The sequence below is a fragment of the Monodelphis domestica genome, chromosome 3, assembly GCF_027887165.1.
Source record: "Monodelphis domestica isolate mMonDom1 chromosome 3, mMonDom1.pri, whole genome shotgun sequence".
NCBI lineage: Eukaryota > Metazoa > Chordata > Mammalia > Didelphimorphia > Didelphidae > Monodelphis > Monodelphis domestica.
Window position 1 is genome coordinate 103422326 of NC_077229.1, and position 144179 is coordinate 103566504.

General features: G+C 39.9%; 2 protein-coding genes and 1 long non-coding RNA gene across 6 annotated transcripts; 2 read left to right on the top strand and 1 right to left on the bottom strand.

Moving 5' to 3' along the window:
• Nucleotides 1-3773: 3773 nt before the first annotated feature.
• PPP1R16A (protein phosphatase 1 regulatory subunit 16A) lies at nt 3774-106273 on the top strand. Of its 3 annotated transcripts, XM_001372207.4 has the most exons (12): nt 3826-3940; nt 41828-42085; nt 58677-60248; nt 80374-80444; nt 80686-80831; nt 102039-102142; nt 102307-102431; nt 102783-102908; nt 103182-103257; nt 103364-103502; nt 104839-105001; nt 105228-106273. In XM_001372207.4, the coding sequence occupies exons 3-12, from the start codon at nt 59870-59872 to the stop codon at nt 105627-105629; spliced, it is 1731 nt and encodes a 576-aa protein (XP_001372244.2). In that variant the 5' UTR covers nt 3826-3940; nt 41828-42085; nt 58677-59869; the 3' UTR covers nt 105630-106273. The 3 variants fall into 3 exon arrangements, with proteins under 3 accessions (XP_016287533.1, XP_001372244.2, XP_056678873.1); XM_016432047.2 differs by lacking the exon at nt 41828-42085 and having other exon boundaries at nt 3774-3940; XM_056822895.1 differs by lacking the exon at nt 41828-42085 and having other exon boundaries at nt 3826-4050.
• On the bottom strand, nt 92453-111054 carry LOC130458309 (uncharacterized). Its single transcript, XR_008917460.1, has 2 exons — nt 110969-111054; nt 92453-95310 (listed from the first exon to the last, which is right to left on the bottom strand). It is a non-coding gene; the product is annotated as an uncharacterized LOC130458309 (long non-coding RNA).
• GPT (glutamic--pyruvic transaminase) lies at nt 109800-116641 on the top strand. 2 transcript variants are annotated; one of them, XM_007488800.3, is made up of 12 exons: nt 109800-109908; nt 111054-111207; nt 112317-112406; nt 112508-112616; nt 112983-113116; nt 113414-113645; nt 113836-113915; nt 114020-114156; nt 114377-114551; nt 115676-115831; nt 115976-116088; nt 116206-116641. In XM_007488800.3, exons 1-12 carry the CDS (start codon nt 109874-109876, stop codon nt 116294-116296), a joined length of 1506 nt encoding a protein of 501 aa, XP_007488862.1. In that variant the 5' UTR covers nt 109800-109873; the 3' UTR covers nt 116297-116641. The 2 variants fall into 2 exon arrangements, with proteins under 2 accessions (XP_007488862.1, XP_056678874.1); XM_056822896.1 differs by lacking the exon at nt 109800-109908 and adding an exon at nt 110411-110551.
• Nucleotides 116642-144179: the final 27538 nt, after the last annotated feature.

The following is a 144179-nucleotide window of genomic DNA, read 5'->3' on the forward strand; positions in this document are numbered from 1 at the left end:
CTCTAGAGCATTGAGAAGTTAAATTATTTGCCCAGGGTCACCTGGCTAGTAAATGCCAGAGGCTGGACTTGAAACCCAGGATTTCCTAGCTTCAAGGCCATTTCTCAATTCCTTATGCCACACTGCCTCTAATAATTTTTAATAAGTTCTTAAATATCAGAGTAGAGACAATCTATATGAATCAGAACCATCTCTCACCTATTTTAATAAAGTCATTATTGAACTATCAGATGGCTAGAGGTGGGTCACAGTAAAGATCCAATATGAAGGCCAGAGTAGAAGTATAGATCAAGGGCAGGTTAGCCCTCTTGGGACCACCTAGTAGAGAAGAAAAATGTAGTCTGGGGAAAAAAAGAGGCTGTCTTCCTCCTGGGAAAGCCTTTTTCACTTTCAGTTTCATTTATCCCAAATTTCCATATTTGCTGGACACAAATCTTTTAGGTCATGTCTCTATCTTAAGCTCCCCATGTACCTCTAGACCATGCCAGCTATTAATTTCATATTCATCAGTTTCTTGTGACCTCTGTAAACCTTCAGATCCCTCCAATCCCATATTTACTATCCTATTTTCTTTCTGAAACCATCCTTTCTCTAATATGTGTGTATGGTCCCACTTAACACCAGAACATCTTGCTTTCCTAGGTTAGGGTCAAGGGTGTTTGGGGATAATCACAATTATGGCTTTCCTGATTCCCCCTACCTTTAACCATAAACTATCAGAGTTGAAAGAGTATTCAGGAGCCAGCTAGCCCAATCCATAGCTAAGGAAAAAAAAATTCCCACTACTACATTTCCTATAAATGGACATCGAGTCTTTGTTTGAAGACCTTTAGGGAGATATAACAGTAGACTTGGAGTCAGGAAGTTTGAATCTTGGCCCAGTTGCTTATATGCTAGTGAAAATGGGAAAGTTACTCTGAGTCTCAATTTCTTAAGCTATAAAATTAAGTGATTAGCCTCACACCCAACGAAGGGCTGATGGAAAAAAAAAAAACTAAAAATTAACTGGAAACAAATAACCTTATCCTAAAAAAGGAGTAGGTCAAGAACAAATTGTAGAAACAATCAACAATTTCATCAAAGAGAATAAGAGGAAACAACATATCAAAATATTTGAGATGCAGTCAAAGCAACAGAGGAAAATTTATGCTTACATTAAAAAAAACAGTAAAAGAGTAGAACAATGAATTTGGAATGCAACTAAAAAAATAGCAAAAGAACAAATTAAAAATTCCAATTAAATACCAAATTAGAAATCCTGAAAATCAAAGGAGAGCTTAAAAAATATTGAAAGAAAGAAAACCAAGGAACTAATAAATAAGAATTTTAAGGGAAAAAAACCAATGAAATAGATAAATCATTGGGTTAATTTGAGAAAAAAGAGGATTTAATGGCTTTTTCTAGCTGTATGAGTCTCTGATCTTATCAGATAGCTTTTGCATGTCTGAGTGGCTAAATACTGATATCTGATATATTGTGAAATGCAATTTTTAATATGTAATATTTTATCTAATATATAACATATATTACATACTTATAATATGTATACGTATAGAGATTGATATAAGCAATACAGATATAGCATCCCTAGGACACTGGTGCCAAGTAGTAACATTAGAGTCACACAGAGGATTCCTGATCCTGCTACACAGGACTTACTTAATAAATGCTTGTTTCTGAGACAAAGATAATAATGATAGCCAAATTTATATAGTGCTTCAAGATTTGCAGTGTCTAATGCTATAGACAATGAGATGTGAAATACTCATAAAATAAAATGAGTAGAAAGTTATGTGATTCCACCAAAGGGCAAAGAGTCCTAGTTCAACTTGAGAAGCATGAAGACCTTAGCCTATCAGCTCTTATAGCTATTCCAAGTCTTTCCAATGGCTTTTTACTTCCAAGTAAATTCTGATAATCTGTCTCCAGACATTATCTTACTGATTCATAAAATTTTAGCTTTATGCAGTATCCTCTCATCCTCTGTGAGTAGCCTGGGAATAAATTTCTAAGTACTTTCTGAAAATCCTATCTTACCATCAATTTTAGGAGGATCCACATGTTTAAATAATTTATAGAAAACCACTTTAGCCCAGTGTTCTATGCTACTGAATTGTTTTTGGATTCTTTAGGCAAAAATTATATTTTTAGATCCAATGTGATAAATATGACTTCAAAGTCTTTCTCTAAGTCATTAATAAACATTTTAATCAGCACAGGGCCAAGGATAGGCCCTTAGGGCACTTCATTAGAAAACTCTTTCCAAGCTGATAGAGCCATTAATGGCTACTTTTTGGGTTATTCAACAGAATATAAATCTACCTCATGATAATAAAACCTAGCTCACATTATATATTAAGATGCATAAAAGAGATTTCATCAAATAGGTAGACATCTAAAACTCCTTTAAACATTTTAAAATGTCCAAAAGTGAACTCATTTTTTCCTCCCAAAAACTCTCCTTTTCTGAATTCCCCTATTACTCTGAGGTTATCACCATCCTCTCAGTCATCCAGCCTCACAACCTAGGTGTCATCTTCCACTCCTCACACTCTCTTTCAACCTCCATATCTAATCAGTTGTCAAATCCTGTCATTTCTATCTTTGTAACTCAAACTACAACCCACCCTGCTCTACCCTGGTGATGGTTCCTCATCACTTCGTACATGTGGTTTGTCTCAGCAGTCTTCTGGTTGATTTCCTTTCCCCAAGCCTCTTCTCATGCTAATCCATTCTCCATTTAGCTGCAGAGTTGATTTTCCAAAATTGCAAGTCTGACCAACTCATTTCCTCTCCACCTCTTCCCATTCAATAAGCTCTTTTGCTTCCAGAATCAAATATAAAATCTATTATTTGGCTTTTAAAGCCCTTCATAACCTGGCCAGATATTCTTCTAACTCCCAGTGATTGGTTACCCTCAACCTGGCTTAGCCCATCTGCTTAGGTGGTTTTACTGGGGTTTTGCCCACTGCACATGCTACAGATTCTTGGAGTCACAGGTGAGAGCTGGGTGAAAGGTAGATACCAAAGGTGGGTAAGCAGTCCTGAAAAGGGATTGGCAAGTCCTTGCACCAGAAGTGCTATTTCTCCTGCAATATCCCATATATACCAGTCCTGAACTAGGAGATAGTGACTGTGAATGGGGAGAAGAGATATGATGATAGTAGTGTGGTTCAGTTCATTTGAAAAGGATCTGAGTCGTATCTGGATTCTGGTAGACTGACCATTTAATATATGTCTGTTGTGTACTTGGAATATTCTTTTTTTCTTTTTTAAACCCTTACCTTCTATCTTAGAAGCAATCCAAGGCAGAAGAGGGTAAGGTCTAGGCAATTGGTATTAAATTACTTGCATGAGGTCACACAGCTAGCTGAGGTGTATTTTAACTCAGGTCCTCCCAAGGTGATAGTGCTCTCTATCCGGTGTGCTACCAACTGCCCCTTGACTAGTCTTGCGGCAAGCCAGGTTCAGATCCTGCCTCAGACCCTTCCAACTTGTATAACCTGGAACTTATCCTTTAATTCTTTGGACCTCAGTTTCTTTATCTGTAAAACGTGAGAGTTGGACTCCATTACTACTAAAGTTCCTTGTATCTCTCAGTCTTTGATCCAAGTTCCTCCCTAATCTCTTGGGTAATAGTGTTTCCAACTTCATATTCTTCCCAGCCTCCCTTCTTTCTCCCCTCACTTTCCCTCCCACCTAACCTTGGAACTGCTCTCGCCCCGCCCATCCCTTACCCTTCACGACTTGAATGACTCCGCCCCCACATTTCTGACCCCGCCCTCTAACTGGAGAGCGGGCCGCAGCGAGTTCCGGCTGTTGGCCCTACGAACCGGAAGTGTGGCGTTGCCATGGCGAGAGCCGAGCGCCGGGCCCGCCCCTTCGGTGGCGGTGGCAGCTTCGGCGCGGACAGACTGACGGACAGACCGCATGAATTGAGGTCAGGTTAGGCGAGGGCGCGGTATGTTAGGGTGACCTGGGGAAGAGGCTTGAGCAGGAGAGGCCATAAGGACCCAAAGCGGAAGTAGGGTCCGGAGGAGGGGAGTTGAGGTAGGGGAGAAGCCAGGGGTAACCGGTCTGGCGGGGGAAAGAGCCAGAGCCCCAGGATAGGGGCTGGAGGCGGTGGTCGGAGGAGGTCGGGAAGAGACCGTTGGTGGACTGAGGCCCGGAAGGGGGTGGGGCTGAAGGGGGCTAGGGTGTGTGTGTGCCTGGAGGGTATTTGGTGGGGAGGGGGCCAAGGGTCCAAGAGAGGGGGCAGGAGGAAATCTGATAGGCTAACGATCTGAGTGGGAGGCCGTGGGGCTAGAGGAGGCCGGAAAAGGGAGTGGAGGAGGTCTTGAGGGGGGCTGAGGGGGAGGTAGAAGGCAGGGAAAGTTCCCATAAGGGAAAGGTGTGTGTTTGTAGAGGAGTAAAGGAATCAGTCATTAAACATTTATTAAGCTCCTACTCTGTTTTAAGTTCTGGGGATACTTAGAAAGGCCAAAGTCGGCCCTTGCCTTCTAGGAGCTCACTGTCCAAGAGGGGTTGACAGCTTACTGATGCAGAGGATGAATTGGAAATAATTAACTGAAGGAAGACTCTAGAATTAAATGGAACTGGGAAAGCTTTCTCCAGAAGGTGGGCTTGAGATGAAGGAGGAGGCAGAGTTGTCAGGGAGGAAGGGAGTGGGTGGCTGGTATATGAAATGAAGCTAGCCTGTTGCCTATGGTCCCAGTTTGGGGTATTAATCTGCAGAGGTCAGTGGTCATGATGACCTGGTTTCTGGTTGCTCTAGTATGAGGTGTTTTAAGTCACTAGGCCCTAGGAGGTGGGAAGTTTGTTTCACTTTGATTCCTGTATCTAAGAGAGTGAGGCTGAATGAGCAGAACTTGGCTTCTGATACACCCTTGGACCCTTGGACCCTACTCTCCTTGGAATTGTAGGAGATACCCTGCCAAAAAAAAAATCTTGCTCTTTTTGCCCTTAAAGGATGAGAGAGCTGCTTGAGGTCCTGTCAGTCAGAGGAAGCCTTGTCTCCAGACACCTTCTCTGCCAGCTCAGAGTGTAACCCAAACCCTAAGCTCCCATTCCTTCCAGCCTCATGCTGGCAGCTGCAGGCCTTGGGGCTGCATCCAGCAGACTTCTGGGTTTTCATGCCCTTTTCCTACCTCAGGGTCTTCAGAAGTTTGGGTACTGATATTCTGAAGATGAAGAATTTTTGCTATCTTTAAGGAAACAGCCTTCTACATTCTGAGAAGCAGGACTAGGAAACCTGTGTTTGGATTTTTTCTGGGTCCCAGTTACATAAAGAGGCTGACTTGGATTATCAAATGTCTTTTCCTTTCTTTACTTGAGTAGACCTATTCCCTTCATGAGCCCCTCAATTTCCCCTTCCATTGGCTTGACAGCTGACTACCAGATGTGGGAAAGACCCTCCAAAAGAAAAGGAAATTAATAATTTTGTCCAAGTAAAGGCATACCTCCTTTTTCAGTTAATAATCTTATCTCAGGAAACACATCCTCTTTGCTGCAATCTAGTGATATTCTGAGTACCCTGAAATCATTTGCCCATCTGAATAGACCTGAGGAAGAATAAAGAAGGGAGAGCAGAATTGACAAGGAGAGTCTTTGTTGCAGGGGAGAAAGCTCTTTGTGGAGCCTACATGGGGAATAATCTCATACCCAGCTACTTACATTTATTTCTTGAATAAACTTGAAGAATTTCAGTGACTTGGAAAAAAGAAGGTGTTTGGGTTGCTGAATATGGGGGAAAAGGGGTGGTACAGATGGGGTAAAGCTGATGGTATTTGGGAATGTTGGGGTAAGGAGGAAGTTGACAGATTGAATTGTTAGGAGTTTTTGACCCTTCATATCGCCCATATCGCCCATTCCAATAAACATATCTAATTCTTTGCACAGGCTGTCCCTCATACCTGGAGTGTACTGTCTCCTCACTTTTTAAGAATACCTAGTTTTTATCAAAGCTCAGCTCAAACACTTCCTGATTCTCTCAGCTGTTAGTGCCTCTAGTCTGAAAATTACTTGGTATTTATTTGATCTATACTCATGAAAAGCAGTGGGGCCTAGTGGATAGAGTGTCCTTTGGAACCAAAATGACCTAGATTCAAATCATGTCTCTGATTTTTACTGGCTCTGTGACACAGGGCAAAAAACTCAATATAGTTCTTTAAGATTGTATGTTGTAGAGAAGATGCCAGTGTACATTAGTAATAGAAGTTTTCTTATCAGAAATTCTCATCAATGAAATCATGAGTCCAATCCTATCATTACCTGTCTTCCCTAATAGAACATAAACTTCTTGAGAAGGGTCTTTCATATTTGCTTTTGTATCTCTAGTGCAAAGCTCAGAACCAGGCACATAGTAGGTTTTTAATAAATGTTGCTGATAGATTGATGTAGGCTTTAAAAATTGAAGAATTCTTTATATACATTATTTAATTTGACCATAAAAACTCTTTGAGGTATATGGTACAAAGTATAATAGTGATAGGGATAGGGATAGATAGGGCCCATGATTTCTCCCAGTACTGTTAACAATCATTTAGTGAGGAAATATAAATAATAATAATAATAGTACATGTCAGATTTTAATAGACGTTTCAGGTTTACAGAGGGCTTTCTCACAACAAACCTATGAAGTAGTCAACATACTGTTTACCCTCATTTTGCAGATGAAAAAAATGAGATTCAGAGAGGTGATATGATTTACTCACCCTGTTTTGTCTCTGAAGCTAAGACAAAAAAGAATATTTGGTAGGAGAGGGTGGTAAACAGTGTCAGAAAGTGTAGAGAGGGGGGCAGCTGGGTAGCTCAGTGGATTGAGAGCCAGGCCTAGAGACAGGAGGTCCTAGGTTAAAATCTGGCCCTCAGACACTTCCCATTTGTGTGACCTTGAACAAGTCACTTAACCCCCATTGCCTAGCCCTTACCACTCTTCTGCCTTTGAACCAATACACAGTATTGATTCCAAGATGGAAGGTAAGAATTTTTAAAAAAGAAAAGAAAAAAGAAAGTGTAGAGAGGTTAAAGGTGATTAGTAAATCATTGGTGATCTTAGTAGTAGTAGGGATAGAATACTTAGAAGAAGTTGAAGAGAAAAGTATTGAATTAAAAAATGAGAATGCAGTTATTAAGCACTTCAATGTAAAATGTGTTAGGCTCTCTGCCAAATCTTGGGGGATATAAATATAAGTAAATAAGTCTCTCTGTCTTCCAGGAACTTACTAGAGGGATAGGTGGCACCAGGGATAGATCACTGGATCTGGCTCAAATTCATAACTTTGATCTATAAATCACTTACCCTCTGTCTACCTCAGTTTCCTCATCTATAAAATAGGGATAATAATAGTACCTTCCTCTCAGTGTTGTTGTGAAGATAAAAAATAAGTAATATTTGTAAAATTCTTTGTAAACTTTAAAGTGCTGTATAAATGCTAGCCTTTATTATAGCAGAAGATAAAATATAGAAGAGTGGTGGTGAGGGAAGGTATTTTGGACAAAGAAATTAAAGTGAACAGTGCATAGCACTTATAGAGCATTTTGTTGACATTTTTCCAGAATGTTAATGTTGATGTGATTACTGTTCTCAGAGAATGAGTAGTAAGAAAAAAAATGGAGCTTTTTAAAGATGATTAGTAGTGAAATTGGAGAGATAGGATCCTAGCTAGCTAGTTGAGGGAAAAGGATCAAGGGAAAACTTTTTTAGGTTTAGGGAGACTTGGGCATGTTTGTTGGCAGTAGAAGGGAAGAGATTAAAAATATATGAGAGAAAGAGGATTACTGGAACAAGGTTTTGGAAGAGGCTGGAGGGAATTAGATTTAGTGAGGGTAGAGATACTTTTTCTTGGGTGATAAGAGTAAAGGAGGGGAGATAGTTGCTGAGAAGATTTGAAGAATAGACAAACTGGACTGAAGTGGTTTTTATCTCAGTGAAGCTCCTAGGTTATCTGCTTTAAATATGAGGGTGTGGTTGTTGGAGGCCAAAGGAGAAAGGAAAGGTTGAAATAGTTGCTGTGGGAAATAAGGAATGAAAGGTAGGACAGATTGTCAAGCTATTTTAGGCGCCACCTCCCCCCCAAAGTTATTTGATATAAATTTACAGTGGATGAAATCAGTGGAGTTTTCACATTTTCACCAATAACATGGAACAACTCTATATGAAGATATTAAGAAAATGGATGGTAGGGATGAGGAGTCTCAGGTTGAAAACTGGGAAAGATCAAGGAATCAGGGTACTTTGGAGTAGTAGATAGTATGACATTAAAGGAGATCATTCCTAGTGTGTGCCCCTGGGCAAATCACTTAACCCCAATTGCCTAGCCCTTACCATCTTCTGCTTTGGAACTGATACTTGGTATACCTTCAAAGATAGAAGTTAAGAATTTTTTTTTAATGGTAGACCATGAGGTCAGAGCTACAAAGTAAGGCAAGTGAAGTACAGTAGGAGAGATAGATTGAGACAGTAGAGATGACTAAATTCACATTGTAATGAGAAAAACAAGATGGGCTGGGGTAGGGTGGGGTGGGGGGAATGTTGTACATGTGTACAGTTTAAGTAGAAAGTAATCTCAGAAGGAAGGCTTTAGTAGTGAGGTAAAGGAGATGAGAGTGGGAAAGGCTGCCTGCAGAAGGTGGAATTTGAGGAGAGCCTTGAAAGAAGTCTGGAAAGCTAGGAAGTAGAGGTAAGGAAGGTATGCCTTCCAAGCATAGAAGATAGCTAGTGAAAAGATTCTAAGTTGGGAGATTGAGTGTCTTGTTCAAGGAACAAGAAGGCCTGTGATAGCTGGATTATATTATATGCAAAGATTGAGAAGTATAAGAAGAATGGAAGGGTTAAAAAGAACAAAGTTGTGAAAGGCTTTCAAAATCCAACAGGTTTTATATTTGATCCTGGTGGTAATAGGGATGGTATGGTCAGACCTGAGCTTTAGAAAGACTATTTTTTTCATATTAGTGAAGAATGGATTGGTTGTGGGGAGATCATGAACCAGGGATTGCTATGATCTCAGAGAGAAGTGATGAGGGCTTCTACTAGGCTGTTCAGATGGAGAGAAGGGAAGATACATAAAAGATGTAGAGATGATAGAAATAATGAGATTTGGTAACATTAAATATGAGAGGGAGCAGTATGAGTGAGAAGTCAAGAATGGTACTTGGTTTGCAAGCATAAATAATTGAGAGAATGGTGGTATCCTTGAATAGTAATTGAGAAGTCTACATAGAAAAGGATAGAGAATAAAGAGGATTTGGGGGGAAGGTTAATGAGTTTTGTTTTGGATATATTGAGTTTGAGATGTTTATGGAACATCCATTTCAAGTTATCCAAAGGACAATTGGTGATATGAGACTAGATATCAGGAGAGAGTTTAGAACTGGATAGATAATCTGAGAATGATCTATATAGAGACAATAATTAAATCTGTAAAGCTGATGAGATCTCCAAGCTAAAAAGTTTAGTGGGAGAAGATGGCCTAAGTCAGAGCCTTTGGGGATAACCCAGTGTTAGTGGACCTAATTTGGATGAAGATTTAGCAGGGGAGACTAAAGAATGAGGAGAGGAAAGGAAGCAGGAGAGATCAACGTTAGGAAAACAGAGAGGAGAGAAGAGGGTGATTGACAATGTCAAAGGTTGTAGACATATCAAGAAGATGAGGTTTGAGAAAAGACCAGTGGATTTGGAATATTTTGGAGAGCAATTTCAGTTGAATAACAAGGTAATCTAGATCTTACAGAATTTAGAATTGAGGAGAGGAAGTGGAGACTCTGATGGTAGACAAATTTCTCAAGGAGCTTAGCCTAACAGGAAATTCTCTGATGAAGAAATTGACTATCTTTAGTCATTTGAAAAAATGCTCCAAATCATTAGAGAAATGCATATTAAAGCAGCACTTCATATCTATGAGACTAGCTAATCTTTCAAAAACAGAAAATGATAAATGTTGGAGTGATGTAGAAAAATTAGGACATAATACACTGTTAGTGGTGATGTGAACTTACGCAACTATTCTGGAGAGCAGTTTGGAACCCTTTCCAAAGGACCATAAAACTGAGCATGTTATATCTCAAAAAGATTCAAGATAGGGGAAAGAGACCTATTTGTACAAAAATATTTATAGCATCTCTTTTTGTGGTGGCAAAGAACTGGAGCCTGAGGGGTGTCCATCAGTTGGGGGAATGGCTGAACAAGTTATAGTATGTGGTTGTAATGGAATACTATGGTGTCATAAGAAGTGACATATAAAATAAATTCAAAGTGGAACACTTGTGACTGTTGGCAAAATCAAGAGTATGATCTTCTCTTTTTTAATTCAGGAGGAATGGAGATCATAGAAATCAACAGATTAAGGCTCTAGAAGTTAGGATATTATTGAGAAGTATGTTGGAGCATGTGAGAATGCATTGGGATGGAGAGAAAGAATGTGAGCTAGACACTGAACTCATTGAGGAGGGAAAGAAAAGATCCTAGAGTTCAGTTGATAAAGGACACCAAGATCTGGATGGGGTGATTAATTGGGGTTGGAGGAATCTCAAAGGAAGAGTGATTGTTGAGAGGTACAGAAGTCTGGCTGTGTAAATCCTCTCACTCACAAAACTCAAGTGCTTCTAGCCTAAAATGCCAACTCCTTATTTTGGCTTCTAAAGCCTTTTCTCTTCTGTTACCAGTTTATTCTTTTTAGGCTTTGTACACATTACTATCCTGCATGCACTTTACATTCAGTGAGAGTGACCAGTTTGTTCCATCTCTTGCCTCCTCTGCCTTTTCCCAGGTTCTGCCTAGTGCCTGGAATGCCTTTCCTCCTGCCTCTTAGAGACCCTAATTTACTTTGAAGCATAGCTCTAAGTGCCAGTTCCTATAGAAGTTCATTTTTATTTTGCAAACTGTTAGTGTCTCCCCCTGGAAATGACTTTTTCTGTATTTTGAATTTTATTTTATTTGAACATTTTATTTCCCTTAGTATTTGTAACCTTCTGAGGGCAGCATCTAGTTCATTTTTGTTTTTGTATCTCTAGTGCCTGGTACTTCCTGTTACACTGTAGGCACTTATTGTTTGTTATTGTAAAAGTTTGGAAGTTTGTAGATGACAGGAATAAAGATAAGGACTTGTGCTCAAATATTAACTTAGTACTCTTTCTATGGTATTATGCTGTTTCCCTAGGCTTCCCCAATACTTGCCTGTTGCCAAGTGTTTTGGGCTCCTGTGTCTCATTCCTCTTTTTTCTTGGCTTTGTTCAAGAAAAGTTTGCTTTGGAGTAGCCTCATTTTGGAGTAGTATGGAATACTGCTTTCAATTTTCTACCACATTTTAGGAGGTACAGTAACAAGTTGGAGATTGTCCAGTGAAGTGTGACAAGAATGTTGAGACTAAAGATCATTTGGAAGAATTGGGAATGTGTAGCATGGAGAAGTGGTGAGAAATATGATAGTTATGTACAATTTTAGAAGGCCTGTCATATGGATAAGGATTAGGCTTTTTCTTGTTGGACCCAGAGGGTAGAACTAGGAACTATGGGGGCAGCTAAGTAGCATAGTGGAGAGAACCTTACTTGAAATCAGACACTTCTTAACTGTTTGACCCAGGGCAAGTCACTTAACCATAATTGCCTAGCCCTTGCTACTCTTCTGTCTTCTTAGAGTTGATAATTAGACAGAAGGTAAGTTTTTTTTGTTTTGTTTTTAAAGGCACTAAGAACAATGATGGAAGTTAAAAAGAGAGAGATTTGTGTAAGGAAGAACTCTGTGACAATTACACTTTTCCAAAAGTGGAATTAGGTATTTTGAGAAGCAATGAGTTTTCTTTCATTTGGTATCTTTTAGCTGAAGTTGGATGATGATTTATTAGACTTTGTGGAGAGGTTTCATGTTCAGATGAGAGTTAGACTAGATAGCCTCTGAATTCTCTTTCAATTCTGTGAATTCTTAAAAAGTTTTTTTCTTATTTCAGGAGTGACCATGTCCCTCCTCCACACAATAAATTCCATAGGTTTCCTTTTTGCCTCTAAGATAAATATAAATTCCTTTGTTTGGCTTTGAAAGTTCTTTGTAACCTGTCATCAACTTGTCTGTTTTTTTTTTTTGTTTTTTGTTTTAATAGCCAAAAAAGGCCATCTTGCTATTCTTCACATACAGGGTTCTATCTCCTGTTATTTTGGTCTCTCAAGCCTAGAATAATATTTTATCTTTTCACCACCACATCATAGAATCCCTGACTTCTTTAAGGCTCATTTCAAACAATTGCTAAATAGTCAAATGATATGAGTAGGCAGTAGTTAGAAGAAGAAATCTATGCTATTAGTAGCCATATGAAAAACTGCTGTAAATCAGAGATGTCAAATCCTGGGAGTAAGTCTAATTGGATTAAAGTGTAATTGGGAAATATTAACAAAATAAAAATACAACAAAACATAAATAAATAAGTAACTACGTTAATACTTAGTTTTCTAAGCCATTTTGAGCCAGCAAAGAATCTTATGTATTAGAGTTTAACCCCATTGCTCTGTATAACTAATAATTAGAGAAATGCAGATTAAAACAACTCTTAGGTTTACCTCACACTTATCAGATGAACTATTATGACAGAAAATGAAAATTATAAAACTTGGAGGGGATGTGGGGAAATTGAGAATGTTGGGAGCCAACTGATTCAATCATTCTGGAGAATGATTTCGACCTATGTCCAAAGAGACAGTACCATTATTAGGTTTGTATCCCAGAGAGATTAAGAACACACACACACACACAGACACACACAGACACACACACACACACACACACACACACACAAAAGGGGGAAGGACTTACATATACAAAAATACTTGAAGCATATCTTTTTGTGGGGGTAAAGGATTAGAAAGTGATGCATCAATTGGGGATTGGAAAGTGATCCATCAATTGGGGATTGGCTGAGTAAGTTATATGATTGTAATGGAATACTATTGTACTGTAAGAAATGAAGAGCAGGAAGATCTTAGAAAAACCTGGAAAGACTTATAGAAACTGAAACTGAGTGAAGTAAGCAGAACCAGAACACTGTACACACTGACAGCAATATTGTATGATGAACAACTGTGTATAATTTAGCTATTCTTGGCAATACAGTTATTCAAAACAGTCTCATAGGACTTATGATAAAAAATGTCATCTGCTTCCAGACAAGGAACTGACAAGCATCTGAATCCAGAATATCATAAATTTTTTTCAATTTCTTAATTTTTTTTGTTTGAGTTTCCTTTACAAAAGGATTAGTATGGAAAAATTTTATACATGATTGCACATGTAAAACCTATATCCAGTTGCTTACCATGGGGGGAGGGAGGAGAGAGGGAGAGAATTCCAGACTTAAAATATTGGAAAGTGTTTTTATATGTAATTGGGAAAAATATAAATTTTAAAAAGATAAATTAAAAACAAATCTAAAGTACCACCTTACACTCATTAGTTTGACTAAGTTGACCATAAAAAGGACATTTTGGAGGAGCTATGGGAAAATGTACTTTCTACAAAATCCAATTTTATTTTGAGTTCTAGATTCTCTTCTACCCTTCACCCCCCCCCCCGCCCCTATTCATTAAGAAGGTAAGGAAAAACTCATTGCAAATATGTAAAATCATGGAAAAAAATTTTGCATTAACTATATCCCTCCCAAAAAACCCTAAAAAGAAGGAAAGAAAAAAATATGCTTACTCTGCTTTCTAAAACCAATTAATTCTGTATCTAGAGTTGGATCACATATTTCATCATGAGGCCTTTGAATTGTTGTGTTGCTCATAGTTACCAAGTCTTTTTCAAAGTTGATTGTCTTTTCAATATCATATAAATTATTCTTCTGGTTCTACTCACGTCACTTTGCATCAGTTCATACATGCATTCCCAGGTTTTCTGAAAACATCCCCTTCATAATTTCTTACATCACAATAGTATCTTATATTCATATAACTTGTAAAGTCATTCCCTAATTTCTGGGCATACCTTCAGTTTCCAGTTCTTTGCCACCAAAAGAAGAGTTGCTTTAAATATTTTTATACATATGGGTCCTTTTCTTCTTTCTCTAATTTCTTTTAGTTATAGACCTAGTAGTGGTATCATTGGATCAAATTGGGTATGCACAGTATGAAAAGTTTTTAAACTTTTCAAGCGTAGTTCCAAATAGTTTTCCAAAGTGGTTGAACTAGTTCATAGCACCACCAACAGTGCATTAGCTATTTTCTCACATCCCTTCCAACATTTGCCATTTTCTTTTCTTTTTTTTTTTGTCATCTTAATCAGTCTGAAGGCTGGGTGGTAGTACCTCAGAGTTAGAAAACAGGTACTTTATGACACATGCTAAACAATTAGACTGCTCAAGACTTACTTTCTGCATCAGGATTCATTTCCTGATTAATAATATGGGAATAGGTTTTGAACAATGATACATGTATAACCCATTGGAATTGTTGGCTCCTGGAGGGAGAGGGAGGAGGGGAGAGAAAGAACATGAACCATGGAACCATGGAAAAACACTCTAAATGAATTAATTAATTAAAAGAGAATCATTTCCTGATCCTTTCACTGGCTGGTGTCCTCTCTTGTATTTCTTTTCTTTTTGTCCTATATATAGTTATACCTATACAAGCTGCCTTCCTCATAGAATATAAATTTCAGGAAGGGACTTTCATTTTAATTACACATCCTTAGAACAGTGATGGTGAACCTATGACATGGGTGCCAAAGATGGCATGCAGAGTACTCTCTGTGGGCATGTGCCCCCCCCCCCCCCAGTTCATTACTAGAAAGGCAGGACTCAAGCAGAGCTGCTCCCCTCCCCCTCTCCACTGTGCTTGATGACATTTTTTCATATCACCTGCTCCTCTGCTCAAATGGGAGTGCAGAGTGGGTTTTGAGGGTGGAGGGACTAAAGTAGGGGGCTTACAGGTGGCAGAGCTGAAGGGGAGAAGAGTACTCAGGCCACCCCCATTCCTCCTCTCTATACTCACTGAGGACATTCCTCATTTCTCCCATCCCTCTATCCAGCAGCCTAATGGGAATGCTTTCTCCCTCTCCTGTGTGGGGTAAGGCAGGGGCAAGGTGCACCCAAAATCAGTTGGGGGGGGAGCACAGCATTTGATCTGGGTGGGGTAGAAGTGTGACCTAGCACTCCATCTCTAAAAGGTTCACCATCACTGCCTTAGAATTGTGCCTGGCACATAATATGTGCTTAATAAATGTGCTTATTACCTTTGCCTCTCATTGTGATTTCCTTCCCCTTTTAAAATTTTTATTTATTATTCATTCATTTATTTATTACCAATTACATCTTATAAAAAATTTCCACCTGAGTTTTCCTAAGTTAGATGATCAAACTTTCTCCTTTCTTCCCTTCCCTTCTCTTTTCCGGTGTTGGCAGACAATTTGATTTGGGTTATACATGTATTATCATATATAACATGTTTCCATATTGTTCATTTTTAAGTGAGTAATCTTATAAAACAAAACCCCAAAACCTAAACCCAAAGAAAAAATTTAGTTAATTTAGAATATTTTTCCATGGTTACAAGATTCATGGTTTTTCCCTCCTCTCTCTCCAACTCCCCCCCCCCCCCCCCCCCATAGCTGATGTGCAATTCCACTGGGTTTTACATGTGTCATTGATCAAGACCTATTTCCATATTTGGTTTCCTTTCTTTTTTTTCTTTAAAAAAACTTTTTTTTTAAACCCTTACCTTCTGTCTTGGAGGCAGAAGAGTGGTAAGGGCTAGCCAGTGGGGATCAAGTGACTTGCCCAGGGTCACACAGTTGGGAAGTGCCTGAGGCCAGATTCGAATCTAGGACCTCCTGTCTCCAGGCCTGGCTCTCAATCCACTGAGCCACCCAGCTTCCCCCTGGTTCCCTTTCTTAAGTGTCTTGGACTATATAAAGGATGGCCTGAGAGAGTTAGTAGGCCTGAGAGATTGTAGTAGGGATACCAATTAGGAGGTTATTACAGTACAGGAGTTAGGTAATTAAGACCTGAACTAGGGTTGTAGCAGAGTGATTACAGAGAAGGAGGCAAACACTAGGGAGGATTAGGTAATAAAAATGACAACCCATGGTAATAATTGAATGTGGAAGGATAAGGAAGAGGGAAAAGTCAAGAATGAATCTGATAACTACAAGGGACTCGTGTTGAAAATTTTATCCACAGCTGAAGAAGGAACAACTGGAATTTGAGTACAGATCAAAGCATGCTGTCTTCTCGTATATATCCTTCATGAGATTTCTATTGTATGTTAATATGTATGTTCTATCATGACATCAGCAATATGGAAATATGTATTATATAAAAGTATGGGTATAACCTGTATCAGACCATTCATTCCCTTAGGGAGGGAGAAGAAGAAAATTTATCCCTTTCAGTTGATTGCAGAGGTCAAGAGGGTTAGACCTAGCTGAGACCAGTGGAGAAGGGGAGTTCCTGAGGTGAAAGCAATTTGTCCAGGTGTTAGAGCTAAGACTTAAAACCCATACATTCTGACTGCCAAAGTTATTTTCGTAATGCATGGTTATGATTTTGTCACATATCTTCTTTGCATCCTTCAACTATCGATGAATTCTGTCTCTTCTACGACTGTGCCCTGAGGTCCTTCAGACCTTGAGATCTACCTTGCCTTAACTCCTAATGATCATTAGCACTGTCATACTGACATACTGACATAGCATAAGTACTCCTTGGCTCTGCCATCCACACTTTTACTGCACTCTTAGGATTTCTAGGTTTTTCCATCCACTCTGAAACTGAACTTTCTTTTATATGCTGTCTTCCCTATGAGAAGGTGAGTCTCTTGAGAGTAGAGAGTAGGGACTCTCTTGTTTATTCTATTTGTATTACTGAAAATACACTTTGCTTAACACTGTCCTTGGTATATATTAAGTGCTTAATACATGGCATTTCCTTTATTTTTCATCCATTTATTTCTCTTTCAAGGATTTTCACAATCTGATCTTCACCTCCATTTTCACCCTTCTCATACTATTTCATGTACTGATCTGTATTCTAGTCAAATTGGGCTATTCTTCCAAACATTCTATTTTTCCATGCCTTTGTTTATTTGATTTCCAATGCCCAGGAATGCCTCAGCCTTGAACTCATCTCTTCTTATTGAAATGCTGCATGTCATACTTGTTACAAGGGAATCACTTTAAAAGACTGATATATATTAATTTAAGGTCGCCAAGGAATCAGCTATGTAATTCCTAAATGAAAAACTCAAGTCAGCCGTCAGCCTTTTTTGGAGTTTAATTACAATAGGAGCAAGAAAGGAATTAGAGATATATATATAGAGAGAAAGGGGAGAGAAGGGAATAGGGCTTAAATACCCCTTCTGTTTAGGCTGGGCCAAAAGGCCCAAGCCCTTAGATAGCTGGGGCAAAGAAAGGAGATCAGTCCCTTTCACTCACGTGTCCAAAATGGAGAAACAGTCTCAGAGGCCCCCACCTTCAGCTTCCTTCAGAGCAAGCTTCCTCAGAGCCCAGGAACCACACCGACCAAAAACTCAATCCTCCTCTCTCAGTCTCCAGACCCTCCTATCTTTAAGGACACCATCCAAGTTGCCTCCCCTCAGTCCTCACATCTACCAATCACTCTTCATCAATTTCCCTGTCAATGGAGGCTCTCGCTTAACCCAGGACCGCCCAGAGGTTTCTGGCTTTTGCACATGTCTGTTGAAGGTCATATTTTTCAAATGATTAAATCTTTACTCCTTTGTTCCAGCCCTTTCTAAATCCTGTTAACTTGAGTATGGTAGAGATTGGAATAATTAAATTTTGATCTAGGCTGCAGCCCTTACTCAATCCTATTAGGACTGAATAGGGTGGAGTATCTCCATTGTATCAATTCTAAAATCAATCAAGACTCAAAGAAATTCCTGTTCTATGCTCAAGCATAGGTCAAAGTCCTTTCCATTGTTCAGCAAAGGGTTTCTGTCCTAAAGTAATCTTAAGAAGGGAAGAGAAGGAACCTCCCATGCCAATGGAGTTCCCATTCCAATAGACTATCAGTAAGAAATTTTCCGAGTATGAAATATCCCAATGGTGAAATTTCCAACATTTATAAGTCTAAGGAATTTTGAGGTTTACATACTTGAAAGGATAGCAGAGTTGGAGTTAGAATGCCCAGTTTTGAATCACAAATTTGACACTAAGCATCCTTCTACAAGTTGCCAGATCTCTGAATTTCAGTTGCTTTATCCTTAAAATAAAAATGTTAATACTATATGACCACCCTGTCTTATGTTCTTTGCACCTCAGTGCTCTGTAGAAATGTGTGATAATTATTGTGATTGTGCATTCTGCCAGGGCCAGTTCAAATGTGTAAGGGGCAAAAATGTAAGAGGTAGATTAAGAGTATGGTCACCAGGAATTTAATTCCAAATGATTTTTTAGCAATTTATGGCAATTTATTTACAAAAGGAGATAGAGTGAAAGTAAGACAATCAGAGAGAGGATAGGGTAAGATAACCAACCTAACACACTTAAGTATTTTGCTCTGACTCCTGGCTCAACCCAGGCACGGCTAATTAGCCCTCAGCTGGAGGGGCCTAAGCTTTGAGCCAAGGACCCAGGGATGAATGAATAAAGCAAGGGCTTCAGTCATGAAACCTCTCTCGAGGCTAGTCCCTTCAGAAAATCCAGGAAAGGATTCAGCCTTTTTCACTCACCCACTTGGTAGTTCAAAAGGGAGAGATTTAAGAACAGTCTCACCAAGTCCAACTTCTCAGGTCCAGTAAGCAGATTCTTCACCAGCCTCCAACTTGAATGTGTAACTCCGAAGAACGAATAACTTCCTCTTGGGAAGTTGTAACTCTTTTTAAAGATGCTTCTTTATGTCACTACTTGTGCCTTCTACTTTTACGTGGAAAAATTATAGTTTGTAGTTTTGCTTAGGACTTGCCAGAGGGCAGTCAGTGGTTTCTGATTCATCACCCACGTTCACACATGTGGGTCACAGACATTCTGCCACTCAAGTGTAAGTAGGGTGTATATGCTTCTGGTGATTACATCTAAAAATGGGCAGGGGAGAGTTAATTCCATCTTCACAAATGCTACTTTTCCTGATCCTCTGAAAAATACTCATTCCTTTCTATACATTGAAACAGTACTTTGTATTGTATTCCTCCTGAAATTTTTCATATCTTTCCTTGGAGTGTAGTGATCTGTTTATAACTCATTGTATACCATGACTCAGATTGTGAGATTTGTAATCCATTTCAGTTAACAAATATTTTTTAAGTGCCACCGCACCCCCTCCTCATGTTCTAGGCATCTTTGTAGATGCTGAGGTACAAAGAATCTTTTGTGCTCCAGAAGCTTACCTTCTCTCTCTCTCTCTCTCTCTCTCTCTCTCTCTCTCTCTCTCTCTCTCTCTCTCTCTCTCTTAAACCCTTAACTTCCATCTTAGAATTAATACTGTGTGTTGGTTACAAGGCAGAAGAGTGGTAAGGGCTAGGCAATGGGGGTTATGTGACTTGCCCACGGTCACACAGATAGAAAGTGTCTGAGGCCAGATTTGAACCTAGGACATCCTATTTCTAGGCCTAGCTCTCAATCCACTGAACCATCCAGCTGCCCCATACCTTCTCTTGAGGGGAACAACAGATATACAAATAAATGAAGACTAAATGTATACAAAATGATTTTGTTAGAGGTGGAGATGTAGGAAGATTCTGCCAAATGGGGAGGTCAGGACAGATCTTGTCTAGGAGGTGGCACTTTGAACTTAGCCTTGACAACTGGTGGGATTCTAAGATGTAGAAGTAAAGAGGGAGAACATGCTGAGTATATCATGGGGATACAGTGCAAAAATGCATTTTCCCCTTCTTCTGTTGTTACCTTAGGCAAGTAATTTCATTGCTGTGGATCTTAGTCCCTCATTTTTAAAATGAGGATTTTCTAGATGACTTATTAACTCTAAATTAGTTATGCAGTGATCTTTTATTATCTCATCTTTAGCCAGCAGACAGTTGGAAATGCAAAATATGAATTCAGGTAAAAGAAGGCTATGTATGTTATTTTGGGATGTGTCCATCTGCTGGACATGGTGTATTGGTTATAGTGATGGTCTTGGGAGTCAGAAAGATCTGAATTAATATCTTGTCTTAGGATATTAATGTTATATTAATATTAATTATACAATTTAGGGTTGTATAACCCTGGACAAATAACTTAATCTTTCCTAGATTGAGTTTTTTTATCTGCAAAATGGACATAATAATATTTTCCATTACAAGTCTAGTCCTGTGATGCTACTTCCACAATGTCTTTTGCATTTTTCCTTTTTTTTTTCTTCACTCACTTTGTCAGTATCTGCCACGGGCAAGGTCCAGCCTCACTCGTGACTCCAGGGGTTCCCAACAGGTGATGAACGATCAGTCAAGAAAATAACAAATGGAAGACAGCTGTATTTTTACGACCATGGGAATGCTTTGCATCTGATAGTTGCTCCACCATCCCCAGGCTTGGTGTTTATTTTTATACCCATTGTCTTGGCACACAGATACCTTACCTAACACACATGTCCAAATGGAGATAATTGGAAAAGTGATACATTAACTTTTAATAAATCACTTGATTAACATTCTATATTCTTATATTGTGATTACAGACAGCATAAAGGTTTCACACAAGATAATGATTTTGTCACAAGTGGCTTAATTTTCTCATAACCCTGTGAGGAGTTTTGAGCTTACAAACAATCAAGGAAAATTACTTATTATTTTTAATAAAAGGAAATAATCAACTGTTCTTAAAAGACAATTCAAGAATCATATCATTGAGGTTGAAAGGTACTGGGAACACAATTCAGATTTAATATTAGACTGGTCATTTTTCGGGGTTTACTAGGGAGTTTCTGAGTTACTGGTTTGTGAAGTCGAGTCACTGAGGCATGTTGAAGCTTAGTGTACCTGTAGTGTACCTGTGCCTCTTGTATGGGCCTTTATGATTGATTTGTGTGTTGGCTTCATGAGAATAAGTTTCTGTGAGTGGGAAAGTTTTGGGCTTGGCTTGTAGCTGCAGTTTTGCTGGGAATTATGTACCTAAATAAAAGTTAACTCATGATAGTCTTGGGGATTGAGTTTGAGGGTCTGATCTTTTGGTGATATTTTAGAGAATTAGGGTACAGGTATTTTGCTCTTGTATTATTCCTTCTGAGACTAGGGGGAATAATAATCATGTCAATTCCATAGGTAAAGGATATTGATGAGAGAGGTCATGCAAGGGGGAGTGGGCAATCACATCTTGCCAAGGGCCACTCTGTGGCCTCCTTAGCTACCATGCGTGACTTTACTTGATGGCTCCCAGCAAGTATCTTAGTTCAGGCTCTTTTCACCAGTCATTAGGACTATTGTAATAGCCTCCTGACTAGTGTCCCTGCCCAGCTAGTTTTATTATAACTAAGCAGGATTGATATAAGGATCAAGTGAGATAATAATTTTGAAGAGCTTTGTAAATTTTAAATGCCATATAAATCTTAGCTATTATTGTCATTTTACAGCTTCTCAAACTTATCATGGCCTAAATAGTCCTTGTCATCTTTCACCTTACGCCCTCCTTCCTTCAAACTTCCCTATTTCAGTTGAGGTCATTGCCATCCTCTCTGCTATTTATAGTCTCAATCATCTTTGACTAGTTCTTCACATGAACCCTCATATTCAGTCACTGGCCAAGTCCTGTGATGCTACTTCCACACTATCTCTTGCATCCTTTCTTTGTTCTTCACTCACTTTGTCAGCACCCTAATTCAGGCTCTTTTCACCACTTCAATCCATCCTTCACACAGCTGCCAAAATAATCCCATTAATATATAAATGTGACTACACTGCTCAAAATGTCTATAGGAGAAAATATAAACACTAACCAGTTGTCTGAGGCCCTTTACAGACCAACTCCAGCTTATCTTTCCAATCTTACTTCACATTTCTCTTCTTTATTACATTCTGTGTTCTGGCCACACTCTTCCTTGCTTTTTTTTACTACCAGCTTTGTATTATATTTATCTGTGTGCTTGCAATGTTTCCTCAGCAGAATGTAAGCTCTTTGAGTGCAGGGTACTGCTTTTTTTGGGTTATCTTTGTATCCCTACTGTTGAGTGTAGTACCTTGCATTTAGCAGAAGATTAATAAATGTTTGCAGAATTTAATTCAGTTAGGTACTATCATATCTCCTTATTTGTTATGGGTTTCAATACGTGGGTTCATAGAATTCATAGAACTTAACAATTACAAAACATCTTGAAAGTAATTTACCTTGCTTCTTTTACAGACAAATAAACTGAGTTATAGAGAAGTTAAGTGACTTGCCCAAGATTATATAGGTAGAAAGTCTCAGAAACTGAGATTGAACCCAGGTCCTTTGAATCTAAGGTCTTCCACTGTACCACCCTGCCTCTTGAAGTCCCTCCTGACCATTTTTGTTTTGTTGTTTCACTCAATCAGTAATTACTTATTTGGCATTTACTATGTGCCAGACACTGTGCTAAGCACAAGAATATATCGAAAAAGTAAAAACAGCCTCTGCCCTCAATAAACTTGCATTCTAGTGGAGAAGGCAACCTGTATGCAAATAAGTATGTATGAGGTACATCCAAAATATATGAAGGTAACCTTAGAGGGGAAGATACTAGCAGCTGGGGGGGCCCAGAAAGGCCTCTTACACAGTGTGACATTTGCACTATGTATGAGTAGTTGCTACATGACCTTTTAAACTCTTTGGTCTCCATAGGAAATATTCCTTTTAGCAGAATCTCTATCAACCATATAAATAGTTTAGTAACAACTCTACATAGTTCTAAGTTGTTATCAGAGATTCCTTGTTTGCTTTTTTCTAATATAGACTAGAACAACAGTTCTTACTCTGGGGTCCATGGACCTCAAAGGAGTCTATAGATTTCAAGGGGGGGAGGGTTTGTGAATACATCTTTATTTTTTGCCATTAACTGAAATTTAGCTTTTTAAATTTATTCTTTATTTTTAAATTCTTCTAAAATTTTGAGTTTCAGATCTTCTTCCTCCCTTCAATTCTTCCCCCTACCACTGAGGAAAGCAAGCAGTATGATTGTACATGTGAAATCATAGCATCATCTTTGATTTTAATTATAAAAAAAATGTTTTGAGAAGTTTAGCATCTTTCTCTCCATAGTGGCTCTTCAAAAAAAACCTTTTCATCCCTTTTCAAACCTTCCATGACTCTTCTCTCCCTACCTTCTCATTTGAGAAACTTGCCTCATATTTTACAGAAAAATTTGAGACTCTTTGTCATGAGCTCCCTCTTCTCTCTTCCTCACCTTGCATCATTTATATAAATTGCCTCTTTCTCCTCTGTCCCTACATGCCAAAGTGACTTTACACTTTACTAAAGCTAACTCCTCTACCTACTTAAATGACCCCATTCTATTCTGTCTCCTTCAACAGATTGTCATATCCACTCTATCAATTTATTTTCAGTCTGTCTACTGGCTTATTCTCTACTGCTTGCAACTATGCATATGTCTCCCCCATCTTGGAAAAAAAAAACTCACTTGATTCTTCCATCTCATAACTATATCTCTTCTGTCCTTTGTGGCCAAACTCCTTGAAAGGATAGCTACAATATGTACTTCCAGTCCCTCCTCCTCCTCCTCTTCCCTTCTTCCTTCTTTGTATTGGCTCCAAGGCAGAAGAGTGGTAAGGTCTAGGCAATGGGGTTTAAGTAACTTGCCCAGGGTCACATAGCTAGGAAGTGTCTGAGGCCAGATTTGAACCTAGGACCTCCTGTCTCTAGGCCTGGCTCTCAATCCACTGAGCTACCCAGCTGCTCCCCTCTTCCATTCTTCTCAATCTCTTATAATCTCCACTGAAATTGCTCTTGCTCAAGTTTCCAATGACCTTTTAGTCACCAGATCCAGTGGCCTTTTCTCAACCCTCAATCTTCTTGATCTCTTTTCAGCCTTTAATATTGTTGCTCACCTTCTCATCTTTGACACTCTCTTTTCTCTAATTTTCAAGACCCCACTCTTCTCTTAGGATTTTTTCATACCTATCTGACTGTTCCTTCTTAATCTCCTTTGTTAGATTCTTTCCCAGATCATTTCTTTTAACCACAGTGTCCAACAGGGTTCAGACCTGGGCTCTCTTCTCTTCTCTGTTTATACTACTTCATTTGGTGATTTCATCCCCTCCCATGGATTTAATTACCCATCTTAAAGCTGGAGATTGTCAAATCTGCATCTTTTACCTCAACCTTTCTTTTGACTTTCAATCTTGCATCTCCAGCTGCTCTTCAGATACTTGAAACTGACATCTTAAACTCTACATGTCCAAAATTGAACTCATCTTTCCACCAAACTCCTCCTTTCCTAACTTTCCAGTTACTGTAGAGGACAACACCTCCCAATCCCTCAGGCAACTAGATGTTATCCTTTACTTCAAACTATCTCACCATCATATTCAGTCTGTGGCCAAGACCTGTTGATTTCACCTTCACTATATCTCTCCAGTGTGTCTCCTCTCCTGACATTATCACCACTCTGGTGAAGCCCTCATCACCTCCCATCCAGATTTGTAATATCCTGTTAGTGGATCTGCCTGGCTCAAAGTAGGTACTTAATAAATATTTGTTGACTGACTGACTGACTGACCGACTGACCTTAATAGGTCCATCAGCTTTGCTAGACTCCTATAGGGATCCATGACACAAAAAAGATTAAGAATTTCTGGTCTAGAATTTGTCAGAAATTGAAAACACACTTATTAGGCCAAGGTTGAAGAATCGACCTTCTTTCCCTTCTTGAAAATCAGGACTATTTTTCCTATTCTGCATGATAACAGCATCTCAGCAATCATGGCTACAATTTTTTCAGTACTCTGGAATTTACTTTGTCAGTGCTTGATGACTTGGGGTGGTTGAGAGCAAATAAGTATTCTCTTAAGTATCTCTTAATTTATTGTAAGCTATATTTTTGTTACTATTTTTATTCCATACTATGCTAAAAATTATCTTGGCAGAAGGATTTAAAAACTGAATAATGCTGCTTTCTCTTTGTTATATTATCCCCACTGTGCCCAGCCATCATTTTCTCTTTTCTTTCATCTTCCTCTTGTCTCTAGCACAGCTAAAGAAAGCCTTCTTGTCCTTAGTTATCGACTGAAATCTTAGCTCCTTCTAAATATTAGCATCCTTTGCATTCTTAAGGTACTTTGCTATCCTTTTGTAGTTATATATAGTTAACTGCCCTTGTCTCCTTTATCTAGATGTGTTTTTTCAAAATAAAAATTGATTGATGAATTCCTTCTGTAGCTGTGTTGGTTTCTTTGGACAATTTCTTCTTCATTGGAATAATTTTTACACTTGTTAACAGTTTTAAATTTTGAAAGTATCCTATCCTTCTAGATCCAGCAATTCCCCTATAGAATATTAGGCCTTTGGATCATACTCAAAGCTCAACTCCCTCTCTTCCTTCCTTCCTCCTCCTCTCTCTCTCTCCTCCTCTTCCTTCCTCACTTTTCTCTATCCCTCTCTCTTTCCTCTTGGTAGCTAGGTAACAGTGTATAAAGGCCTGGGCTTGGAATCGAGAAGCCCTGAATCCTGATGTTGCCTCAGATACTTTGTAGCTGTGTTACCCTTGTTAAGCCACTTGACAATACTCACTTTGTAAGGTTGTTGTGAGGATCAAATGAAATGATAATTGTTAAGTACTTAATACAGTACCTGGAGCATAGTATAATCTATATAAATGCTTATTTTCCCTATTCCCCATCTCTTTTCTCTCTCATTTCTCTTATACCCCTACCTAACTCAGCTCTTAGTGTCAGGAAGTTCTCTGTTTCCCAGCTTCAGATTTCTCTTCTTGGGTTTCACTCCTTTATTTCTTGTTAATCCTCTCCTTGTCTTGCCCACAAGGCAGCTGTAGGGAAAGAAATGCCATGGGAACAGCTTCCCAATTGCGTCCCAAAGCCCTTGTTTCAGGGGATTCTTTCCTTCCCTCTCTTAAGGCCACCAACTTTTACCAGATTCCCAGAGGAGATAAATTTCCCCCTGATTCTCTGGGGTAGTGGCAGCAAATTCTTCTTAATTCAATTCATATACTGTTGTGATTAAAGAGTTTTACTAGAGAAAAGTACAATAAGATAAAAAGAAAACAAGAAAATACACTTATAGCTAAGCTTGTCAAATGTGGAATAAGCATATAGATAAATCTTCTTTTAAGCCTTGTTGATCCTGTTACAAGGAACATCTAGGCACTAATATATGCTATCACCATAAAAAAGATAAAAAAAAACCCCTCCCCTTAGTTAACGTTCTATAAGGGCTTAGCCCAATATCTGGGACATAGTAGGCACTTAACAAATGTTTATTGATTGACTGAATGATCCTTGCTTCTAACTGGTGTCTTGGACTAACCTAAAGCCTGAGTCCTAAGGAATCAGAGCCCATTGTTCTGTGTTTCAAGACTCTTTTGAGAGCCTCTTCTTACTTTCCACCCTTCAGGTTCTGGTCCCTATTCTCAGGCATGTCCAATCCATTTGTTGAATTGAAAAATTGAAATAAATGTCATTTTTCTGGGGCCAGTGATGATCATTATCAATATCATCATCGAGATACATATGTGTATGTTGTAAACTACTATAGTAGGTATGTATGTGAAGTACTTGACCCAGACATTTCTGCCTACAGTAAAAGTTCATTTTCTTTTTTCTTATGTTTGGGTTGTTTTATTTTTAACCTTTACCTTCTGTTGTAGTATCAATTCTAAGACAAGAGTAGCAAAGTCTAGGCCAGTGATGGTAAGCCTATGGCACAAGTGCCAAAGATGGCATGCAGAGCACTCTGTGGGCACTTGGCCAGGGCAATCCCCCCCAGTTTATTACTAGAAAGGCAGAGGGACTCATGTGGAGCTGTACCTTTCCCCTTCTCCACCAACCCCTCTGCCCAGCAACCCAATGGGAGTGCACAGGGAGTAAGGTGGACAGTTCATAGGCAGCAGAGCTGGAGGGGAGCAGATCTCTCAGGCCACTCCCCTCCCCCTCTACACACTAGCAGAAGACATTTCCTCACTTCACCTGCCCCTTTGCCCAGCAGCCCAATGGGAGTTCTTCCTCCTCTGTGTGGGGTAAGGGGGGGGGGCAGGGCAAGCATGGCACTTGGTCTCTGGGGCAAGGGGAGGCAGACATAGGGGAGTGTATAGTGGGGGTGGGAAAAGGTTAGCTATCACTGGTCTGGGCAAATAGGGTTAAGTGACTTGCCCAGAGTCACATTGCTAGGAAGCATCTGAGGCCAGATTTGAACCTAGGTTATCCTGACTCCAGGCCTAGCACTATATCCACTGAGCCACCTAGTTGCCCCTAATTCTGACTTTTGAGGAGTTATTAAAATTTTTTTTGTCTCTTTTATCAAGTTATTAGTTATCTTTTTGTAATTTTCTTGCACTGCCCTGATTTCTTTATGCAGTTTTTTCCCTACTGCCCTTTTTCATTTTTTTTAAATCTTTTTTTGCTTTTTAAAAAAATTTTTTTAGCTCTTTTAGGAATCCTTGTAGGACTTATGTCCAATTTGCACTTTTCTTTGAGACTTTGTTTGTAGATATTTTTAGATCTTTGCCTTCTTCCCAGTAAGAATACAAAGCTTTCCTGTCACTTTAGTAACATTTTACGGCCAGGTTCCTTTTTAATTACTTGCTTATTTTTCCAGCTAACATCTTGACTTTATGCTTTATGTTAGAGTTGGGCATTGCTCATCCCTTGCCAAGGGATTGGGGGTGGGAATAACTGGCTAGACCTTTTGTTTTTTATGCCCTTCTCTTTCTTTCACAGCTAGAAAGGGGGGCCTGTAAGTTTTCAGTCTTTCCAAGGTGATAAGATCAGGGAGGAGATTGTTTACTGCTTTCTTGCTTTGTGATCTGTTTTTTACACAGGTAGGACCCTTAGTCCTTTCTCCTTGAAATTATGACTTGAAACTGGGCTATGAACAACAGAGCTGCTTGATGGTACTTGTTCCTTCTCCCAGTGCTAGTCCAGGGGGACCCATGGGATCTCTTTGACCAGGTGTTCAGTTCCCTTTCTGTTGGGCACTGGACTGTTCTCTGCCACTGCCATAGTTCAGTGTTGTTGCCATAATTGGTTCCTCCTGCTCAGCCCCTACTATACTATCTATAGACTTCTCTGTCTTGTCTTCCTAAGCTGCAATCTTGGCTTTGCTGTCCAGAATTTGGGTTTGTATATTATAGGATCTATGGAAGAGGTTTTGGGGAAGTCATGGCAAAAGTTTCAATTACTTATTCTGCCATCTTGATTCTACCTTGACATTTTTTTTTACAGAAATATTAGACTGCTATATTAGGAAACTTGTAGATATGGTTTGCCTAGACTTTAATAAAGCATTTGATGAAGTCTCTTCTACTCTTTTAATGACATAATGAAGAGAAGTGGACTGGATGATAGGGATTTGAAATTTGTTGAATGGCTGGATTCAAATAGTCATTGGTAGTTCTTGCTCCAGTGATTTGAGTCTGACTCTTCTAGTTTAATATTTTTTTCAGTGACTTGGCTAAAGGCATAAATAGCATGTTTATCATATTTTCAGATGAAGATGTTAAGAGGGATAACTAACATGTTAGATGATTGAGGCAGGTTCCAAAAAGATCTTGCCAGGTTAGATCATTAGTCTCTGAATCTAATAGGGATAAATGTAAAATTATAGACTTGGGTTCAAACAATTGATTTTTAAAAGAACGCATGAGTAAATGTGGTTAGTCAGATAGGACATCAAATTCTTGATCGGTGAGGTTTTATTTTTTTGTTGGAACGCACTTAACAAATGCTTGTTTATTGATTGACTTATCTTTTATCTAATTTCATTTTATTAGCTTTGGTCCATTGTTTTATACATTTGTCATTTCAGATTTAATTAGTACACTATGAGTGAATGAATAAACAAGAATTGATTGAGCACCTTTTATGAACCAGGCATTGTGCTACATGTTGGGGTTACAAATAAAAAAGTGGGTCTGTACTCTGAAGAAGCTTACATTCTTTGTTGGTTAGTCATTTCAGTTGTTTTCTCCTCTTTTTGTTGAGCCTATTTGGAAATTCACAAAGGTATTGGCCTGGTTTACCATTTCCTTCTCCAGATCATTTTACAAATGAGGATATTGAGGCAAATAGTATTTCTAGTTTCTAGTGTTTCTAGGGTCATACAGCTAGTAGTAAGTGTCTCAGGCCAGATTTAAATTCAGATTTTCCTGACTCCAGATTTTTTCCTCTCTCTACTGCATCACCTACCTTCCCCCTTACATTAGAAAAGAGGTTACAAGTGATATGGGGGGAATGGAAACCAAGGAAGGGGGTTTTGGGAGTTTTAATTTGTGAGTGCAACTACAGAATCAGTAGACAAGATGCTTGTCCTGGATAGGTCTCGTTTCCTGGTGAATTGCTGGATGAAATAGAGGTATCTCTTCCACAGCGCTGCAGTTAGGGGAATGGCACCTCTGGAAAATCCTCATAAAACTTTTGGTCTCTGTTGGAATTTTATTCAACAGTGTCTATGATCCTCTCATTGAGTAATATGTGTACTATGTTTTAAATATCCATATTACTCCCTGATCTAGAGGCTGAATGAGAGAGCATTATGTTAGTTGGCAAATAGATGACCAACACCTTAAATGTAAAATTCTTGTGGGGTTCTAGGTGGGTGGGATCATTACTCAGAAGCAATAACACTTTAAAAAGGTAATCCCTCACTTGAAAGATATTTTCTAATCTCTAACACAAAACACTGATGGAACCATTCAAAGAAAAGTGCTTTGGTCATCTGTGCTTTCTTATTGATCATTATGAAGAGAGGCAGCTGGTACTTGTCCTTTCAAAGATTGAGCAGCTTTATATATCAGGGTTGTCTTTTATGAGCCCTATGACAGTGACACAAAAAAACAGGGTTAGCCTATCCCTTTCATCTTTAAACCTTGGGATCACTTCTGTTCTTGGTTGATGTATGTCCTCTGAGGCATTCCCCCCCCCCCCCCCCCCCAGTATAGAGCAGTTTCTTCAGCATTGAATATCTGCTCTGGTTTATAGCTTTTTTCTTCAGTTTCTTCAGGGTTTCAGGAAACTCCCTGGCTGTCTCTTGATCCTCAGAAAAACTGCCTTTCCTCTTACTTTTACATCTGGTAGGCTAATCCTTTAAAAAAAAAATTCATACCAGTCTATGCTGTCTTGAAAATCCATGGAGACAGACCCTTTACTTTCATTTTCCTTTAGGGAATCATATAAGGACTATGTAAAGTTAGTATTTATTTGTACCTCTAAAAAGCCTTTTGATTTTTAAAGTGCAAACAGTTTGATTTTAGGGCTGAATTTTGAGCTCTGCCCGAAGTCTTGTTGGTTTTTCCCTTCTTTTGTCTAGATATAAAAACTGAGAGGGTAGAAAATTGCTACTTGTTTATCTGTTAAACAAGAACTCTCTTGAGTGGTAATCAGTCAACTAGGCAGTCACTATGTTGAGGGAAAAGTTACATGGAAGTCAGTGTCAAAATGGACTTGGTCTTAGAAAGACCCTCCATTCCTGGAAGGAAGTTTCTTGAGTTCATTTCCTGTGTGGCTATTGTCCAGTGAGAAACCTCTTAGGATGTACTGGGGAGGGACTGGATGATTATATCATGAGTAGAATATATTGACTTAAAGAACAGTGAGGCTTTTTCTCCTCAAGCCTGAGAGGCTCTACTATTCTCAATCATAGCCTTCTTGAATGGGTCCCACTTGGTTTATTTTAGTATCTTTTTGGATGTTGAAAGGAGTCTTCTGCTAGGTTAGAAATCTTTTAATAGTCTTTTAATAAAATAACAGTATATAACTAAAAATACATCCTTCAGAGAATTTCGTTTGTTACAAGACATAGCCTTTTCTTGAATGAAGCCAGAGTCTACCAGAATGCTTTTTTTAATAATAATTCTGCACTTGAAATAATGTTGCATTTTCTATGGGAGAGAGATGAGGATTGTGGTTTATGCAAATGTTTTGCAGTCCTTGTAGGGCTCTGAGGATTTCTTTTCTCTTTTTTCTTGATATGGCTTATGGTCACATTGTAGTGGCCAATTGTAGCTGCCATTTTACCTGAATGAAGCATATCTTAACATTCTATTTTTTCCTTCACATTCCTTTGTTTCTTTGGAGGACTTTCAGAACCACTAGGAATACTACCTTTGGGACCCATGATTTTAATAGAATTTTTGGCATCTAATCAACACAAGATAGGAAAAACTCCAGATGCAGAGATAACTGTGAGATTTCATGTGAGAAATTGCTTGTAAACACTTTTAGCATTCCCATACCAGTGCTTAGAACTAGAGTTCTTTTACTACAAATTTAATTTAAGAAAAAAAATTGTGTAGCTATTCATTTATGTTATTAAACAATAAAATACATACTGTATAGGTAATATACATAACAGTGAGTTACTATACTTTTTTTTTTAAACCCTTACCTTCTATCTTGGAATCAATATTGTATATTGGTTCCAAGGCAGACGAGTGGTAAGGGCTAGGCAATGAGGGTTAAGTGACTTGCCAAGGGTCAAAATAACTGGTATGTGTCTGAGGGCAGATTTGAATTTAGGGCCTCCCGTTTCTAAGCCGGCTCTCAATCCACTGGGCTACCCAGCTGCCCCCAGTTACTAAACTTTTAATGATATCTACATTTCTAGCCTTTGTCATCTGATTGCTTTCGTGTTCTTTTTGCAAAATTTTAGCTTTTTACTTATTTTAGCTTTAAAAAAAATTATGTGTATTTATGGTATTAAAAGATAAAATATATTGTATTGCATAATACTATACATATATTTTATGCATTTCTGAGTTTCTAAATTTTTTCTGGGTCATCTGCTGGCTTTCATGTGTCATTTGTGACTTTTACAAAACTCCATTCCCCCCTCCCCCCAAATCCCATTTAATTTTTTACACTGACACTTGCTATATCAAAACAGTAAGGGGAAAGTCATGATGTGGAAGGAGATTCTTGTATTAAATATTATCTGGAGCAGGCTAAATACAATAGATAATGAGTTTTTACTTACCTACAAATCAGGATAATTCTACCCTAGGTCTGAGTGCCAAAATGAGTGGATTAATGTTATTCTTCCCCAATCCCATTTTTGGGCATAGGGCTAATTAATCATTGGAAGTCCAGATAGTCACTATTTTGGTGAAGAAAAGAATGAAAGCCTGTATCCAAATACTCAGACTGATTTGAGCTATCCCTGAGCTTTTTTGTATCCATGTTCAGTTTAACTCAAAAAAGTTGATGACAAAAGCCTTTGCTTCATTGTTCACTAAATGGAAAAGAAATAGTTATAGAATAACTGTCTGCTCCAGAGTATTCAAGCACTTCCAGAAGCAGTCTATACTCCTAAGTCTGTGTGAACATTTTTTCCTATTTTATGTCACTTGATATAAACTTTAGTAGATAATAGAACAATCCTTTCGGTAGTCTCATTTGTCATGGCCTTATTGGCCAGCTAGGTGGTGTAGTGGAGAAAGTACTGGGCCTGGAGTCTTGAAGTCCTGAGTTCAAATGTGGCCTTAGACACTTATTAGTGGTGTGATCCTGGGCAAGTCACTCCACCGTTTGCCTCACTTTCCTCAACTGTAAAATAGGCATAATAATATTATCTTGAAAACTTATTGTGAGGATCATAAGATAATATATGATTTTTTTTTTACCTTACCACTCTTTTATCTTAATAGAGAAGGTAAAGGTTAGACAAATAGGGTTAAATGACTTACTCAGGGTCACATGACTAGTAAGTATCTGAGGCTAGATTTGATCTCAGGCTCCCTTCTCCTGGTCTGGGACTCTATCCACTAGGTTACCTCACTGCCCCACATATGATTTTAATATATGCATATTTTACATATTTGCATAAGAAACTTGAAGCATTCAGTTCTTTTCAATGTGAGGTGTAAAGAGATATATGTATATCTGTCAGTGGCATGACAGATATGGATAATCCTTTACAAAAGTCTACTTATTTCCTTCTCATGATTTTATGATTATATGTTAGTGTGCACACAGACCTTTTTCTTTAAGATTTTATAGAGATAAGAAAGAACTCCTATAAATTGGCAGTCCCTGATGGCTGTTTTATTTAAAGTGGCCCTTTCCCAGTGTCTAGCATAGTGCCTTTGGTGAATATGAAGAATATAGATTTAGAGTCAGGAAGGCCAGAGTTTGAATGCAATTTGAATACTTACTAGCTATGTGAATTCAGGTAAGGATAAAGGTTAAATTTAATGGTTGGACAATAATTTTATGAAATTATATGGTCACTAATATTTATTATACCTTGAGTCAGAAATTTACCTACAAATAGAGAAGAAACAATAAAGAAGAGAAATGTGAGTGGATTAGAGAGATTATCCTATCTTAATCTAGGCAGAGATTAATTAGCTCTCAATCAGGAAGACCAGTAGTGAGTAACCACGTGGCCCTCTCCAAGATGGAAGCTAATCTCTCCAGAAACTAGGAAAGGAGTCCTTTCATTCACCCCACAAAGTAGTCCAGGAGTCAGAGTTCAAGTTGAAGCCAAGCTGTAAGCCCTCCATCCAAGCAGCAGTCTCCAGCAAAGCTCCTTCAAAGACTCTCTTCATTCAGTCTCCATAAGACTGATTTAAGCTGAAGGATTCATAGCTTTTATGGTGACTTTTTGTCCCTGCTCCTCTTCACAAAAGCCAATCACAGTTTCCAAATTATCTAGCATTGCCTAGGTAGTGCTTGTGGGAACCAGTTCTCACCTTTTGGAAGGGTGAATACTCATCAAAAGGGTTCACAGATTCCTGGCTGATTGAGTTTTTGAGGGTGTAAACTCTGATCACAGGATCTGCAAGTTTGGGACTAGTTAAAAGGGTGGAACTCTTTAAGTAAGTGACTTGTGAATTCTCTAAGTATCTTGCTAGCTTCTCACCTAGTACCAAGTAGAGTATTCAATCTTTTGTTGATTCAATTCAAAAGTAGTTTTTATAAGTGTAAATTCAGAAAAGAGAACAAAGAATTCCCTTTCACATAAGACACCAAACCTTTCTGAGTCTTACTTCCCTTTTCTGTAAAATCAGAATAATTTCATTTACCCTCCAGTTATTGAGATAATATATGTAAAGTACTTTGGTATTATCATTATGAAATTTTCTCGAATCATTCTGGGATCTTTTCCATTCTTTGAAATATCTTGAAACTAGATCCCAGAGTGCCCTTAACATTGTAACATACAAAATTATACAGAAGAAATTTGGTCAACTCCAGTTGCTCTTCCTAATCCATCATTTTAATCTAGAATTTAGTATTGCTACTTAATTAAATAGTGCCTCTGTTATACCTAAGGTCAGATGTTTGTGTTTTATGTATGTTTTTATATTACTCACTTGTTAGCTTAAATTCCTATTCCTCATTTCATGATGTTCTTTTATATTGGTACACTACAATTTGTTCAATCATTCCCTAACCCATGGACAAAGAGTTTTATTTCTAGTTTTTCATAATTACCAATAAAAGATCTATGAATCTCCCCCCTAAATTAAATTTTATTTTAATTTCTAGCCAATCAACTAGCATTTATTAAAAGATTTCTATGCCTCAAGCACTTGTTCTAAGTGCCTGGGATACAAAGAAAAAGCAAAAAAAAAAACAGCTTCTGCCCTTAAGGAGCTTTTAAAAATACTTAGGACAAGTATTCACATATATAAGGAAGAACAAAATACAAGAGAATTAGGAAAAATAAAACAAAGGTTTGGAGAGAGAATTGCATGTAAATTTCAATTATTTTCAGATTATTAAGCAAACAAAAAAATAAGATATGCATATGAATTTTAGCTACTTTAGCTACTATAGCACAAAATCAACTTGTTTGGTTTCATAAGCCTTTTTGAATGTCTTTTGTATTTATTTAATTGTATTTTTATTTCTGTTGCTGATATTGTCTTTGCTTTGCTATGTGTGTGTGATAGTCAGTGTTCAATTTTTGGTGAAGGGAGTAAAGTTCCTAGAAAGTGGCCCTAAAATAAAAAATACAAGTCCTGATATTGAACCTATGTGAAATAAGGGGGTACATTCCCACAACACCATGACTGAAAATATATTTTTCTGCATACAATTCTTTACTAAAAAAATTTGGCTAATATGCACTTTTCCTAAAATAAGTATCCATTAAATAATCCTTAAAATGCCAGGGGAGGAGAGGCAATATCAGATTGGACTAGGAGGGGCTGGGGCTATGATGTCAGAAGAGCCCCAAGGTAAAAAAGGGAAAGGAGGAACCTATCTCTAATCTCCTTTTCTTCTCAGTGTTTGTTGATAACAGTCTCATTCACTCACAAATTTAGCTGCTTTTTCCAATTTTCCAGTTCCCTCATTGCACACTTAAGAGGTTACTTTAGTATTTTCTGGAGTGGTTCCATGAACACTTTTATGAACACTTTATTCGTTTTTGGCAGATAAAAATTTGCCTTATTGCTCCTCACTTTTTTTCTCTCTAATGCATGTAGCCTCATGCTCAATTTCCAACTTGAAAATGAAAATGAAGTTACTAATAAAGTCACATGAATAATGTTGAGGATTGACTGTATGTGTATATATACATGTATATTTGTGTATACATGTGTACATATATTCTCTTTTCTTTAGTTTGCTTAACCTCAGACAAGTTGTCCATTGTTTCTTTGGATTCATTACGTTCATATACATTCTGTATATTTTATTTTGTTGAACCATCCCCTATCATTGAATTCATACTTAATTTTTAACTTTTTGCCAAGCCTGCTAGTGTTGCTTTGAATGTTTTTGTACAGATGGGTTTCTTTCCTGTTTATAATCCAGTTAGAGTAGTGGAATCACTGGGTCAACAGATGAATATTTTTATAACTTTTAATTTATAATTTCATATTGTTTTCCAAAAATATGTCCCACGGTCTCACAAACATTAGCTATTTCAGAAAGATATTCAGAACTTATGAATACTTTTCAAAAAGGAGAATTTCAGGGGGCAGCTGGGTAGCTCAGTGGATTGAGAGCCAGGCCTAGAGATGGAAGGTCCTAGGTTCAAATCTGGCCTCAGATACTTCCCAGCTGTGTGACCCTGGGCAAGTTATAGTATTGAGTCCAAGGCAGAAGGTAAGGGCTTAAAAATAAATAAGATACGGGTTTAAAAAATAAAAAAGGAGGGGGAATCTGGGTAGCTCAGTGGATTGAGAGTCAGGCCTAGAGATGGGAGGTCCTAGGTTCAAATCTGGCCTCAGACACTTCCCAGCTGTGTGACCCTGGGCAAGTCACTTAACCCCCATTGCCTAGCCCTTGCCACTCTTCTGCCTTGGAGCCAATACACAGTATTGACTCCAAGACAGAAGGTAAGGGTTTTAAATAAAAATAAAATAAAATAAAATAAAAAAGGAGAATTTCAGTCTCCAAATCAATAAGAAGTAAAATGCTTACTAAAACAACCCTGAGCTTTCACTTCACACCTGTCACAGTTTCAAAGATAATAAAAAATTGATATAGACGTTAGGGTATAAAAATTTTAACATGCCACTATATGTTGGTAGAAATATAAACTGATCCAGTGTTTTTTAGGCAAAGGTTAAATTAATCATTTGTAGATTATAGACTATGGGGAGATCTTTATTCTGTCTGACACCCCTTTGACAGTGAAACCCCATGGACCCCTCAGAATCATGTTTTTAAATGTATAAAATAAAATACACAGGATTTTAGAAGAAACCAGTTATATTGAAAAATAGTCACCAAATTTTTTCTTTAAACCTTTATCTTCCATCTTGGAATTAATACTAAGTTTTGATTCTAAGGCAGAAGAGTGGTAAGGGCTAAGCAGATAGGGTCAAGTGATTTAACCAGGGTCACACAACTAGGAAGTGCCTGAGTTCAAATTTTAACCCAGGGCTTCCTATTTATAGGCCTGACTCTCAATCCACTGAGCCAACTAGCTTCTCCCAGTCACAAAACTAAACAAATTCACAGACTTGGTGGTAGTTAAGAACCTCTCTACCACCTTAGACGAGGCCTATATTTTTTGGGCTCTGTTTCTGTGTTTTTTGTTTGTTTGTTTCATTGGTCTACTTTTCTATTTTTCATTAGTAGTTATAATAATAGTTTTATATAGTATATTGTGAAACCTGTGAGGGCAAGCCATTTTCCATCAGCTCTCTTTTTAGTAGTTCTTCTGTTTACTCTTACCTACCTCCTGGAAGGAGTCTTGTTAACATCTGATCAAACCCTATCAAATACCCAGGCATTTATTCCTGTGTACATTAATTTAACAAGAATTGATGTTTTAAAAAGTTGTATTGACATAGCCTAACAAGGAGATATGACTCCATTAATTTAGTTCTTTTAAACTTTTTGTCAAAATCATTTTTGAGATTGTTTTGATGTAGACCTCTTTTATATCTTAATAAGTTGACCTATTTTGACATGATTATGAAGGTTTATTTTTATTTCCCATTATTCTTATTGCTGTTGTATTAAGATGTTGATTATTTTTAGTATTATATTCTGATGATATGTAAGTGTTTTATTACAGAAAGCTTTTTGTTGTCTTGCTTTTTTAGCTATATAGCCATGCTATTTTTTTTTAACTTTCTTGTTGCCAGTGCTTTTTCATTTAATTGCTTCTTTTTAAAAAATAACCTTAACCTTTTCGCTTAGAATCAATACTGTGTCATTTCTAAGGCAGAAGAGGTATAAGGGCTAGACAATTGGAATTAAATGACTATCAGAGTCACATAGCTAGGAAGTATCTGAGATCATTATGAATCCAGGTTCTCTCATTCTCAGCTTTGGGACTCCATCTGCTATCCACTGTTACTTAGCTACCCCTAATTTAATTTCATCATGTCTTATTGCTGTTGCTAATTTTTCTAAGACTATGACAAATAGGGGTGGCAAGCAATGTTAAGCATCTATTAAGCACTAAAATGGAATATAAAAAGTGACAAAAAGGCAGTACCTACAAGAATGAATATTTTGCTTAGTGGCCATTTTAATTGTGAATGTCTATTGTTTCTTCACTGCATATTGGATCATTATTTTGATTATATAGAGTCATTGGATGGCACAGATTTGAAGTTTATTGAAAGAAAATCCATTCTTTCTTATTCTTGCAATTTCTGCTGTTTATCCAAACTTAATAAAACTACTTTAAACAAAATTCTTCTTTTTTTAATTAATATTTTATATGTAGGTTCTTTTAAGTTAAATTTCCTTTGGTCAAAAATAGGAAGTTTGTTTTGGTATTACTGTATAACACCCTCCCCCCCATCTCTACTTTTCCTTGTTTATATTAAACTTTTAATGGTTTAGTATATACTACTTGTAGAGCTCTCATATTTTGCTAGCAATTGGTTTATCTTGATTTGCAGAAGTGTGAGGTTATTATTTTTTTTTTAGTGTTTATCTTTTTTTGGCTTAGAAGCTGAAGAATTTGGCTTAATGGCTGAAGAATTTAGCTTAATGGCTGAAGAATTTAGCTTAGCGTGAACTTGTTCAAGGACTTTCTTGAAGTACCTTTGTCCTTTTACAAAGTTTTCAGAGTCCAAAGTTTTTACAAAGTTTTCAGTCCAAAAGTCCATCTCTTTGCCAGTTAATTATCAAGCATTTATTAAAAGCCTACAGTGTACTGATCATTGTGTCAAGTACCAGATACAAAGGTAAAAAAATAAAAGTGTTATAAATTTGGGGGGGGATTTGGAGAAGGAGGAAGAAACACTAATAAAAAGCGTGTAAATAGTAGTGTAGGGAGATAATAACTAACATTATAGCACATTGCTAGGTTTGTACAACCAATGTGTTAGAGGTAGTGCTGAACCCAAGCCTTCCCGATTCCAAGACCCGCTCAATATTTATTACACTATACTGCTCTTATTTATAAAACAACATATTTTGATGTCAGTCAGTCAAGAAACATTATTAAGCCTTACCATTACTATTTGCTAGATACCTTGCTAAGTGTTGAGAATACAAATATGAGTAGAAAGAAAATACAGTCCCTGGCCTCAAGGGAAGGGATTACATTTGAAGGTACTCTGCTTGGTGCTTGGCAGAGAAAGTCCTTATTGCAGCCTGAAGAGGAATGAGACTTGGCCAGCTCAGGCATTCTCCTTAAATGGAGTTTCTGGAAGGGTCCATCCAATCTAGGGAGAGGTTACAGGGGTGGAGGATCCTTCTCATATGTGAATTCCAGAGATAGAGTGGGTCTTTGGGATAAAGAGCTGAGACTTGGCTGAGGAAGTCTGCTCTGCCCTTCCCTCCTCTTACTTGGTAGTGGTGGGGGTAGGAAAGGCATCACTTAGGATTAGGTTTCCCTTAAGCCTTAGGTCTCCATAAAAGAGGTCAGGAAGGGGCTCAGTGCACATTGTAGATATATTACATTATATATTTATCTTTATATTCTCTATAGAAAAGAAATGTTTAAAACACTGAGATTCATATCATAAATATACTTTGTCAAAGCCTTAATACATGATATACAGTAACCTAAAATTCACATTCTATTCTCCCGAGAAGTTGATACTTAATACATTAAAAAGTGAACCAGTGGCCCTGTTAAATAGTTTGGTCTTTAAGGAAGCTTACTTGCCTTCCTTTTAGACTCAGCTCAAATCCCACCTAATATAGGAGTTCTTTTCTGGTCTTCCTCACTGCTGGTGCATTTCCTTTGCATCACCTTCTATCTACTCTGTCTATATCTAGTGTGTACAATAGTTGTTTGCATGTTGTCTTCCTGATTAGAATGGGTACCTGGCACATACCAAACATGTAATATTTAGTGATTGATTGGCCAACTGGGCAGTATCCAAACATGTCCATCAAGGGCCATATCATTTGGCAAATGAGGACAGGGTTTGAACTCATCTTCCATTGGTACTCATCTTTTCGAATGGGGAAAATTACTGTAGCTCCAAAGATCATCTTTGATGGTGTGGATGCAACTGATAGAAAAAATGATAGGAAGGAGGTTGTCCAAGGCTGAAAATGGCCTCAGGGTTTCTATTTTGTCACCTGTGTACAAAGAAAGAAGAAACAGAAAGAGTTCGGGTAGGTTAGCTTAATGGATAGAGAGCTAGGCCTGGAGACAGGTGGTTCTGGATTCAAATGTGGCCTCAGTTATTTTCTAGCTATTTGACTCAGGGCAAGTCACTTAACAACCGCATTTTCCAGCCCTTATTGCCCTTCTGCCTTGGAACTAATACTTAGTATGGTTTCTAAGACAGAAGGTAAGAGTTAAAAAAAATTTTTTATGAGGCCTTTTGGGTATTGTTTATTGAATTATGTATAAATGATTAAATTACCCGGTATTCTTTGTATAAATTATACTTGGTGGGGGGCAGCTGGGTAGCCTAGTAGATTTGAGAGCCAGACCTAGGGATAGGAGGTCCGACGTTCAAATCTGGTCTCAGATGCTTCCTAGCTGTGTGACCCTGGGTAAGTCACTTGACCCCCATTGCCTAGCCCTTACTCCTTGGAACTAATATTTAGTATTGGTTCTAAGACGGAGATAAGAGTTTAAAAAAATTATATTTGGTCATAGTAAATAACTTTGATACATTAAATTTGTTAATATTTTTGTAATAATGGTAAATAGATCAGTATTTTTCTTCATTCTTGACTTTGCCATGTTTGGCCAAAAAACTAATTTTTTTCATAGAAGTAATTTAATAGTATACCATCTTTTATAATATTAAGATATGATAGATTTAATAGGGATTATTTATTCTTTGACAGTTTGAAAAAATTCACTTGTGACTATCAGCTCCTGATGGCTTTTTTACATGGATACTCATTAACAGTTTATCAGAGATCCTACTATTTAGGTTCTTTATGCTCTCTATTGTCAGTTTGATTATTATATATTTGGGGGAGATTTTCATAGATTTTAATAGAAAACTGAAATGTTTTCATGTATGTTTTTACCATATAGATGAGCATTGCAATATCTAATAATTTTAAACATTTCTTTTATTTATTTTTTTTAAACCCTTACCTTCTGTCTTGGAGTCAATACTCTGTATTGGCTCCAAGGCCGAAGAGTGGTAAGGGCTAGGCAATGGGGGTCAAGTGACTTGCCCAGGGTCACACAGCTGGGAAGTGTCTGAGGCCAGATTTGAACCTAGGACCTCCCATCTCTAGGCCTAGCTCTCAATCCACTGAGCTACCCAGCTGCCCCCTAAACATTTCTTTGATATTTGCTTCCTTAAAGGAAGGCTTTTCCTTCTAAACTTCTAATTTTTGTATTTTTTTCCTTCTCTGATTAAATTTTCTATTTTTATTGATCTTTAATTATAACTAATATTTATATAGCACTTTGAGGTTTTTAAGTGCTTGAGGTTTTTAAGTGCTTTACGTATTTGATTTCATTTACCTTTTGAAGTAGTTACTATTATTCTCATTTTAAAAAGGAAGAAACTGAGGTTAAAAGTGACTAAATGACTTGCTCAGGTCAAACAACTAATGTCCAAGGTCCTCCTGACTCCAAGCCCAGCCCTCTCTTTGTTCTGCTTTGTATCAATGGTGGATGCCAGTTGGTTAAAAACAATACTTTTACTTCACTTTGAGTGAGAGGATTTGAGTTTGAATCCTGGCTTTACTACATGTTCTTTGAACATAGGTTACTTTACCTTTTCCCTAAATCTGTGACCCTCTAAGGCTTTTTGGTGAATATAGAATTGGAATCTGGCCTTTCCACCTGTAAAAATGTAAGCGGGTGGGGCATTCCAGATATAGGAAGTGACATGAGCAGAGGCACTGAGAGTTCCATGTTGGATTTAACTAACACAAGGAATCAAATTTTACTCAGAATGCAGCAGTGCACACATATTTTGGAGCTATACCATGGAAAGGACACAACCATAAGGCCAGAATCAGGAATTTGAACATTTTGGCCTATCATCAGTGGGGGAACCTTTGTAAATTTTTCGAAGAGGGAAATAAAAAGACCTGAGCCATATCTAAGAAGATTGACCTGGATGTTTGTGAAGTGTGAATTGGAGAAGAGAGTAAACTACAGTGTGATTTACATCTACCAATCATTTGAGGTTCATAATGCTCCTAGAAGGTAGGTAGTACAGTTTTTGTTGTTATATAGATGAGAAAATTAAAACCCAGAAGGTGAAGTCATTCACCCAATGTAACATAGTTAGGAGAATAGTCAGGATTATAGGATTTAGAGACAGAAGGGAGTTATTCATCTTTTAATTCAAACCACTCATAGATGAGAAAACTGAGGCTCAGAGACTATTAAGATTTTTATGTAATTATGTGATCTTCATAGTCCTGTGAGGTAGGTGACCTTATTATCCCTGTTTTACAGATGAGAAAACTGAGGCAGAGAGAGGCTAAATGATTCTTCCAGCATCACACAGCTAGTAAATGTTTGAAGCAGAAGTCAAATTCCTTGGGCCTTCCTGTCTTTACAAGTCTGGCATTAACAGATAAAAGAATTTTCTCTAGAAATTCAAATTGTTAAGAATTCAATCTAGCCTGATCTAGTATCAGCTATGGAAATGTAACAGGTATTTGTTAATGTCTGTTCTGTGAACAGCCCTGTGCCAGGCACTAAATGGAGTGGGTGAGGTATCTCAAAGGCATGAGACATGGAGAAAAAAATTACAATGCCAAGAATGGGGTTATGGTCAGTCAAGGTAGAAACCAACTGGTACAGATTTCTAGGATGACAGATTTAGAGTTAGAAGAGAGCTCAGAGTTCATTTGGTCTAAGCTCCTCATTTTATAGATGAGGAAACTGAGGACAAGAAAAATTAAATGACTTCCTTAGATCATCTCAGAGAATAAGCAGAATCAGGATTCTAATGGAGGGCTTCTGGCTGCCATCTAGAGCTTTTTTGTTGCCTTATGCTATATGACGTGATAGATATATTAGAATAAACAGGGGCTCATACAGGCAAAACATGTGTTCTTCCACTGAAGGTCAGAGTAGTAAACCATACAAACTCAGGAAGCCCATATAAGCCCAGCCTGGGAAACCAAGACCCCGAGAAGGGCAGGTACTTGTTCAAAGTCACAGAATAAACTGGGACATAGCTAGGACTGGAACCTAGGTCTCCTTATTTCCACATACATTGTCCTTTTCATGACACTCGTTGCTATTCTAGAGTCTGTCTTACTTTTGTTCTATTACTGCTGTCAGTTCTCTTACTTCTCAGCATAACCAGTTTCACCATGGTAGAACAGAATGGTCACTAGACTTAGAGACAGAAAAACTATAGTTGGAATTTAGACTCTACTGTGTATAGGCTAGATCATTTTAGGTAAGTCACAACATCTCAACCTCAGTTTGCTCCTCTGTAAAATGAGGATGATAATATTTGCATGTCTTCCTTTATAGCATTGCCAAGCATTAGTGAGATATATATCAAGTGCTTTTGTAAGCATAACAGTTATATAAAAATGAACTATTAATAGTTCCATTATATTGAGTATATAGCACTAGCCAGGACCCAGTCACTAACCTTGAAGAGTTTCTTTTCTGTTGTCCAGCTAGCATCAGAGGATCATAGAACTTCAGCTTTCAGGAACCAGGCCTTCTAGCTTAAACCCCTTATTTTTCAGATGAGCAGATAGAAACCCAGGGAGGTCAAGAAGCTTGCCCATGGGCATATAGATAGCAGTTGTCAAGGGCAGTATTGAAACCCAGGTTAGCAGTGTGAGTAATCATTATGAAAGAAGGAAGAAAGGAAGGAAACAAGCATTTATTAAGTGCTTATATACACCAGGTTCTGAACTAAGAGGTTTATAAATATCACTTTTGACTCTGGACTACTTTGTAAGTGCTGTTATTATCCTCATTTTATAGTTGAGGAAACTTAGATGTTTAGTGACTTGCCCAAGGTCACTCAGCTATTAATTGTCTGTGGTTGGCTTTAAATTCAAGTCTTCTCAACCCCAGGTCACTCCAGCACTGTATCCACTGTGCCACCTAGCTGATAAGGAACTATTTAGAAAGGTGGTAGGATCTGAGTACATCAGGTTACCTCTGGTGGGATTGGGGGATGGCTGGGGTAAGCATCTGGGATTTTCAGTACCTGAAAGGGACTGAGAAATAAGGGTGTTTGGACTGATCTCTTATGAGCTCATTGGGATCTGGATTGTCAGTAAACATTTTATTGAGTTCCTGGTGTGTATGTGTGTATAGGGAGCTGGAACCCTCATAAAGTAGGGGTCAGGGAGAAGGGCTAGGAACCTTAGGAAACAAAAAGGAGAACTAAAAGTCCTAGAGTCCTAGAGAAGGATGTAGAGTTGAATACGAACAGTTAGATGTGTTAGATTCCTGATCCCTGAGCGTGGCCAACTGTCAGGTTCTTTGAGGAAGGGCCCAGTCCCCTTTGACTGATGGCCTCTCCAGGAATATCCATAGTAGGGAGCCTTGAGAGTGGAGGCAGATTTCTGGCTCCCTTTTGTCTTTTTTACTTCCAGGATGTCTGGGCCAGGCCCAGCACAGGGGGTCATTATGGCTGCTGCACTGGAATGCCTTTCCCTTCCATGACATAAGGAGATTATCTTTGTATGAAATTCCAGGGAGCCTGGGAGGAGGATTTGTTAGCAGTGCTTGCCTTCTTTCTTCTATCTAGGCAGTGGGTCTGGCCTGGGCTGGATTCGGCTGGCTAGAAGCTCCTTGCCTTGGTAAGTTTGGAATTTTCAGTGCTGTCCTGGGCAATGTGTGACTCCAGCACTAGGAACCAAGGTTGGGCACAGGTGACTTGGGGGACCAGATGGAAGAGGAGTTGATTGATTATGGCCAGGTAGGGGTGAGCATGCCTAGGGTAAGGCTGAGCAGTCATGAGACCTGCTAAGCCGTAGCATTTGAAAGAAGGAAACAGTCTTCCTTCCTTTGCTCACCGTGGGAAGGGAGCCAGGTGTAAGTTTTATGTGACAAGTCTGAAGAACTGGTTTGTCGTGGCTGGGAATGGATAGGTGGGATTTGCTGCATGAAAAGATTGCTGGCTGGTTCTGGGGTCCTTGTCTGTGGTGTGTGATTGGTAATCCTCCTTAGATAGGGGACTAGGGGGTGAAGGGACAGGAAGAGTGCTCTTCATGCTTTTGGTGTTCCTCAGAACCTTCCTGTTCTTCATTATTGCCCCAGGCATCATAAATTACTAAACTTTGTGGTGGAGTGAGGAAGAGAGAGAGGAGAGATAAGGCAATGAAACTGACCAAAAGGTTACTACTTAGAGGTAGAAGCCTGGCTTTAATCCTACCTCAGAGACCTCTTGGTGGCTCTGGATAGGCCATTTTCTTCCTGTTTTTTTCCTTTCAGGAGCAACTAGTTCTCTTTTATTCCTTGTTTTATGGGTTTCTGTTTTTCCATTTTGTGAAGTAAAAAGTTAGATTAAATGATCTCTAAGGTCTTTTGCAATTCAATTCAGCAAACATTTATTAAGTACCTTCTATGGATGTGAGATGGGCAGCTAGAAAGACCTGAGTTCAAATCCAACTACAGGTACTTACCAGCTATGTGACCCTGGGCCACATAGCTTAGGCCACATAGGTTAAAGTCATTTAACCCCATACACCTAATTTCCTCATCTGTAAAATGAACTGGAGAAGGAAATGGTAAACCACTCTAGTGTCTGTGCCAAGAAAACATAAAATGAGGTCACGGGGAATCGAACATGACTAAAAAGCCTAAACAACAAATGAATATAGGGCTCTGACAATGGACAAAGGGTACAAAGGTGGAAAAATAGCCCAGGCGTTGCCCCAGGGAACCTGAAATCTAGTAAGATTTATACAATCTTTATTACATGTCCACCATATATACTGATTTAGGCACTAGGATACATACATAAAGTGAAAAATATCCCCTTTCCCCAAGAAACTTTCATTCTCCAAGGGAGGTGCCACTAATAAACATCTGGGCTAACCTGACATTTTTAGTTTGTAGATTTGTGTTACATATATTATGTATACTATTTATATATTGCATCTGCTATTTGAATAAGACATTTCCCTTTTGTCCTACCACTGTCACCATAACTTTCCCTCCTAAAAATCATAAACTGTTAGAGCTGGAAAGGATTTTAAAAGATGGTATAGTTTGAGCCCTCCATTTTCCAGATGACAGAACTAAGGTCACGAAAGCAGAAGTGACTTGCCTAAGGTCAAAGGACTGGTAAATGAAAGAGCTAGGACTCCAATAGTCTTGCCTATTCCTAGTCCTTGTGGAGAAAAATAACCACTCTACCACACTGTCTTTCTTAACAGCAAGTCTCTGATGGGGTCTTGATGGGATTGAGATGGATGTCTTAATGTACAAACATTAGAACTGGATTCAGGGGAAGCTAGGTAGCACAGTAGATAGAGCCCCAGGCCTGAAGTTGAGGATCTGGTTCAAATCTGGTCTCAGATATTTCCTGACTCTGTGACTCTGGGCAAATCTCTTAACCCCAGTTGCCTACCCCTTGCCACTTTTCTGTCTTACAGTTCATACTAGAAGGTAAAAGTTTTTAAAAAAAGAATTGGATTAAAATACAAATATATGAAAGAGCACTGTGAGTCAGATAGATGAGTTCAGTTCAGATCCTTCCTATCACTTGCTTCCTTTGTCTTAAGCTTTCCCCCTCTTCTCAGCTCATTCTTACTGAGCTTAACACTGTTGACACTATTCTCACAGGGCCTTGCCATGCTTTCTATTCATTCTCCATTTCCTCCTCTTTTCATCTTCTACATACATCTTGCTAGAATTTAAATTATTCAGTGAGTTCCCATTGTATCTCCATTTGTCTTTTTAAACATTTCCCCCTTTTCCTATGCATTGACCTTTTCCTTTTATTATTATTTTTTTTTTTGCCTTCAGAATTTTATTCTTATAGTTTCTACTCTTTCTTGGGCTGACTTTTATAGAAGTTTAGGCCATGGGATCTGTTCTCTGAAACTTTTGATATGTGCTCTTTCAAAATCTAGGTTGCATAGTAAACCCATATCCATTTTCTTTTTTTTTCTTTAGCATACATTTTTATTTTATTGATGCCTTTTTCTTTGTTTACATCATTGCTACTTTCTGATGGTTCTCTGTCCCCATAGGATTCTCTCATATAACAAGTACAAACAAGCAAAACAAATCAACCTATTAGTCATTATGAACATACATGCCTCATGATAGAGCAGCTAGGTGGCACAGTGGATAGAGTCCCAGGCCTGGAGTCAGGAAGACTCATCTGAGGCTAGATTTGAACTCAGGAAGTGATTTGTGACCCTGGGTGAGTTATTTAACTCTATCTGAGTTTCCTCATCTGTAAAATGAGCTGGAGAAGGAAATGGCAAACCATTCCTGTATCTTTGCCAAGAAAACCCCAAATGCTATCATGAAGATTTAGACTACTGAAAAAGAATGAATAACAATAAATGCCTCATTTTGCATCTGTTGTTCACCGTTACTCTTCTCAGAGGCATTAGTGTAAATCCTCTGAAATCAGCATTTTTCTTTTCCCTCTCTATCCAAATGACTTATTTATGTTAGGTACTATGCAATGTGTGTTCCCCCACTTCCAATGCATTTCTTTTTTTTTTCCTATCTTCACAGTTTTATTATTGACACGATCAATTATGCTGATAATTTTCCTAATATGAAACCAGTCTAGCATTCTCATTATGAATCCCACCTGGTCATAGTGAATAATCCTTGTCACTGATTGCTGAAGTTTCTTTGCTAATATTTATTACTTAAGATTTCAATGATGGCCATTAAGGAAACTCGTCTATAATTTTCTTTCTGAATTTGGTCTTCCTTTCCAATGCATTTCTATCATGATGTCATCGGTTCTCTTGGAAAATAAAAGATGAACAACAAAAATATCACTCTAAGTTCAAGAGGATTATAGTGAAGCTAGGGTCCCTTAGACATTCTTTAAAGAGGCAGCTATCCCAGAGCTTTTCCTTTTTGACTAGGTTCTGCAAAAAATCCACAGAATCATACACTCAAAACTAGAAGGAACCTTTAGTTGTTGTTTACTTGTTTCAGTTGTATCCAACTCTTTTTTTTTTTTAACCCTTACCTTCCGTTTTGGAGTCAATACTGTGTATTGGCTCCAAGGCAGAAGAGTGGTAAGGGCTAGGCAATGGGGGTCGAGTGACTTGCCCAGGGTCACACAGCTGGGAAGTGTCTGAGGCCAGATTTGAACCTAGGACCTCCCGTCTCTAGGCCTGGCTCTCAATCCACTGAGCTACCCAGCTGCCCCCTGTATCCAACTCTTTGTGACCCCATTTGGGGTTTTCTTGGTAGAGACACTGAAGTGGTTTGCCATTCCTTTTCCAACTTATTTTATAGATGAGGAAACTGAGACAAATAGGGCTCAGTGACTTGTCCAGAGTTAGTAAGTGTCTGAGACCAGATTTCACTCAGGAAGATAAATCTTCCTGAGTCCAGGCCTGGGATTATCTACTGCATCTTTGGAAGGAACTTTAGAGATCATCTAATCCTAGTTCTCTCATTTTAGGAAACTGAGGCCAAAAGAAGTAAAGTAATTTTGCAGATAGGAAGTAGCAGATCTGGGATTCAAATACAACAAGAAATCAAGAGTTCCTTCAACTATACCATATGACTTCAAATTCCTGACAGAGACTTTAGACTCCTCTTCTGAGTGGGGAGTCTATAATAAGCCACACTTATTATTACTTCAGTGTATCAGAATAAAGTAATTTGAGTAATCATAGAGGACTGGATAATTAGAGTCCTTATCTAATAAACATTCCTTCTCTAGTGTTTTTTTTTTCAGCTCTTTCTTCCTAAATTATGCATCCCTCCCTCCCTTCTTGACCCAAACTGACACCTGACAGTGGGGCCTCTGTAGTCTGCCCTGATCTGACTCAGACAACAGAGTCCTCTCTGGCATGACCTTGGTCAGCAGACCTTCTCTGGCTTGACTGTAGATGTCATGGCCTTCTTTCATTTTCCTGAAATAAAGACTTAGATAATTGAAGATCTTCACTGTTTGAAGTTCACCAATGCCAGTGTGTTAAAAATGATGATACTCCTTCAATTAATATACATGTTTAGTTCTCTGCTAATTAGACTGAGTCTCAGTTTCTTCATCTGTAAAGGGAGATGAATAATATATGTACTATTAACCCAATAGCATATTATGAGACTCAAGGGAGTTCATCTGTGTTAGATGCCTTTTAGACTTTACTATATAAATGTGAGCTTTTATTTTTCTTATCACAGACAAGCCCTATTATCAACTGCAATAATTGGAAGTTAACAATCCGTATTTAGACCCACTTCCTCTTCCTATTGCTTTTCCCTGGAATATCTATTTTTCTGCAAAGGGAAGCAATCATAAGACTGATAGAAAGATTGACAGAGGAAGGAGCCTGGAAACCTGAGCTCATTTCTGGGCTAGTGTGTGGCTGCATGGTATATATAGTACAAGGAACATATATTTGAGAGTCAGCGGTCTGAGCTCAAGTTCCCGCTCCAATCTGTGATAACTATTGGGCAAATCTTTTTAACCTGTCGGAGCCTCAGTTTCCTCATCTGTAAAATGGAGATAATAATACGCTATATATCATACCACTGTTTCTAGAATCAAGTACCTTTCTAGCTTTTACCACTGAGACTGGATTACTATTTATTTGTCAGAGACTTAGAAGTGATACCTATCTAGGTATAGGAGAAGCAGTAAGGCTTCTCCACTGAGTGGTGGCTGAATTTGGAGTGATTTCCAGGCCTGGGAGGTGGCTTAGACCAGTGTTGGTGAACCTTTTCAAGACTGTGTGCCTAAACTGAAATTTCAAGCTGCCTGTGAGTCCCACCCCCACATTACCTCAGACTGTGGGGGAAGTACTCACATATGGCTGCTGGGCAGAGGGGGTAGGACCTGCAAAAAATGTCTTCTGGCATTGTGAAGAGGGGGAACAGAGTAGCTCCTTTTGGCACACTGGGCCATGCATGCCACACCTTTGCTAACATGGGCTTACACCCATGTTGGTGAGCTTGTGGCACATTCCTGGGGTAAGGTGGGGGACTCACATACGGTATGAGGATTGCAGTTTGTGCACTTGGTCTCTAAAAGGTTTGCCTTGCCTGGCTTAGATGAATGCATGAAAGTGGGAAAGGGTGGTACAAGATTGAAGAATAGAAATTAACAGTACAGTTTATCTAGAATGTTAAGGGTTGAAAACGGAGTAGTATTAAGTAAACAAGTTTGACACCAGATTGCTAAAGATCCTTCCATACTAGGCAAACGAGCTTGTACTTTAGTTTGGAAGCAATAGTAAGCAAGGTTCTTGAACATAGAAGTAATATAGTAGGAGTTCTTGAGCTGATTTCTATTCTAGAATTACAGGCTATGGAATCAAGATTTTGATTGTTACATATATTTTTGATGGAAGCTAGGTGGCATAGCAGATAGAGGTCTGGAAAACTGAGTTCACATTGGACTATAGATAATTCTTGTTTGTAATCCTGAGCAAGTAATTTATCTATTGCCTGCCCTGTACCTGCTTCATAGAGCTATTGTGAGGATCAAGTGAGATGATATTGGGGGCAGCTGGGTAGCTCAGTGGATGGAGAGCCAAGCCTAGAGACACAAGAGGTGATAGGTTCAAGTCTAGCCTCAGACACTTCCCAGCTGTGTGACCCTGGGCAAGTCACTTAACCCCCATTGCCTAGCCCTTACCACTATTCTGTCTTGGAACCAATACACAGTATTGATTCCAAGATGGAAGGTTAGGGTTTTATTTTTTTTTAAAAAGGAGATGATATTTGTAAAGTACATTTTTTGTAAACCATTAAGTATCTCATATATAATGCTAATAATAATAATAATAATTTTTTGGTAGTTATGTTGCCTAGGCTTTATTAAGTTTTAATTGTTTTTAAATGTTGGATTTGATCACCCAAAAATACATTTGCATACCCATAGAAGAATACAAAAAGGAGATTTAGTTTCATATAGAATTCTCTTTCGCACTGCTTGCTTTTTTTTAAATTAAAAATACTTTATTTTGTTTTTTAAAAATACATGTAGAAACAATTTTTTACAATTGTTTTCTGGCATTTTGCCATTCAGACTCTCCTCCACTCCCTGAGGAGGTAAATGATATAGATTTTACCAATACGTTCATGCAAAACATTTCCATATTCTCAATGCTGTGACAGAAGACATATATTACACATATAATAAAAAAAACTTTGAAAGAAAAAAGTGAAAGATCATGCTTTGATCTACAGTCAGATTCTAACAGTTCTTTTTTGGCTTTGAGAGTTAACTTAGGACCTTGTTTTGCTGATAATAATTAAGTCCTTCGCAATTGATCATCATATAATACTTCTGTTACTGAAATTGTTGTTCTTTTGATTCTGCTTACTTCAATTTGCATCAGTTCATATAAGTCTTTCCATGTTTTTCTGAACTCATTCTGTTTATCATTTCTTCTGGCACAATAGTATTCCATTACAACCATAAACCATAAACAAGTTATGTTCATCCATTCTCCAATTGATAGACATTCCCTCAGTCTCTAGTTCTTTGCCACTACAAAGAGAGGTGCTAAAAATATTTTTGTGCAAGTAGGTCCTTTTCCTCTATCTCTGATCTTTTTGGGATAGTAGTATTGCTGGGTCAAAGGGTATGCTTAATTTATGGTCTTTTGAGCATGGTTTCAGATTACTCCCCAGAATTATTGTATCAGTTCACAGTTCCAACAATGTATTAGTGTCTCAGTTTCCCTACATCCCCTCCAATGTTTATCATTTTCCTTTTTGGTCAGATTAGCTAATCTGAACGTATGAAGTAGTATTTCAGATTTGTTTTAATTTGCATTTTTCTAATCAGTAGTGATTTGGAGTATTTTTTCTTATGGCTGTAAATAATTTTAGTTTCATCCTCTGAGAACTGTTCATATTCTTTGACCATTTTTCAATTAGCGAATGAGTCTTTTGTCATATACTTGCTCTAAAATTTTTTCCTTCAATTTGTTGTTTCCCTTCAAATCTTGATTGCTTGGTTTTGTTCGTGGGACAACTTGTAAAATTTGATATAATCAATATTCTTTAATTTTTTGTTACGTTCTTTCTATGCCTTTGGGCATAAATTCTTCTCTCATCCATAAGTCTGACAGATAAACTTTTCTGTGTTCCCCTAATTTGTTTAAAGTATTTCCCTTTATTTCTATTTTTTTTTAAACCCTTACCTTTCGTCTTGGAATCAATACCGTGTATTGGTTCTAAGACAGAAATGTTGTAAGGACTAGGCAATGAGGATTAAGTAATGTATGATTTAAAATAATATATGACTTAAACTGTAATAATTAAAATAGTTGTGGGTCATAAATTGTAAGTAGTTAAAAGAGTTAAGGGTATAAACTGTTATAATTAAAATGGTTGATGTTGTAAACTGTAGTGAGTTAAAATGGTGGAAGATATAAATTGTGATAGATATAAGAGAGGGTGAGTAAATTTGACTGCAGAAAATATGTTTCTCTACGGTGTCTTGGTTTTTAAATCAAATATAAGGTGGTCACCAGGGAATATATTCCCAAATTATGAATATGCCTAAGTCAACTGGGTTTTTTAGAGAATTTAATTAATAATACCATGAGGAATTAAAGAAAAGGAGAAGGAGAGCGAAAGGGAATTAATGAGAAAAAATAGGTTGGCCAGGGCAGGCCTGGCCAACCGAGGCCTAAGCCTTAAGAGAGAAACCAGTCAGTTATCACTCACCATAAGATTTGTCTTAAGCAAGGATGTCTGGGGAACAGAATCTCCCCAGAGGGAGTTCCAGCCAGAGTCAGCCTCCCAAGGGACTTCTTCTCAAGAGATCTTCAAAGGGCCTCCTCCAAAAGGATCTATTTCCAAGGATCTATCTCCAAGGATCCAAGGATCTCCAAGCCTCTCCAAGCCTCCAAGGATCCCTTGCTCAAGAGATTCCTTTTCTTATATAGGAGGTTTTTTCCTATGTCACCTCCCCTAAGTTCTTCCATCTACCAATCACCGTAGATGTTTTCTAAAAGACAGAGTAAGTCTGAACCAGAGAAAATGCTGCTGTGTGGACTAATCCCCTCAGTAAGTCTGAACCAGAGAAAACACAGCTGAGTCGACTAATCTCATTAAGAGAAAACTTGCCTGACCCTTTTAGGTACCTAGCATCCCTTTGTATCAATTCTAAAAAACAAGCATGGCTCAAAGAAATCCTTGCCTTATTATAAGCATGGGTCCAAGTACTTTCAGTGTTTAGCAAGGAGTTTTCTCCCCTAAAGCAGTCTTAAGTACGGGTGGAGTAGAGGTCCTCCCATTTCTGATCCTGGCGAGTTCTCACATCAAAATGGGGAATGTTTCCAGTAGGGAATTTGTTCCAATGGAGGATTCCTCAATGTGGAAATTTTTAACATTCACAAGTCTGAGAAATTTCAAGATTTACAGTAACTTGCCCAGGGTCACACAGCTAAGAAGTATCTGAGTTAAGATTTGAACACAGGACCTCCCATACCTCTGGGTCTGACTCTCAATCCATTGAGCCTAGTTGTCTCCAACCTTTTATTTCTAGATCAAGTATTCATTTTGACTTTATCTTGGTGTATGCTGTGAGGTCTATGCCGAGTTTCAGTGATACTGTTTTCAATTTTCCCAGCAATTTTTGTCAGATAGTGAGTTCTACCAATAATTTGGTTCTTTGGATTTATTGAACACTAAGTTACTATGGTAATTAACTACCCATGTGTTGATTTCTTAACCTATTTCATTGATCCACTATTCTACTTCTTAGTAGTAACAAATTGTTTTGATAATTGTCACTTTATAGTATAGGTTTTTTAGAAAAAATATTTAATTAATTTAGAATATTTTTCCATGATTACATGCCAACAAGCAGTTCCACTGGGTTTTACATGTATCTTTGATCAAAACCCATTTCCATATTATTAATATTTGCAATAAAGTGATCATTTAGAGTCTACATTCAGAAACATATCACCATTGACCCATGTGATCAAGCAGGTGTCTTTCTTCTTTATTTCTACTCCCACAGTTCTTTCTCTGGATGTGGATAACATTCTTTCTAATAAGACCCTCAGAATTGTCCTGGATCATTGCATTGCTGCTAGTAGAGAAGTCTATTATGTTCGATTGTGCCATAGTATATCTGTTTATGTGTTTAACTATAGTATAGGTTGAGCTGATGCCCACTCCCCTATCAATTCCCCCAAGTATAAGATGATAACAACAACAATAATAGTGACATCAGTAGCTGATATTTAAATAGAGCTTGCTATGTGCCAAGTACTTTACTGTTATTCTCTTATTTGATCCTCACAATAACCTTTGGATATAGGCATTATCCCCATTTTAGAGATGAGGAAACTTGGGGGAAATTAAGGTTAAGTGACTTGTCAGGGTCACACAGCTAGCCAGTGTCTGAAGACTTATTTGAACTCAGGTCCTTCTAACTCTAGGCCTGGAGCTGGCCAATAGCAAGTTCAAAATCTTGTTCTTCCTTTCTACAATATTGTATTCCTCATTTTACCTTCCTTCTCTTTCCCTAATCAAACTCCTTAGAACAGAACCAGCCCATCCTAGGACCTCTGTTTTTCTAATTGAACTCCTTTAGTACCACATGAAAACATTAAATTTCTTTTTTTTTTTAAATTTAATATATTTTATTTGATCATTTCCAAGCATTATTCGTTAAAGACATAGATCATTTTCTTTTCCTTCCCCCAACCCCCCATAGCCGACGCGTAAATCCACTGGGCATTAGATGGAAAACATTAAATTTCTAAAGGGGTACTTGTTTCTTCATCTTCATTAGTGTTAGTACTACATCATCACATAGCTCCTTCCAAATGCTCAGATAAATGTATCTTTCTGGGTTTCCATGGACTCATATGTTTGTATTTCAGTGTTCCTATTCATTTCCAGTCTTTTATATTAGAAATACTTAAAAGTCCTCAATTCTATTAGCAAACCCATGTTTTCCCTTGTAGGATTATACTCAGTTTTGCAGAGTAAGATATTCTTGAGTATAAGCTCCTGTCTTTTGCTTCTTGGAACACAGCTCCCAGGTCCTAAGTGAACCTCAGTGTAAGGTCTTGATTCTTGAGCTGCTTCTTTCTGGATGTTTCTTTCAATTTTCTTCTTTGATATGACAGCTCTGGATTTTGGCTTTTACATGTATGGGAATATTCCTTTTGGGGTTCCTTTCAAAAAGTGATTGGTGAGCTTTTCATATCAATACATTGCCCTCTGGTTCTGATAGGGGCAATTTTCATCTACTTGTAATAGAGTGCTCAGATGCTTTTAAAAATCAGAGTATGCAAGAAGTCCATTGATTCTTTTTTTTTTTTAACCCTTACCCTTTGTCTTAGAATCAATACAAGTATTGATCAGTTCCTAGGCAGAAGAATAGTAAGGGCAAGATAATTGGGGTTAAGTGACTTATCCTGAATCACATAGCTAGGAAGTGTCGGAAGCCACATTTGAACCCAAGTCCTTCCAATTCCAGGCCTGGCACTCTATCTACTGAGTCACCTAAATGTTCCAAGTCCATTGATTCTTAAATTTTCTTTTTTCAACCTGTTTTCTAGATGGTTTTTTATTTCAAATGTATTCCACAATCATACATTTTTCTTTTCATTTTAAAAAATTTCTTCCACTATTTCTTGCTGTCTCATGGAATCATTGATTTTTATTCGACCTATTCTGGTTTTCAGGGATTTTCTTTATTGGATAAGGTTTACCACTTATGTCTTTTAATTTATTTATTCTCCTTCCAATTATTTCCTTCAATGCTTTTAACAACTTTTTTTTTTAATCTCTGGGTCTGTTTCTTTTAGGTATTCATATGTTCCTTGTGGAAATCATTTTTATATTGATTATGGTTGTTACAGAGTTATATTTACAATAATTATTGATACTTCTATGTGTTTTATTTGATTTATTTATCTTTCTAGCTTCATTTTCTGAATCTTAGCATTGTGCCAAATCCTGGGTCTACTCCTTGGTGTACTTAAAAAAACCCCAAACAAACCTTACCTTCTATCTTTGAATCAACACCAAGTATTGGTTCCAAGACAGTTAAGTGATAAAAGCTAGGCAGTTGGGGTTAAGTGACTTGCCCAGGATCACTAGGAAGTGTCTGAGATCAGATTTGCCCTTGCTGCACTTTTAAGTGGAATAATCAGCCTGGCTTAGCCTTACCTTGTGTTGTCTGGGCACTAGGAATGACCTCTGTCTCTTGGGCTTAGGCTCTCTTGGATCTTTGAGGTTTAGAGCACTGGATCTTTAGGACCCTCTCAGAATATTAAGTAACAGCCCCTAGGCCTGGGCTGACCCAGTCTGAGCACTGTTGCACTTTACTGGTCAGCATTATGGCTAGTCCACTGCCTAGTACTGTTCTCTGAGGCTTCAAAGATCTCTAGGGCTTTCTGACCATCCTAGGATTTTCTAAAGAGGACTCTCTTCTCTTGTTGCCTCCCAACATAGAGACTTGTAGGCTCCATTTGTTCTATCTCTGGTTATGTGGATATCTCATTGCTTGTGGGGGAGGGTCCTTTTTTTTTCCATGTATACTTCTGGTAGACCTGTAGCAGAAGATGTCATTCACTGAAGCTTCTCATTAGAATTCTGGATCACTTTGAGTCTAGTATGAACTTTAAGATTTTGTTGGAGTAGTTATGTGTAAGCTGGGTGACTTACCCTCTTGTTCAGGCAGCCATCTTGGCCAAAGGTTAGCTCCGTTGATTTCTGCTGCAATACTCGTTTGTTACTGTCAGAATCAGATGCAATGCTGCAGTCTCCTTTTCAGCTTCCTTTTCTGGAATAAACCCTTGTTCTTTAAGAGACACCAGGACTGGGAAGGCAATCGGCCCCTTTGCCCTCCCTTGGCCCTGATCAGACTATATCTAGAGTATTGGGTTCAGATCAGGGTTCCTAAGGACAGTAGGACAGTGTGGAATGAACATTGATAAAATGGAGTGTGTCCAGAGGAGCATAACTAGGATGATTGAGATGGGGCCATATGAATTCATTTCTTGAGCTCTTGCCACATGATTCTCTGAAGGAACTGAGTATGTTTGGCATGTGGAAAACATTAGGGGGATATTATAATTATCTTCAGGTATTTGAACTAGCATGTAAAAAAGGGATTACATTTGGTCTGTTTAGATCCTAGTTCTACACTAGTTAGGGATGGTAGAAAGAGAGATTTCAGCTCCATGCAAATAAAAACTTATAAAAGTGAAATGAGTTGCTCTGGGAAGTAGTGAGTTTCTTCTTACTAGATTTTTTTTCAAGGGAAGATTGAATGATTATTGTCAGGTTTGAATGTTTATGGAAATTGAACTATATGACCTTTGAGATTCCTTCCAATTCTGAGATGTTTTGCTTTGGAACTAGATAGGAATAACTTATATTTATGTAGTCCTGGAAGGTTTACAGGTACCTGCTAGGTGGTTCAGAGAAGAGTGTTGGGCCTGAAGTTAGAAAGGTTCATCTTCCTGATTTCATATTTAGCTTCAGACAGTTACTAGCAGTGTGACTCTGGGCAAGTTACTTAATCCTGTTTATCCCAGTTTCCTCATCTATAAAATGAACTGGAGAAAAAAAATGCAAAAGCACTCTAGCAACTTTGGCAAGAAAACCCCAAATGAGGTCACAATGAGTCAGATACACCTAAAACAACTTGAACAACAAAAGCAGGGTTTTCAAAGCATCCTCTTCATAGTGATCCTATGGAGTTAAGTAGTGCAAATACTTCCATTCCCATTTTACAGATGAAACTGAGACTTTGAAAAGTTAAGTAATTTACACAGTCACATAATTTTGGGAGATTTGAAACCTACTCACCCGAATCTGAGTCTGTCACTTAGCCAGCTCTAATATTATTTGTTTACTCTTCATTTATTCAGCAAGCATTAACTACTTATTAAGGCTTTGTGTCTGGGCAGGGGTTACACCTGTGAGTGACAAGTTCCCTCCTAGCGTAGCTCACTAGTAGAGGAGATTATACATGGATAGAAATAGAGTTTTGATGTAGGGAGGTGACTTTCATAAAAGGGGATTGAGGAAGGTTTCTTGCACCTGGGTTACCTCTAAAAGAATAAATAGGTTTTTAGCTTATAGACTTTTAGCAGGATGGTAGGGAGGTGAAAGCAAGTTGATATTTTAGGGAACGGAAACAGTTGTCAAAAGTTCCAGTGTGGGAAAACATGGGCTACATTAAGAGGGTAGCTAATTCTCTAGCTGAAGATGTACTTGAGGAGGGTAGTTTAGATCCAGATTGTGGAAGGCCTTGAATGTCAGAGTGAGTTTGACCTTCATTCACCAGGTAATTAGGTTTTAAAGGCATTAAGGCATTTTAAGCAATGGTTTTCCATATGCCCCACCTTAGGAAAACATGACGTAGGCTCATACTGAATGAGTATCCTATTCATTCTGTTGACAGTGGGTGGAGGGGGGAGGGAAGATGCGTTGTAATGTTGGGATAGCAATGAGGATGGATGTGGAGATTGGGGCAAACTTCAGGACCACATAGTTTGGAAGTATCTTATGCTCTTGTCTAAATTGTGGCTGTTTTTAGATATTGGCCTGGTCCTGACTCAGTCAGTATGAGAGTGGCTACACCTTCTCCCTTCTTCCCTCTTCCCTCCCCTTTGGTGCCTTCTTTGATGTTTCCTTGTTCTTTCCTCCTCAGATCCTTGGGAGCCACCTGCCTGTCTGTCTGCCTGAGTGGAGTGGCAGGGCAGCCATACTTCACTGGGGAAGAGCTAAGATACTGGCCTAGCACTGAATTGTGTGTCTACCTATCCACCTGCTCACCTACCGTCGTCTGCATTTGGACTGAAGAGGCCCACTCCTCTGCCGAGAAGGAGCCAAAGAAACTTGGGCAAATCAGTATACCACAAAGAAGAGAGCCAGGTGGCCAGCCTAACTCCAGCAAGGCTTTTGTGAGCAGGCACCTGTTGCAAGACTTGGGTAGGAGAGAATTGGAAAGAGGAAGCTGCTAGAGCCTTGCCCAGAAAGACCCCATCAGCATACTGTCTTGACAGTCTCCTTCTCTTCCTTCATTGATAACTGATCTCCTGTCCCCTCCCTTTGGGGAGGGGCTGCCCCACTGGGGCTTCATGTGTTTATGATGGTAATGGAAGCTATAAACTGATACTGGAAAGTTCAACATTCTGACTAAGTCAGGAAGGAGGAAAAAGGAAAAGGAGTGGAAGATTGGAGAGGTTTGATGATGAGGAGCTCTCTGGTTGTACCTGTTGATTCTTTTACTTGAAAGGAGGTCTGGGGTGCTGCCAGGACCCTCAGAGGGACCATCACTTATTGGTGATTGTTTTCCTTTCTCTTGCTCTTCAGTTGCCTGGGAAGTTGGAGTCTTCTTATCAGGGTAATTAGCAACAGACCCTGGACTGAGACTGGCCTCTGTCTCAGTGACTGCTTCCCTGCTGAGTGGATCCTGCCTGCTGTGTGCCACACGTACAAGCTGTGCACCCTGACCCTGTGGGGGGAGGCGACTGTGAGAAGGAACAAGAAGCAGGGGCAGGCATAGATCTTCCCCTTTGCCTTGGGCACTGAACCTAATTGCATAGTCTCTGGACTGTTCCTTGACACTGAGGTCTAAGGCTTCAGGAACCAGGGCAGGGGAATTTTGGTGGCATGTGGAATAGATAGTGACCAGTTCCCAGGCTAGGATTGAGTCACTAGGATATACTGCTGCCTAGACCCCAGTCTTCTCCATAGACTTGTTTAGGTACCACTAGTGAGAGCCAGACTTAAGGCTATGGGGCAATTTCTTGCCTTTGGGGACAAAGGTTTGGACTACTGAATAGTTAACTAATCGACAGCTGCAACAACCCCAAAGGAGGAGTAGGTGCCAGGCAGGGGATGCCCCCGGAGGGCTTGGATCAGGCCACTAGCCTCATCCCTTGGGTCCAGGCCCAGATTAGCCTGTTCCCTTCCCTCCTTTACTCTGATTCATCCCACCCTACCTGGAAGCAGTTCTTCACCATGGCTGAGCATCTAGAACTCCTGGCAGAGATGCCCATGGTGGGTAGAATGGGCACCCAAGAAAGACTGAAACATGCACAGAAGAGGAGGGCCCACCAACTGAAGAAGTGGGCCCAGGCTGAGAAGGAGATCCAAGGCAAGAAGGGCCGTATAGAAAAGAAATGTAAAACTACTGTTGGGATCAAGGAGAAACGAGTACTCTTCCCCCCGAGTATCACCTTGCTGGAAGCAGCAGCACGCAATGATCTAGAAGAAGGTAAGGGTCTTGGGAATGGCACCTCTAGACTGGAAGTCATTCTAACCTATTCGTTCTGGACTTACTTTAAGGTTCTGGCCTCTGGTCCCCTGAATGGGAGGGAGCCAGAACATCATATGTGAGGACATAGTTCCTGCTCTGGGGCAGTCAACCTTTATATCATTCAACTTGCCAAATTAGAGACTAGTGGTGGAAAGAACTTTGGTCTTAGACTCAGAAGGCTTGAGTTCAAACCTTAGTTCTGCCATGTATTAGCTGTGTGAGCTCAAGAAGGCAACATATTGAACACTGGCTCAGGAGGCAAAGGCTGTGGGTTCATTTCCTATTTCTGAAATTTACCACCCATGAGACCTTGGGCAAATCCACTTAAACTTCCTAGGCCTCAGTTTCCTTATCTGCAAAATGAGAGAGTCAGATTAGATGGTTTCTGAGGCCCCTTTATGTTCTTTGGATTCTAAATTACTTAACTTTTCTATATCTCAAATTTCTAATCTGCAAATTGGGCATAACAGTGCTTTTATTGACTTTCTCTGGGGTCCTTGTGAGCATTTTGTAAGCCTTATTTAAATATGACTTATTGGGAGCAGCTGGGTGGCTCAGCTTTTTTTTTTTTTTTTTGAGAGCCAGGCCTAGAGACAGGAGGTCCTGTGTTCAAATGGAACTTCAGACACTTCCTAGCTGTATGACCCTGGGCAAGTCACTTGACCCCATTGCCTGGACCTTATGGCTCTTCTGCCTTGGAACCAATACACAGGTAGAGTGTAAGGGTTTAAAAGAATATATGACTAATGGTCATTCTTTGTGCAAAGAAACGGGGAGGAAAAGGCTCAGACCTGCCTAAGAACTGCCTTAGGATAAGCTGCTGTGTTCTCCCTAGCCCCGCCTACTTAGAGAAAGGAGCATATGTATTGACACTTCAGCCCTCCTGTCACACCAAGGGGTGTCTAAAACAGGAGTGGGGGCAGGCAGAGAAAAGTATTTCTTGAGGTTGTCTGGTTCTAGCTACAACCTCTACTTTTACCAGCCTGGTACACCTCCCCCATCTCCCACCCACCCCTGAGCTATACTGTTAGGATTTAATTCATAAAGCGTAAATTCATGGAATTGAATGAGCTGAAAAGGATCTAAGAAGTTATCTGGTCCAACTCTCTCATTTTACAGATAAGAAAACAGAGGCCCAAATAGGTGAAGGGGGTTTGTTTTAAGATCATAAAGCTAGTAAGTGGTATGGTGGCTTCAAATCCAGAGCTATTTCCAATATACCATTCTAGTATAATTACTCTTTGAATGCTTTCTCTGTACCCAGCCTTATGCAAAGTGGTACTAGGATAGTAACTTAGAATTTTAGACTCATCATGATGTTAGAGCAGGAAGGGAACATGAAAACATTTGGGTCATCCCTTTCATTTTATAGAGGGAAAAGTGCTCTGCACAAGGTCCTATGACTAATAATTTTTGGCCTAGTATTCTTTCTGTCACATCCTACTTTCTATAGAGGAAGCACACAAATTATAGGATCATAGATCTAGATCTGGAAGGGGTCTTAGAGGTCACTGAGCCCAATCCCTTTATTTTATAATTGTGGAGACTGAGACACAGAGATGGAGAGTGACTTTCCTAGGGTCATCCAAATATTAAGTATTTAAAGTAGGTTTTTGAACCTAGGACCCTAACCTAGAGCCTATTGGAGAAGAAACATTAATATACATGAAATAATTAGAAAACCATTTTGTTAATTTGTTCTAGAGATTTTGTGGGATAGGAGAAGTCAAAATTTCCCAAGACTAACCCATATGAGGTAGTAACCAGAACTGTATAACCAAGGCCAATGTTTTATATGCTAGAGCAAGTCATTTGGTATTGGTGACAAATAGGGAGGCCAGAGAAAGGGTGAGATTGCTGTAGACTGAGGCTGTTGGAAAAGGCTTTATGAAGGAGGTGAGATGAGCTGAGTAAGCTATGAGAATGCAGAAAATAATTTCAAAAGTAAATAATCTATATCCTAAGGTAAGGCTGTATTGTTATCCCTTTATATTGGATAATTTGAGATGGGGGGAAGGGCATGAATGATGATTGCTTGGGTGCAATTAATTGTGTGGAAAAGATTGGATTGGCCAGGATGGAGGGTGTGTCCTGGGAAGCCTGGAGAGATAAAGTGAAGTTGGGTGGGGTCACACTGTGGAGAGCCTCTAATGGTACATTGAGGAGTTTGAACTATAAAGGGTCAGCAACCTATGACAAGTGGCACAGAGGCGCCATGCTGTGTGGTACTTTGAAATTGCTAATCTAGTTTACAGCATAAAAAGGTACAGAAATACTACTTTTAGGGCATAGGAGAATATCTGAAGCAGGGAACAGCACCCTTAGTTTATTCCTGCTGAACTCTCAGCCCGAGTTTTTACTTTTATCACTTTATTTAGGGACCTGGGAACTCTGCTGCCACTATTTGTGAGGAAAGGTTCCCAGGTATGAAGGACTTGGTGAGCCAGACATTCTTTTGTTGGTTGGCTTTCTCTCACAAATATGATTTTGTATTAGTCCAAAGTAGAACATTAGACTAACCTTAGTCTTTGTGTCCTTGGCACTCATCTGCAGAGAAGCAGCCTGAATTCTAGCTTGAGTGGGGAAGGGGGTCATTATGGGCAGGGCCAAAATCTGAAGCCAGGAGAGGACTGGTAGCAGTCAGTGTCATACGAGAAAGAGCACTAGATCTAGAGGCTGGGGATCTGGGTCTATGTATCTGTTTTGTCACTTACTGTTATATTGTATGCAGTTAGATGGTAAAGTAAATAGTGAACTGGTTCTGAATTCAGGAAGATTTGAGTTCTGATCCTACCTCAGAAACTTAATCGTCTTACCTTAGAAGTCATTTAATCTCTGTATATCTTAGTTTCATCTGCAAAGTGATTATTGTGAGGATAAAATGAGACATTTATAGTATTTTACAAACCCTTAAGTGCTTTATAATTGCTAGTTGTTGCTACTAATACTAGTACTACTACCTTTATAACTCTAAGCCATTTCCTTTTTCTAGGCCTCAATTTCCTAATATGTAAAATAATACTGGTACAGTAAAGTCAGTCAGCTAGCATTTATTAAAGGCTTACCGTGTGCTAAGAACTGTGCTAAGGGCCTAGAACACCAATATAGGGGTCGGGGGACAAAAGGACCCCAGTTAGGGCTTAGTGGAAGAAGTAGAGTGCCACCTGGAGAAGCCATTGGGAGGAAAGTATCTGGTCAATCTTAAAGCATGGTAGAAATGTAAGCTTCAAAGGGGAATTTTGCCAGGTTTATCCCTGTTTTAACTATGGCTACTTTCTTCTTAGCATCACCAGATTACTTGGATCATAGTCCACAATTCCTAGGGCCCTCTTTTCTTCATGACAAACTTGAGAAGAGGAAGTGAGGGACAGTTATCCTTCCATTTCCCTTATTCTTGGTAGTGCTGACCCTGATCCAGGGCATGAATTGAGCATCCCTGGTGTGGAACTCCTAATGTTGGAGATATTCCTCAAGTTTCCACAATATACTTTTCAAAGGTGTCTAACCTGCTGTTTTAATAGTAAGGAGTAGGAGGAGGAAGATCATGATTACTAGGCTTATGAATATATATAAAACCCTTTAAAATTTGCAAAGTACATGGTATATGATTGGTCATTTGGAGAAGGTATCATTAGGCAGGTACTTTAGTGATTATCATTATCTGTATTAACCCAGATAAGGAACTAATTCTAGGAAGAGTAAAGTCAAACAGCTACTAAATGTGGGGATGGTATTTGAGCCCAGTGACTATTGCCTGGATATTGTACCTAGCCCTGTATTTCCCATGCAGTGTTGTGCTTCCTCAGCATTACAAGATCCAGGCCACATCATGTTTGAGAGAATGAGAGGGATCAGGAAGAGATAGGAAAAGGGACAATTTGACCAGTCTCCCAAGAAAACTTAAATATAGGGCTTTTGTCCTGACAGTGCATTAAAAGAAGCATTTATTGATATGAAAAGGGACAGTGGCAGAAGAGATACTAGAAGGAAAGATAGGTAGGGCAGGTTCTAGACTGGAAGTTATTACTCACATAACCCTGAGCAGTGTAGTAAATAATATACAGAGGAATATGAACTCACACAGCTGCTCTCTGTCTTTTGTTCTCTCAGAAGAAGCTTAGAAACTCTTTTGAGCATTTAGCACTCAGTACTGTGTTTGGACTTATTCCAGAAGCAAGGAAAGGAAAAGAGTTCCTGAGAACCTTATGGTCTAGTTGGAGAGACAACTCACATACATCAAAAAGGAGAGAAAGTAAAATATTACTTTTTCCATCCATAAAATGAAAATAATTGAACTATGTCATGGAATCCTAGAATCCCAAGAGAAGAGACTTTAGTCATTATTTAGTCATATGTAGCCCTGAATATTTTTAAGTCTTTTCTACAGTATATCAAATAAATGATCATCCGGCCTTCAATTTAAGACCTCCAGTGATGGGAAACCTTTCCTGAGATATCATTCCATTTTTTTGGATAATTATTAGGAAGCTCTTCCATATAGCAAGTACAAATCTGCCTCTCTATCTGTCACTAGTGGTTCTTTATCTACTATTAGTAACTCAGAGTTCTGCCATCTGGGGCTAAACAGAAAAATATCTAATCCCGTTTCCCAAATAGAGTTCTCTTTCTTTCTGAAGCAATGCACATGAACATTTTTTTTTTGCCTTAATGATTATCTCACCTTTCAAAAGGAGGAGGAACCAGAGGGGATTTGTTTTTCTGGATATGATTCTCACCAACAAAGAAGGCATTGATTATTCAAGATAGACAACTAGAATTTGTGAAGGAGAAAAGCCAAGCAGAGCCTGATGTGCATCTTAAATTTTCAAAGGGTTCAGATAAAGGATAAATTGTATCCTGTGGCTTAAAATTTATAGTCCAAGATTAATAATGATCCATGCAAGAATGCATTGCTAAGTATAGAGAGTAACAATTCCAATGAGAACAAGAAAAAATTGTCTATGAAGACCACTGTGAATAGAAATCAACCAACTTTGATTTTTAAAAGATGGTAATAATAATAATAGCTTATGCTTATATAGCATTTTAAGGTTTTCAAAACACCTTTCATAGATTATCTTATAAGATCCTCACTACAATTCTGTGAAATATGTGCTATAATTATTCTCATTTTATAGATGAGGCTAAAAGGGGTTGTGACTTGTCTAGGGTCAGAAAGTTAATGATTGAGGTAGGATTTCAACCCAATCTTCCTGAATCCATGTTCAACATTCCCATCTGCCTTCTCATGTATAGAAGATGGAAGCAGGAGTAGGTAAGGGAAGATGAATACAGAATTTTGATACATCCTTGTAGGAATAGCATCAGGGATATAAAATCTCACAATGGGCTAGGACTAGGGAATAAAACTATGTATAGCAAAAAATTGTTTTTCAAGCTGTATTGGGGAAAAATGGGAGAATCAACAAAAAGGATAGTACTAATGCTTAGGAATAGATTGGATTAGAGTTGGCAGCCATTCAGTCTAGTTATTATACTGCTCACTGTAGCTCAAACTAAATTAAAGTATAATTGTAAAGTAACAAAATAAAAGTACAATAGAATATAGATAGTTTATATGTGGTTTTATGAGTAATATGCAACTGTAATGATCTTTGTGTATAATTTAATGTGTTCTACCCCCTTTTCTATTTGAGTTTGACTGGTTCAAATGACAATGGAAAAAACTGATCTTGCTTCTTTTTATCTAAGCCAAGCAGAGTGATCTCTCTTATTATTGGAAATGATAGAAAAAAAAATTGATAGGCTAGATGAACTAATCATAAAGTAGAGAATTTCCAAGTTGGAAGGGAATTTAACAACCATCTAGTCCATTCCATACTGACCAAAGATTAATCTCCACTAGCATGTACCCAACAAGTAGTAATCCAGTCTTTACTTGAATACCATCTTGAGGTAGTCCATTCCACTTTTGGTTAGCTCTGGTTATTTGGAAATTCCTCTTGACATCAAGCCTAAATTTGCTTCTTTATAACTTCCTTTTATTGTTCCTTGTTGGGCCCTATGGGATTATACAGAAGTAGTATAATTTACTTTTTACCTGATGGCTCTTTTAAATTCTTAAAAACTACTGTCAAGGTATCCTCTTAGTTTTCTCCATGCTAAATATCTCCATTTTTTTTCAACTGAACCTCATGTGGCAATAGATCTGAGAACTTCACCATTCTGGTTACTCTCTTCTGGATATTATCTAGTTCATCCATGGCCTTCTTAAACTGTGCCACTCAGATGAGAGCACAATATTACTGTGATGTGCACAGGGTAGGGTAATGATAAATATGCTGGTAAATTCAGAGAACTGATATGTAGTTTCTGCCTCCTATAGGTGTCCCAGGAAAGAATATGAGAAATGTAGGAGGTATTTCAAGGTTAGAGAAAAATGAATGTTGTCTCACTTTTCAGAAAAGTGAAGAGAGAGGAACCTGCAAATTATAGGCCAGTGAATTTGACTTTGATTCATGGCAAAATTTGAGAATGTATTATTAAAGGAATGATAAGTGAACTTCTCAAAAATGAAACAGTGAATACAAAATGCCAGCATAGCTCCATGAAGAATGAATCATACCTGAGTAACAAATAAATATAGTCTTCTTAGATTTTAACAAAATTTTTGATTGTCTCTCATGCTATTACTGTAGAGAAGATGGTTAGATAATGTACTGAACTGTGGATTCAGAGATCATAGTATGTAGTTGGGTGGATTCTGGAACTTGTTTAATGGCAGGACCTAAAGAATAGTCATTAATAGTTAATATCAGCTTGAAAAAAGGGCTCCAGTAGAGGGCTCCATTAATCTGTGAATGGCCCCATGATGTTAAACAGTTTGATCAATAGCTTGGATAAAGGCATAACTAGCATGCTTATCAAATTTGCAGGTATGACACAAAGCCAGGAGCATTAGCAGACATTGGATGAAAGATCCAAAAATATTTTTGAAAGACTAAAAATACTGGGCCAAATTGAATGAGATAAAAGTTAATAAGAATAAATGTAAACTTTTATATTTGGGATCAGAAGAATTAAATTCAGAAAAGCAAAATGGGAGAGAACACAATTAGACAAAGGTTCTCCAGAAAAAGATCTGGGAGTTTTAATGAAATGAAAGCTCACTGTGATTCAGTGTGTGACATGAGAGCCAGGAGAGCTCTTGTGATCTTAGGCTCTATTGAGTGATATAGTCTTGTTGCTCTCACTCCTCATCAGATCACAGCTTGATTATTATGTTTAGTTCTGGGTGCCCCTTTTTTGGAAAGGCCTTGATAAGCTGAAGACAATCCAGAAAGGATAGCTAGTATGGTGAAGAGCCACATGCCATATAAAGATTGGCTGAAGAAACCAAGGGTGTTTAACCTAGAGAAGAAAAGACTTAGGGGCACATGATAGTTGTCTAACTATTTGAAGAGCTGTCAGGTTTCAGAGACATTATGTTAATTTCATCTGGCCCTAGAAGAAGTAACTAGGAACAATGGGTGGTAGTTGCAAATAGGGAATTTTAGGCTTCATAGAAAGAAAAATTTTCTAATCCAAAGATAGAAGTTTATACTTCCCTGGAGGTTTTATTTGATACAGGATCATAGATGTAAAGTTGGAAGTGACCTCAGAGGCCACCTAGTTCAATCTCCTTTTACACATGAAGAAAGGGAGGCCAAGGGAGATTAAATGATTTATCCTCAGTTGTAGAGGTAGTAAGCTTCAGAAGTGGAATTTGAACACATGTCCTCTAACTTCTATCTTTCTACTGGATCATGGTGCTTCTATCTTGTTGAAGGAATTCTTTTTCAAGCATAGGATGGACTAGCCCAGTGGTATCAAACTCATAGAAACCAAAGCCACTAAGCCATACATAAGGATCCCTAGGGGCAGCATATTAAACACATATTATCTATGTTCTGTTGTATTTTTATTTATTTTGCTAAATATTTCCTAATTATATTTTAATCTGGTTGAGGCTGTACTCAGAAGTATTGAAGGTTGCATATTTGATACCTCTGGACTAGATAACCTGTTAAGTCTCTTCTAATTCTGAAGTTTTTGATTCTTGAATATTACTATCCTTCCTTTCCACTCCAGATTTTTCTTAACCCAGATTAAGCATTCCTAGGACCTTACATCAGTCCTCCTATGGCTTGGTTTTCAGTCTTTTTACTATCCTATTCACTCTCTTCATGACACCCCAGTTTGTCCTAAAATTTGACTCCCAAAGCTAAATATAATAAGAAAATATTATTTCATTTGATAATTTATAGTGCCCTGAGATGAAATTATTTATGAAAACTCAATATTATTTCATATAAGATTCATCTGAGATGTTCTTTCATTTGGTATACTTAATAACAGGAGTATGACTTGCAGGAGTGCAAATTAATTTCTCATTCTATACAACACTTGTTTGTGTCCTGTAAGGCCTTCTCATGAAGTCTACCCAGTGCCTTCCTCTAGGTTACTTGATGTTATTATGTGTACCAGTAGAACATGAGTTGCTTCTGTTATCTCTTACCTTTGCTGCATGACCATCCCATTTCCTTTTCTGGCCTTTCATCAGTTTGATATGATTTATTTTATGAATGAACAGGAATTTATTAAGTACCTACTATTGGAATTACTTAAATAAGTCATTGAAAATTTTAAAGTAGGGGGTAGCTGGGTGGCTCAGTGGATTGAGAGCCAGGCCCAGAGATGGGAGGTCCTGGGTTCATATCTGGCCTCAAACACTTCCTAGCAGTGTGACCCTGGGCAAGTCACTTAACCTCTATTGCTTAGCCCTTTACCACTCTTCTGCTTTAGTATTATAAGGAGGAAAAAGTTTTTTTTTCCTTAAATAAAAGATTGGATTGGATTATTTATGAATAAGGTCACTAGGAATTTTAATTAATTCCAACAGATTTATTTAATAATTTATTTACAAGATATAGAAAGAGTGAAGTAAGAAAATCAGAGAGAGGATAAGGTAAGATATCTAGTCTACGCACTAAGTATTTTGCTTTGACCTCTGGCTCAAAAAACAGGCAAGGGAGTTTAGTCCTTAGCTGGAGAGGCCTCGGCTTGAGCCAAGGACCTGGGGATGCAGGGAGCCTCTCTCAAGAGGATAGGTCTCTCCTGAGGTTAGTCTCTTCATAAAATCTAGGAAAGGAGTCAGCCTTTTTCACTCACCATGTGTCAGTTCAAATGGAAAGATTTAAGAACAGCTTCATCATGTACAGGGTCTCAGGTCCAGTCAGCAGATTGTTCACCAGCCTCCAACTTGAACTCAGAACTCTAGCAGAAGATGAAGTTCTCTCCAAAGATCTCTCCAAAGATCTCTGAAGATTTCTCCACAGAAAGTTGTAACTCCCTTTTAAAGACACTTTCATTTGTGTCATTTCCTGTGCCTTCCCCTAATTTTACTTCTACCAATCACAGTTGCAGCTTTGCTTAGGTCTGCCCAGGGGGCAGTCAGTTTGATTCTGATTCGTCACCTATTATTGCACATGTGGGTCACAGATCTCTCCCACTTAATGATTAAGCGAGATGTTTACACTTTTGGTGATTAAATCTAAAAATGGGCAGGGGAGTTAATTTAATCTTCACAATTAGGGGAGAGTTAATTCATTTCATTTTCACAATCAGTGGAGAGTTGAATTTAATCTTTACAGTATTAATACATAGTATTGATTTAAAGACAGAAGGTAAGGGTTTAAACAAATTTAAATGGGAAAGGAACAACAGAAATGACATTGACACCAACTATAATAATTTTATTTAGAAGTTTAATTGATGTAATTTGCTATAATACAACTTACAACAACAAAGAGACCAAGAGAGCTCTGGAAATGCCTTCCTTATCAAAGACTTTTTTGCTAAATGGAGAGAAATGACTGCTAAAGAAAATACTTAGTTAAAATGTAACTTTATTTATAAATATTATGAAGAAGGAAGATGAACAATTATGAAAAATATCTCAGAGAGAAGCTGTGGAGAGAAATTTGGCAAGATAATACAACTAAACAGAGTCAATCCAAGCACATTCAAAGATGAAAATGGAAGACAAACAGAAGAAAAATAGAAAAGATTTATAGGAACCATTTTGACGGACTTTTTTCCATCAAAGACTACGAAACTGCCACAGTTGGACCATCATAGTTATAGATATGCTTATGGAAGAAGCAGAAATGGCACATAAGAGAACAAAGGGTGAGGGAAGAGCAAATTGGATTGGACCAGATGTAAATAGAGGAAATCCATGTGCTAGGTAATATAATTTTGAAGGTAATGAGGGGTCAAAAATTTTTTAAAAAACCTTATCAATACAAAGAACATCAATAACTACTGATCTATATGTCTTCTCTCTTGTCTGTACAAAATCTTTATGAAAATCATTTATCAATGGAAGGCTTACTCAATGAGGGTATTAGTAAGAAAAAAGCAGACTTTCCTATGCAGTACTCAACAATGGATTACATCTTTACCATTTTACCATTAAGAGACAGATGTAGAAAATATAAGATTCTGTTGTACTTATGATTTTAGATTCTCCCCCAAAAGAAGTATTTGATTCAGTAAAAAAATGAAAGCTCCATTATAGGCTTATATACATGTCTTTTTTTTTTTTAATTCAAAGGTCTTTATTTTTCAATCAACAAAATTCTGCTTTCTCTTCCTACTACCTCCTCTCATTATAGGCTCTTTTACAACAAGATGTATTGTATCCATACATCAAGACCTCATGATTATTTCATATTTCTTTAAAAATATAACCTTCTGATTATAAACTTAAGGTGAAGTATGGAACAGAGAAATGTAAGTTCACCAAAGATGTTCTTCACTGTGATGAAAAAGATCCAGTGCAGAGTACAGGAAGAAAGAAGGATTATAGATGATGAAGTCCACCAAATGCTCTTGTTTTTGGATGGCATTGTGTTAGTTGCATCAAGCTCCAGAACAATTCAGAAGGACCTATAACCACTCAAAATGGTTTGGCCTATCCATACACATAGGAAAGCCTGACTGACTGAATAATGTATATTGCCCAGATTTCAACTTCCATATAGATTTACATTCTATAGAGCTTGACTTATCAAAGTATACATAACTATACAAATTGATGAGTTGAGCCCAAAGTTGAACAAGAACATAGTAGATTGGATTATTTTCAGAAAACTGCTAAGCTTAGGAAAATAGGCATATTTTATGAATAAACAAGAAATAGCATTGTGAGGTGTAAATTGGATGATTTTGATTATATTCAGTTTAAATTTTTGTACAAGTAAAACATATAGTCAAGATTAGAAGGAAAGCAGAAAATTGGGGTAAATTTTTATAGACAGTTTCTCAGATAGAGATCTCATATCTAAAATATATAGAGAGCCTTGTCAATTTTCTAAAAAATGAGCCATTTCCCACTTGGTAAGTTGTCAAAAGATATGAACAGACAGTTTTTGGATAAAGAAATCAAAGCCGTATATAGGATATGAAAAAATGCTCTAAATCATTATTGATTAAGAAAATGCAAATCAAAACAGTTCTGAGATAACTAAAATGATAAAAAGGCAAAACGACAAATGTTGGGGAGGGATATAGAAAAATGTGGACACTAAAATACTGTTGGTGAAACTGTGAATTAATCCAACTTTTTGGAGAGCAATCCATAATTATGCCCAGAGAGCATTATAACTGTGTATAGCAATAACACTGTTGGATCTGTATCTCAAGGTGATCAAGGAAAAAGGAAAAGAGCCTATATGTTCCAAAATATTATAGCAGTTCTTTCTCTGGTGGCAAAGAACTCGAAATTGAGGGGATATCCATCAACTGGGGAATGGCTGAACATGTTGTGGCAAGTGATTGTGATGGAATACTATTACTCCATAAGATTATTAGCAGAATAATTGGAAAAAAAAACATGGAAAGATCTGCATGCATTTGTGAAAAGCAAAACAAATTGAACCAAGAGATCATTATATACAGCTTCAGAGTTATGTTTGAAAGATAACTTGAAAGATAACAACTCCAGAAAAAGACTTGATGAGCAGAAACACAAAAGATATGGTTTATTATTATTTTTTTATATTGTCAAGCAATGCCTTCTCTATTGCTAGGAGGAAAAGGAGAGAGGGAGATACCTGGGAATTTTAATGTAATCAACAAACAAATAGGCCTACACCCTAAAGAGATCAAAGAAAGAAGAAAAGGATCCATATATACAATATATTTCACTTTTTGTGGTGGCAAAGAACTAGAAAATAAGAATGTGCCCATCAATTTGGAAATGACAAAATGACTGAACAAGTTATGATATATGAATGTTATGGAATTTTATTGTGCCATAAGAAATGAAAAGAATGGTTTCTGAGAAATGTGGAAAGACTAACAAACTGATGCAGAGTGAATTAATCTTAACCAAGAGGAGAACTTTTACAATAAAACCAACATTATAAAGACAAACAACTTTGAAAAGAATTCTGATTAATGCAGTGACCAATCATATTTCTAAAGAACCAATGTTTCAACAAGCTACCATCCTCCTGATAGATAATGAACTTGATGCAGAATGAGACATACATTTTTGGATGTAGCTAATGAAGGGAATTTGTTTTGCTCTGAATATGGGAATTTGTTTTGCTATGAATATCTGTTATTTGCTTCTATGGTTTTATTTTCTTTTTTCTTCAGTTGAGGAAGTGTGGGGCAGAGAAAATAAATACTGTTAATTGAAAAAAATTAAAAGGGGAAAAAATTGAAATATTAAAAATATCAATATTTTATTTTACCAGTGGTATTTTATGGCATTTAGATATGGAGTACCACTGTCTTTGAAGAACTAAAGACAAATGTTACACAGATAGGCATATGGAGAGTGGAAGCAGGCTACAACATATAACCAATGGAGAAACTCTGAAGAATAGGAGTAAAGGATGTAGTCAAAAAATTGTGTCTTAGGAAGAAAAGATGAACTGATCATATGGCAGTTGTGTGAGATGACAGGTGATTGGTTAGGGTGCTCTAATGTCTAGAGAATGAAGAAAACCTCTAGCATAGGAGTTTTTAAGCTTTTTTGTGTGTGTTATGGATCCTCTTGGTGAAGCCCATAGGCTCATTTTCAGAATAATTTTTTTAAATGCAAAAAATACAGTGCCTTAGAATTATAAAGGAAATCAAGCATAATGAAATAGTTATCAAAATATTTTAAAAACAAGTTCACAGACCCCAGATTAAGAACCCCTGCTGTAGTGCAATGGGTGGACTCCCTCTGGCTGACTTTTGGGAGGATGTGGAAAAGATTTGCATAGCATTGACAGTGAAGGCAGTGTGAAGGGATTGCAGTCTGCATCAATGCATGCAACTCCCAAATTGATGAAATCATAAGTGTGGTTAAGGATTAAAGGATATGTGCCAGGCATTGTGTGCCAAGTGCTGAGGATACAAAATAGAAATGAAACAGGCTCTGTCCTCAAGGAGTTTAAAATCTGTTAGATGAGACAATCTAAACATATATTAATATTACAATATATACATAATAAATGGAAGGTAATTCAGGAATAGTAATGTGGTGAGGCATTAGCAGCTCACAAATGAGGAAAGGCCTTACAAAGAAATTGGTACTTGGTCAACTGTGACAGTACACATCTGAAATCCCAACTGCTAGGGAGCTGAGGCTAGAAGACCTCTTAAAATGAGGATTTCTGATTTGTAGTGGGCTCTCTAACCCAGGTTAGAAACAAAACTGATCAAAGCTCCCATGCTGATCGGAGTGAAACTGAACTTGTGAGTAGCCTTTGCCTTTCCAGTCTAGGTGAGATAGGGAGACCTGGTCTTTAAAAAAAAAAGTAAAAAGTTGGACTTGAGTTCAGCTTTTATAGTAAACTAGGTCAATGATGATGATGATGGAGGTGGTGGTGGTGGTGGTGGTGGTGGTGGTGGTGATGGTGATGTAATGGGGGTAAAGAATACCTGCCATGGAGAAATCAGTGCAAGGGCCTGGAGATAAGAAATGGAGAATCTTTTGTGAGGGACAGAATGTGGATTCATTTCCCCAAAATGTAAAGAAATAAGAAAGTAAGGCTTAGGCTTACTCAAAGTACAAGGGACCCTGAATCTTTTGACTTCTCTTCCCATTTCTACCCTAGCCCTCTGTACATACCCCAACTAGACTACATACCAGGTTCCTCTTTCCCTTTGAGGAAGGCCTTCTGTGTTTCTCTGACCACTTAGAGATAAAATTATAGATATATTGAGTTAATTTTTAGAAGCCCCCATTTCCAGTGAGCTTTTGCTTATACTTCCCACACCCCCCTTACACTTTTATAAGATAACAAAACATTCTAGTACAAACTACCCATTATAGAAGGGCTGTTTTGACGCCTGTAGGTTAGGGCCCAATTTGGGGGCCTTAAATAGCAGACTAATGTATACTCTGTGGGAATCATTGAGTAGGACAGATTTGTACAAAGTGGTTTGATAGGAAGTTGAATCTAGGCCTATGTAGATTATATAGAGAATATACATTTGCACATTAAGGTTTATCAAATGTTCTCATAACAACTCTGTAGGGTGGGTAATATAAATATTATCATCATTTGTTGGACATAGGAGGAGACTGAGACTTACAAAATGTAATTGGTTTTCCCTGAGAGACAGTTGGAGTGAACCAGGATTCAGTCAGATCTCCTGTGTCTTGTCCAATGATCACTCTTCTCCTACCACTGCCTATTTTAGTGAGACTAAAGAACACAGTCTCTGAAGCTCTCCATAGGGAAGGGGAGGGGGGGAGTTTCTGCTTCATAACCAGCCCTCCTCTCTTTTGGGAAAAGCTCTCATCTTCTTGAGGGAGTATGGACTTTTTGGGTCCAGAGCAGGCAGGCTGCCCTAGGAACCTGGGATTGGGGTCTCTCTCTATCCTAACACTCATCTCAGTGGCAGAGATCTTCACCTGGAAGTCAGGAAGACTTGAGTTCAGATTCTGGCTTAAATGACTACTGACTGTGAGATCCTGGGCAAGTTACTTTATCTCTGTTTGCCTCAGTTTATACATTTATTTTTAAAAAGCACTTCCCCCTTCCCCAGAGTTGATATGAGAAACAAAAACCTAAAAGTGCTATAAAATGTTAGTAATTGTTGTTGTTATTACTATAATTTTAACTATATAATATATGATATAAACTATAATTTAGCCTCCTAGGAAAGTCCCAGACAAATTCCTGGCAAAGCACTAATAGAAGGATATTGTCCAAAACTTTCTTTGCCCTGGTTAGACAACATCCAGGGTATTGTGTTTAATTCTGAGACTCAGATTTTAGGAAGGCCACTGACAAGTTGGAGCCCATTGAGAGGAGGGAGGCTAAGAGAGCTGTGTGAAGACTGGAGACCAGATAATATGAGGGCTGGTTGAAAGAGCTAGGAATATTTAGCATAGAAAAGAGAAGACAATGAGGACATGGTAACTATCCTTGTATTTAAAGTATATTTATTTATGTGGTAGGAGGATTAGACTTTGTCTCCTTGCCCTCTAGAGGCAGAACTGGGAACAAGAGGTGGAAGTTACAGAGAGATAGATTTCTGCTCCTTGGAAGATAGCGGATACTTCATTTCTGTAAGTCTTCAGGTAAAGCAAGATAAAGACTTGGGAATGTTATAGATGGGATAATTCTTATGTGTATGTGTGTGTGTGTGTGTGTGTGTGTGTGTGTGTGTGTGTGTGTGTGTGTGTGTGTATATGACTAGATGACCTCTAAAGTTCTTCCAACTCAGATTTTATCAGAGGCTGAGGCAATACTTATCTTTCTGCTCCTTGCCCTACACAGGAATCTTGCCTATGCTGTGACATAGTTCTTTCCTTTGCCTACTGCTGGCATCTTCCTAGGCACAGCTGCTACCCTAGGGTGAACACAGAGATAGTTTTTATTTCATCTCCCTCACTGAAGTTAAGCAATACAGTTTTCCTTGCCCCTAATGAAACCTGACCTAATCGAGGTATAGAAAGAGTCCGATGTATTCTAGTTACTGTTTATGCTCACCTTCTTGGTCCTTTCTACAAAATTTTCCCCTTCTGTTATCAGAAACCTAGGAGTCTGCCCAGTGAGATTGGTAAGGCCTTCCCACCTCTGTAGTATCCTTGTTTGCTAGCTTTGGTAGTAGCTAAGTTTCGTGTCTGTCCTTGGTGCAACGTGGAGCCATGTCTCTTCCTAGTGGTGCTGCTCAATGCCAGAACCATTGATAAAAGTCTCTTCACCTCCCTGGGCATGTAAACTGAACTGAGAAAGCTAGGAATTGGCATCAGATTACTGTACTGCACAAGGACAAGGAGTGGAAACAGGCAGTAGAGGCAGTGTCCTGGAAGTACTTAATGCCATTCCAGTGTGAATTCATATAACTCTTCCCCAAGAATACCAGGTCCCAAACCAGTTTCCTAGGATTACTGGGTAAAATTCCTAATAGATTCACATTCAGAGCTCCAGCTACTCTTGAAATAACTGGTTAGTCCCTCCCTCCCTCCCCGACTTAGTTTTCTTCCTAGGATGATGTGCTAGAACCTTTAGAGGGAGGGGAGGCCTTTGCCTAGGACAAAAAAATATAGTTTGAATTAGCCTTGTCAGGTGATTTTTCTTCCCCTATTCATGAACCAGAGGAAACAGAAACAGGGACTCTGGAGTCCCTGCATCTCAGAGATGGGAGGGCCCTCAGAGGTAATCTATGGGAGTAGTATGGGACAGTTGGAGTCAGAGGACCTGACTGTCATTTATTGCCTGTGTGACCCAAGGCAAAGGACTTAACTTCTTGGAGTCCTTTAATTTATTCATCTGTAAGGTTAAAATTTCTATGGTCCTTTCTAGCTTTCAATCTATGATTCCATGATCCCTAGTCTAACTTCACCTTAATAGGAATCCCCTCTTACTGAATCCTGAACAAGTGGTCATTCAGCCTCTGCTTGAAGACTTCTAGTTTCCCCAGGAGGTTCATTTTGCTTTTGGACAACTTTAAATTGCTAGGAAGTTTTTCCTTTCATTGAACTAACATCTAACTGCAACTTCAGATTGATTGTTCTAGACCAGAACAAGCCCAATCATTCTTGCACATGACAGTCCTTCAAATACTTGAAGGCAGTGAAAATATTTTCCCCAAGTTTTCCAAACTTTTCTAGTCCTAATAGCTCTAGTTCTTTGATCCAATCCTCCATATGGTCTTGAGGCCCCTTACCAACTGCCATCAGGGTATTCTCCAGCTGATCAATGTCCTTTGTACAATGTGACTACTTGAACTGAACCCAGTATTCTAGATGTGTTCTGATCAAGGACAACAATACTCTGCATTCTTTGCATGGCCCAAGCAAGATCAGATTAACTTTTTTGACTGCTTTGTCACAAGGCTGACATGAGCACAAATTCTGTGTGATCCTAGCCATGTCCTTTCTGCTTCCTAGGCCTTGGTATCCTCCTCTGGACAGCTAGGAGTTGGATTCGGTAGCCACAGTAAGCTCTTCCACTTCTGTCATCCTTTGATTGTGATCTTGAGGACTAGAGCCCATGATAGAACTAAGTAATTATAACTCTAAAACAATAGTTTCTGGAATAGGGGCTATGCATTCCTGGGGGCCCATGACATGACCCCTAGTGATATGTACTCATTTAATTGAAGGATGGGAAGATGGTTCTAATTTTACCCTTCTTGAAATTACCATTCATGAGCTTGTCTCTGACACACCATTCCTTTCACCCATTATTGAACAACACTCCCCCAGTACACCCTCTGTCACGTCTAACCTCCCAAAGTTGATTGGGCACAGGCATTGGCCCTGCAGGAACAGTTAAAATCTTAAGCACAAATCAGGTACCTGGAACAGTTGCCTAGGCACAACTACCTGCTTCCCATCCCAGCATCTCCACAGACCATCTCTTTGCTTTAGCAGGTGCCTCTTAGAGGGGTGCATTCTATGTTCTAGGTAAAGGTCTCTCCTGCCTATCTATCCCCCCCCCTTTTTTTTTTTAATTTTGGCAGGAAACAGGGTAAATCACAAAAAATAAACGGGCATGGATAGGTTGTGATCTGCATTGCTGATCTTAATACATTAGCTTTTCCCTCCAAATCCAGGTCTATTCTAGACTTCCCTATTATTGGAAAGAGCTGCCATTATCCTTCTACTTAATCTAGATTCACATTCTGTGTAATTTTGGACTCATCACTTTCCTTCATCTCACATGTCTAATCTGTTGCCAAATCTTATTGATGTTATTTCCTTGGGTTCTCATTGCCTCTTAACTTGGATTATTGCAGTAGTTTCCTAATTCATACCCCTGCTTCAAGTCTTACTTCTTTCTCCATCCTACATATTGCTACTAAAGTAATTTTCCAAAAATCTTGTTACTCCCCTTTTTCAATTAAATATTGATTCTAGGGTCAAATATAGTTTTATCTTCATCTCATCCTTTTTTGTTTTTATTTTAAAATATTTTATAATAGACATAATTATTAGTACATATACATAATTTAATGAGTAAATATGGACATATTGGACTTGCGTGGTTGGAAAATTTTTATTAGAAGCTCATTTTAAAAGTTTGTTCTAAAAGACCAGAAATGGGGAGGTAATTAATGCTTAAAGTATAACTGTGCTTTAGAGGTAAACTAGATGGTACAGTGGATAGAGTGTTGGGCCTGCAGTTAGAAGGCAGTACAAATCTGGCCTCAGCCACTTACCAGCTGTGTAACCTTGGGCAAATCACTTAACCCTGTTTGCCTCAGTTTCCTTATCTTTAAAACTAGCTAGAGAAGGCAATGGCAAATGACTCCCAATATTTTTACCAAGAAAACATCAAATGGGGTCCTATAGAGTTGGACATGACTGAAATGACTGAACAACAACAAAAAGATGGAAGAGAATCTGGAAACTATGTGTTGAAGTAGTCAAGATGGAGGAGCAAAAGGGGGAAATGAGACAGCAAGGTGGTCGAGTGGATAAGAACACTGGAAGAACCAGAAAGACCTGGTTTTGAATCATTCCATTGATACTTAATAGCTGCATGACCCTGAGCAAGTCAGTTAACCTGTGTCTGCTTCAGTTTCCTTATCTGTAAAATGATGATAATAATAGCACATACCTCCCAGAATTATTTTGAATATCAAATAAGTTAATATATAAAGCACTTTGCAAAGTTGGTGGTGCTAGAGAGCTGTTCCGTTGAAAATCTCTTCTTCCTTTTCTGGAGGATACCCTCAACCCTCATTGGAGGACTTAGAAGCTATCCCTTACTTATTTCTCTGCTGTTCAGGGAGTGCAAAGTTTGGGGAGAGATTGCAAGACAAGATGATGGAACCCTTATACTTCCCAGCTCTATCTCTCCTGTCCTACCTCATTCTACTTTGCCTGGTCAATGTCCTACCCTACCCAGAACCAACCTGATACACAAAGGACTTATGTATTATATAGACAACTATTCCTCAATCTTCTGGCATCAGCTTCAGATCTCCTTTTTGAGAAGTTTCTTCTCTAGCTTTATCTTATTAAGTTGCTTTAGCCCATTTCTTCAAAGGAGATATAGAGTAAGCTTAATCCCTCAGCATATTCCACATACCATGCCAACGCTCTACCAAGATGTTTAGGGGCACCACAAGGTCAAGTGTTTTGTTGGCTGGGAGTGGCCAGAGCCCTAACTAAGCAAGCTTTTGAGGTTCTTTGGGCCTTTCTGCCCTTTCCTACCCTGATCAGAAAGCCAGTCCAGGATAACTTGGCCAGAAGCAACATTAGAGTAGTCAGGTATAGATGGGAAAGAAGTCAAATTTGTCAGGCCTGCTAAACTTATTTAACCTACCTGGACTCAAGTGGTATGGTCAAAAAAGACCTGGAAAGAAATTGCCCTTCTTTGTCTCCAGCCTTGTTTCATGCTCCTCCCCAGTCTTTATCTTGGGTTAGGAACTTTAGGAAATGGACTGCATTCCCACTTTGTCCTTAGGGCTCCACTGGGTATCTCTTAGGTAAAGGTATAGTGGTTCTTCTCCATCTTCCCTTCCCTTACACCTCCTCACCTGGTATAGACAAATTGCTGCTGCTTCCAACAATCTTGGCCTCTAATTGTGTCCTGGTTTCTTCTGGCAGTCCGACAGTTCCTTCAGAATGGTGTGAGCCCCAATTTGTGCAACGAGGATGGCCTTACTGCCCTGCACCAGGTTAGTGTTGGAGAGTTTCTTTCAAGTCAGTGGGGATTACTGGCCAAGAGTTTGAAGTAACTGATTTCGGGAGGGGGATGTGGGATCACTAATGCCCATGGGGAACACTGCAGCAGTGAATGATCTGTACCTTCAGTAGATAAGGTAAATAGGTCTGTCTGGGCTCTGGGGGTGAGCTGGAGGTTGGAGGGTTTTCTGATGGGGAGGGGCTACCTCTGAGGGGTTATTCTGTGGCTTGCAGTGCTGCATCGATGACTACGGGGAGATGGTTCAGCAGCTTCTCGAGGCTGGGGCTGATGTGAATGCCTGTGACAGTGAACTTTGGACCCCTCTGCACGCTGCTGCCACTTGCGGCCACCTCCACCTTGTAGAGCTGCTTATTTCCAAGTATGTGGATGCAAGGCCAAGTCTTAAGCAATGCTGTACATACAACAGGCACTTCAGAAATGTTTGAATTGAGTTGATGGGATAGTCCAAGAGTAAGACTCAGCTAAGGGTCTGGAAAATGTGACTGCAACTGCATAGAGCTATAAGAAATCTTGACCTTGTCTTAGGGGAGAAGGCATTTAGCTCTGAGTGTTTTCTGGGTAGAATTTGCTGCCTGGATAACCAGTCCTGTTTAAGATCATTCTCTAGAGATTGAGCAACATGTAACACAGTAAGCTGGGGAAGAAAATTCACCTTTCCTAGGACTTGTGCAAGGTCTTCTGACTCCAAATCTGTTGGTTTTTCTACTGCACCATGCATAGCTGCTTACCTGGATGCATGATAATCAATACTTCAAGTACGGAAGAGCTCAATAGAGCAGAATGAGCCATCTATCTATCCCCTGCAATTATTTTAAATGGAATTTCTTTTTCTTCCTTCTGGACTTCATAATAATATAAAAATACTGATGATTTCTCTGAGTTTATTTTCTATCCTGCAACTTTGCTAAAATTGTTAATGATTTCAACTAGTTTTTTTAGTTGATTTCTTTAGGATTCTCCAAGTATACCATCATATCATTTGTAAAGAGCAGTAATTTTGGTGTTTTTTCCATGGTCTAATTCAAAATCAATTTCTTTTTCTTCACTTATTTGCATAGCTAGGATTTAAAATATAATATTGAATAATAGTAGTGATAATGGGAATCCTTGCCTCAACCGAATCTTTTGGTAAGGGTTCTAGTTTTTCCCCATTAGAGATAATGTTTGCTTATGGTTTTAGAAAGATAGTACATTATCATAAGGAAAACTCCTTTTATTCCTATGCTTCTTGGTATTTTTAATGGTAATGAGTGTTATATTTTATTAAATCTTTTTCTGCATCTATTGATATAATCACATGATTTCTGTTGGTTTTGTTATTGATATGATTTATTATGCTGATAGTTTTCCTAATTTGGAACCAGTCCTACACTCCTGGCATAAATCCCACCTAGTTATAGTGTATGATCCTTATGATATATTGCTATAATCTCCTTGCTAGTATTTTATTTAAAATTTTTGCATCAGTATTCATTCTGGTCTCTACTTTTTTTCCTTTGTTTTTTAAAAACCTTCTGTCTTAGAATTGATACTAAGTATAGGTTCCAAAGCAGAACATCAGTAAGGCCTAGGCAATTGGGGTTAAGTGACTTGTCCAAAGTCATATAGCTAGGGAGTGTCTGAGGCCAGTTTTGAACCTAGGCTTACCCAATTCCAGACCTGGATCTCACTGAGAATCACCTGACTGCCCTTAGTTGTTGTTGTTTTTTCTCTTTTCTTGGTTTAGGTAGTAGAACCATATTTGTGTCATAAAAGGAATTTGGCAGGACTCTTTCTTTGCCTTTTCCCCCCAAATAGTTTATACAGTATTAGAACTAATTGTTTAAAAAATCTTGTAGAATTCAATTGTGAATCTATTGGTCCTTGGGGTTTTTTTCCTTAAGGAGCTAATTGATAACTTGCTCAGTTTCTTTTTATAAGATACTTATTTAAGTATTTTGTTTCCTCTTCTGTTAATCTGGACAGTTTATTTATTTTTATTTTTGGTAAATAGTCATCCATTTCTATTAGATTGCTAGATTTATATATAATTAGGCAAAATAGCTCCTAATAATTGCTAGAATTTTTTCTTCATTGGTTGTGAAGTCACTCTTTTCATTTTTGATACTGATAATTTGGTTTTCTTCATTTTATTTTAAAATCAAATTAACCAATGACTTATTTTATTATTATTCCTTCCCCTCTCAAAACCAGCTCCTTGTTCTATTTATTAGTTCAATAGGTTTCTTTCAATTTTATTAATCTCTTTGGTTTTTCAGGATTTCCTATTTAGATTGGAGACTTTTAATTTGTTTTCTGTTTTATTGATGGGCATACTTAGAATGATAAATTTTCCTTTAAGTACTGCTTTGGCTGCATCCCACAAATTTTGGTATGTTGTCTTATTGTTGCCATTCTCTGTCTCTCTGTCTCTGTGTCTGTCTCTCCTCCCTCTTCCCTTCCCTTTATCTTTTGTAGAGATTTCTAATAATCCTTAATTTCAGTTCCAAGGCAGAAGAATGGTAAGACCTAGGCAGCAGGGGTTAAGTAACTTGCTGAGGGTTACAAACCAGAAAGTGTCTGAGGTTAAATTTGAACCTTGGACCTTCTGTCTCCAGGCCTATTTTTATAATTTGTTCTTTTGTTCACTTATTCTTTAGGATTAGATTATTTAGTTTCCAAATAATTTTTAATCTATGTTTACATGGCCCTCATTGAATGTAGTTTTCATTGCATTATGATCTGAAAAGGTTGTTTTTAATATTTCTCCTTTTCTGTATTTGGCTGTGAGGTCTTTATGCCTTAAACCTCGCTGGCGAAGCCGTGGCATACATGCACAGCCAGCACTCAGGGAGCTGCTCTGTTCCCCTTTTCCCAGTGGTTGAGGACTTTTTTGGCATGCCTGGCCCCTCTGTCCAGCCACCCAAAGCAAGTACTTTCTCTTTCAATACTTTCAGGTAATCCTTGGGCTCATAGACAACTTGAATTTGCCCTGTGGGCACTCATACTGAGAAAAAGTTCACCAACTCTGCCCTAATACATAGTTTTTGTGTAGGTGCCATGAACTACTGAGAAAAGGGTATATTCCTTTCTATTTCCATTTATTTTTCTCCAGAGGTCTAGCATATCTTATTTTTCTAAAATACTATTTATCTCCTTAACTATTTTCTTATTTATTTTTTAGATAGATTTATTTAGTTCTGAGAGAGAAAAGTTGAGGTCCCCTCTCGTGTTGTCTTACTATCTGTTTCCTCTTATAACTCATTTAATTTTTCTTTTTTTTTAAATCCTTACCTTCTGTCTTAATATCACTTCTAAGATGTGTGGTAAGGGCTAGGCAAGTTGAATTTAAGTGACTTGTCCATGTTTACCCAGTTAGGAAGTATCTGAATCCAGATTTAAACCCAGGTCTTTCTGACTCCAGACATGACTATCTACTTAGCATCCCTGATGCTTTTTTTTTTTAAACCTCTTACCTTCCTGTCTTAGTAATAAATCTTAGATAGAAGGGCAAGGGCTAGGCAAATGGGTTTAAGTGATTTACCCAGGATCACACAGCTGTGAAATACCCAGTGCTTTTTAGAACATGATTTTGGGAAGGAGTCCATGGGCTTCACCAGCCTGCCAAAGTGGTCTATGATATCGAAAAGGTTAAGAATTTCTGTTCTTAACATTAAGTAATGACTGATTCTGCTCCCTCATTGTTCCTTATCTTTCCTTTGTTTGGATGACATTGTAGTCTAATTTACTCAGGTTCCAATTTTTTTTAAATTAAATTTGATATTTTTCTCCATGGTTACATGATTCTTGTTGTCTTCCTCCCCTCTTCCTTCCCCCTCCTTCAACTTAGATTCTGACTCCTGGACTACTTGTTGGGTGAGTGAAAGGCTGACTCCTTTCCTAGTTTTCTAATAGTCTAGCTTCCATCTTGGAAGAGGCCTCACCACCAGCCTTCCTGATTGAGAACTAATTAATCTCTAAGTTAGCTAGCTAGATGGGTAGATAGAGCATTTAGTAAGTAATGATTATTGACCAAGCACTGAGGGAGGAGAGATAGGGATGATGGCCAAAGTGAAGGCAGCATATTTTTGAGGTGGCCAAGAAAGATCATTAGTATCCAGGGTTGCAGAAAAACTAAGGAGAACAAAAAAGAGGTTGTCACAAAGTCTGCTTTGGAATAAGTCTCTACCCTAAAGACCAACTAGTCTGATGCATTCCCGAATAAAAAGTCCCTGAGTGATCCTACAGCAGTATATCTTGGGTAGCTTTAATTGTAAGAAAGATTTTATTTATCACAAGCCTAAATTTGTCTTTTTTGCAATGGGATACATTAGGTAATAAGAAAGTTTCTGGTGATCTTTGAGAGAACAGAGATTGAAATGTTAGCCTTGTTTGACTTAGCTCCAGAACACAAGACATGAGGAGCAGTGGTAAAAACTGCAGAAAGGCAGATTTCAATATGAGGAAAAACTTGCTGATAATTAGAGCTGCCCCTAGTCAGAAAAGGCTGATTTGTGAGGTAGTAAGTTCCTCATCACTGGAGTACTTCAAGTCAAAACTGGATGAATGTTTTGTTTGAGGATATTATACAGGGAGGATCCTTCTTCAGGTATTGATTGAAGTAGGTGACTTTCAATATTCTCTGATTCTGTTTGACAGAAACCAAATTAGACTCCAGTGGATTAGGGAAGGGATGAATATATAATTAGAAAAGATGCCAGATGGTGAGAATCATTGAATCATAAAACATGAGTGTAAGAGGGCACCTTAAGAAGTTATCAAATCCAATTCTAGATAGGTAAACCAATTTTCCTAAAGTCACACATCTAGTGAATCAGGTCAGCCAGAATAAAGATCCAGGTTTTTTTTGACCCCCAATCCAGTCTTGTTTGGTGGTACAAGGTAAGAAGGAATTTGTGTAAGCTTTGATACCCATTAGAGAATATTTTTATTTTTTTAGATTTTATTTAATTGATTAAGAAAAATTTTCCATGTTTACATGATTTATGTTCTCTCCCTCCCCTCCTCTCACCCCGCTCCCATAGCCATTGAGCAATTCCACTGGGTTTTACATGTGTCATTGATCTAGACCTATTTCCATATTATTGATATTTGCACTAGAGTGATCATTTAGAGTCTACATCCCCAATCATATCCCCATCATCGACCCGTGTGATCAAGCAGTTGTTTTTCTTCTGTGTTTCTACTCCCATAGTTCTTTCTCATAAGTCCCTCAGAAATGTTTTGGATTGTTGCCTTGCTGCTAGTAGAGAAATCCATTACATTCAATTGTGCTACAGTGATTCTGTCTCTGTGTATAAGGTTGGAGAGTATTTTTAAAGATGGGAACAATATTTTGTACAGCAAGGGAGCCAGGGGAAGGAAAGAGCAAAGATTCTGAATAAAAAGAAAAAAACAGGAATGAGGTTTATCATAGGGGAGAGGCTGAAATCTTAAGTTAGTTCAAGCGGCAGGTGAGGGCAACAGGATGAGGGAAGAGTTGAATATGTGAAGGAATTGTTTCCTAGGCCTAGACTTTGTATCACTTCCATTCTAAAGATAAAATCTAGTAGGAGGGTTGGGGACAGGGAGAAAAGCTATAGAATGGTGAAGGGCCAATATCATCTGCTAGGGTTTATTTGTTTATCACTTTGTGTATTCTGGGAAACTTCTTAAATTTCCCCTGCAGATCCTGGGTAGGTGGGGCCTATTTGAGGTTTTTTAAGAGTTATTACATCTAAACTACTTTAGTTATTAGCCTTACCTTAACTGGAATGAATGAAAGTTCTGGGTCACCCCACCATGAAGAAAACTAACCTTCAGAGGGGACAAGATAGAAGGTTCTGTCACAGTTCGTCACCTTCCAGTCAGAGTTAAATGTAACAGTAATAACAGTTACAGAGTACATTATAGCTAAAGCATTTATTGAACATTTGCCATGGGCCAGATACTGTGCTAAGCATTGAGGATATAAATAAAAGCAAACAAGATATTCCTGGCTTCAGGGAGCATACATTCTCTTGGAAGGAGACAAAACCATAAAAGAAAGCTGGAAAATGGTGGGTAGAGAGAGGTAGCATATAGTAGAGTTGGCCAGAAAGGAAGAGTAATATTACCTGGGGTTGCAGAAATGCCAAAGAGTATTTTTTAAAAAAAATTGTCACAAAATCTCAGCATTTGTAAGGGAACTTAAGCCAGTTCATCTAAACTGTGCCTGAACAAGAATCTCCTCTACAACAGAGGGGTCAAAGTCATGATCTACAGACTGTTTAGGTCCCAAACCAGATTAAAATGTAATTGGGAAATGTTTAACAAAATAACTAACAATACTAAAACAAAAAACATAGATAATGCTATTTTGAGGTTTTTTTCAGTCAATATGTGGCTAGAAGGGATCCATTTCTATTTGAATTGTATAACTTCTTTATAATATATTTGTCAAATAGTCATACACATTGTCACAACAATCCTCAGGGGGTAAGTATAGGGGTTATCCCTATTTTACAGATGAATTTGTAGAGAGCAGAGAACCAAGGAATAGGGGTGATTTGGCGTTAGAGCTTTGTACATCAGACTTGGCAGATGCATTAAGGCACAGACAAGGAAGTCTGTTCCCATGAAAAAGTCATTAGCCCAGTATTGTTGTTCTTCATTTATTTTCAGTTGTGTTCTACTTTCATGACCTCATTTGAGGTTTTCTTGGTAAAGATAATTTAGTGGTTTGCCATTTCCTTCTCCAGCTCATCTTACAGATGAGGAAACTGAGGCAAACAGACTTAGTGACTTGCCCAGGGTCACACAGCTAAATAAGCGTTTGAGGCTGGATTGAACTCAGGAAATCTTTCTGACTCTATCCACTCTGACTTAATCCACTGTGCCACCTAGCTACCTTTTGAGGAATGTTATGTGTGTATAAATGCAGTGTGGGTAGACTTTTCAGCTTTCTTTAAAGAGTATATAGTTACTTAGGGGGCACTGTAATAATATAGCTTGTTTTCCTGGAAACCTAGCACTACCCTTAAAAATAGTATCACTGGATGGTGAAAATTTAGGAAAACAGCACATCTGTATACACTTTTCCGAACCAGAACATAAGGACTCAGATCATCTATTCTAACCCATACTTAAAGAGAAATATCCTCTACAACAATGATGCCAAACTCAAATAAAAATGGGGCCACTAATCCACATATAAGGATCTCTGTGAGCCACATATTGACTTTAAGATATAATAGGTTTTGTTTATTTTTTTTTATTTTGTTAAATATTTCCCAATTACATTTTTTAAAGAAACCTTACCTTCTGACTTAGAATCAAGTATCATTTCCAAGGCATGAGAGCAGTAAGGGTTAGGCAATGGGGGTTAAGTGATTTGCCCAATGTCACACAGCTAGGAAGGGTCTGAAGCTAAATCTAAACCCAGGACCTCCCATTTCTAGACCTGGCTCTCTATCCACCGGAGAGATCTAGATGCCCCTCCTAATTACATTTCAATCTGGTTTTAGACATATTCAGAAGTGTTGTGGGCTGCATGTGACCCATGGGCTATGTTTAACATCTCTGTTCTACATCATCCCAAACCTCCTGTTGAGAACTACGCAGGTGCAGGAGCTCCAGGACACTGACCAGGGGCTATTCTGGGGATGCAAACCAGCAAAAGTGGCTTACCAGTGCAGGAGAACATATGGAGCTGCCTGGGCTCCTTTCCCCCTCCCCCCCCCCCCCCCTTCTTGGTTACACTATCACAGAGATTTCATTCTAACAGCAGTTAGACAAGAATCTAGACAAACAAGGTTAAATGATTTGTCCAGGGTCACACACTGAAGCCAAGTTTGAACCCAGGTCCTCCTGACTTCAGATGTCCCTCTATCCATTGTACTACCTCACTTCCCCTCCAACAAACATTTATTAAGCACCTACTGTGTGTTAAGCACTGTGGCACTTAAGTTGAGCATGTGCAATGTTGTGCTCAACTTGAGTGTCACAGTATAGGATAGGCATTGGTAAATGCTAGATAGCTTCCTGGCAGAGTAACCAAGATGATCGAAGACCTCTACAGATAATGCCATAAAAGGACTAGTTGATAAAACTAGGGATGTTTAGCCAACAAAGATGCAAGTATTTTAAGGGCTAATCAAGTGGAAGGTGAACTAGGCTTTGTAGAGAGGCAATCCTCTTCTAATCAGACCTATACAAACTAAATAGCTTGCCATAATAGGGGAAATCATATAGTAGAGATTATATTTCCCAACATAACAACTTAATCCTTTAAAACTCCTCCAAGTACAGTTTATTTCCCTTTTCTCTTGGAGGCTTGGTGGCAATTTCATTACTAGATTAGAACTTCACATGAGAAAGGAAGATATGGAAAATGAACAAGCAATGATAGAGAATAGCTTTGGGAGCTGTCCAGCAGTCTCTCTGAAGGTCCGGGCTTGCTCCATCTAGATGTGATGAACCAGTCGAATAATGGATATGAGAAGCACTGTATGTTCAGACCCACATGCATAGGTGTCACATATCATTCTGCCACAGCACGGAGGTTCATTTATTATATAGGCTGGTGATTACATACTTCTTTGGCACACAATCAATTTTCTACATATATGTTTCCATGGAACTTAATAACAGATGTGTAGCCTAAGGAGATAGTGAATGAAACATTGTTGCTATGGATGAATGACATAGACAGGGTGATCTAGAGGTTCTCCTTGACCTAAGGAGAGTCATTGTTATTTTTGGTCAGTTTTCACAATCAATCACAATTACTTAGGAGATGGGTAACAAAACATTTTGTAGCTAGGTACATGGTAGAGGGCAATTTATTGACAGACCAGATTTGGGGTTTTCCTCAATTTACAAGTCACATTTTTCTTGTGTTTCACTGGGGTACTTGGAGATGTTGCTCTGGCTATTGTAACATAACAAACCAGCAAAGTGTGTCCTGCCAACCTGGGCTTGAAGGTGATTGATGTTCTTGGCTTGCTGAGCTTGTAATGGGAGTGAATGTAACTCTGTGGAGAGGGAAAGGAGAGGGGTAGTGGGTCATGATCTTTAGGTTTTAATTCTCTGAATGTAATCTTTTAGGGTAATAATTTGGAGGGATTAAGATGGGATATATGTGTGTTAACTTTATAAGTCTTTGCTCTCATATTATTTCTCCTGTATTGGGGAGGGAACAATAATCATAACAATTCCATTAGAGAGAGAAGTCACAGAGGGGGGGTTCCGTGGGTGCCTTATTTTTCCAGAAAGTCGCTTTGCAATTCTGGAACTCATGTATAACCATGTCAGACAGCGTGGACTTGATGGCTTCCCACAGAATAGTATTAGATTTTCTAGACTATGGCTTAACATACTAGACTATGTACTGTTTCATAGAGATGGAAACACTTTCATCAGCTTTAGGAAATTCATTTTTTAAATTTTAAAATATTTTCCCAAAGTTACATAATTAATTTTTTCTCTTTCCCCTCTACCCTCCCCACTCCCAGAGATGACAAGCAATTCCACTGGGTTTAGTGTTATTACTTGATACCTTATTCTGTATTATTCATATTTGGAATAGAGTAATCTTTTAAAGCCAAAACCCTAAATCGTATATCCATATAAACAAGTGATAAATCATATGTGTTTCTTCTGCATTTTTATTCCCATAGTTCTTTCTCTCGATGTGGATAGCATTCTTTATCATAAGTCTCTCAGAATTGTCCTGGGTCATTGCATTGCTACTAGTAGCAAAGTCCATTTCATTGTATTTTTCCACAATCTTTCTGTGTACAATGTTCTTCTGGTTCTGCTCATTTTACTATGTATCAGTTCATAGAGGTCTTTCCAGTTCACATAGAAATCAAGCAGTTCATCATTCCTTATAGTAAAATAGTATTCCATCACCATAATTTACCACAATTTGTTTAGTCATTCCCCAATTGAGTGTCACCCCCTCATTTTCCATTTTTTTGCCTACTACCCAACTTTGGGTCACAGATCATTTTGCATTTGCTTCTGAAGGCAATAGGAAGCCATTGGAGTTTATTGAGAGGGGGGACATGATTAGACTTGAACTTGAGAAAAAATACTTTAGTGGAAGAACAGAGGGTAGATTGGAGTGGGAGGACAGATTTGAGGCAAGTAGACCCTCAAAGGCTATTGAAATAATCCAGGTATGAGATGACAAGGGTCTGTACCAGAGTGGTAGCAGTGTTAGAGGAAAGAAGATAGTATATTGTAGAGGTGTTGCAAAGTTGAAACTGTCAGGCTTGGATATGGAGTGAAGAGTCCAGAGTGACTCCCATGTTGTGAGCCTGAGACACTTAGGAGCATGGTGGTGTTCTTCACAGTAACAGGAATAGAGTTTAGAGGAGGAAATTAGTAAGTTCTTTTTTGAACATACTTAGTTTAGGATGTCTACTGGACATCTAGTCTGAAATGAAAGACAGTTGGAGATGAGAGATTATAGTTCCGAAGATAGATTGAAGAAGGAAAGGTAGATTTGAGAATCATCATCAGCATAGGGATTGTAATTAAATTCATGGTCATTGATGAGATCACCAAGTGAAATAGTCCAGAGGGAAAAGAAAAGAGGGTGCAGGACACTTACAGTAAGAGGGCCTGATCCGGAGGATGATCCAATAGAGGAAACAGAAGTAGTCTGATAGGTAGAGGAAAACCAGAAGAGAGTGGTGTTCCTGAAAATTTAGAAGAGATTATCAAGGAGGAGAGAGTGATAACTATATCATAGACTTCAGCGAGGGTCTATTCTAAACAATTCAGTTCAACAAGTGTTTTATTAAGTGCTTACTGAGTGTAAAGTGCTATGCTTGGAATTGGCCTGTATCTTTAAATCTTAAAACATTTCCATAATTTTACGTCAGTGACTTAGACAGAGATAATAATAGCATTCTTAGCTTGCATGTGACAAAGCTGGGACTAATAGCTATTAGTTATAAAACATGATAGCCAGAATTTTAAAAGATGTTGATGGACTAGAATTTTTCTAGAAATTGAAGTCAAGTTCATTGGTTTGCAGACTCTCTTGTCTTCTCTTTTTAAAAAAATCAATACATTTGCCTTATTTTTTTTTGTTCTATGACATCTTTCATTATTTCCTGTGGCACAATAATATTACTTTATTCATATAAGTACCTTAATATAAGGCACCACAGTTCAATCATTCTCCACATGTCTCAGAGACAATCTAAGGCACTCCTTTAGATATTTAGGGGTTTTTTTCTTCTCGTTAATCCATTCTTCAGGATTAGGAAGTTTGTTTTGCCTGAGTCTTAATTCTTCCCTGGTACTATTCTCCACTTGATTATTTATCTGCTCCCCAACTTTATTTTATTCTTGTATACTCTTCTTGCACCCAATTATGAGAAATAGTATGTTGAGCAGTTGCATTCTCCTTTTCTATACTAGCATATTTCTCCTTTTTAATCTTCATCTTTCTCCTCATTGAACCTTTTTTCTTAACTGCCTCAATATCTTTAAATGAATACTTGTCTTTTTTCCACCTCCTTTAGAATGTTAATACTTCATCATATAGCTCCTTCTAATTTCTCAAATAAATTGACCACTCTAGGGTTTCTCTGGGGTCTTTTGTTTACATTTGAGAGTTCTTATTCAACTCGTCTTTTTTTTTTTTAAATCAGAAATGCTTGAAGAGGGATGGGAATGAGCATTTCTATAGATCATATAATATACTGAACAAAATGCATTTTAGGACTAGCATTCTATCCATTGAACTTCTTAGCTGCCTCAGAGGATTGCTTGAATGTCCTCAATTTCTTTAAAGACAATGTTTTCCTTGTAGAATTATACTCAGTTTTTCCTTTTGGAACATCATATCTGTGACAAGGAAATCACTTTAAAAGACTGATATATATTAATTTAAGGTCGGCAAGGAATTCAGCTATGTAATTCCTAAATGAAAACTCAAGTCAGCAGTCAACCTTTTATGGAGTTTTTAATTACAAACAGGAAGAAGAAAGGTATGAGAGAGAGAGAGAGAGAGAGAGAGAGAGAGAGAGAGAGAGAGAGAGAGAGAGAGAGAGAGAGAGAGAGAGAGGGGAGAGAAGGGAATAGGGCTTAAATATCCCCTCTGTTTAGGCTGGGCCAAAAGGCCCAAGCCCTTAGATAGCTGAGGCAAAGAAAAGAGATCAGTTCCTATCACTCACGTGACCAAAATGGAGAAACAGTCTCAGGGGCCTCCACCTCCAGCTTCCTTCAGAGCAAGCTTCTCAGAGCACAACCTCTCAGAGCAAAACCTCTCGAACTCCTTCAGAGCCACCTCGCTCAGAGCAAAACCTCCTCCCCTCTCTCCTCAGACCCCACTATCTTTAAGGAAACCATCTAAGTTCCCTCCCCTCAGTTCTCACATCTACCAATCACTGTCGATGTCTCCCCTGTGCCAATGGTGGTTCTAGTTTAACCCAGGACCGCCCAGAGGTCTGTGGCTTTGCACATGTCTGTTGAAGGTCATATTCTCAAATAATTAAATCTTGATCCTTTGCTGCAGCCCTTCCTAAATCCTGTTACTCTAAGTAGGGTGGAAATTGTATTTTCCAAGACCTGGTTCTGTCATTCCAAGTATCTCTATTGTATCAATTCTAAAATCAATCATGACTCAAAGAACTTCCTGTTCTATGCTTAAGCATAGGTCAAAGCCCTTTCCATTGTTTAGCAAAAGGTTTCTGGCCTAAAGTAGTCTTAGGTAGGGAGGAGAAGGACCCTCCCTACCTAATGTTGGAAATGGGGAAATTTCCAACATTCATAAGTCTAAGAAATTTTAAGGTTTACATATCCCAACATCTCATTTTAGTTAGAAGCTGCCAGATCTTTTATGAACCTGGTTGTAGTTCATTGGTACTTAAACTGCTCTTTCTGGATGCTTGCTGTATTTTTTTCTTTGATGTAGTAATTCTAGATTTTGACTATGACATTCCTGGGTCTATTCTTTTTGGTATACCTATTAGGTAGTAGAATTGGTGGATTCTTTCTCTATTTTATAATCTGGTTCTAATAGATCTGGGAAGTTTTCATTTATGGTTTCTTGAAATATAGCAGCCTGACCTTTTAAAATCAGACATCCAGTGATCCTTAAATCTCTCTTCTTGACTTGTTCTTGTGATCTGTTATATGTGTGTGTGTGTGTACATGTATATATGTATGTTCCAATTACATGTAAAAATAATTTAAAAAAAATTTAAAGTCTACCTTCTGTCTTAGAACCAATACAGTATATTGGTTCTAAGGCAGAAGAGTGGTAAGGGCTAGGCAATGGAGTTAAGTGACTTGCCCAGGGTCACATAGCTAGGTCTGAGGTCAGATTTAAATCTAGGACCTCCCAACTCTAGGCTTGGCTCTCAATGCACTGAGCCCCCAGCTTCCCCCTAAAAATAATTTTTAACATTTGCTTATTAAAAATTTTGAGTTCCAATTCTCTTCCTTCATTTCTAACCTTTACCTACTCATTGAGAAGGCAAGCAATTTGATATAGGTTATATATGTTGAGTCATGCAAAACATTTCCATATTAGTTATGTTATAAAAGAAAACAGACCAAAAAAATCCACGTGAAAAAAATTAAAAAGTAGTATACAGTATGCTGTAATCTGCATTCAGACTCCATCAGTTCTTTCTCTTGAGGTGGTAGATAACTTTTTTTTTATCTTGAGTCCTTTAGGAGGGGGGCAGAGCCAAGATGTTGGCTTAGTAGTAGTGAAAGCTGAAACCACTCTGACAATATTTCCAAAATAATATAAAAAGTACCTCAAAATGACAGGAGTCAAAAACCAACATCAAGAAGGTGGAGTGAGAAATTAATATTAATTAGGCAACCACTTTATACAGGTACTGTGTCAAGTAATAAGGACACAAAGATCATAAGTAAATAGCCCCTGCTCTCAAATTTTACATTATACTGAGTAGTTTTATAAAACATGACAATAAGTAGGCAGATATAAATGATTTGAGGAAAGAGAAAGAACTAGGAACTTGAGGCATGAGGGAAGATTTCATGAATGCAGTATTATCCTAGGAAGATAAGAATTCTAAAACTTGTTCATCAAGTTTTCCCATCTGGACACAGTATTGCCTTAAAAAAAATCTTGTTTTGGGTAAACAATTAAAACCATTATCTATTTTGGATAAATCCTACCTTTAATTTAGAAAACTAACTTCTTAAGAGAAGTTATATGCAATTGAGTTTTGAAATTAATCAAAATAAAAAAAATGTTGAAAAACAAAATAAAAGAAGGTGGAGTGAGGGGGCTCTTGTAATAGAGGGTTAAGTCTGGTGGTAAAGAGAGAGAGGGAGAAAGAGTGGAGACTTCTCCTCAAATTTGGGTTCAGGGGGAGACAGCTGCTGTTTAATTTGGGCTAGGGAAAGGAGAGGGGGAGTGAGTAGTTTCCCCCTTCAACCTCCCCTCAGCTATGGCTGCTCAACCCCAAACTCCCTTTTGACTTCCCTCTACTACTAATGTATAGAGAGGTTCCCTTCTCTGAGAGAGTTACCCTCCCCCCCTCAAGTTGGAACTGTTTCCCACTCTAGCATCAGTTGGGGAAAAACATCAAACTTTATTCTAACTGAATTGCTGCGGGAAGGATTTTTGTGAGGAAAGAGGGAAAAAGGCATCACTATTTTAGCTACCCTTCTCTCCCTCCTCAAATTGGGGAACCCAGGCCTTGGCAGCCTTGAGTCCCTGAGAGATTCAGGCTTGGATGGTGCTGGTCTTGGTCCATAGGCACAGTTCAGACCCAGGGCACCCTGAGCTATCAGGTGATCTTGTCAGCTGCTTGCCTCTCTTCTCCAATTGCCACTTCCATTGGTAATCCGTGGGGGGAAGGGTATCCAAATCACTAGGAGAAAGATGTAGATTTTCCTCAGGAGCAAAGTCTTGACCAGACCTTTCCTTAGGCGGTCTCAGGATTGAGAACTAACTGCCTTTCTGACAGAAACTCTTGCTCTCCCCAAATTCCAGAACATCTCCTGGGGCCCCTCCCCCACTATCGCTCAGACCCTGTCAATTTCCCAGACTGTAACTCCAGTTATAGGGTTTGAAACCTCTATCACACTCTCCTACTGAACACAACTTGAAAGATAGGCAGAGAGTTGCTTTTCATGTAAAACTGCACAAAGAGGAGTGCTGGCTGACTACCCCCCACCCCACTACCTACTATGCCAGATTCCACAACTGGGCATGGGCCAACTTTGGGGGATCCTGGGACTTGGGCTACACCAACAAAAGAGCACCTCAGACCCACCCTTTGAAGTCCCAGGCACTGGTACCAGCCTGTAGAGAGACCTGGAAGTCCATAGTGCTGGGCCCTTTCAAGCCTGAGCTGTTGTGGTAAGACCCAACCCCAATGCAAAATAGCCCCAGTGCTGATCTCTGCAAGCCAACAGCAGAGGAGACAGAATCAACCAGCAGCTTTCAGAATTACCAGTCCACAGGCAAAAAAAGGTTGGGAAAACGAGCAAACAGCAAAAGAAACACTTAACTCTCGAAAATTTTTATGGGGGAAAAAGAGCAAAGCATGGAACCAACAGGGGATAGTGAGATCTAAGCAACTATATGCAAAACTTCAAAGAAAAATGGGAATTGGTCTCAAGGTCTGGAAGAACTCAAAAAAGAATTTAAAAATCATAAATCCTTCAGAACTGTGTTGGACCTTTGTATTGCTGGGAAAAGCTGTCATTCTTAGTTGATCATCATACAACATTGCTGTTACTGTATACCATTTTCTCCTGGTTCTACTCCCTTCAATTTGCTTTAGTTAATATAAGTCTTTCTAGGTTTTTCTGAAAGCATCCTACTCATTTTTTAAAGCACAATAGTATTCCATCATAATCATATATCATAACTTGTTCAGCCATTCCTCAGTTGATTGCATCCCCTCCATCTCCAGTTCTTTGCCCTGATCATCCTGGGGCTTCTTTGGGAAGGGCAAGTAGATCTATTCTTGCTCACCCAAGACACAGAGATTTTCAGACTCCATGTGTCCTGTCTCTGGTAGTCTTGAAAGGCACAGACTCTTTTTTGGTGCAGAGACTTAAAAGGAGATAAATCACATCAGTTCTTTCTCTAGATGTGAATAGCATTCTTTCTCATAAGTCTCTCAGAATTGTCGTGGATCATTGCATTGCTTTTAGTAGCAAAGTCAATTACATTTGATTGTCCCACAGTGTTTCAGTTGCTGTGTATAACGTTTCCCTGGTTCAACTTATTTCACTCCACATCTTCATGTAGGGCTTTCTAGTTCTTTAAGAAATCATCTGGTTCATCATTCCTTATAATACAATAGTATTTAATCACCATTATATACCACAATTTATTCAGCCATTCCCCAGTTGATGGACATCACCTTGGTTTCCACTTTCTTGCTACCACAAAAAGCACAGTTATGAAAAATATTTGGACAAACAGGCCTGTGGGGAGCCAAAAGACCCCCCACTGGCTGACAAGGTCACAGTTTGGGAGCCGGGAACTGCAAGGCAGCCCCCAGAGAACAAAGCCCCCAGTGTCCCCCTCTGTGACTTCTCTCTCTCCAACTTTCCTAACTAATGGATTTTTTTATGATTATTATTCTCTCCCTAATACAGGAGAAATAATATGAGAGCAAATACTTATAGGATCAACACATATATGTATATATATATATAAAAATATATATATATACACACACACATATATATATGTGTGTGTGTGTGTATGTGTGTGTATCCCACTTTAATCCCCCTAGGTTATTACCCCTAAAAGATTGCATTTACAGAATTAAAACCTAAAGATCACTACCCATTACCCCCCTCCTTCCCCTCTTCACAGAGCCACATTCACTCCTATTACAAGCCAGGTAGGCCAAGAACATCAGTCACTTTCAAGACACTCAATTCTGTTTATGGACAGAAACCAGGCAAAATAGAACTTGTAAATTGAGGAAAACCCCAAATCTGGTCTGTCTCAAATTACCTTCTAGCCTTGTACCTAGCTACAAAATGTTTTGTTACTCATCTCCTAAGTAATTGTGATTGATTGTGAAAACTGACCAAAAGCAACAATGAAACTTCTAGGTCAGGGAGAACTAACCTCTAGATCACCCTGTCTATGTCATTCATCTATAGCAACAATGTTTCGTTGACTATCTCCTTAGGCTACGTGTCTGTTGTTAATTTCCATGGAAAAACATATGTAGAAAATTGATTGTGTGCCAAAGAAGTATGTAATCACCAGCCTATATAATAAACTAACCTCCGTGCTATGGCAGAACACTGTGTGATGCCTAAGCACGTGGGCCTGAGCACACAGTGTCTCTCATCTCCATTACTCAGCTGGATTGTCACATCTAGACAACTGGATCGTCACATCTAGATGGAACAAGCCCTCACCCTTGGGGAGACTGCTGGACAGCTCCCAAAGCAGGTTCATCCCCATTTTTTTTTTCCTCTGGGATACAAACCTAATAGTGGTATTGCTGGATCAAAGGGCTAATTCACAACTCCACCAGCAATGCATGTGTCCCAATTTTGTCACATCCTCTCCAACATTTTCTTTACTGTCATATTGGCCAATCTATTTGGTGTAAGGTGGTACCTAAGAGTTGTTTTGATTTGCATTTCTTTAATCAATAGGGATTTAGAACATTTTTAATATTATTATTGATAGTTTTGATTTCTTCATCTGAAAATTGCCTGCTCATATCCCTTGACCATTTGTGAATTGGAGAATGATTTGATTTCTTATGCAAATTTGACTTAGTTCTTTATATATTTGAGAAATTAGGTATTTATCAGAGAAATTTGTTATAATTTTTTCCCAGTTTGTTGCTTTCCTTATAATCTTGGTTACATTGGTTTTGTTTGTACAAAACCTTTTTAATTTAATATAATCAAAATTATTCATTTTACATCTTGTAATGTTCTCTATCTCTTGTTTGGTCTTAAATTCTTCACTTCTCCATAGATCTGACAGTTAAACTATTCTTTGTTCACCTAATTTACTTATAATATCACTTTATGTTTAAGTCATTTACTCATTTTGAACTTATCTTGGTATTGGGTGTGAGATACTGATCTAAATCTAGTTTTTGCCTTACTGTTCTCCAATTTTTCCAGTAGTTTTTGTCAAATAGTGAGTTCTTATCCCCAAAGCTGAGATATTTGGGTCAAATACTAGATTGCTGAGGTCATTTACCCCTAGTCTATTTCATTGATCCACTCTTCTATGTCTTAGCCAGGACTAGATCGTTTTGAAGATCACTGCTTTATAATGCAATGTAAGATCTGGTACTGCTAGGCCACCATCTCTCACATTTTTTTCATTAGTTCCCTTGATATTCTTGATCTTTAGTCCTTACAGATGAACTTTGTTATTATTTTTTCTAGTTCTGTAAAATAGTTTTTGGTAGTTTGATAGGTATGGCACTAAATAAGTAAATTAATTTAGGTAAGATTATAATTTTTTATTATATTAGCTTGTTCTACCCATGAGCTATTAATGTTTTTCCAATTGTTTAGATATAGTGTCATTTGTGTGAAAATTGTTTTGTAGTTGTGTTCATATAGTTCCTGTGTTTGTCTTGGGAGATAGATTCCTAAATATTTTATATTGTCTAGAGTGATTTTAAATAGTTTCTCTTTCTAATTCTTGCTGCTTATTTTTGTTGGAAATATATAGAAATGCTGATGATTTATGTAGGTTTATTTTGTATCCTGCAACTTTGCCAAAATTGTTAATTATTTCCACTAGCTTTTTAGTTGTTTTTCTAGGATTCTCTAACTATATCATCATATCATTTGCAAAGAGTGAGAAGATGCCAAAATCCCCAGTTGCCTCAGTTTATAAAACTTTTTCTCTGCCCACTGACTCTCACATGTCATGTCTCAGGAGCCAACTGTGGCTTTCTATTTTGCCTGAGCCCCCTAGGGAGGCAGTCCAGGGGACATCTGGCCTGCCCCCTGTCTCTTGATCTCTTTTCTCCTTTCTCTATTGCCTTTTTTTCCCAGCTGACTATAGGGAGCACCAAAGGTTCCATTCTATTCTTATGATCAAATCCTCAAAATTTCAGTCATACAGATTTCCCAATTGATAGACATTCCTTCAATTTCCAATTCTTTGTTACCACAAAAAGAGAAGCTATAAATATTTTTGTACAAGTAGGTCCTTTCCCCTCCTTGCTTTTAAGGAGTTTATATCTAATGATGGATTATGACTTCTTGGATAGGGGATTCCTTTCAAAATTTTGCTTGGCCTAGAGATGGTCTTCTAGCTCTAAAATTCTGTAATTTTGTGGAAAAAATCTTGAGAACTTCTGAATGAGGAAGTTGTGTGAGCCAACAATATGAAGTGACTACTATTGTACTAGATAGCATTAACAGAATGTCCAATGAAGCTGGAGCATTGGTTCTAATTTGGGGCATCACATTTTGCAAAGAGCATTGACAAGCTGAAGTATTCAGAGGAGAAAAACCACTATGGTGACAAGACTTGAAACTCAGTGGGTCTGGTTGTGTTTAGCTTGGAGAAGAGAAGATTTAGGGATAACATGCTTATTGCCTGCAGATATCTGAAGGATTATTGTATAGAAGGATGAAACTTGTTCTTCTTGGCCTCAGGAAGCAGAACTAGGAGTAATAAATGGAAGTTACTAAGGAGACCTATGTCAATTCAATATAAAGAGGAAAATCCTTAAATTTGGAGCTGTCCAAGAAATGGAAGGGTTTATCTTGTGATAAGCAGTGAGTGCCCTATGATTGGAGATGTTTAAAGAGAGCTTAACGATGACCACTAGTTGAAGATGTTATAAAAGAAATATATGTTTCAGGTAAGAGTGTAATTATTTACCCTTTAAAGTCCTTTATAGATCTTATATTCTATAACAGTGTTATACTACATAGGACTATCTTTTGTGGACAATTGTCCTAGGTTTCTGTCACTCATGGGTCTGCCCTAGAGAGGAGTAGTCTATTTGTTTCTTTTTTATTGTCTTCCTTATTGGGTTATTGTCCAGGGACAAGTATCTAGTTTGCCTACCTTCCTTCTTTGTGATTTGTAGCCTTTAGGGTCAGAACATCTCCAGAGTTTACCAAAAGATTCAGAACTGGCTCCAGCCCTTGGTCTCACCAGGCTGGCCTTGTCTTCTTTTTGAAATGCTTACCCCTGTCCTGCCCCCCAGGAATCAGTGAGCAGCTGTTCCCACTGGGGCAGATGGAATGATGGGGTAGGCAGGAAGGCAGGCCTGATGTAAATGTTTAATGGGTAGATAGTCCACAGGTAACCTGAGCCCCAGGTTTCTGGCTTACAGATCTGCCAACCAAAAGCAACTAAGAGGAATGTTTGGGACTAAACCTTTGTCTTTTTAATGACTTTTCTCTAACCTAAGGTCAGTAGAAGAGTGCATAGCCTGCTGAGGCAGTATAAAGACTATGGGAGAGATAATAAGTTAAGGGAATCATCATTTGGGCAGGGCAGATGTGAGTAAGCTCCACTTGTAGGAGCCACTAGACCTCTAGCAGGTCACTATAAAGATTCATATGCTATTAGACCAAAACCTGGTCTACCAGACAGAGAAACTGAGCCAGGCCCTGGCCTAGCAACTGCAAGTTTTCATCAAGAGCATCCCACCTTCGGATGGGAGCAGCAGCAGCAGGGAGAATCCTACCGGGCTTCTTTGGAAAACAGTGATAGCTAATGATTCTCAGGAATTAGCCTGCTTCAACATGAAAGAAAACCAGTATCACCCCTTCTAGGAATAAGAATAATACTAATAATAATAATAATAATAATAATAATAATAATAATAATAGCATTTTATATAACACTTTAAGGTTTGTTTGTAAAGCACTTTATACATATTATCTCATTTGATTTTCATTACAACCCTGTGAAGTGAATACTATTATTATCCTCATTTTACAGTTGAGGAAATGGAAATAAACAGAGGTTGAGTGACTTGCCCAAAGATCATATCACTAGTAAGTGACTAAATCAAGATTTGAATTCATGTCTTCCTGATTCCAAATCTAACAATCTAACCATTATGCTTCCTAGTTCTTTTTTCTTCCCAAAGCCAACTTGAACTAGCCACTCAATGATTGCACTTTGAGGCCTATAATGAGGATGAAATGGTGGAGCTTGTTATGCCACTATTAAGGGCTGAGGGCCAATTAGAGAACACTGTTCTCTCAAATCAAAACCTTTCTGGAGACCAGGCAGGTTTGAGTGGAGCCCTCCAATGTTGATCTTGGGGAGAATTGTACCAGTAGAGACTCCAATGCTATAGGAATAGGTTAATTGACAGCTCACTACCCACCACCTATAGGCATCAGGACTTTGGAGTTTCCTCACTCTTTCGATTGGGGGTGAGTGTAGGTTGGTTGAAAGGTAACTGAGTGGTAGAGTAGTTGGAAGAAAGTCAAATTTAGGATCCATGAAGTTGACTAGGATTACTCATATCTAAAAACAGGCTGGGTACTGTTATCTCCAGAGTAGTTTGTATAAGAGGGAAGAGTGCCCTTTCTTCCTGGCTCCTCAGAAGGGAGAACTTGGCATTAGAGGGACAGATAGGAGAACTGTCCCTCTCTCCTGCAGTGGTGCCAACCTTCTGGCCATCAATACAGATGGGAACATGCCTTATGACTTGTGTGAGGATGAGTTGACTTTGGACTCCATTGAGACGGCTATGGCTGAGCAAGGTAAGTAGAAATGTTTCTCTAGGGTATCAAGGCTGGTATTAAGCAAGTCCCCTCACTTTAGGAATCATTGATGGCCTGGCATGAACATAGAAATAATGAGGGATGGTAGAGAGCTATTTGGGATTGATAAGTTCTGGTGCAACCTCAAGCTTAGTACTCCCTAGGCATCACTCAAGAGAGTATCGAGGAGGCACGAGGAGTTCCAGAGCTGCACATGGTAGAAGATATTCGGACCCTGCTCCAGACTGGGGCTGACATCAATGCTCCCCGAGATCATGGTGCCACACTGGTAAGGGCCAAGGCAAGAGCCATTGATCAGTTCTCTTGTGGGAGGCTATTAACTCTGCTGAGTTGGTAAGGATCAAGTTGATGAAGAGGGAGGAAGCCACATTATGCATGTCTCTAGCTTACTAGAGTACTACTGGGAAGTGGACTTAGGGTATTTTGATCAGTTTGGGTCCCTGAGTACTCTGAGGGGAGGAAACCTTTTGTATCTCCCAGCTGCATGTATCCAGGCTCCCTTTACTCTTTAAGGCAGTGATGTTGGTGAGGGAGGGGAAAGAAATGGATATAAAGGAAAGAGGAAGTTTGTCCATCCCTGGGCTGATGGAACTTCCTTAGCCCAGGTTCCTACTCCTAGTTGCACATTGCCTCAGCCAATGGCTACCTGGAGGCAGCTGAGCTGTTGTTGGAGCACAAAGCCAACTTGAGCGCCAAGGACCAGGATGGTTGGGAGCCACTCCATGCAGCAGCCTGCTGGGGCCAGGTGAGTAAGGAGGGGAGAGCAGACTAGGAGGCTGTTGAGCCTTCATTCTAGGTGGAAAGGAGCAGAGCTGGTCCTACTGGGATCCAGGGCAGCACACTGATGTGATTTTTAGCTCCCTCTTCCCATTCATATACATACCTCTGTACATAGTTGCAGAATATTCCATTGCTCTCAGCCTCCCCCTCCTCCCACCCTCTTGTCATTACCCGGTATGGGTCTCAAACTTCAGCTCTACCAGGACAGTGTCAGGGGCAGCTTGGCTTGTACTCACAGGTGCATCTAGTGGAACTGCTGGTGGCCCATGGAGCTGATCTGAATGGGAAGTCACTACTGGATGAGACCCCCCTGGGTGAGTGAGTGACCTCCCCCAGGTGTCAATTAGGGCATGAAGGGCACTGTCAAGGAAAAGATACAAGACTCATAGATCAAGGACCTTCCTTTTGCTTTTCCCCTAGATGTGTGTGGGGATGAAGAAATGCGGGCCAAGCTGCTAGAGCTCAAGCACAAACATGAAGCTATCATGCGCTCCCATGACCGCCACCGGGGCTCAGGCTCCCTGCTACAACGACGAACCTCTAGTGCAGGCAGCCGAGGGTGAGTGAGGCCTTCTTAATCCAAAGCTACAGTAAGCCTGCCATCTCAGGGCCTACCACTGTGGGGAGCCCATTCCCTAGGGCTAATCAGTCATTCTCTCTCCCAAGCTTCCACTGCCTACTTTGCCCCTTCTCACAACCTCCTATTGTCCAGCTCTTCCCATATCTTAGTCTGCCTCCTGTCCGTCTAGATCTGCTATTGCTTAACCCTGCTATCCCCTCTGATGCCCAGCCTCATCTTTGCTATTCTCCCAGTCTCCTTTTATTTTGCTGCGCCCCCTCATCTTCTCATCTCTAATCTCCCAGCACCTAACCTTCTTTCTCTCCTGATAGTTCTCCTAGTTTATTGATTTCTTTTCCCCCTTCTTTCCACACTCTAGAAGGCACCATTCCCTTTATATAAAAAACTCTGTCCTTTGACTTTTTAGGATCTAACTAGTCTAGAATTTCTTGGAATGGTTGGCTGGCCTATGCTCCTGAACTGACAGAATTATTCCAGGGGTATCATTGAACCTTATCCCTTCCTTTCCATTCATCTCATCCTTCTAGAGGCAGTGAAGTGGCACAATGGATAGGCCTAGAGTCAGGAAGACCTGAGTTCAAATCCACCCTCACACATATATTATGTGATTCTGGACAAGTCACTTAACTTCTGTTAGCCTCAGTTTCCTCAACTGTAAAATGCATACCATAATAGCACTTATCTCTTAGGGTTGATGAGTGTATCAAATGAGATATTTGTAAAGAACTTAGCATGGTGCATGGCACATAGTAGGTGCTTAATAAATCATTGTTTCTTCCCTTTCCTCCCTTCTCCAACCTACCAGCTCCTGCTTCTTTTCCCTGTCACACCCCCTTCTATCTCCTATTCAATTTTCAATCCTTGCTTTCAATCTTTGGAGAGGTTTAAGCTGCTTTTCCCTCTAGGTTGAAATCCTTCCTTCAATGCCTATAGTCTTTGCCCCCTCAAGAGAATGGTTTCCCATCCCCTGCTTTTCCTAGTACCTCATGTACTGATAGAAGAGATCTATGCTGACGTCAGAGGTGTTCCAGGGATCATGTACTCTTGATCTCATTCTTGCCCCCTGAGGCACCTCCCCCAGCCCAGCTGGAGCCTCTAGGGCAGAGTCCGGAGGGAGGAGGACCTAGGTTGGTGTTCCTTGGGTGAGGGGCAGGTGGAGTTTCTCCTGTCCTAAGCCCTGGTCCAGTGCCTGACCCTGTCCTGGTTCAGGAGGCTGAGAAAGCTGACTGGGGTGGGGGTGGGGGGATATCAGGGACTTTCAGAGACCATAGGGATCCAGGGAGCTCAGAGGGGTCCTTAATGTCCTCCATTTCAGGAAAGTTGTACGGAGAGTGAGTTTGACAGAGCGCACCCACTTGTACCGTAAAGAACACGCACGTGAGGCCATTGTGTGGCAACAGGAGCCATCCACTGCCACTGAACCCCCAGAAGAGGATGAAGATAAGCAGACAGATGCTGAGCTCCAGCCACAGGCTGTGGTGAGAAGGCCAGGCCCTAAGGCCCCATCTCTTTTGCTTTATCTTTTTATCAGTCCCATTCTCTGACCTCCCTGCCTCATCTTCCTCATTCATCTCCGTTTGCCATCACCCATTCTTCGTTTACATTATCCAGGTCCTTTTTCATGTCCTCTGCCCATCTCCAGCTCTAAATCCCATTCCTTGTTTTACCCTAATAATCCTACCTGGATTCTTTTCTTACCTACAGGAAATAGACTCTGTGGCACTGAGACATCGAAATGGCAATGTAGGGGCAGCTCCAGTGGCCCCTAGCAGGCATCTGTATTCCAAGAGACTGGACCGAAGTGTCTCCTACCAACTGACCACACAGGAGCCACCTGGACCTGGACCCCTCACTCGGGACAAGGCACACCATACGCTGGCTGACCTCAAGCGCCAGAGGGCTGCTGCCAAGCTGCAGCGTCCTGTAGCTGAGGACCTTGGTTGGTCAGGGGGTGAGGGACTTCCTTGTGCTGAATCCCAGGACCCTGGACTCCCTCAAACACCAGTATATTACACCTTAGCAAGTGGGGACCCTCCCCTGCTGAAGCTGACTGCCCCTGCTGAGGAGGCCCCAGCTGAGAAGAGGCCCTGCTGTGGGATCATGTGAAGTAGACAGGAGTCATAGGGTCTTAGAGGCTAGCTGGCCTGCTTCCCTTCTCCCTCCTCTATTTCCCAGGGAGAGGGAGTGGAGCTACTCCCCCACATTTCTCCAGTGGGGGTGTGAGGCACAGGTGTGATAGCACCTCCAGCCTAGGCACCATTGGAAAAGGCCTGGATTACTTCAGTTCAGCCCAGCCCAGCCCATTCTTTACTCCCACCTAGCAGTGGCAGGACTTCTGGCAATGAGAGAGACTGACCAAGGAGTGAGTCTGGGGACCCCAACTGCAGTCAGCCTTATGTCTCCTGAACCTGAAGGTCTTATAGTTAGTCCATTACGTCTCTCCCACTTTGGAGTACGGATAGACTGAGGCCCAGCTCATTTCCTCACTCCTGCCCTGGGGGAGCCAGGGGAATCCTCTCCCCTCAGGTTCACCCTTGCCTTACCCTTGCCAACCTACTTCCTGGTAGCTTTGGAGCAGAGCATCCAGAGTGGGGGGAGTGGCACCGGGGCCTTGGTAAGGAGAAGCCCTCACTCAGGCTCCTGTCTCAGGTTCAGACCCCTTTGGGGATAGATGCCCATGATTTGGGGCAAGGGAATGGAGGAGTCCATATTTTTATTCTGTGAAACTTGATAAAGGAATTTTCTGCCAATGGCGTTGCTGTCTTTTTGTGTGTCCATGACAGATAATGGTCTCTACTTGTCACACCCCTCTTCTCTGTGGGTCTCCCAGAAGGCCTTCGTGGGTCCAGTGGGCTATATTAGTGGAGGACTTACTTGTTCACCACCATCACCAGAGATAGCATCCCTGAAGAAATTAGTGAAGGCTGGGTTGGTGTATTATCAGAGTGTGGTAGAAAGAGCACTAGATTATCACATGGGACACCTGCATTCACATTCTATCACTTCATCAAGCTATGTGACTTTAAGCAAGTACAATTTTTGCCTCTCCACATTGAGGGTAGTAGAACAGATGTCTCTAAAGTATCTCCTACCTCCAACCTATGATTCTTTATCTATGTGTAAGTCTGTTTTATGAGTTTATGTGTGTTTATAGGCATAGGAGGAGGAGAAGGGGGTATGTCACTCCAGCTCCTGTTGGAGAATAAGGCCCTCCTGGGCTAAATACCTGGCTACGGTTCTTGTTGTTTTCCTTCCTATGACCTCCTGCTGGGACTCTTAAACCTTTTCCCCTTGGAGGAGTGTGGGTGGTAAGAACATGGTGGACAGAGCTAGAGCCAAGAGGAATTCGGCTAGATTGAAAGGAATTGACCTACAGGGAGAAGGGATTTCTTGACCTGGAGGCTGGGCAAACCAAGAGAAATGTTACCTGACCAGGACTTTAGGGGGAAGAAGGAAACAATCCAGTGCCCTGGCCTTCTTCCACAGGGGGTGGATCTCACCTCGACAGACCCTGGCCTCTTGCCTAGGACAAGGGCTTCATGGTGGGGTGCGGGGGAGTGAGGAGCAGGCTGCCAGCTTCCTCTTGAGCTGTCATTGGAGAAAAGATTGGCATAGTCTGGGCCCTTCCCTCTCTCCTCCCCCTTTGACAGGCTGGCTAGGGCCCAATTTATATCAGGGAGAAGGCACCTTGGCCCCAGCTATACCAAGGCAAGGCCACAGCCTGATAAAGGAAAACACCCAGGACTGGTTTTCACCTCAGCCTCCTGAGTGTCAGAGCCTTTCCCAGTTCCCGTCTCTGTCTCATCTTCATCCTTCTTAATCAATTTCAGGCCAGGACCCTTTGGGCCCAGGAAGTCTTCAGGTAGATCAATTCATCTCTTGGCCTGTTGCTGACCCTAGACCCATTTGCATTGGGCCTGGCCTGGACCATATTCCCTACCACCTTACTTTTTTGTCTCCATGTTCCTGTGACCTCTGCCTACTTACCTTTCCTCTTTTCCCAATTTCCCCAGTTTCATTAAGCAGTGGGGAATTGGGGGCAGGGGGACAGGGGGCAGGGGCAGGTACATACAAAGGGCATGACACAGGGAGCCTGTGATTGGGTTTGGGTGCTGGGGAGGGAGGGCCCTATGGGCGGGCTGGGGTTAAATTTAGTGTGGGATGGTGCAGCTGCTGCTGAAAAGGTCATTAGGGGGAGGGGAGCTATCTGGCCCCGCCCGGGGTCCAAGCCCATATTAGCCTTGTGCCCTGGGAGAGGGAAGGGCTGAGTAGAAAGAAGCCTGCTGCCCACCAAGAGGTGAGATCTCTGGGAGAAGAGGTCCACTTTCCATTCGGCATGCAGGCAAGGGCAGGCAAGGGCAGAGTTAGACAGCAATGGTGCCCTGGGCCATTTCTGCTGCTTGGCATAGAGTGGGATTTGGGGGGATGGGCCAAGGTGACTCTAGGCAAGGCAAAAAGTGGTGGTGGGCCTTGGGACTGAAAACATGCCAACCCCAGCTGGGGCTCAGCTATAAGCCTTGGCTGGATGCACGGCAAAACTTGGCTGGAGCTGCCTCTGGCTGGGCTGGGCTACTTACAGGTGGCCCCTGAAGGAAGGGAGAGGGAGAGGTGGGGCTAGATCAGGATAAAGGACTCCTAACTCCTCCTCCTGCCCACTCGTGGAGCCCTCTGACCGTCTCCCTTACAGCCAGGGGCAGGGAACACGCTAAGGACCTAGCAAACCTGGACTCTACCCACGAGGTGAGTGGGGCTGTGGGGAGAGGGCTGGATAGTGTGGTCCACACCCTAGACAGGTGTGTTAGAGTTGGAAGTTCACAAGAGTTCCTCAGGCCTGTAGACAAAATGAACCCACATTCTGATCTGTGGCTCCAGGTTTAGTCACCTCTGGGGTCCCCTCCTGGAGCTAGACCATGGTTGCATTGACATCCATTCCTCAACTCCTTCCCTCCCCCAGATTAATGTCTCTGGAAACTGGTTTTATGCTGCATTTAGCAGCAGCAGCAGCAGCACCCTATTTTCCCAAACTTTTGATGCCCAAGAAGCCTAGAGTAGCTCTAGTTTGGCAGATAAGAGGGAGGAGGGGCCCCAAGAGCCTATCAATAGCTCCTATCCAATTTCCCCCACCAATTAAGGGCCTAGAAGATTGGGGAATGAAGGCTATCACCAGGGGGCAGCACACCTAGATGGATCTGAGCCCTTCTGGGGACAACTACTTTGTCTTGCCTGCCTCATCTCTAGCCCCATCCCTATCTTCCCTAATTCAGGATTTTGTCCAAGGCTTGGGATCAGACTATGCAACAACTCAGTAAATCCCTCCTCATTTCTATCCCTAACCACCCTTCTGCACATCCTTGCCCTTGGATTTGTTCTTGTTTCTCCCCTCTTCTCTTTCTCTGATTTGTGTTCCGAGGCCATGGCGCTAATCCCTTTTCTGCTTATGTTGGTCTCCTTTTCCTTTCCCCGTTTCCCTGTCCTAGTGTATCCTCTGCCCTTATATGTACCCCCATCTGCATTTCTGTCCCTGTACCCACCATCCTAGTCTTTCTACATGTCCCTGGACCCAAAGCTGTAATTTGCTGAAAACTAAGTTCATTTAGAGCAGGAAGTGAAAAAGACTGACCCAGTCGAGGACACAGCTGTTTCAGGAGAGGCCAGCCGCTTCTCCAGTACATCAGTGGTGGGGTTGTGGAAGGAATTCCCTTTCCTCCCCCCATACACCCTCCCATGTTGGCATCTAAGGGGCAAATTCCCATCCATTCATGTTCTGTGGGGCTCCATTCTTGCCTTGTGTTTTTCATCCTAGCTAGCTCTGGGGACTTGCTCCTGCTTAATTTCACCCCCAGGGAATGGGAACTTGAGGCAAGTGAGATGCCAAGACAGTAGGTGTCTACTTCCAGCTCTGCTGGGTCCTTGGTCTCCCACCCCTGCTATACAGATCACCCTTCTTCCATCTCTCTGTCCTTGGTATCCAAGGAGTCTCTTTCCCCCATGGACCAGAGCACCAACCATTTAGGGAAGCAAGACATTCCCCTTCAGAGGGACATTTCCCAAGGACAGGGCAAACACATCTCCATTCTCACCTTGGGTAAGAGTTCTGAACTGCCACTACCTCCAAAGCTCTCCTCCCCTTTCAGGGCTCCCTGACCAGGCAGGCTGCATGGGAGTGAGAGGAAGGAGGGAGCAGAGCCTGTGAGGTTGGAAGACTGTCCCCCCTCCAATATCTAGCAGTTCCAGGTGTTCATGTCAGCTGAGTGGATATAGAATGATGGTATCAGAATTCCACCTCTAACCAGAATTCCCCACGGCCCTGCCTAGTTGTCAGGGAAACACATCCCTGGTGAAAGGACAAAATGAGGGTGCTGAAGCTCACTAGAACCCTGATAGGGTAACAACCCAAATTCTGGGGGCAGTGGCAGGACTGGCACCATGCCCCAACTTGCTGACACCCTCAGCCTAGTCCTCAAACTTGAAGCCTGTGCACTCTTCTTTTCCTTCCTCATCTCATCCTGTCTCCCATCTCTTCTTGGTCCCTCATCTCCCTCATCTATCTCTCTATCTGGTCTCTATCCGGTGGACGCTTGAGCATATCTCCCTCTCTCCCTCCTCTCTCTCTCTCTCTCTCTCTCTCTCTCTCTCTCTCTCTCTCTCTCTCTCTCTCTCTCTCTCTCTCTCTCTCTCTCTCTCTCTCTCTCTCCTCTCTCTCTCTCTCTCTCTTTCTTCCCCCTCCCCCTCCTCCCCCCCCCCCCCCCCCCCCCCGTCTCTGTCTTTGTCTCTGTCTCTCTCTACCTCTCTCCTCTCCTTAGTTATGTGACTGTCTCCCTGCTCCCGGCAGTGACAGGCATCTTCCTCCCAAGCCCCGCCTCTACCTTCCCTCCCTCCCCTGCCCCTTCCCAGGGCAGAGCTATGCCAGGGCTGCTGGGGCGGGGCAGGGGGCCAGGGGCCCCAGCTCATTTCTCACTCTATCCTCTGTGGGACAATCCTGGATCTCAAGGCTCAGTGGGAGAGGGAACTGCCCCACCCCCGCACAGGTTTCCCACCCTCTCACTTTTCTCTCCTCAACTCCTGTGCTTCTGGAACCATTTCCTCCTCCCTACCTTTCTCTTCCCTTCCCGGATCTCTGCCCTTTGCCTTCCCACCCCCTTTCTCTTCTTTTCCTTCACTTTCCTCCCCCTCCCGCCCCCTAACCCTTCTTTCTGACATCCTGCTCTTTGCTCCTTCCTTCACTTCACCTCACCTCACCTCTCTGGCTACCTTCCTCCTGCCTGCCCTGTCTGTGCTCCCTCTGCGGCCCCAAGCCCGATGTTTCCTCCTTCCCCTCTTCTATAAATTCCTTCTGGTCTTCCCTGCTTCCCCAATACTCTTAGGTGATGCCCTTCTCTTTGGCGCTCCCCTAGTCCTCTTCCTTTACCTGCCCCCCTCCCTTGGACCCTCCCAGGGCCTCCTACCTCACTCTGTCATGTGTGGGGCTGTATGGAAAGCCGGTACATGGTGGGGAGCACTGAGTAGACTTCCTGGGTTCCTCCCATGCAGGACCAAGATGAACATCAAACAGCTAAAGAAGCAGGAGATTCGGGAAAAGGTGCTCACCATAGACACCATGAACCCACGAGTGAAAAACATCGAGTATGCTGTTCGAGGGCCCATCTTGCTGCGGGCCATGGAGCTGGAGAGAGAGTTGAAGCAGGTACTGTCATGGGTTCCTCCTGCCCCTTTGCCCCAGGGCCCCTGGGTGCCTTCCCAAACACTCAGTCCAAACCTGTAACCTTTCCTTGGGATAAGCGCTAAATCTCCCAAAGACCTGCCTTCCACCTACATCTTTCCTAATTCAACTCTCAGCCCTGGCCATACTCACTTCTTTTTTTTTTTTAAACCTTTACCTTACACATCTTAGAATCAATCCTGTATACTGGTTCTAAGGTAGAAGGGCTAGGTCATGGGGGGTTAAGTGACTTGCCCAGGGTCACTAGTATCTGAGGCCAAATTTGAACCCAGGACCTCCAATCTCTAGTCCTGACTCTCAAATCTACTGAGCTACTTGGCTGCCCCCATACCCACTTCTTGAGGTTCTCTCTCCCTAGGAACACAGTCTCCCCCTATCCCCCATCCCAAGGAAGTCACTCTCCCTGCCTCACAACCACATACTCTTTATGCCAACCTTTTCGCACGCCCTGAGTCAGGGGCACCTTGTTCCCATGCTTGAGACTTTCCTTTCTGCAATTGAAATTGCCCAAGGAACACAAGGACCCCGAGTAATAGGGTTGGGGAATATACCCAATACAGGGTTAAAGCGGGCTCAGCTCACTGAGCCAGACTTTGGTCCAAGTATCTTGTCCCCTAATGCCCAGGGCTCCTTCCCCAGGCAGCTGCAGACTCTGGGCAGGAAGAGAAAGTGGACCCAAACTGCCTTGTCATCCTCCCCAATTCTGGAGCTTGAGCAGGGGCTGAGCACTTCTCTCAGATCCTGCCCATCGCCCTCTCTAGTCTCCTTATCCCCGCCCCCCCCCCCCCAGTACAGCTTTGGGGCTGCAGGGAGAGGCTGCATGAGTAAGGAATTCTCCCTCTGCTCTCCTACCCCTTGCCAGGGGCCCTATAGCTTGTCTAGGCAGAATGGGGCAGGCAATGGGAGAGGCAGGGCCCCTTCCCCGCCTCAGGGTGATTTGGTTCTGGATGCCCAGACACCTGGGAGGGAAGGAGGGAAGAAGGAAGAAGAAGCTACAGGAAAGAAGGAAAAGATTTTCAGGGTCCCCCTCCCACTCTGGTGTGTCTGTGTCCCTTCTCTGTCTGTCTCTCCAGGGGGTGAAGAAACCCTTCACAGAGATTATCCGGGCCAATATTGGAGATGCCCATGCTATGGGCCAGAAACCAATCACCTTCTTGCGCCAGGTGAGAGGCTTTGGCCCCCCACTCTCCCTTCCACTTTAGCACTTGTCCCTACCCCCCAGGCCCTCATTTAGTGCCCCTCTCTTCTCCCTCACAACTCCCAGGTCCTGGCGCTCTGCCTCTACCCAGATCTCCTGAGCAGCTCATCCTTCCCAGAAGATGCCAAGAAACGGGCGGAGAGGATTTTGCAGGCTTGTGAGGGTCACAGTGTAGGTGAGTCCTTTCCCAGCCCACGCCCACATGGCTCTCCTCCCTCCTCCAGTACCTTGTCACTGGGTTTATAGCAGAGGAACCCGGTTTTGAATCGTAGCTGGTTCCTACCTTGTGTGTGACCTTGGACAAGTCACTTCACTTCTCAGGGCCTCTGGTTCCTCATCTGTCAAATGAAGGGGTTGGACTGGATGACTTGGGAGGCCCCTTGCAGCTGTGAGTCTGCCTATGACTCTCTGGTTCTAAAGGGGTCCCCTAGTCCCACCCTCAAGGACCCTCTGATTTGGAGGGAAGTATGGCTCAGCCCGTGGTCCACATGCCCTTCTTTCTGACCGTTGACCATTTTGTAATCTCCACTTCCCTGCTTAGGGGCGTATAGTGCCAGCCCTGGCATCCACGTGATCCGAGAGGATGTGGCGAGATACATCGAGCAGCGTGATGGAGGCATCCCCTCTAGCCCCGAGAACATTTTCCTGTCCACAGGGGCCAGTCAAGCCATTGTGGTACACCTCCCTCTTTCTCGTCCCTTCCCTTCCCCCCAATCCGATTGCCTTAGACCCCTCCCCACCCCACCCCTCGCTCAGCCTGTCCCCTAGCAGCCATCGGCACAGAGGCCCCCATTGTGCCCAAGCCTGGCACAGCCCATGCCCAGTTGGCACGGAAAGGGGAGGGGGAGGGAGACGTACAGATTCCTGATCAGTGCCAGGGGGCCGGGGCCCCAGCCATCCCGTGCGTGTCAGGAGGAGGAGGTAAAGGGCACCGAGTCCCGGCCCGACTCAGCTTTTGCCTCTCTTCTTTAGACAGTGCTGAAGCTGCTGGTGGCCTCCAGGACAGGGGTCATGATTCCCATCCCTCAGTACCCGTTGTATTCCGCCACCCTGGCTGATCTCAATGCTGTACAGATCAACTACTACTTGGATGAGGAGCATCAGTGGGCGCTGGACATGGCCGAGTTGAAACGGGCACTAGAACAGGCCAGAAACTCCTGTGAGCCCCGAGTCCTGTGTGTCATCAATCCAGGCAATCCCACAGGTGGGTTTCCCTTCCCCCTCCCCTGCCAGCCCAGTCCCATCCTCCATCCCAGCTTCCCTGGTGCATCGCCCTCCCCCAGGCTTGGGTTGGGATGCTGCTTATGCATCTCACTCCTCATCCCCGGCCTGGTCCCCTGGGCCTTCTCTGACTTCCTCCTTTCCCTTTTTGTACTCCCTAACCTAAAACCCAGGGCAGGTCCTGAGCCGTGAGAACATTGAAAGTGTCATCCGCTTTGCCTTCGAGGAGCATCTCTTCCTGCTGGCTGATGAGGTGTCTAGGCAGGGCCTCTGCTAGGGGAGGTAAGGGCTGGCGGGGGGAGGCCTCAGGAGGACTTTTGACTGTGAATGTGACCTCCCCTCTGCCTGGACCTTCAGGTTTACCAGGACAACGTGTATGCGGAGGGATCCAAGTTTCATTCATTCAAGAAGGTGCTGATGGAGATGGGATCACCCTATTCCGAGCAGCTAGAGCTCGCTTCCTTCCACTCCTGCTCTAAAGGCTACATGGGCGAGTAAGACACCGGGACTTCTTCCCCTCCTTGGCCAGGGCTCTGAGCCCGGGAGCCCTGGCTGTCCCCTTCACTCCTCTTCCCGATTGATAAGAAGCCATCATCCCCAGAAGTTTCCTAAGCCCCAAACACCCCTTGGCACAGCTCAGCCACATCCACAGTCCTAAGTCCCCTGAGGACCCTTCCCTAATTCCTTCTGATCCTCTGACACTCTCCTTCCCAGGTGTGGGTTCCGGGGGGGCTACACAGAAGTGGTGAACATGGACCCCGCAGTACAGCAGCAGATGTTAAAGTTGATGTCAGTCATGCTGTGCCCACCAGTACCAGGGCAAGCTCTCATGAACATGGTAGTGAATCCCCCTCAACCTGGTGAGCCTTCTTATCAGCAGTTCCAAAAGGTGAGTGGGACCAGAGCCAAGGAAGATGGTGAGATGGGAGGAACAGTTCCAGGGGTGAGTGGAGCCAGGTTTCACAAAGATGGCCCTAGATTTAGAGCTGGAAACAGCCTCACCCATCATCTGACCCAACCCTTCATTTTAGAGATGAGAAAACTAAAGCCTAGCAAAGGGGACAGTCTTGCCCAAAGTCACATACCTGGAGAATGATATCATGAAGAATCCATCCAAGTTGCTCTTGACTTAGATTCAATCCAGCAAAGTCCAGAGTCTCAGGCATGAGCCTTGTCCTCATGGAGCTCACAGACCAATGGGGGCATAAGAGACAAACACAGGTAACTAATTACACAATTGCATGAGAGAAGGGCAAAGAGAGGGGAAAGGCTGAAACCAATCAGGGGCATCTAGTTAGAGGTGGTGCTCTAGGAGTTAGACTTTAAAGGATGAATAGATATAAAACTCATGGCATGACTGTCAAGAACCCAGGGATATCCCTAACTAGCAATGAAGCACGTGAGGAGATTTACTGGAAGTACTTTGGAAATGTTGAGGAGCAAAGTCAGCTGAGAGACGGCGAAGTCAGAAAGAGGAGGCAGCTTAGTTAAGGGGAAACACTACATGTCAGACATGTTGGATTTGTGGGGCCAGTGATAAGTGGCTTTTCAGCCTTTGGGAATGTGATCGTATGACATCCTCAGAAACTTGGGAATTGTCTACATAAATGTAAGGTCAGTCAATTGGCACCTGTGCTCTACAGGTACAAGGGATTAAATCATCCCTATTGGGAGTTTACATTAGACTGGGGGGGTGGGATATAAGGCTGAATGGGATTGTCAAGGGAGAAAGGGTAAATAGAAAATGAAAAGGGCCAGGGCAGACCCCCATTCAGGGGCTGGAGGAGCCAGTAGAGACAGAGAAGGAATAGTGGGAAGGGATGGTTAGAAGAACCAGGGGGCAATGTGCTCTCTCTGCCCCAGGAAGAGGAGGAAGATAAGTAGTTTTTTGGCCAGGATCCAAACCTGCAGAGGGTGAGGATTGAGAATTTGCTATTGGACTGCCCCTCTGAAGTTGTGGAGTGGGAGGTGTCCAGCCTACCGGCCAAGTCCTGACTCTTCTTCCCACCCTAGGAGAAGAAGACTGTGCTGGCAGATCTGATGGAGAAAGCCCTGCTCACAGAAAAGATTTTCAACCAGCAACCTGGCATCCGATGTAACCCAGTGCAAGGGGCTATGTACTCTTTCCCCCAAATCCAGCTACCCCCCAAAGCACTGGAGCGTGCAAAGGTGAGTGGGAATCCACCTTTGGGATGGGGAGTGGGACTGGGCTATGAGAGACTCGAGTAGGCTGGATCCCTTAAGAGTGTGTGTGTGTGTGTGTGTGTGTGTGTGTGTGTGTGTGTGTGTCCTCCTGTATCTTTTGCTGTCCAGGAGCTGGGTCAGGCTGCTGACATGTTCTTCTGCATGCAACTCCTGGAGGAGACTGGTATCTGCGTGGTGCCTGGCAGTGGCTTTGGCCAGAAGGAGGGTACCTACCATTTCAGGTAAAGGATAGGAAGTTTCACTGAGAGCTTCAGGTCAGTGGCTTTAAAGGCCCCTTCCAGAGCCCTGAAGGAACATGCTAACCACTGACCTTTTATCTCCTTCCCTTCTATCCCCAGGATGACTCTTCTTCCCCCTATGGAGAAGCTGAAGACACTTCTAAACAAACTGAGCCAATTTTATGTCAAGTTTACTCAGCAATATTCCTAAGGGGCAATGGCTGAAGGAAGAAGCTGTGAGGAGGACTTCCTCTGCTCTTCTGTCATCTGGTTCTTCTCTGGAAATAGGTCTTCACCTCCAACCTGTCTGTGGTTCCCTCCTTTTCCTGTATTCCCTATCCCCTCCTTGGGGGCTGTTGGGAGAGGGTGGTGGAGAGGGGTCTGATCCCCAGCATCTCTGAGGATCCCAAGTGAGAGCCATAGGGATCCCTGGGAGGTACCAGGGCTGAGAGCCTGGGGCTCTGGACCCCTCTTATAGGGCATCCTAATAAAGACATTTATGATGTTTTTGTGCCCCTTCTTCTTATAGAAAACAATAAAGGGAGATGTGAATTTATGACTCCTGAGGATCATATCTGGGCTCAGGGCATGTGGATAATGAGGCAAAACCATACAGAACAAATCCAAGAGACTGACCTCTCCCTTACATCCATCTTCCCTCAGCCTGAGAGTCACCTCCCTCCAGCTTCTTAAAGGCTGGCTTGCTGTTAGGCTTCCATTGTTCCTTCCCCAATGTTCCTATCTTAGTACCCTCCTCATGGGCTTCTATCAGGCTGATTGGTGCAGCTTTAGAGCCCCTTTAACCCTAGACTCCAATGTATAGCCAGAGCCTCCGCTGGACTGGCACAAAGCCTGCCTCTCACCATCCTTCAGGATGAGGAACAAGCCAGTTTAGAAATTCAATTCAGCAAACATTTATAAATAGTTGACTATGGGAGGAGCCTTTGGATTAACCCTCGGGTGGCAAAAAATACACGAGATCACAGAGCACAGGCTAGTAGAAAAATGAAATGTTTGCTAAGAGACAAAGACAGTCTCAAGGGCTAGCCAGGCTCCTGAGAAAAGAGAATGTGGGGCAAAAATGACTTCCTGATGAGATGGGAGGGGGGGCGGTACTGGAAGGAAGGATTGTGGCTTTGGCCAACATGGGCTTCAACTTGGTTGGCCATGGGGCCTCTGGCTTCTCTGCACCTCAGCTTGTTCACCTATAAAATGAGGGAACAGTATTAGATCATCTAAGGCTCCTTCAGGTAATACACCCTGTAATCCTGAGTCAGCCTTTGCCCTTCAGCTTCAGGATTTTCACCTTTCATTTGGATCCTTCTTTTGTCACCAAACCCTACCCAGAGACCTCTGAGCTTCCTCACCACCACTCCCACACTGCTTGGTGCCCGGATTTCTGTTTAGATCAGCAATACTGAATTCCCTCTACTGCAGGCTTACTATTCTAGATCCTCTTTTCCACTTAGTTGCCTTTCTCGCCCTGAGCACAAGGTGTATTTTCTAGAGTTTGCTTGCAATGCAAAAGAAGAAGAGCTGGAATCAAACATACTTCACCAGGTAATGATTGTTAGGTTCCTGGACAAAAAGAAAAAGTCTCATGATAGACTTTGGGCCTTTTAAAATTAAGTAGTTCCTAGGTTCTAACTGGACTCATCTATATTCTTTCCCTGCTTGAAGGGTCCATTTCTTCAGGATCCGTGGTGTCTTCCACTGTCTTCAGCCATCAAATGCCCCGTGCCAAATGAGATTTGTCCGTCTACACTGGCTCTGGTGAGCTCATTGATCTAGGCTATGGGCCCCAGTTCCTCAGCCAATATGGAAACATCTCCTTGGGTTTTTCTTCTCCACCAGTTATTTGTAGCAAGGACTCTGAGCCAGATTTCTCCTTCTGAGCCATTTTACCTGTAGTCTAGGGGGAAATGAAGAATATGAATACAGAGTTCTTACTACCTCAAAACTATGACCTAGATCACAGTTTGCCTATTCTCATCTCACCTTAAAGTTAAAAAGAGAATCATAAACTTGGGTGAGGTGTTAGAGATCGTGTAGTTCAATGTGTGTTTTAACATCCTCTACATGCGCTTGCCAAGTGGCCATAGAAACTTCCAGTTTAAGAGACTCACTCCCTTCTGGGGCATCCCATTCCACTGTGGGACAGCACTCACTGCTAGCAAGGTTTGCCTCACATTACACCAAAATCCAACTCTAATTTCTACATGTTTTCCCCCCTAGTTCTACCCTCTGCAATCAGGACAAGTTTAATCTCTCTTCTCTGGGACATATTTTAAAACTGTAGAGTCTTCTTTCCACCAGGCTAAACATCCCCAATTCCTGCATTCAGTTCTTAGAGGGCACGTCCTCCAGGCATCAGATGAACCTTCTGGCTTGGGATGAGTTGCCCTCCCCCTCTGCTGTCCCAGAGCTACCCTGGATCTGGTGTTTAGGGTAGAAATGGGATTTCTAGGTAGAAAGACCCCTTCCTACTGCTTCTAGCCTCCCTTTGCTGCCTCTTCTAGTCCCTTAGCCCGGAAATCCTAATCTGACTCCTTAAATCTGGCTTCAGGCATAAAAAAGCTGAGTTGACCTCTTTGCTAGTGATCAGCTCAATAAATACATATTCAGAGCTTATTGCACAGCACCTGGATTTGACTTTCTAGTGGTGACTTTGACCGGGTCAGCGCTAGCTTGTTTATCCTTGGAGCAGACACGCTGCATTGCTGTCCTGGATTGCCAAGCCTGGAAGCCTCTCATTGCCAAACTTCCATAGCTCCCTTGTCCTTCACCTGCCCACTGGCAAGCCTGATTCTGCCTTCCCTTCCCACTTCCTGGTGGAATTAACAGCCTTTCCCAATCCCCAACATTCTTAGGTGTGAATCATCAACCCTAAATCCTCCGGATGAGGCCCATCCCGAATCTCCTCACTTTTTTTGGCCATCAAACTCTGAGAAGTTCTGTAGTAGGGAGGTAGTTGTGGTCAGTTGCGTATAGGGATGGGAGAAGAGAAGAGCAGTCTACAAAGCCTGCTTGAGGGAGGTCATTTAGGGAAGGGGAGCCAATGGGGAAAAGTGATAAAATTGGTGCAGGAAGGAGAGAAGTTGGAAACAGGTACTGGGCCAAGTTATAGAAGGGACCCAGTTAACTGATGGTTTGATGGCAGAATGGGCAAAAGCAGACGAGAAGGGCCACTATGTTGGGTTTTCAAACCCTAATCATCTCATTGCAAATGCCTACCCTTATTCCACTTTTCACACTTCCTATTATAATCACTTGTCCTCAGGGTCCCTGGTTGGCCAACCTGTGGCCACTCAGCACCCAGTCTCTTCTACTGTTCTCTTTGGAACATACTCTTTATCATTAAGTGACTATATCCTCAAGACTTTCAACCTACACATTGCCCCTTCAGTTTATTATTTTTTAATTTTAATTTTAATTTTTTAAACCTTTACCTTCTGTCTTAGAATCATTGCTGTATATTGGTTCCAAGGCAGAAGGTCTACAGATGGGTTCAAATATTTTAATAATATATATAATATATATTAAACATATATAAAGATTTATTAAGCACCTACAAAGGCAAAAGACAGTCCCTGCCCTCAATGAGCTCACTATCTAATGGAGGAGACAACATGCAAACAACCATGTATAAACCAGTTATATACATACATACATACATACATACAAGGCACTAGAGTTAAGAGGAATAACCCGTAGGTCAGACATGACCCTGGAGGAGGTTGCTTCCAGAGCCAATGAAGGACTCTATAGGAATGGATTCCTCCATGTAGAGGAATAGTGGCACTGGATGTTGGTGCCCTGGAGCAAAGCCCCATTTGCCCTGTGCTAGTAATACCTCTCCTCTCTACTGCTCCTACCAACTCTCAGTGACCTTTCATCTTTCAAAGTCCATTCAATCTGTTTGTACCTCCCTCTGCCCATCCTTATTGCTGTTATCTATTGACCAAGATATCCAAATCATCTATCCAACTTTTTCAGTAATAAATAGGAACGTGAGCTATTATTTGTCAAGTGGAAAACTTGGAGGGGTCAGGGAGACAGAAGATTCAAAGGTGAAGCATAGTACATTATGGGAGTGGTTGAATTCTTGAACCAGTTAAGCTTCATCAGTGTTACCACCTGGGTAATAATAGCTGCTCATGTTTCTATTATGTTTTGAAGTTTGCAATTCATTTAGGTAGACCAGTGCAAGAATGACTAGTCTCATTTTACAGAAGAGAAAGTCGAGGTTCAGAGCAATTAAATGACTTGCCCAAGGTCAGTAAATATCAGAGCATAGGTTCAAATCCAGGTCACCCAATTCTAAGTCTTCCACTATACTGTAGATGTGATGGAAGAAAGTGCTGACTGGGATTCTCAAAAGTTTGTGCTGTCTAATCTCAACTCAGTAAGTCTTTTTAATCTTCACATTTCCCACAGCATTCTCCCCTCCATGCCTCAACCCTGCTCCCATTCTCTTACCTCTCTTCAGACTATCTTGCCTCCTTTACTGAGACATCTGGGAGTCCCTTCATCTCCCTACGTAATAATAGCAAGGATTTTTATAGTGCCCTAAGGTTTACAAAGTGCTTTACAAATATGATTTTATTTTTGACCCTTACAAAAACCCTGTGAGGTTGGTGCTACTATTATCCTCTTTTTGCAGGTGAAGTAGACAAAGGTTAAGTTGACTTGCCCAGGGTCACACAGCTAGTAAGTATCTGAGTTTGGATTTGAACTTGGGTCTTCACCTCTCACAAGCTCTCTACACATTAACCAGTCTTCTCATCTGCTTTAGATTCAAAGGATTAAGTGACCCCTCTTGCCAAGGCCAAAACATCATTTGCCCTTCTTCACCCTCAGACCTTACTCCATCCATCTCTCCATAACTACTGCTTGTTCCCCTCAGGGCCCACTAAGATACACCCAAAGAACAGGGTCTCTTCTTGAAAAACCTGTGCTTGATCTTGCCAGTCCCTCAAGCTATTGTCTTTCCTCTCCTTCACTATCAGATTTGTCTGATTTGTGGTCTGACCTTGATTCCTAGTAACATGACTTGTGATCCCCAGACTATACGGAAACTACTTACTTTCAAAGCCACCGAAGACCTTTAGATCATTTTTTAAATGACCAACTTAAAAACATCTACAAAAGCCAAAGTAAGGAGCTTTCTCCAGCTCACCACAACCCTGAACCATGTTAAAACAGCTCAGGCAGAAAAGTTGCTATATTTGTGGACGAGCCAAGCGTAAGAGGATGAACACATAAGAGAAGACAATGGATAGAACATGCCAAAGCTGACTCCTCAATCTTTGACACCCACTATAGCCAATCTGTTACCAAGAGCAGCTGATTTCACTTTTTGTAGCATCTCTTGAATAGGCCCCCTCTCTCCTCTGACTCCACCTCCTGGCCACCACCAGTATAGGCCCTCATGACCTCATACCTACATCACTGCAATAGCCTGCTGCTTGTCTCAAGTCTTTGCCCCACTCCAGTACATCCTCTACTTAGCTGTCAAACTGATCTCACTAAAGCTCATCTTAGCCCCACCTCTTCAATAATGAAAGTAGGCAATGGGGAAGCTAAACTATCACTCTTTGCGGATGATATTAGAGAATCTGAGAAAATCACCTAAAAAGCTAGTGAAAATAATAATTTTAGCAAAGTGTCAGGGTACAAAATAAAACCACATAAATCATCAGTATTTTTATACATTTCCAAGAAAACTCAGCATCAAGAGATAGAAGAGAAACTCCATTCAAAATCATTCTACAGCATATAAAATTTTTGGGAAGACAAGACAAATTCAGGAATTGTATGAACACAGCTACAAAACACTTTTCACACAAATAATGCTAGATCTAAACAATTGGAAAACATTGATTGCACATAGGTAGGATGAGTTAATGTAATAAAAATGACAATCACACCTAAATTAATTTACTTATTCAGTGCTATACCTATCAAACTACCAAAAAACTTTTTCATAGAATTAGAAAAAATAATAAAGTTCATCTGGAAGTACAAAAGATCAAGAATATCAAGGGAAATAATGAAACTGTACTATAAAGCAGTAATCATCAAAAACAATCTGGTACTGGCTAAGAGATAGAAGGGTGGATCAATGGAATAGACTTGGGGTTAATGATCTGAGCAAGCTAGTGTTCAGCAAACCCAAAGATCCCAACTTTTGGGATAAAAACCCACTATTTGGTAAAAACTGCTGGGAAAATTGGAAAACAATATGGGAAAGATTAGATTTAGATCTGTTGATCACACCCTATTCCAAGATAAATTCAAAATGGGTAAATGACATAAATATAAAGAGGGAAATTATAAATAAATTAGGTGAACATAGAATAGTGTACCTGTCAGATCTATGGGTGAGAAAAGAATTTAAGACCAAGCAAGAGATAGAGAACATTACAAAATGTAAAATAAATAATTTTGATTATATTAAATTAAAAAACGGTTCCATACAAACAAAATCAATGCAACCAAAATTATCAGGGAAGAAACAAATGGAAAAAAATTTTATAACAAAAATCTCTGACAAAGGTCTAATTTCTTAAATTTATAAGGAACTAAGTCATTTATAATAAATCAAGTTATTCCCCAATTGACAAGTGGTCAAAGGATATGAAGTGACAGTTTTCAGATACAGAAATCAAAACTATCAATAATCATATGAAAAAGTGTTCTAAATCCTTCCTGATTAGAGAAATGCAAATCAAAACAACTCTGAAGAACCACCTCACAGATTGGCCAATATGACAGAAATGAAAAACAATAAATGTTGGAGAGGATATGGCAAAGTTGGGACACTAATGCATTGCTGGTGGAGTTGTGAATTGATCCAACCATTCTGGATGGTAATTTGGAATTATGTCCGAAAGGCCTTAAAAGAATGCTTACCTTTTGATCCAGCAATACCACTATTGGGTTTGTACCCCAAAAAGATATTATGAAAAATGTTTGTACAAAAATATTCATAGCTACACTATTTGTGGTGGCAAAATATTGGAAAACAAGGGGGGGATGCCCCTTGATTGGGGAATGACTGAACAAATTGTGGTACATGATGGTGATGGAATACGATTGTGCTGTAAGGAACTGGAGGATTTCTATATCAGTTGGAAAGACCTCCATGAACTGATGCAGAACAAATGAGCAGAACCAGGAGAACATTTTACACAGAGAATGAAACTGTGGAATGATCCAATGTAATGGATTTTGCTACTAGTAGCAATGCAATGATCCAGAACAACTCTAAGGGACTTATGAGAAAGAATGTTATCCACACTGAGAGAAAGAACTGTGGGAGTAGAAACACAGAAGAAACATACAATTTATCACTTGGATGTGGAGTTTTGGTTTTTAAAAGATTATTATAAAAATGAATAATATGGAAATAGATATTGAGTGATAATACATATATAACCCAGTGGAATTGCTTGTTGGCTCCAGGAGGGGGGAGAGAAAAGGGGAAAACATGAATCATGTAACCATGGAAAAATACTTTAAAATAAATTAAAAAAAAAATAATGCCCTTTGTAACCTGGTCCCCTTCCTACCATTCCAGGCTTCTTTTTTTTTTTTAAACCCTTACCTTCCTTCTTGGAGTCAATACTGTGTATTGGCTCCAAGGCAGAAGAGTGGTAAGGGCTAGGCAATGGGGGTCAAGTGACTTGCCCAGGGTCACACAGCTAGGAAGTGTCTGAGGCCAGATTTGAACCTAGGACCTCCCATCTCTAGGACTGGCTCTTAATCCACTGAGCTACCCAGCTGCCCCCCCATTCCAGGCTTCTTACACTTTATTCCCTAACATATACTCTTCAATCTAGTGATACTGACTTCCAGCCTGTTCCTTGAACACAATGCTCTTTCTCCCAATCCTGGGCATTTTAACTTACTATCTCTCATACCTGGAATTTCCCCCTTTTTCATCTCTTTCTTAATGTGATAGAGACATGAAGAGAGAGAGGTTTTGCAGGACTTGTGGGCCAAGAAACGAAGATGCAAGGTTGGAGACCTAGCTCTAGCTGTCAATCAAGAGAGGATTCCAATGGAATGTTCCCAGGAGTGGCAGTTGGGGGTTTGGTGGACACACTGGTTAAATTGGGTCCTCACCATAGATCATACCTTCTTGTTGATTCCATTGTGCCCAGACAACCTTTTAGGACGTGATTTTTTGTGCAAGATACAGGCAACATTACAATGTGAAAAATCTGGGGAAATTTATTTGCATCTACCCAGGAATTCATTGAAGCACTATCCATTGTTATACCTAGAACAACTTGAGGAAGACCTGAAAAGATTCAAGTTGTGACTTCTATGTATGACATATCCACAGATATACCACAGGGGGTGTTTGCAAAACATCAAAATAATATGGGTAGGATTAAATCGATTACTCCTGTTAGGATTGAGGCCAGGGAAGGAATGCCACCTAAGATACCACAATGCAAGTTGAGTAGAGAAGCAAGGGAAGGGATTACACCCATTATAAATAGCTTGCTTGGGCAAGGTATATTGAGACCAACAATATCTGAATATAATAGCCCAATATTAGCTATTAAAAAGAATAAGCTGGGGGCAGCTGGGTAGCTCAGTGGATTGAGAGCCAGGCCTGGAGATGGGAGGTCCTAGTTTCAAATCTGGCCTCAGACACTTCTCAGCTGTGTGACCCTGGGCAAGTCACTTGACCCCCATTGCCTAGCCCTTACCACTCTTCTGCCTTGGAGCCAATACACAGTATTGACTCCAAGACAGAAGGTAAGGGTTTAAAAAAAAAAAAGAATAAGCTGAATGAAGATGGCACTCCTGCCTGGAGATTTGTCATGGATCTGAGGGCTGTGAATAATTTCATTAGGAAGAGACATACTGTAAAACCATCTCCAAATTATATTATAACTCAGATACCTGCAGAGGCTAGGTGGTACAGAGTGTTAGACCTGAGCAATGCTTATTTTACTATACTGTTGCACCCTAATTCTAAAAATATCTTTGCTTTCCAATGGGGACAAACCCAGCTGTGCTATACTAGATTAGTGCAAGGATGTTGCGAGTTGGCTTCAATATTTTGTCAACTGTTGCAAAGAGATCTAGGTACCATAACTTTCAAATGCAGCAGATTGATACACTACGTGGATGATTTGTTTCTAGCATCTCCTGACCCTAAGACTTGTTTAGAAGATTCAAAGAAATGATTAATAGAACTTTATAAGAGGGGACATAAAGTTTCTAAAAAGAAGATTCAATGGGTCCTGCCAACAGTTGAATATTTAGGATTTGTCCTGGAGGCAGGTACCAGGAAAATCTATAACAAAAGGATAGCAGACATACAGAAGCTAGGCATCCCTAGAATTAAGAAAGAACTTAGAGCTTTTCTAGGGGTTGCTGGTTTCTCGAGGTAGTACATAGTAGATTATTCTCATATTTCCAAGTGCTTGACTGATTTGACAAAGAAAGACATCAAAGAACCATTGCAATTGAATAAGGAACATTTGCATGCTTTGTCACAGTTGAAGGGAGCTATTCTATCAGCTCCAGCTTTGGGAATACCTGATTATAAGAAGAAATTCCACTTGTATGTCCATGAAGCAAAAGGCATCGCTTCTGGAATGTTAGCAGAGTATTTTGGGTTGAATCTAAGGGCTATTGCATTTTACAGTTCTATCCTCAGACTTGGTTGCACAGGGCATGGTGCATTGCCTCAGGAGCATAGTAGCTACTGCTCTAATGGTCAAGAAGTCCTATGACACAGTATTGGGATGTAAGTTGCATGTGTATTCTGCACACCAAATTGAAAAACTTTTAAGGTTGCAGAGTATGCATTCATTCACCGATGCAAGAATATGCAAGTATGAAGTCATTTTGTTGGGCAATGATAACATCACAATTCATAGATGTGCATCATTGAACCCAGCAATTCTGATCCCTGATTTGCCAATGGGTGGAGAAGTGTTGCATGCTTGTGATCAGATAGTGGAACTAATGCATAGGCCAAATGAATGCCTGAAAGATACACCTCTTGTCGATCCAGAAATAGAGCTATATACACAGATGGGTCCTCCTATGTTCATGATGGGAGAAAATTCACAGGAGGAGCAGTCGTTGGCAATGACAAAACACTTTGGCATGCATCATTACCAAGTCATATCAGCACCCAGGAAGCCAAACTCAAGGCTCTGCTCATGGTCCTAGAATTAGCTAGAAGGAAAAGAGCTAATATTTTTCTGGATTCACAGTATGCTTTCTCCACTGTACATTGGTCATCATACATATGGAAAAACAGGGGGTACAAAACCAGCTGGGAAACCAATTGTATATGGCAATCTGATAGACCATATTATAAGTGCTGTAGACTTTCCTAAGGAGGTGGCCATAATCCATTGTAAGGCACACGCTCATGGGAAGGACAGGGTATCCCTAGGGAATGACAGAGTAGACATAACATTGAAATATGCTGCTAGGTTCGGTCCCCACCGTGTGTTGAATTTCCCTCTGATCAAAAGGCATAATCTCACTGAAGCCTACGACAGAGAAGAGGTACAGTCATGGAAAGAGCAGCTAGGCACTATACTAATCAAAGGCATCTGGATTGCTACAGGGGGTAAACCGATTCTCCCTAAAAAGTTATATAAACAATTATGCACCATAATTCATGCAAAGGGACATTATGGAGTGCCAGGGATTTTGGATACCATAAAGAGATATGGGACAGCACCAGGAATAACTACCAATGCCATTAGAACTTGTCAGGCATGTGAAACATGCAGAAGATATAATCAGGGTCATTTTAAGACTGTTGCATTGGGAGGCAGACCACTCAGCTATATGCCTTTCCAGTGTATTCAGATTGATAATATCAACATGCCTAAGGACAAGGGATACAGATATGCATTGGTTATAGTGGATAGATTGACTAGATGGGTTGAAGCATGTCTGTCCAAGAAAAGTGACACTGCCATAGTAGTGAGATTTCTATTAAAGGAGATTATACTGAGACATGGCATTCCCGATACCATTGACTTGGACAAGGGGTCCCATTTCACTTCCCAGGTTCTACAAGAAATCTATAATAACTTGGGGATTAAGTGCAATTACCATTCAATCTATCAGCCCCAGAGTTCTGGGCAGGTCGAATGGATGAACAAAGAGTTAAAAACACAAATAGGTAAACTCTATTCAGAAACATTTAAAATGGACAGATATTTTGCCTCTTGCTTTGTTCAACATTAGGACCAGGTCTAGAACTGACCTGCACATATCACCTTTTGAAATGCTGTATGGTCAGCCTCTTTTGCATGGTAGGACAGTAAAGCCACCTTACTTGTCCATGTTAAGAGGGGAATGTGTTCTTCATGAATACTTAAAACAGATACAACGTAGGATTGAAGAACTAAGGAAACTGGATTGGCTTGTGCAAAGAATACCAGTAGATTTTTCATTGCACAAGATAAAACCAGGTGATAAAGTCTATGTCAATAACTTTAATAGAGAATCTCCTACAGAACCTAGATGGATTGGACCAACAATGGTCATAATGACAACCCCAATATCTATAAAGGTTGATCAAAGAGATCCATGGTTCCATGCTTTGCATGTGAAATTGCATCATACCCATAATATTGAGTAGCCCTAGAAAAAATAATTGATAAGCAAATGCAGTCCCTACCAGAAACAGAAGAAAGCACTGGAGAATACTATCCACCAGAATACAGTAGAGAGAGAGCCCTGCACAAGTTAAAATAATGAAAGAATAGCACCCATGAAAATATACAGCCATTGACACAGAATACAAAAGGAAAACCTTGCATTTGAAAGAGTAGCAGCCACAAAGAAAAAAAGCCTCAATGTAAAATATAAAACAGTCTCTGTCTGACATAGTAATACGTACAATAACCATCCAAGTAATACATACAATATCATACAGTAACCATATGATAGATCCATGCAAGAAGAAAAACACAAGTTTGAGCTAACTTGCATGCATGAAGAGGTACACATGCAAAAGCTTACCCCCCATGCATGAAGAATATCACATGTTATCTTGTTTGCACACACATAAAATTGAATTCTGGCACTCATGAAAATTTCAACTCACTTCCATGCAAGAGTAACTTTTCACTCTTACTTGCACACACACACATGTAAATCTCACACACATGCATTGTTTGCATGTTCCCAGGTTCCTGATTATTGCAACGGATCCTGATTTAAAGAACACAAGTCTTCAATCAAGACTGGACAATGGCGAATGGAATGCAGACTAGACGAAGGACCAGAGTGGAAAGGAAGAGAGTTTCTACAAGCAACATGAATGGACATGGAAGGACTTTGGAACTTTGTTTTTGGAACTCTGGATTGTGAGGATGTGTAAGAAAGCATCATACATGTGAACATCACATATATTTGCATGCACATCCTACATAGCAAAGTAAGATATTCCATGGATTGGGTAAGTATACAATGTACACAGTTACATGACAACAAATGAACACACTGACAAAACTTTCTGTGGGAAATTCAAACAGAAAAAGATTTTCTTTTCTGCATGAGTTTGCACAGAAATCCACAAAGATGTACATATGTAAATTTGTATGTACACATGTAAGTTCCTAAGTTACTAACAAGCTAACTTTTTAGAGTAAGTTTATTAACAATCTAACTACTAACAATAGTGATAGCCTAGTGAATTTGCCCAAAGCTTAGGAAGTAGACACATAGAAGTTTTGAAGTATAGTAGTTAGATTATATTATGATTGTAGGTTAGCAATTGTTACTGGTAGGATATTTTTCTTAGTGATTATATAGACATTAGGATAAGTCATTTGCATATTCAATATGTTAGTGAAATTGTTGATGATTTGAAAAATTGTTACTTATTTATTGTGTTATGGAAAACTATATTCATGTAATTCCCCTACCTAAACCATTTTCCTATGGCCCATTCTTAGCTTAGTATTTCGTTAGATAGGTAGAACAGCTAAGATGAGTTTAGGATTTTGTTATTTGGGGGGGGAGGTAAGAGTATATCTCAGATAGCAAACAGTTATGAGAGATAGGATTATTCTTATTAATATTGTTATTAATAAGGTAAGTATCATGTCCTGCAAAACCTCTCTCTCTTCATGTCTCTATCACACTAACTACCCTTTCTTTCTTTACATCCCAGCTGAAATTCCACCTTTTACAAGAAGCCTTTCTTGAGAAGTCTCACCACCCCACATTGCTAAGGCCTTCTCTCCATTGATTATCTCCAATTTGTCTTGTATATTTCTTGTCTGTATGTAGTTGTTTGCTTGTTGTTTCCCCCATTAAACTGTAAGCTTCTTGAGGGCAGGGACTATCTTTTGCCTTTGTCTCCCTAGACCTTAGCACAGTGCCTGGCAGGAGCTTAGCTGACTGACTTGTTGACTAATAATAAAAACTAGAATGTTCTGCACTGGGCAGAGGATTCCAAGAGGCAATCACAGCTGTTTTCTGGGAGGCCCTTGTAATGGTACTTCTATAGCCTCTGTGGATTGAATGAGAAACATTACCTATATTTGTGTTACAACAGCCTAAATTTGACCTTGGGAATTTTGTCAACAAGTGGGTAAACATGCCAATATATCCATACACTTATGGATATACATGTCTATTCCATGAGAAGATACAGGAACTGTTTCCATTTTGTCTCTGTGTCACTGGTACCTGGCATATAGTACATACTTAATAAGTCCTTAAAGATTGTCAACTGAGTGACTTTTTTTTTTGTTAAAGCATTGTTATTTTATTTTTAAAAAGAAGAAAACTAAATTACAAGTATCAGAAAGAAACAAGATAAATTCAAATCCAATGAAGATGAAATAAAAGCAATTATTGGGAACTATTTTGCCCAACTATATGTCAATATAACTGGCAATCTAAATGAAATGGATGAGTATTTACAAAAATATAATTTGCCATATAAGTATAGCAGGAAATATAATATTTAAATAACTTTACTTTAGAAAAAGAAATTGAACAAGTCATTAGTGAGTGACATCTTTTAAACTTTGATAATAATTTACTTATTCCTTAACAGAGATTTCTTGATATCATTAGCATTTTCTCTAAACTACTTCCATATTTCATTTTTTTCCAAATACATATAAAAACAAATTTTAACATATTTTTTAAAATGTTGAGTTCCAACACAGAATAGTATACATGTCAGACCTTTGGGAAGGGAAATACTTCAAAACCAAGCAAGAATTAGAAAGAATTACAAAATGCAAAATAAATAATCTGGATTACATCAAATTAAAAAGTTTTTGTACAAACAAAACCAATGTAACCAAAATCAGAAGGGTAGCAACAAATTGGGAAACAATCTTCATAAAAACCTCTGACAAGGGTTTAATTACTAAAATTTATAAAGAACTAAATCAATTGTACAAAAAATCAAGCCATTCTCCAATTGACAAATGGGCAAGGGACATGAACAGGCAATTCTCAGCCAAAGAAATCAAAACTATTAATAAGCACATGAAAAAGTGCTCTACATCTCTTATAATCAGAGAGATGCAAATCAAAACAACTCTGAGGTATCATCTCACACCTAGCAGATTGGCTAACATGACAGCTATGCAAAGTAATGAATGCTGGAGGGGATGTGGCAAAGTGGGGACATTAATTCATTGCTGGTGGAGTTGTGAATTGATCCAACCATTCTGGAGGGCAATATGGAACTATGTCCAAAGGGCGATAAAAGACTGTCTGCCCTTTGATCCAGCCATAGCACTGCTGGGTTTGTACCCCAAAGAGATAATGGACAAAAAGACTTGTACAAAAATATTCATAGCTGCGCTCTTTGTGGTGGCCAAAAATTGGAAAATGAGGGGATGCCCCTCAATTGGGGAATGGCTGAACAAATTGTGGTATATGTTGGTGATGGAATACTATTGTGCTAAAAGGAATAATAAAGTGGAGAAGTTCCATGGAGACTGGAACAACCTCCAGGAAGTAATGCAGAGCGAGAGGAGCAGAACCAGGAAAACATTGTACACAGAGACTGATACATTGTGGTACAATCGAAGGTGATGGACTTCTCCATTAGTATCAATGCAATCCCTGAACAATCTGCAGGGATCTAAAAAAAAAATACTACCCACAAGCAGAGGATAAACTGTGGGAGTAAAAACACCGCTGAAAAGCAACTGCTTGACTACAGGGTTGGAGGAGATAAGACTGAGGAGAGACTCTAAATGAACACTATAATGCAAACTCCAACAACAGGGAAATGGGTTCGAGTCAAGAACACATGTGATAACCAGTGGAATCATGCGTCGGCTATGGGAGAGGGAAAGGCGGGGGGGGGAGGGGAGGGGAGGAAAAGAAAACGATCTTTGTTTCCAGTTAATAATGTATGAAAACGACCAAATAAAATAATATTAAAATTTAAAAAAAAAGATCAACAAAGAGAAAAAAAATGTTGAGTTCCATATTCTCTCTCTTCCTCATCTCCCTCCTCCTTGAGAATTGAAGCAATATGATAGAGATCATACATGTACGGTCATGTAAAACATGTTTCCATATTAACCATATTGTGAAATAAAATATAGACCAAAATAACTCCCAAGAAAAATAAGTTTTAAAAAATATACTTTGGGGGGCAGCTGGGTAGCTCAGTGGATTGAGAACCAGGCCTAGAGACGGGGGGTCCTAGTTTCAAATCTGACCTCAGCCACTTCCTAGCTGTGTGACCCTGGGCAAGTCACTTGACCCCCATTGCCTAGCCCTTACCACTCTTCTGCCTTGGAGCCAATACACAGTATTGACTCCAAGACGGAAGGTAAGGGTTTAAAAAATATATATATATATATATATATATATATATATACTTTGATCTGCATTCAGACTCCTTAAGTTCTTTCTCTGGAGATGGTTAGCATTTTTCATCATAAGTCCTTTGGAATTGACTTTTTTTTAAAGTCTCAGTTTCCCTATGTCCTCAAGGTGGAAATTACAGGTACCATGCACAAGCCAGATCACACTCTGATCAGCATGAAAGCTTGGACTTTAATTTCTCTGATTTCGGTCCATTGGTTCCTTTTCAAGCAATGTGGTGGATTTCTCTTCCAGAAGCTAACAGTATTGATGCCAAAGTTAGTGCAAAGCCCTGATTGGCTCCAGCTCAAAACTCCTGAGTCCAAAAAATGAGCCAGCCTTCCCAGGGATTACAAGTATATGCCACATCAAGCTTGGACTGACACATAACTAGCATTTTCAGACCTATTGGACATCTCTGAAATGTCAGCAATGATCAGGGTCAACTCCAACCTGTTCAGAATCTTATCAGAGTACTAGAGGCAGAGGTCTGGGGTTCATTGCCTGGTGACTAGCAAGCCATCCCTCTAGTACAAAGACTTACAGGAAGAGTGAGGCCAGCAATGAAAGAGGACATCAGAGAATTACACACACACACACACACACACACACACACACACACACACACACTATGGCATAGACATAGAGAAGTTTGAGTTTGGTGACTCCTCAAGAATGGTGGGATTGTCTGAGTGCAAAGACCAATGTTTTCTTACTGAATGAGTGGGATGTGGAGTGCTCCTAGGGAGTAGGACATAGAATCCACCTCAGTGACTCCCACCCTTTATGAGGGTTTTCATGGAAAATTGCCCTTTTTAAGGTGAAAAATCTCAGGAACCACCTGAAGAAAAATTGTTCTGAAGTCCCACAGCCAATAAGTAGGCCTTCCCCCAAGTTTTAGTACATAAAAAGACAAAACAAGGATGAATAAGTGGGTATTTTCAGATTGAACAAGAGAAAGAATGGAGATCCAAACATCAGGTCCTGAGTTCATGATGCCCTGCACTTTGTTAGGCAGCCAAGGGTTTTCACTGGTCTGTGTGTTCTAGACTGGGCTGATGATGAGGAGGACTCAGACTTCATCATCTTACAAACTGAGGAAGTTAGGAAGGCTAAATGATGTGCCCTAAGGAGGAGGTTTGGTATTTGTAGGTAGATTGGAAGCAAGTCAGTGGTAAGGGAGAGATAGAAGATGCATGTGAGAGATGGGGATAATAGTGGGGGGAAATGTCATGTGTTTGGGATATTCCTTGGGCACCCCCCTGAAGGGCACCTCTCTGAGGGTCATTAGTACCTCGAGTATTTTTTGGACGAGCGCCATTTCTCATATATTGTTATTGTTCATTATCATTATAATTTTCTTCAATTGGAGCATTGTCATTATTTTCCCAATTCCTATTTCTATAATTCTGGTTTCTAAAGTTCTTATTTCTATATTCATTATAGTTATTTCCATAGTCATTATTATAATTTCTAGAATTCTGGTTTCTATAACCATTATCATCATTTCTATAGTTATTATTTCTAAAGCTATTATTAAACTGTGTATTCCTTCCAATCATCTTAAGAAAGGTTCTACATTCCATCATTTTATGGCCCTTCTTCTCACAGAAGTGGCAAGTAATGGATTGATAATTGGATTTCTGGAGAGGGGCAATTGTCGTTGGTTCATTATCATGCCCACTTTCTAATTTAGTTATCCTATCTATTAAATATCTCATTTTTTTCTTCAGTTCCTCCATGTCATCATTATTTTCTTCCCCCTTTTCTTTGTTTCCCTTTAAAACATATATAGCTATTTTTCGCAATTCTTCAAGGTCCATATCTGACCATCTTGGGCATTGTGTTCTAAAATAATTCTTAATTGCTTTGCAAGAGTTATTTACAAAGATTCTTCTAACTTGTCTTAAACTACTCTCTTTAGTTAAGTCCCAATCTAAGTATCTGTCCCCAAACTCGATAATTCTATCCATAAATCTAGAAGGTGTTTCTTCTTCCTTTTGCTTAATTTTTCCAGTTCCATCCACTTATCTGTACTGTCTGCACATTCCTTCATTGCCGTGAGGATGGCCTCTCTACAACGGTATAGTTGTAGATAATCCTCAGGATTGTTATAGTCCCATTCGGGATCCTGAGATGGCCAATGTGCTGCATTACGCCCCCGGGTTTTGTTGACATGAGCAATTATTTTATTTTTTTCACGTTCACTTAAAAAAGGCTGCAGTAAGTTCTCAACGTCCTTGTAAGACGGATTATACTGAAAAAATATGTCTCCCATCTTTTTTGTTACTAGAAAAGGATCTTGTTCATATGTGGGGATATTTCGTGTAAATTCATTTATTTCTTGGGGAGTAAACGGTATCCTATGTCTTAAAGTGACCACATCCCCATTCCGTCCTATTTCAGGTACTTCTCTTAGAGGAAACAGGCCTCTAGTTGAATTTTGTACCTGTGGGTCAGTTTGACAAGGACAGGTTTCTCTAGGAGGACAAGATCTCCTTTGCGTTGGAATTTGGTTTTCTGTAGGAGAGGGAACATGAGAAACTGGGATTGCAGGGGAAGGGTTTTGGGGATTAAATTCAGTCAAGATTTGCACTACACGAGAGAAGCAGTCTGTTAACTGGGCTATAGGGAAGGTGTTTTCCGTCTCTATTTCAGGGAAGGAAATTTCCTCATTCAAAGGTTCAGAAACAGGTCTGTTTCTGGTAGAGTGGGTGTTTGCCCATTGATCCTGTAAGAAACATTTTAGATCTTCTAATTGGGCTTGCATTTTATCCTCAATTTTTTCTATTTTATCCTCAATAATTTTTATTTTAGCATCTCTAAATATAGTATTGAGGAGTACAAAAATGACAGTACCTATTAATATAAAAATTTGGAGGTATCCTTCATTCCTCAATGCCCCTAATTCTTCAGCTGCCGTATAATTGTCAAAGAATGTAGTACTCATTTATATATATATATTTTGTAATTTCACAAAACACGTGGGGAGCAGGGCAAAGCAACAAACTTTCCACAGAGTTTTTTTTTTCTAATCCAGGAAGTTGTTCCTTAAGGGAAAGGATATTTAGAAACAGCTCTTCCAGCCAGGACTTTAGGGTCCTGTTGCTGAGATTTAAAACAGCTGTTTTCTGCTTATCAGAGTCACACAGCTGGGAAGTATCCGAGGTCCAATTTGAACCCAGGACCTTCTGTCTCTAGGCCTGGCTCTCAATCCGCTGAGCTACCCAGCTGTCCCTTAAGATTAAAGGGAAGAAAAAGAAAAACTGCTGATTCCAATTTAACTTAAGGAGAAAAGAGAAGAGAGAAAAAGTTTTTTATACTCACGTGTTCTAGCAGCTGTGTCTTTAAGCCAAGTTTTTTGTTAAAAGGGACTAAGTGGTAAGATGGTATAGAAAAAAGGCAAGGAATTTCAGAAGTTTATTGAGAGAATTCTTTAGACTCCTGTGTGGTCAGCCACAATGTGACAAGGAAATCACTTTAAAAGACTGATATATATTAATTTAAGGTCGCCAAGGAATTCAGCTATGTAATTCCTAACTGAAAACTCAAGTCAGCAGTCAACCTTTTATAGAGTTTAATTACAAACAGGAGGAAGGAATTGGAGATAGAGAGAGAGAGGGAGAGAGAAAGTGGAGAGAAGGGAATAGGGCTTAAATACCCCTTCTGTTTAGGCTGGGCCAAAAGGCCCAAGCCCTTAGATAGCTGGGGCAAAGAAAGGAGATCAGTCCCTATTACTCACGTGACCAAAATGGAGAAACAGTCTCAGGGGCCTCCACCTCCAGCTTCCTTCAGAGCAAGCTTCTCAGAGCACCTCTCCAACCACTCAGAGCCAAAACTCTCCAACCACCCCTCAGTCCTCAGACCCCTCTATCTTTAAGGAAACAATCCAAGTTCCCTCCCCTCAGTTCTCACATCTACCAATCACTGTCCATGTCTCCCTGTGCCAATGGTGGCTCTAGCTTAACCCAGGACCGCCCAGAGGCCTGTGGATTTGCACATGTCTGTTGAAGGTCATATTCTCAAATAATTAAATCTTGATCTTTTGCTACAGCCCTTCCTAAATCCTGTTACCCTGAGTAGGGTAGAGATTGTAATAATTAAAATTTGATCTATGCTGCAGCCCTTCCTAAATCCTGTTAGGACTGAGTAGGGTGGAGATTTCAATTTCCAAGACCTGGTTCTGTCATTCCAAGTATCTCCATTGTATCAATTCTAAAATCAATCATGACTCAAAGAAATTCCTGTTCTATGCTTAAGCATAGGTCAAAGCCCTTTCCATTGTTCAGCAAAAGGTTTCTGTCCTAAAGTAATCTTAAGAAGGGAGGAGGAGGAACCTCCCATGCCAATGGGGTTCACATTCCAATAGTGTTCCCACTCTCAATAGGAAATTTTTCAAGTATGAAATTTCCCAATGGTGAAATTTCCAACGTTTATAAGTCTAAGAAATTTTAAGGTTTATAATCCCCCCTGATGATCATTGGGAGACTAGTCTCCCCATTGATCATTTAACATAATCATTTTGTAGTTCTAAATTCACTTCTAACTAAAGATATACACAATATTCAATTTTCTAAGAGAAATTAGAATAGTGAGAGAGGAAATAGAAAAGAAAAGAAAGCAAAACCAATGTTTGCTAGGTGCATTGACTGAAAGCCAAATTAGGGGCAGTCCCTTTTGGCATAAATGTGTACAGTTACAATAAATGTTCAATCAAAAGTTCAGTCCAATCAATCACATCCAAAGTTCATTCTTGATCTTCTTGATGAAGTGTAGGTTTTTGGCATCTTTCTGCAACAGTTCATTCTCTGGATATAAAAGTTTCAAGCTTCTTTCTTGAAGATCTTTTCTCAAACAGAATCAAAATCTTTGAATTTTTTTAACAGTAAAATCTTAAACAAAATTCTTGGATTTTTATAAAAGTGCAATCTCAAACCAAAAATAAATTCAAAAATAAAAAAAATTCTTAGATTTTAAATTAAAATACAATGGTTAGATAGTTTTTAAGAAAAAAATGATGCCAGGGTTTTAATACACTGTAGCTCAAAATGTATCAACAGTGTGATATGGAAGTCATGAAATGGCTTCCAAGAATTTGGGCTGCATTAAGACAAGTTAGGACTCACCCTCCTATACTCTGTCCTGGGCAGATGCCATTAGGAGCATTACATTCAGTTCTGAGAACTGCTTTATAGGAAGGATGATAATAAGAGGAAAACTGTCCAAAGGAGGGCAAACAATGTAATAGATAGATACTTGAGGGTGTATATTTGATTGTATATTAGATAACTAATGGATCAGGTTTGCCTACCCTCCTCCCTATATCTCCTGGTTTCCTCCCTCTCTTCAGAAGCCTTTCAGCTTCCCCCTCCCCCTTTTCTTCAGTCTCCCTCAAATCACTCTTATCTCTTCTTTAACTCAAGTAAGGGTTTATTGGGGAAAACAGGTCAAGGATAGAGGATAAGGTAAGAGGAGTAGGATTTCCCTATTCTCTATAGAGACTGGAGGATATTGAGAGTATGGCAATTCTGTCACAATTTTGACACAGGGTCAGTCAGAGAGATATGAGGACAATTGTCTTTCTTCTTCTTCCTTTGCCAATCAGTCAGGTAACCTCCAACTTGATTAATTCAAGTCCAGAGACACAATTAGCTGCTTTCCTTCACCTCAACCAGCCAGCCAAAACCTTCAGGTTTTCACCATCATCAGCCACAAGCCACAAGCCACAAGTCACAAGCCACAAGCCACAAGCCACAAAACCACCTTCAGCCCAGTTCAGCCGTTGACTTGGCTCCAACTGTCTCCCAGTCACATTCCAAAAGGAATCTTCATTTGACTGACAGCTGATGTCCTTTGCATGCATGCCTCTTTGACAATACCTCCTTTTTTGTCTTAAAATTTTTTTTATGATAGCTTTTAGATATTTCTAGCTATCTATTCTTAATTCTGTACAATCTTAAATATTCCTTTACCCTCCCAAAATAACAAATCCTAAACTTATCTTAGCTATTCTTATCTATCTAGTTCTATGCTAAGTTTAGGTGTAGGAAAATGGTTTAGGTAATAGGGATTGTACATGAACATGGTTTTGACATAACAACAATTCATGTAACAATTTCAAACAATTTCCACAATTTCAGTAGCATTTTGAATATGTAACTGTCTTAGCTCCTAATGTCTATAAACTCAACGAAGTAAAACATTCTATCAATAACAATTGTTAACCTAAAATTAGAATGCAATCTAACATCTATACTGAAATAGTTCTCTGTCTGTTTCTACTTCCCTAAGACTTTGAACAAATTCTCTAATCTGTCCCTATAGTTTAGTTATTAGAATATTAATAAATTATTCTAATATAGTTAGTTCATTAGTACATTAGTATCTACTTGTGTACATAGGCTTTATTTATACAGATTTACATATGTACATCCATATACATTGTTCTAGATTTCTGTGCAAACTCATGCAGATAAGAAATATCTTTGTCTGTTTGAATTTTCCACAGAACTTTATATCAGTGTGACTTTTGTTTTGCAGCTATGCTGTACATTGTATACTTACCCATTCCATGAGATATCTTCCTTTTCTATGTAGGATGTGCATGCATATATGTGATGTTAACATGTATGATGCATTCTTACATATCCTCATGATCAAAAGTCCAAACTTTCAAAGCCCTTCCATGTCCTTTGATGTTGATTGTATATACTCTGTGTGTCCTTCATCTTTTGTCATCTGGTCAGCATGTCACTCTCACTCTTGATTGTAGTCCTTTGTTCTTCAATTCAGGAACAAACTGGAACAATCAGGAACATGGATGCGTGTAAGGTTTTTACATGTGCATGTATGTAAGATTGAAATTTTCATTGTGCATGGAAGTAAGCTTTGTTCATGAATGCTTGTCAGAATTCATCATTTATTCTTCATGTGTGAAGTAAGTATTACATGTGTTCATCTTCATGTGTGGAAGTAAGCTTTGCCTATGTACATCTTCATGGGTGGGTGTAAGCTTCATAGTATTGTGCATAAGTTCTAAGAATTTTGTTAAGAATATGAATATTGATTTGAAGTTTGCTAATCTTTTTGATGTTTGACTTTTTCACAAGGAGGTTTATTGTATGTTAACTTTAACTGTGTCATGGAGATAGAATTTGAATTTAATATATTTCTTTTGATAATGGAATTATGTTTTCATTTGAAATAACATTGTTTCTGTTCTGTTACTATGGCTGGCAGATAATTTGTATAGAATATGTAGAGATTTTTCTTTGGCTGCTAATCTTTTAAATGCATATTTCTTTTTGTCTGTGTTGCTGGCTGTATTTCTTTCTGGACTGTGTTATTTGCTTCAGGGGTGCTTTCCTGGTATCATTTTAACATGTGCAATGCTCTCTTGTCTATACTATCTGTTGATATGTACTCTCATGTGTTTTACTTTGTTTTCATTAGGGATTATTATTGATTATTTATTATTTTCCTACAGCTACTCAACATTGTGGGTGTGATGCAATTTTACATGTGAAGCATGGAACCATGGATCTCTTTGATCAACCTTTATAGATGTTGGGGTTGTTGTTACAACTGCTGTTGGACAGATCCATCTTGGTTCTGGAGATTCTCTATTAAAGTTCTTGACATACACCTTATCACTTGGTTTTATCTTATGCAATGAAAAATCTACTGGTATTCTTTGCACAAGCAAACCCAGTTTCCTTAGTTCCTCTATTCTACGCTGTATCTGTTTTAAATATTCATGAAGAACACACTTCCCTTTAAACATGGACAAGTAAGGTGGCTTTACTGTCCTACCATGCCAAAGAAGCTGACCATACAGCATTTCGAAAGGTGATATGTGCAGGTCAGTTCTAGACCTGGTCCTCATGTTGAACAAAGCAAGAGGCAAAACATCTGTCCATTTTAAATGTGTTTCTGAATAGTTTACCTATTTGTGTTTTTAACTCTTTGTTCATCCATTCGACCTGCCCAGAACTCTGGGGCTGATAGATTGAATGGTAATTGCACTTAATCCCCAAGTTCTTATAGATTTCTTGTAGAACCTGGGAAGTGAAATGGAACCCCTTGTCCAAGTCAATGGTATCGGGAATGCCATGTCTCGGTATAATCTCCTTTAATAGAAATCTCACTACTGTCACTGTGTCATTTTTCTTGGATGGACATGCTTCAACCCATCTAGTCAGTCTATCCACAATCACCAATGCATATTTGTATCCCTTGTCTTTAGGCATGTTGATATTATCAATCTGAATACACTGGAAAGGCATATAGCTGAGTGGTCTGCTTCCCAAAGCTATGCTCTTAAAATGTTCTTGATTATACCTTCTGCATGTTTCACATGCCTGACACGTTCTAATGGCATTTGTTGTTATTCCTGGTGCTGTCCAATACCTCTGAATGTTATCCAGAATCCCTGGCACTCCATAATGTCCCTTTGCATGAATTACAGTGCATAGATGTTGATACAGCTTTTTAGGGAGAAGAGGTTTACCCCTTGAGCAATTCAGACACCTTTGATTAGTTTAGCACCTACCTGCTCTTTCCATGACTGTATTTCTTCTCTGTCGTAGGCTTCGGTGGGATTATGCCTTTCAATCAGAGAGAAATTCAGCACACGGTGGGGTCTGAACCTTGCAGCATATTTCGATGTTATGTCTGCTCTGTCATTCTCTAGGGATATTCTGTTCTTTCCATGAGTATGTGCCTTACAATGGATTATGGCCACCTCTTTAGGAAAGTCTACAGCACTTATAAAATGGTCTATTAGTTTGCCATATACAATTGGTTTCCCAGCTGAAGTTTTATACCCTCTGTTTTTCCATATGTATGATGACCAATGTACAGTGGAGAAAGCATAGTTTAAATCTGGAAAAATATTAGCTCTTTTCCCTCTGGCTAATTCTAAGGCCATAAGCAGAGCCTTGAGCTCGGCTCCTTGGGTGCGGACATAACTTGGCAGTGATGCATGCCAAAGTGTTTTGTCATTGTCATCTACCCTTGTGAATTTTCTCCCATTGTGGACATAGGAGGACCCATTTGTGTATAACTATTTCTGGATCAATAAGAGGTTTGTCTTTAAGGTGTTCATTTGGCTTGTGCATGAGTTCTACTATTTGACCACAGTCATGTAATTCTTCTCCACCCATTGGCAAATCAGGAATCAGAGCCACTGGGTTCAGTGGTACACATCTATGAATTGTGATGTTATTGCCCAACAAAATGACTTCATACTTGCATATTCTTGCATCGGTGAATGAATGCATACTCTGCAACCTTAAAACTTTTTCAATTTGGTGTGCAGAATACACATGCAACTTACATCCCAGTATGATATCATATGACTTCTTGACCATTAGAACTGTAGCTACTATGCTCCTGAGGCAATGCACCATTCCTTGGGCAACCAAGTCGAGGATAGAACTGTAAAATGCAATGACTCTTAAATTTAACCCAAAATACTGTGCTAGCATTCCAGAAGCGATGCCTTTTGCTTCATGGACATACAAGTGGAATTTCTTCTTATAATCAGGTATTCCCAAAGCTGGAGCTGATAGAATAGCTCCTTTCAACCGTGACAAAGCATATAAGTTTTCTTTGTTCAATTGTAATGGTTCTTTAATGTCTTTCTTTGTCAAATCAGTTAAACACTTGGAAATATGAGAATATCCTACTATGTACTGTCATGAGAAACCAGCAACCCCTAGAAAAGCTCTAAGTTCTTTCTTAGTTCTAGGGATGCCTAGCTTCTGAATGTCTGCTATTCTTTTATTAGAGATTTTTCTGGTACCCCCTTCCAGGACAAATCCTAAATATTCTACTGTTGGAAGGACCCACTGAATTTTCTTTTTTGAAACTTTATGTCCTCTCTTATGAAGCTCTATCAACAGTTTCTTTGAATCCTCCAAAAATGTTTTTGGGTCAGGTGATGCTAGCAGCAAATCATCCATGTAGTGTATTAATCTGCTGCGTTTGAAAGTTATGGTGGCTAGATCTCTTTGCAAAAGTTGACAAAATATTGAAACAGACTCACAACAAACTTGCACTAATCTAGTATAGCACAGTTGAGTTTGTCCCCATTGGAAAGCAAAAATATTTTGAGAATCAGGGTGCAACAGTATAATAAAGTAAGCATTGCTCAAGTCTAACACTGTGTACTACCTAGCTTCTGCAGGTATTTGGGTTATTATGTCATTTGGCGACAGTGTGACAGTGTGTCTTTTCCTTATAAAATTATTCACAGCCCTCAGATCCATGACAAATCTCCAGGCAGGAGTGCCATCTTCATTCAGCTTGTTCTTTTTAATAGCTAGAATTGGGCTATTGTATTCAGATATTGTAGGTCTCAATGTGCCTTGTTCAAGCAAACTATTTATGATAGGAGTTATTCCTTCTTTTGCTTCTTTACTCAATTTGTATTGTGGTATCTTAGGTGGCATTCCTTCACTTGATGTGACTACCCACATCATTTTAATGTTTTGCAAACACCCCTTGTGGCATATCTTTTGGAATGTCATACATATATGTTACAACTTGAATTTTTTGAGGTTCTTCTTCTAGTTATCCTAAGTATAACAATGGGTAGTGTTTCAGTGAATTCTTGGGTAGATGCAAATACATTTTTCCAGTTTTTTCACATTGTAAAGTCACTTGAGTCTTGCACAAAAAATCTCATACTAAAAGGTTATCTTGACATGAGGGACTTAACAAGAAGGTATGATCTATGGAGAGAGGACCCAATTTGACCACAGTGCTTTTGAGCTCAGGGACCTGTTGAATTTGTCCCGTTGCTCCAGCTACAGAAACCATAGCCTCATCTGTGGGTGTGTCCCTTCTGACTTGGAATGAGGCAATGGAACAGAGGCCTAGATTGAGTTCAATCATTCTCCTGGAAGCTTTTAATGACTCAGTCTCCTTGCTTCCTCCACCCCCCACTCCCTCGTGTTTGGGGAGAGAGAGAGAGAGAGAGAGAGATTTCAATTGTAATAGATGGTATTTGGAAGGTATTTTTGATGGATACTAGATAACTAATGGATCAGGTGGTTATCTTCTTTTTGCCTAACCTCCTCCCTTTTGTACCTCCCTCTTCAGAAGCCTTTCAGCCTCCCCTCCCCTCTTCTTCAGTCTCCCTCATGAAGCTTATAAAATTGATAAGGCATCTGTTCTAGGTCATCTTGGTCCATTATTATTACACCCTCTGGTATTCCTTCTGACTCTGTATCTGATTCTGAATCACTGAATCCTGTAATCCTTATGTTATTCATTGGATTTTGTTCAGTGCCATATAAACTTGTGTCAGATGTTGGTAACTCTGGCTTTGTATGTTGATCTAAGCCTATGTCACCAGCTTTTATGCTTTCCAAATCAGTTTCTGGTTGTTTCTCATTGCTAAGCTTTAAATTTTTGTTTTGAGTTGGTAAACTTGATGGTATGGGGTAGTTTCTTTTGCAGATATGCTATGCTGTTACTAATATTTATAGATTTTACTCTTTCACCAGTCTGAGGTTTATGCTCATCTTCACTCTCTTTTGATTGTGTAGAGATAGGAATCTTTCCCTCTATGTTGTGTTGTTCTGGGAATAAGTATAGTAAATCTGCATGTTCCCCTGCATCATTAGGATGTGTGCCTTCATTCTTTCCCACAGTAGTACATACATATGTTTCTGGTTGTGTACTTAAGGTGTGTATTGCTACTGAGTCACTGTTCATTTCTTTGCTACCCCCTGCCAGCTGTATATTTGGATCAGTTAACTCTTTTTGATCTAACTCATTTCCTATGAAGTCTTCATATGAGGCTGATTGTACTATATCCTCTACCACATTGGAACATGAATTTAAATTATAGCTGTTTATGTGGCCAGATTCCCCTCTGCCACTTAGAATGCTGGCTTCAAGTCTGCCATTTGAATCCTTGGTTGTTCTTTCAGTTACTAAGACTTGCATTCCATTCCTCTTTTCAAATTCACCTGTCATGTCACCTCCATCACTTTGATTAGGATTATTATTTTCAAGTGTAATGTCAGCTCCATTTTCAGTGAATTTTGTCTTATCTAAATCAGTCATTGATGGATGGAAAGTTTCAGCTTCAGGATTCAGATTAGATGTTGTTTCTCAGGGTATCTTTGCCATATAGCTACTTGAATAATTAACAGAGTTTGGTGGGATGTCATGCAATTCTGTGAATGATTTCAAAGTATTTATATCTCTAGCAATAGAAACCT

Coding starts and splice junctions, on each gene's coding strand:
- PPP1R16A (XM_016432047.2), top strand. CDS start 59,870: ATGCCCCCGGAGGGCTTGGATCAGGCCACTAGCCTCATCCCTTGGGTC. Junction 102,432..102,782: donor GAGATCATGGTGCCACACTG/GTAAGGGCCAAG, acceptor TCCTACTCCTAG/TTGCACATTGCCTCAGCCAA. Junction 103,503..104,838: donor TCTAGTGCAGGCAGCCGAGG/GTGAGTGAGGCC, acceptor CCTCCATTTCAG/GAAAGTTGTACGGAGAGTGA.
- GPT (XM_056822896.1), top strand. CDS start 110,427: ATGCCAGGGCTGCTGGGGCGGGGCAGGGGGCCAGGGGCCCCAGCTCAT. Junction 112,407..112,507: donor CAATCACCTTCTTGCGCCAG/GTGAGAGGCTTT, acceptor CACAACTCCCAG/GTCCTGGCGCTCTGCCTCTA. Junction 116,089..116,205: donor GAGGGTACCTACCATTTCAG/GTAAAGGATAGG, acceptor TTCTATCCCCAG/GATGACTCTTCTTCCCCCTA.